Source organism: Pithys albifrons, chromosome 11 (assembly GCF_047495875.1).
Source record: "Pithys albifrons albifrons isolate INPA30051 chromosome 11, PitAlb_v1, whole genome shotgun sequence".
Taxonomy (NCBI): Eukaryota; Metazoa; Chordata; class Aves; order Passeriformes; family Thamnophilidae; genus Pithys; species Pithys albifrons.
Window position 1 is genome coordinate 10650108 of NC_092468.1, and position 144179 is coordinate 10794286.

Sequence of the window (144179 nt, forward strand, 5' to 3'; positions counted from 1 at the left end):
CAGCCACTCCTTTACCTTCAGCCTTGGCTGCTTTTTGTAGCCTTTTTTGCATCCTACTCCTCAGCAGTCAAAGTTGTTGGATTAGTGATGTGAGACAGACCATCCCTGTCTATTGTCTTTATAATTTGTTTGTTGACCTTTATCCATGAAGTCACCTGCTCCTGCCTGGGACAGTGCTGTATACTTATCGAGTGGTAGAATATCTCGATCAGGAAGGAAACAATGAGGATCATGGAGTCCAACTCCCTGCTCCTCACAGGACTATCCAAAACTAAACCATATGACTAAGTGTGTCATCCAGACACTCCTTGAATGCCGACAGATTTTGTAATGTATGTGAAACTAATACATGAAAGGGATGTAAGAATTCCTTTTAGCACTTTCCCAGCTATAGGTCACTGCCTGACACTGATTCCAGAGGTTTTTTTGTTCTGCATGTTTAATTGAACCTGTGGCTATAGGATGTGACAGCCCACCTGATAGCACATTGTGCATTCAGTTTAATTCTCAAGGACTCTTGCTAAAATGCAGAGAACTGTTGAGGTGAACCGTGTTACTTGGGATTTGCATTGACTTACTGAGGCAAGAATCCAACTCAAATTTCTCAACACTGAGAAAATCCCCAAAATTCTCTTTTTGCTGTAATATAATAATGAGAAAGAATTATTTAAGTAACTCCCAAGCATTGGTATTGGTGTTTGTTTTTTTCTGCTTTCATATCCTTTTTTATCCTTTATTATCTGTTCTTTCCATAGTCTTTAGTCTATCTTGTTTGTGCTTAAACTATCATCCTTTTTCACTGATTTCATCTGAATGATAAATGGAAGACTAAAACTGTGATAAGCTTATGCTTAGTTTTTGGTCAATGTGAGCCCTATGCCATAAACTGTGGCAGAGCCTGGTCACTGGGCTTGAAGGGGACTGTGCTCTTTGTGCTGGTCCTGCTTGGGGGTTGTTCTGCTTGGAGGGTGAGCTGGGGATCTGTTTCTAGCTGCCATCACAATTCTGTTCAGCTGGGAAAGGGAAGATTCTGTAAGAAGTGGAGAAAAGGTGACTTTTACTGTAGTAGTGTATCATAAGGAGTTACTATAATATAGCCTTTAATGTATCAAGGAGCCAGGAGAATTCTGAGGAGGGGAAGGAAAGAGTAAGAGAACAAGGCTGCAAACCCCTGTCCTCCCAGTACTTTCTCCTGCCTCTGCCGCCCCTTAGGCTTGACCCTGGTATTATCTGTGGTGCTTCACAGAACAGCACCAAGGGGGAGAGACTCACTTTGGCTGGGTGAGATGTGTCCCTCTCAGTCTTGTTGGGTGCTGATTTGGACACTGACTTTCAGCTCACAAACCACATCTGTTTCTTGACACTTGTCCAACTCTGGTGAGTCAGACTTTGTAAATCAAACTGAAGGCTTATTCTTTTTGAAGGATGTGTACTATAGTCTCTAAAGAAAATGATAGCAAAGAAAATGTTCAGTGGCTAATACTGAAGATTTTTCTCAATTCACAAATACAGCCCACGCACAGAAAGGTTGCAATGGCAGTTATGAAGATTAAACTGCATTTTTGTTGGATTTCCCAGATTCTGGAGTATTCACAGGGCCAGTTCACTTTCGGATTCATGGATGAGCTGATCTATATCTTTTCTCGTTTACTACATGCTCACTTTGGGAATGAGCTGCTCTTTGCATTCCGGTCATGAATCCTAGAGTGTGTGAGTTTCCATAACTCGCCTCTCAGCTGAATCTTGCTCAGGGTTCCTAAGGTGGTGAGATGTTCCCATGGTGGGCCCAAGTGCTTTTTATCTGACATACTAAAATGTTTATGCAATGTTTAGTTTGGAATATTTAGCTAAAAGGTACTTAAGGGGATTATTCTAAGGAGCAAGTTAGGGAATACATTCAACCAAACTAATGTGTCAGGTACTTAGTTTAAGTGTAGATTTATAACCGCTTCCTTACTAAAGAGTAATGACGTAAGGTTATTATTTACTACACTATACCTTACATAAGGATCATGCTCTTCCTTTTCATCCAGTGACTCTTCCTACTCATGTCACTGGAGTGTGCATTGCCACTTGTGCTGTGCAGGGGAGTGGCTGCTGGTAGCAGCACTGGATCTTGTACTAACCACTGTGCCATTAATCATCATCCTGAGACATTTGTAGAGGTAATTCTGTTTTCTTACAGACAGCATTTTAGAGGTGGCATATTTGGATGTTTGCACAAACAGGGCCTGGAGCTCCAACATGGTATGGAGCACACAGAAGTTCTGTGATGGGTTTATAAGGGCTGGTTGAACCTCCTTTTTCTGCAGAGCCGTCTTTGTACATAACAAACTCAGGGCCAGTGCTGGGCTGAAAGGAGTGCTTAACCCTCTTAATCTTCTGTTATTGGCCAGGGAAAGTTAAGTTCCAGTAGGTTTCTGCAATGTAAGTCACTGGTAGGATTAACTCTTCTTTCTGCTACTCTTCCATTGTTAAATTCGGTGTAGGTGGCAGGTCATTGCCAGAGTTGTGAGAGGCCAGGAAAGCAGCATCCGATTTACAGTGGGTTGGAAGCATTGCCAAGCCTTTATGGGTGTCCTTATTTGTACTCCAGCTCTTTGATTTGCTCTGTGTCTCTTGCGAAAAACCTGACAAACTTTCATAGGTTTCCAAATGAAGGTGTTTCCTATTGTCTGAGGACCAGGTTTGTTGGTTGAGCAAGATCTCTCTTTTACTTTCTCACTCATACTGGCACAAAGCACACTTTGCTCTCCCAGGTAGGGGGTGTAACTCAGTGTAGTTCAGAGGAGTCGTGGAGCAGAGCCAATCAACAGTCCAGTATGTGAAAGTATCTACTTATAGTGTTCAGCTACAAGAGTCATTGTTCAAAATGAAGCTGTTTGTGAGCTTTGTGGTATCTTCCTCTTTGCTTTATAGGTCTGAGAATGCTGGAAAATGAAATTTTATCTTTTTTATTTAGTTGAATTTTTTGTGTTTCAAAACTACTTTTAAACAACAGCAACAAAATCAAGCAAGGAAGTTGAATAGATGATAAAATTTCCAGGACTGAGCCAGACAGATGGTATCTTGTGCATGGGCTCCTTCTTGGCATCAGGGTCTATTTTGGCCCTAATTGCCAAACTTATTTCTGTTGTAATTGTACTAACAGCAAATTACTGTCTCGAAACTTCTAAAACAGAGAATGAAAATTCCAAAAATACTGTGATCTGGAAGGTGGAGAAAATATTTCTGTTGCACTGAATGAATGTTACAGCAGGACAGAAACAGAAGGAAGTTATATGTTAAGTGGTTTTACTTCCATTTTTCTTCCAGATCATCAAAGAAGGACAGGAACTACTACTTTGTCAGTGGGATTCTCTGGGGATTTTCCTTTTAAATAAAATTTTATGAGAATATTGCTGTAGGTTTGCAGTTGACTTTTGTGCAAGTGCTGACTGTGGGTGTACTGGGCTCTCATGTTCCTCTGCCCCCTACACTGCCTGTCAGCATTTCTAATGGCATAGAAGTGTCACTGGTTAAAGGAAAAACAGCAGTGTGGTGTTTCTGGCTGCAGTGGGAAAAGATGATCCTGGTGAGAAAAACATGGCTGAACTTTTGCTGTGACTGCAAAGTGACCTTTTACCATCACTTTGATGTCCAGATGGTGAGTGTGGTTCACAAGCTGGTTTTGATCTCTTCACTTCTGCAAACTGTAGCTAATAAGAACATTTTGCTTAATACTTCCCTGATATGAGCCACATATTACATGTAAGAATTAAACAATTGCTTTCATAAAATAGCAAATGCTCTAAAAGTTGAGGCCTGTTTTCTCATTTGTGCCAGACTCAGATTACCCCCATGACAGCTTTGAGCTCCCCATGGTGAATGACCCAGCCAAGGTCCATGAATATTCACTCTTTCTGATTTTTTTAAGTAGAAATGAAAAAAACCCTCATCTTTTTAGGTCCGTGCAATCATTGTTCCACATGATAACAAAAAATGTGCAACAATCATGCTTTTAGGAGATGAGGAAGTGAATAAAAAAATCTATTAAGCATCACCTTTAGAATTTGGAGGGGACTCCTGTTAGAAATGGATGTGTGTGGTATGATTATTCCACCACCAATAAACCTCTCCTATCTCCAGATTTGGTGTTTGATAATTGGACCTGGTGACTTTGACATCGTGTCTGCAGTTTTTTTAAGGTTGCCATAGAATCCACAGTCTTTGGCTGTACTCTAGTCCTTGACTGCATACTTTTAAAATCTCCAGTTAAGTAATGAAAAGGAAATGATACAGGTCAAAGAAATCTCCCTTGAATAGGTTAATACTTGTATTTACTAATGTCATTCACTGTGGATTGCCAAAGAGGAATGAGAGTTAAAACCTGAAAGGATTTTTAATTAATCTTCTGTGCTGAAAGATCACTTTCCATGTTGAAAGAACACTTTCCAAGGCGTGTTCCCTTGTACACTTATCCCACAGGCCTCCCACTACTGGCAGAGTGTGCTCTGTCGTCATGGATGGATGTCTCATTTCAGAAATGCAAATTTGTATTTGCCCAACGTGTGTATGTTGGAAGTTTCAGCTCAGCACCTCCTCTTTACCTTTATTTTATACCCTCAGGGTCTGTCTCATTACAGACACTATGGGAGACTTTGAATCATTGCAACAGCCCAAGTGGTGCAAAGTCCTGCTGGAGGAGCATTTGTCACATTTTGACAAGTGCTCATAACTAGCTGGCTGCTTCATTTAATGCTAAGTCACTAAAGGCATTTGAGACAGACTTAAGATAAATGCTTCATGCTGCTAATCTTTGCTTGAAAGTAAGAATTCCTGTACTCAAAATGCCCTGAGTTTTTCAAATATCTTGATGTCTTGCCGGCTCAGAAGTGTTTGGATCATAGAGTTTTTGTTTGTTTCTTTGTTTGTCATCAACAGTGTATTAGGTTTTATCCCTTTCATAAAAAATTTATTCTTGGTGGTCCAAGTTTTTCTCCATGGGCCTCCATCTTGCTGTGAGTCCTTTCAAAGGCAGAGCAGCCAGAGTGAATGTGTCATACCTTGTAGCTCTGCCCCAGTTCGCATAGGTTGTGTACAAACATGAATAAAAAATGGACCAGTCTCTTATCTCAGGAGGGCTGAGCCTACTTACTTGAGGAGCAGATGTTCTGATAAAACACAGTTCACTTTGGAAGAGCAGATTTCTGTCAAGACCATATTGCTTGACTTAAAACATCTTTTCTGGTTTAAAACATCTTTTCTGGCTTAAAACAGCTTTTCTGGCTCTGGCTCTTGCCTTGCTGTTTACGGAGCTCCTAAGGTTTGTGAGCACAGTTGGTGGTTGGGAACAGCACCTTCCCACGAAGCCCAGCCAAGGGCCCAACCACCAGGGCAGGGCTGGGGCTCACTGTAGATGTCCAGGCTAGCAATAATTAAGAAAGACTTTGAAAATGGGGACAAGCAAGACAATGCTTAAAGCAGCCAAAGGAAACCTTATAAAAGAGAGGAAAAATGATCCTGGCAGGTGTTTCGCTAACAGGACCTAGGGAAAGGCTGACTTTGTTAGGGCCCACAAATGTCTGTTGTAGAAATCAAGAGATGAGGACTAAGGTCCAGAAAAGGGGTGGTAGGAGGATAAGAAAGTCAGTTATCTCAGTTGTATTATACAAAAGAACTTGTAAGAGTCAGGAGAGAAGGACCCAGGGATGTGGTGGTGTGGTTTCCTTGGGAAAAGGGCAGGACTCTTGGACAGAGGGAGTCTGAGCCAGTTGGTTTGGGAAACTGTGGTTTAAATCTCCTCACAGGAAAGTCCCTATAACGTAACTATGTAGTGCTGGAAAGCTGCAGTGATTGCAGCACTTGTCTTGAGAAGGCCTGGGACCATGGCTACTCTGCCAGGCTGCATGAGACAGCCACTCCACTATGTTAACCAACAGCTTTTAAAAACAATTTTGTTTGGAGTTTTGTTTGGCAACCTGAAATAAGCTGGTATTACTGGATATTTTTAAGCTGGTCTTCCAGTAATGCCTGACAAAACACCGGCTTGTTAATCAAGTGCAAGGTAATCCAGACTGAGCACATGTACTATATGTCAGGTGTGACTTAGTAAAACCTTCAGTCAATTAGTTTTCTTGGTAAACCTGAAACTTTACCACTTCATGTTACTTAGTTCTCCTTTCTTCTCTTTATTTCATAAGGTTTGTTTTATTTGCTTTAGGTCTACTTGAGGAAGCAAATGTATAACACAAGGAAAAAATCAGCTTCATATTTTCTAAATTATTCTCTTCTAATTTTATACAAAACCATGTTTCAATTGAATTCATTAATAGTTTCAGCCCACCTAATACTGCATTTTAACAAAAATTTTAAATCCTATATTTTTTTCCCCTAACTCTACTCTTGTCTATTAATTTTCAAGATCTGGCAAAAGTCATGTATATCTCTGTCATAATTTCCAAGGACTATCACCTTTTCCTCCTATTTCTGAAGTACTTTTTAAAGTGCATTTGTTAGTACTGGAAAAGGTTTTGATGTTCAGGCTGTGGATTTGAACTGCAGCCATTCTCCTTCTCCAGATCTTCCCTGGGGTCTGTACATCTCGGGGGAACTCTGAGCTGAGTTCCAGCAGTGGAGCAGCAGTGACTGCCTTGTGCACAGGGGACCAGGCAAGGGCTGGAGGGAACCGGAAGCCTCAGGCTCAGTTTCAGTGTGGTTGCATTACCACTCTAATGCTGAAAAGTTGCTAATAGCTTTTTTTCGGTGAATATTTCAGAATGTTAAACACATTATTAGTTAGTTACATGAAGTAGTAATGTGTTTAACATCCTTACATTAAAATAATTATTTGCATTAATTACTTAATTACATTAATACTTTTTGTGAGCAGGTTTATTTTGTCTGCAAATGACACTTGATGGTCTCAGTCCCTTGCAGGAGATAGTGTATTGTCTTAAGTGATTCCTTCCCTTCTTTCCCACCTTTGTAGAAGTCATGCAGAAAATCAGCACTTCTTGACTTCTTTAATAATCAGAAATGTATTGGTCAATATATTCCTGTCGTCGTGTTTATTATGGCTAAAGGCAAATACAAATTTAAATTGGCAGAGAAACAGAGCCATAATAAAACCTAGAGATCAGCTTGGCAAGCAGCTTTTAATTGTTTCTTCTTTTGACTATATGGTGGATTAACCCTGACTGGATGCCAGGTGTCCACCAAAGCCTCTCTATCACACCTCTCCTCAGCTGGATAGAGGAGAGATAATACAAGGAAAGGTTCCTGGGTCAAAATAAGAGCAGGGAGAAGTCACTCACCAATTGCCAACATGGGCAAAACAGACTCAGCCTGGGGAAATTAGTTTAATTTATCACCAATCAAATCAGTGTAGAATAATGACAAATAAGACCAAATCTTAAAGCACTTTCCCTCCACACCTCCCTTCTTCCTGGGCTTAACTTTACTCCTGATTTTCTCTACCTCCTCCCCCCCAGCAGCACAGGGGGATGGGAATGGGGGTTTTGGTCAGTTTATCACATGCTACCTCTGCTGTTCCTTCCTCCTCATGGGCAGAACTCCTCACACTCATTCCCTGCTCCAGCATGGGCTCCTCTCTCCATGGGGCCACAGGTCCTGCCGGGAGCCTGCTGCAGCATGGGCTTCCCAAGAGGTCACAGCCTCCTTTGGACATCCCCCTGCTGCAATGTGGGGTCCTCCAGGGGCTGCAGGTGGATCTCTGCTCCCCCATGGACCTCCATGGGCTGCAGGGGCACAGCTGCCTCACCACGGTCTGCACCACAGACTGCAGGGGAATCTCAGCTCTGGCATCTGAAGCACATTTTCCCCCTCCTTCTGCACTGACCTTGGGGTCTGCAGAGTGCTTTCTCTCACATATCCTCACTCCTCTATCTGTCTGCAGTCACACAGGGATTTTTCCCCTTCCTAAATACTTTATCCCAGAGGTGCTGCCCCTGTTAGTGTTTGGGGTCTCTCTGGTCCATTGATAAGTCCCTCTTTGGAGCCAAATGGCACTGTCTCTGTCAGACATAGGAGAAGATTCTAGCAGCTTCTCAGAGAAGCCATCCTTGTTGCCTGTCTACTACCAAAACCCTGCTATTCAAATCCAATAAAGACTATTTTTTCCATCCTTCTTTCCAATTACAAGCTTTGCTTTCAACTTTGAGATGTCCATTTCTGTGAAAAGGTGGTTGGCTATCCCCAAGGGCTGTGGACAGGGTAGAGTTAACTGAGAAGGAGAGAAATCTGCCCTCAGAACACTGAGTACCTGTAGCAGCAAGCAACCAGCAGTGCTAGGATGGATGCTGGGATGTTCACAGCAGGTGTACCAGTCTCCTCATAACCTGCACTTTCAATAGATGGGAGGTTAATTTCTCCCAATAGGCATATGATTTGTCCATAATTGCATCAAAACAACATCATTCAGTAACATTTCTAGACCTGCAACTTAAGAAGTGTAATGTGTAATTAGTGAAAATTAGCTCCTTCCTTCAGATAATGATTTTGTCAGCCACACATACTCTGAACGGCATGAAATCACTGGATTGCATCACAGCCTCTAAAGCTCCAGAGATATTGAGCAAGTTACCTCTGGAACTTTTGTGCTTGGGACTTACTATCTGTTTAATCATCAGGGATTGTGCAATGATTAAATCCCCACATTTGGCCACAATCCTTTCAACTAGTGCCTCCTCATGCCTTCTGCTCTGTCAAAGGAGTCCCAAACCACTGGAAAATACAGAAGGGAATTTCCCCTGTTTGGTTCTGTTTTTCCTGATTGATCAACTGTATTGCTGTAATGCTTTATTTTCAGCAGTTCAGACAAGGTAATAATATGCAATAAAACAACATCTCTTTGTGTGGATGAACAAACATGGAAATTATGGTTAACTGCCAGTCCATTAGAAGTGTCAATATGTTTCTCATTGTAGAATACAGGTAAAGATGCAGACGGTAGCCAACATCCAAGTAGGTACGATATGTTTTAGGCCTTCTTATTGTACTCTTTCATGTTTAATATTAGACTTAAAGTTACTATAAGCTGTAGTCTATCAATCAAATAGTTAATAATTATAAAATTCCTTCTCTGTCTTTCTCTTCAGAAGTTAATGGAGTGTTTTAAGCCTTGCATCTGCAGGATTGTTTTAGGAGCTGCATGGTCAAACAGATTACCATTGTGGGTCTACAGTTTCAAAGCATTTCAAGCTGTTTTCCAAATCATGTACAGTTCTAAATTCCTGGTGTGCATATAGCTTCTTATATGCAGGATTCTGGATGAAAACCTACATAGCTTTATTGACACAACTCCATGTGTACCTGGAAACTTTGTGGTCTGCCTCTGTCCTTCTCCACGATGGTCAGAGCAATGAGCCAAGCCCATCCCCCCAAAAATAATGCCATTTTTCCACTGGTATAGAAGTATTTATCAAGGCTGAACTATTAAGTCCCTTCAGCACTTCAGACTTTCAGCAGGTACTTCTGTGAGTAGAAGTCCTTTGGGATAAAAGAGGGGAAGCATATTTCCAGGATGGAGCAGCCCAGAGACCTTGTTCCCTCTGGCCCCTGGAACAACAGGAGTGAAAGTTCAGGAGACACTGAACACTGTCAGTCTGTGTTTTGGGGTTTTCTCTTATTGTGAGTGCAACATCAGGGAGGGACAGCAAGGTTTATGGGGTAATCAGAGGAGGGGCAACAGGAGCGAGGGAAGCTGAGAAGCTTACAGCGAAGTCAAATCAGGAAGACAAGAAAATAAAAGGAGAGCTAAAGGTGACATGCAAAAAAATAATGTGGGCTCAATCATGGCTTAGAAAGGAACACAAGATTAAGGTCATGCTCAGAGAAGGGCCACATCCAGCTGAGGTCTGAGTGTCTGCAAGAGTATTCAAACTAGGCTCCCACATCCTCTCCTGGGCAAGCTGTCCCAGTGCTTCAGCTGTTTGCTGTGGAGAGGGGGTTTCCCTGTGGCCAATGGGAATTTCCTTTTTCACCACTTGGGGCTGATGCCACTTTGGCCCTTCCCCTCTGAGGAGACTCTGAGCACAGCCCTGCCCACGCAGCCTTGCAGGGCAGGGCATTGTTGGGCTCCCAGACCTGGTGGCCCCCTCTTTGACTTCTCCATGTGCAGCCTTTGGATTACAGAGGTATTAAGACACTAAACTATTGGCCTGGCAGGGACCACCTGCAACCGACCCATGGACCGGCTTGGAGGTGCCACTGGCCCAGTCTTGCCTGTGGCAGTCCCCGGCCAGCCCATATGGCCCTGCTTGGTCATGCAGCTGCTCAGGGAAACCAGGCTGGAAGTCTGGTTGGGTCAGGGTGGACAACAGTCACATGTCCTTGTTTCCAGGGAATAATGAATAACCACTTCTCTTGAACACATAAGCACCTCTGTGTTTCTACATTTTTTTGCCTCCCATTTGCATTGTGGGATTGAAAAGTGATAGACTGATAAGATACAATGATGTGTCATGATATGACTAGCAGAGCTTTCTTCGGCGGCTTGCAATAAAACTTTCAGCTTTGTTTTTTAATTACTTTATGCAAATAAACTGAAGATACTTGGCCCACACTAAGGACAAACAAAAGGACAGCACTTCTGAAGCTGGAGTTCTCCTTGCAGTTTATATTCTAAATCTTCACCTAATTCCATGAATCAAACAAGCATCAGTTAAAAGGAGCACCATGAGCACTAGTCCAGCTGTGACACAAGGCACATTGCCAGCCATGGCCATTGGTGGGGTGACAGAAACTGTTTGAGGTCAGGAGTATGGGGTGAGCACTGCCTTCATGGTGTCCCTGCTCTGGTGTCCAAACTGTTGGTGCTTAGGTGGGAGTGTCAAAGCTTGGATGAGAAGATTCTGTCTAAAAAGCACTGAATGGAGAAGAAATAGAGCTGTAGAGGCAGAAGGAGACTTGAGATGCAAGGCCACCTCCACGCAGAGAACAGTATGGCCTAGGAAACACATAAGAAACACCAAAGTTGGGTATAGGTGTAATAGATTTGGGATCCATGAAATCTGAATGTAAAGGAAAAAACTATTGAGCCAAACTGTCCTATTTTCAGGTGTTACCATTCTAGTTAGGAACTTTTGAGACATTGCCTAATGTGGACAGATACCCCTTAAAACCATGCAGAAATAGCTGCATACTGAGAGCACTGATCTTGATGTATTTTTTATGGTATTTCACTATGATCCATGAACAGTTACAAAAAGCAGCATACATGAGGGCAGGGGTTCTGTGTTTGCCTCCTCCCCTGTCCTTGGGCCAGTGGCTGTGGCTCTGCAGAGAAGCATCTCCAGCATGCGTGTTGCCATGCACACTGCAAAGCTGTTCATGTGTATCCCAGCCATACAAGCTTCCCTAAATTTTGGCTAATATATATTATAGAAATTATTTTCTCTGAATAACAATCTGTTCTAGAGTTCAAGCTGTTTACGTTTCTAGAAAGAAATAGCAGAAACTCATCCTTCGAAAGTGGTACGGGCAGTCTGTGAAGGATGACCATGTCCCTGAGCATACCTTTGGAGCATTACCTTAGGAGAAAAAGAAACCACTTAAAGCTCAGGTTACTCTGTAAGTACCTAGAGCTGGTAGCAGCTCCTGTGTACACTGGCTGACCAGGACAGGGCCTGCAGCCAACCCATTAGCTTCACACAGATGCTCAAACAGCATGGGAAAGCACCGTCCTTCAGCAGCAGCTCACACAGTTTACTTGCAGTGGTGACAGAGCCCCTCCCCGGGGCTTTCTCCAGAGCCATGTGAGGCAATTTTAAGATTGTTTTTTTTGTTGTTGTTGAATGTTCAGGAATCACAATACTCAGGTAGTTTGGGTCAGGAAAGCAACAGCTACCATTTAGGAAGCAGCATTAATGTGTTTTGTACAGCACAGATTCAGTGGAAAATATAGACCCTATTTCAAGTTGCTTTTAAGCTAACTCTGTTTTAGATTAAATAGTTCAGATATGTAACACATGGGCAGAAAGTGATGGCAAGGAATTCATGGTAAAGGAAACTAAAGAAACCTATTTTCCATGAATACTCAATGTTGCTCACATGTCCTTGCCAATACTACAGTCTAGATTTCAGAAAGCAGTAATCTGCAAAGCCTGATGTTACTGTGTCAGCCAACCAATAAATATTAATGTAGTGCTTTGGTATCACTGCAGCTGGTGACCCAGCTCCTGTGAGCATGACGTCCTGAAACGAATCTGGCTGGGCCGGCCCACGTCCCTCGGCCCCCAGCCTGGGTTTATTAAACTAGAGCACAGCAGACACAGTTTCTGTAGGTAACACTGAGAGTTACCTACATTTGACTTCCCTCATTTCACAACCCACACTCCTACCCTAAAACTATACGTGCTTCACCCACAGAACCATTACCTCACAGCCTTTTATTTCCTTTTCTTTGAGACTGAATACATTAAGCTACTTTAAAAAAAAAAAAAAGTATTCCCCAGTACACTGTTATCTACAGTACCAGGAAGGTGTGTGGGGCCAAATCAGGCACCATGGAAATTGCCGTGGGGAAACCCGCTAATGACAGTGGAACCCGCCCGCATGTGAATTCCCGCGGCTCCTGCTGGCTCTTTATAAGCAGGTGGAGGTGCGGCAGGGCTGGCAGGACAGGCAGCGGCAGCCGAGCACTCTCTGGAGTACAGCTGTGTGTGTGCAGCAGGAATGGCTGGCGTGAGCAGCAAGAGCATGGTCCTATTTTCCCTGCTGGGGCTCCTGGCGCTGCTCCTGTGCGGCACCTCCGAAGGTGAGTGAACGCCGCCGTTCTGCCCCGGGAAGCGGCTCTGGCGCTGCTCTCAGCTGGCACCAGGAGCACGGGGAGGTGGAAGGGAATGGTTTCAGAAAAATATGCTCCTTATCCTCCTCTTCTCTCAAGAGTGACCTGGATAGTTGGGGGGCTGAACAGCAAGTACCCAGACAGCACTTCAGCTTGGGCCAAATGGGTCTTATTTCCTTGTTTTCCTTCCTTGCAGCACAGAGCAATCAGGATTGCTGCCTGTCTTACACCAAAGTGCGTCTGCCCCGGTGGGCCCTGAAGGGTTACACTGAACAGCTCTCCAGTGAAGTCTGTGACATCCCTGCCATCATGTAAGTTACTTTTCCAAACAACCTCTAGTTTTTTCTGACGTGTTAACCTTAGGATGTCTGTTTGGGCAGAAACACTGATTTGAATGTTATAATGTTATGGTTTTTCTTGCTTTATCCAAAAGCTAAGTTACCTGAATAAATTGTATACAGTACCTGTAAACAAAACACAGACTCTAGTTGATAGGGACTGATAGCTCATGGGGCAGTCTAGAATGTAAATAATAAATCTGACTGTTTAGGAATCAGCTGTGCAAAGGCATGTCTCGTCTCCAGTTGAGCGCCACTCTAGTCAACACAAGGTTTCCCTTGCCAAGAGCTGTTAGCAGACACATTAGTGTCAATAGTTCTCCTAATTCACAGAGATCGGATTTCCTTTTCCACAAGGTTTTGGCCCTCCTAGATCTTGATCTGTCACCTTAACTTGGCAGCAACTGATCTCCTTACCCTAACAAATTATTTCTGGTATCCAGCAAAGGTCTTTGTCTCAATAGATGAAATAAATTGAACACAACTGTATGGTGCAAAAATTGATCCCTGAGACTGAAACAGCCATTACATTTGAATTTCATTAGGTGTTCCTTTTTGTTCAAATATTGGAGGAGTTTGGAATAACCCATATATAAGTGGCATTTACAAAAGCAGTTGCAATTGTTCATTATTTAGACTAACTACAACACCTGTTTTTGACAAAATGCATCTTCATAATATTTGCTAGCAGAGATTTATAATGATTTACTGGTTTCTTCATCATTATTTCTTTTTCAGTTTCCACACCAACAGTGGGCTGAAGGCGTGTGTAAATCCTAAGGAAGGCTGGGTGAAGAAACATCTTCTTTTCCTGAGGTAGGAATCTAAAGATTTAAATACTGCTAGGCTGAGGAAAACAGGGCATGTATGAAAGCCTGTTTCTTAAGTCTTCTGAATGCCACTTCTGATGGTATTGATGAACACATTTGTCTTTCCATCTCCTGTCAGAACTGGCAACTCCTTTTTAGAGTCTTCTCAGGAGTAGTCATGTCACATGTCCCATTTTCTGCCTGTTCTCTCAGAGAAGAGAAACATACAAACATATAAAAAGAGAAACATATAACTGACCTATGGCTGGGATCTTTATTTATGTGTGTTCTCTCTTTCTTTCAACAGCCACAAGCTCAAAAGGATGTCAGTCTGATATGGTTTCCAGCAGGGAACTAAACACAGACATGTCTGAAGAGCCAGTGGGTTCAACCTCTCCGTTGAGATCATCTTGTACACTGCTGTGTGCTTATTCACCTCCAACTCAGGCTTCTTTTGAACCACTGATCTACTCCAGTTGATTCATATTGCATCGCTGTTTTGCTTGAATTAAGCATTTTCTTACAGTTTCTATTTTTAATAATATGTGTGTGTTACTAATATGACAGGATACTATTTAGTAAAGACTAACTTAAGCTGTTGTACAGAATGTAAATTTTATCAAGTTTATTGCATGTTATTTTTGTTTTGTTCCCCCTGTGTAAAGCAGGTTATTTATTCTGTTTATTTTATTACAGTCTTGTGCCAAAATATTTTCCTTTAGCTGTAGTTGGCATTATAATACTTCTTGAGCTATTGTTAAACAAAGTCTGCCTGAGGAAAAAAGATGGAAATTGGAGTTTAAAAAAAATAAATGTTAAAATTGGCACTTTTTGTGTGATATATTTTTTTCATTGAAAAATATGCCTTCCCCTTGAAATTAATCCCTTTGCTTATGAGCCTCTGGCTGAAACAATTACACAAGTGTGTTGACACCTGTTAAAGCCACTTTCCACCTTGCTCATTTTGTTTGCCCTAGGGTTAGCTATGACCTCTACAGGATACAATTCCTTCCTTACCCCCAGACAACTGCTATATATCAAGCTCTTGCTTAACACAAAACCCTGTTTTAGCTCAGTTTGATCTTAACTGGACTTGAGAGACTTTCTTTTACCAGTTTCTTTATTTATTCAGAAGGAAACTTACACATGCTGTCACTAGGCAAGCTTCTACCCTGTCCACTGAGGATAGATTAGGGTATCACAGTCTGCTCTCAGTTGAAAGGTCTCTCTATAGGAGAAATCTGCGGTGCTTTTCTGTTCTTTTTGTATTTCCTCTGGTATCCTATGGCTTTCAGCATAATGAAGTTTTTCTGATGAGGGATGTCTTGATGGAGGTCAGCGATGCCTGAGAGAAGTAATGGAACTTCATGGAATGTAGGAGATGGGTGCAGGTTGAATGGGAAAGGCTGCTCAGCATTTTATGTACTATTACATGGCCAGTGTGACCTTCAGGGACGTGACCATGTAGGTTGTCTAAGTGTAGCCTCCTCACTGTCAGCACTGGAGTCTTACAGATAAATTTACACCTTGACTTTTGGTACCTTTTAGTCATAGAGATACAAGCATTAATTTTAATTTAAATTAAAAATATTTTGGTGCCCTTGAAAGAGGAGGGAGCAAGATTATTTAGCTTTAATTTCCAGCAGGTGAGGATATTGAGGATATCAGGTGAGAAAATCACAGATTCTCAGGGAGGAGTAATTACCCAGCACCTTCCCTGGGTTTTCCCCTAACTTCTGGGCAGAGCTCTGCCTCATACCTGCGAGAACTAGTGTGGACTCCTATTTGGGCTCCAAGACTTCATAGGTTAAATCAGATACTAACAAACTGGTATAGACAAGAAGAATAAGTTTGTGTTAGGAGTGTCAGAGGGTGGAGTTCCTCAAGCCCACCTTGGGAACATTGTGTGCATTGGTGGAGATCTCAGGAGCCAGAGCTGTGATGAACCTGGTGCAGAAAACTCTGGAGATTGGGCCAGTGAATTCAAAGCAGGGGAGAAAAATAAGAAAGTGAAGATAAATATGTGGAATTATGTGGGTGATTCTTTACTCCTTAGTTGGGCCTGTTATAAAGTTTGTTATTGCTTCTGTAACTCATCCTTCCTCTGCTAATCCATGGTTGCTTTGCTACAAAACTCCCTATGCTTCACCCATAGAGTTAAGACTTGCAGGATTTCTTTTTTGTTCCTCTTATTTTGGTTGATTTTTTTAATAACCAACCTCTTTTGAAGAAAAAAAATTGAAAATATTTGTTTCTATGCTCAATATTAGAAGTTGATAAGGTTGTTATGTTACTAGTACAAAAGTCCATGTAAAAATAACATGTCCCTTCCTGAATTCCTAAGGATACAAATAGGTATCATAAGTGAATGCTGCATCTCTGAAATCATCGGATCAGAGGCATGTTTACCTTAAAGGGTCAGTTAAAAGTTCTGACAGCTTTGTAAATCAAGACCATTTAAAGGAAAACCTGAATCCTGATTACTTTGATGGGACTGTTTTGCACCTGTGTAGATGAGTTTCTTTTTCTTCTCTATCCTTGGCCTTCAGCTCCTTGATCAGCATGTGCAATTTTGTTGAATAATTTGAGATGCACAATTAGATGATGATGATTATTTGGAGACTTTTCCCCTTTCATTTATATAATTTTTCAAAAAAATTTTTTTTTCAAAATGCTGAAGCTTTTTATTACATCTTGGATATCATTTGGGAAGTGTGTTTAAGAGCTTTCCCATCGAAGTCTCGGCACAACTTCACACTTCAGTTTCAAAGTCTCCTGCTTGCACTCTATTGAGACCAGTCCTCAATGGTTCTTGTGCCAGCTGAAGTACTACTATTGAATCCTATTTGTATATATTCTTTGTGTGATTTTTGTTTGTTTATTTTTGATTGGTTTATTTATCTATTTTTTGCTTCTTTTTTCATTCCTTTCCCCCCCCCCCCCCTAAAGCAATGGCACACCATTCTCAATCAGGAAACTGCAGCATTTTTGTTAGGCTTTTTCAAATACTTTCTGATCACATATGGAATCGTAATTATGTTTATTAATTTCTTAATAAATGTTTAATCCCACTCCTCCACAATGCAACAAAATAACTCAACATTGAATGGACAGTGATTTTTGAAAGGAATAGCAAAACTGCTGATTTAATTTTGCTGTTAGAATATAAAACCTGCCACATTTCACCTGCTGGCCAAGTACTAAGAAGTTATTTGCTGCACTGCTCTAGGCTATCAGCTCAAGACTTTTTCTTGTTCCTCATCTGTTTTTACCACCTTCCACGCAAAGGGGAGATGTAAAGCACATACAAATGCAAGAGACAGGTGTGTGAAGGTCCTTAGCCTGAGGTGTGCATGTTTTCAAGTGTATTTGAAACCCAAGCACTACTGGGTATGCTTAGTGTCAATGGCACTTTTAGTTCCTTTAAAGGCATGTTGATAATCAGTCAGTTATTTTCAATTAGCATTGCAACAAGCCTGACCACTCCTGATGCACTCAGCTGTAATTTTGTTGAGAATTGAATCAGGGAACTCCTGAACCAAGAAGGGCTTTAGGCTCATGACACTGTCACTTGATTTCAATGGCATCCATCTAAGTGGATAAACATCAAACCACTATAGATGGATCAATTTTCACAAGCCTCCTCTGTGCTGAGCTCAGCTGTGTTACACCCTGGCAGTCTTGTTCCAAATACAAGGCTACAGGCAACATCTTTTGCCAAAATATGAATCGTAAAAGAACCTTTTAGTCTCCAGACTAAACCCAGTGCATTGTGCATGCTAACTTTACTAAGCAATTATGGTTGTATGACTGTACATAGATGAAAACTCTGATCTGTGTTCCCATGATCTTGTGGTTGCTCTGTTCTGGGAGGTGTCAGCCTTAACTGTGCATTGTTGCAGTCCTAACTCTGTAAAGGCTTTTAAATTGCTGTGTTTCTTCCTCCTGCATTTCCACCTGCAGATAACTTCCAGCCAAAGCTCTCCTAGAGTTGCTATTGTTGAACACTTAAATACAACATGCAAGAGGTGCAGTCCTGTGGCTGCTGTTATACATTAACCACAGTAGCTCGTGTAGCTGCTACCATAAATAAATCCAGGCACTTGTTTAATAGTCTTTGAGCTTCCTTGAATTGATAGCATTTTTCAAAGATTATGCAATCCAAATTGCATGTTAAATGTAAAAGCAGCAGATGAAATTTAGAATACTGTGTGATTAGAATGGGAATATGTCATGGGAAAAGTAGAGACTAAAGTACTACTGTTAATTCTTATTAATTTGCAACAGCATTTCTGTAGTTTTGCTTCTGTGACTTCACTTATACCCCTAAAATAAAGTAACAATTTTATTTGTAAGCAAAAAGCAAGATATCAAATATCCTTTTCTGTTAGCTGACACTTGGTAAGACATACTTATTGGAAGAGTGAGGGAGAGAGAGAAAATGGCTTCTGAAAATGGGAACAGTGTGGCCCAGGACATGGGTTTCCTGGTGAGAAAGCCTGAATGACAGGGTCCGTGTGACAGACAGCTACAGGATAAAGCAGCTTAGGAAACATGAAACACTGAAATACTGCAGTTGGGCTACCATCATGAGTGAAGCCATGTACTAGAGTGTACAAGACAGAGCACAAAGCCTTTCTAATTTCTTAGCCAAACTTTAGGTACTGTTGTGATTCAAGCTGTAACTCTCTTCTCTCCTGGCAACATGCCCATAAGCAAAGGCAAACATTTATGTGTAGGCAAAAATGTTATGTGTAGGATGGTCTAGTACAACAAGTACTTGACTCATTGTCCTTTATCATCTTTTGGATGATAAAATTCAGTCAAAACATATATTGTTCTTGAAGGAACATGGCTTGCAAGGGGGATAAACTCTGTACCAAGAATTCATACACACAAATATTGAGGTGACAGCAGATGGCATCCTTAGGTACCCAGGGCAGAGAAACATTGCCATCTGTTAGGAGCTACAGACTCACAGCTAGGGGGAGCAGATAGAAAGGTGCTACACACTGGCTGATCAAGCCATCTGATTAGAGTTGTGCCAGTGACATGGGTTCAAGTTAGTGGTCCAATTTGCAGTAATACTGTCAATTACCATGTCAAGATTAAATTACTAATTAATATCCTTGCAGAATCATTGGTGAGGCACAAAGCTGGTGATAACACTATAAACTTACAAAGTAGAAAAATGGGACTTTGAGAATGATAGGTTTAATTTGGCAGATAAATCAAGGTGTAGAGCAACTTCAACTGTTCCGCCAAATGTGGCAATATCTCACATATGAATAATCTTTGTTATATAGCTGTATTTAGGGAATAGAAATCAAAATATTCATGTAAAAGTTTGTCATGCATATCTGAAATATAATAATAGTTTAGCCAAATGCCTTACTACAGTGATTTCTTTTTATAAATGCACATTTAATAGAGCTGGTTCCTAAAGATGATTATGGGTTCCTTTGAGCATGTGAATGTTTCATGTTTTTATGACTAGGAATAATGGTCAAAATGTCTTTCAGAGATGATGCAAATCTCAAAGAGTTGCTCACACTATAGCATCCTCCAAATTTAGAATCACAGAATAGTAGAAAATGTAGAAAACATAATGGTTTTGGCATTATAAAAATGAAACATAAATTCACAAAAGAGCTTTGGTTTTTTAAATTAAAAACAATGGTGAGATGAACAAAATTCTACTTATTGAAGCTGAATTTTCTAAAATGAAGTGGTTGTCACTACTTAAGTTATTCAATTCTTTTGTACACTCACTAGAAATCCTGTTATTCGTCAAGAGTTTTCTTCTCCCAACTCACGGTTTGACCCAATTGTGTGTTATGTATGTGTAGAAGAGCTCCTCTATTTTTCTCACTAGGTGCATCTAGAAAACTCACAGTCTTTCATCTTGCAGCTCAGACAATCTGACCACAGAATATTTGCGTAATTCCTCCATCCCACCAGCTTTGCCTGGATGATGCAGAGCTCTACTTAATCAAAAGGTCTTCAGCACCCCATGGTCTGGGCCATGGAAAGAAAGTTTAAAGGCACTTTCAAGTTCTTCTCAGAAATGGCAGGATAAGTATTTCTTATTGGGTTTTTTGTGTTGAGGATTTTTTGTTGTCAGGTCAACTCATCAGCCTGGTGAGTTTAAGAGGAAAGACTCTTCCTTAAAAAGTGGACAAGTAAGGATGTATGGAATTGCCTGACTGCAGGGGATGTGCAAGCAGTTTGTCAGAAATTGAAGGTGGAAGAAAAGAGCAAAGAAGAGACTGTTCCTTTTCACTACTCATTATTGTCTCACTGTGGGTGAACAGCACATCCATTTGTTTGAACAGAAATTTTTAGGTGACACACTTCCTTGGAAAATTGCAACTAGGAATAATTTTCTTAATTTTAGATTTTTAAATTGATGAAAACAGCCACGCAAAGATGAAAACAATCTTTTGGAAAGAGAACACTTTGTCTGTTCTGTAACACACTGTCATTTTTTTCTCTTAGTATAACTCTTACCTAGAAAACAGTAAACTCCCTGAAGATCATGTTCCTCATACAAGTAATAGAGTTTTAACAATTTTCATGGCTGTGGCACAATGATTAGCACTGGAAATAACAGAGCAGAAGTGAGAAGGAGCTCTATCAATGCACAGAGACTATGTTTATGATTGAGTCTGTTTGGGCAAGAGGAAGCAAGTTATCTATGCCAGAATAAAACAACATTGAAAATACCTTATGTAAACCCATTTAATTCACCAAGCAGGAACAAGGAACTGTCAGAGCACAGTCCTTTTACATTTGACAGACCTGACAATTATGAGAAGGGACAGCACACAAAAACTCCCCTTAGTAAAAATTCACTGCACCCAATACTGACATAACAGAAATAGGATGTGGCTTTCTACATCTTTCCCTTAACTCACACTATTCTTGGGCTGGCCTTTCTGATTGAGTTCAGCATACCACAGATTGACCTACTTCAGAACAAACAAGTGGGTCATGATACAAGTTTAAATCAGGCTGCAAGCATATTTGAGTCAGAAATACTTGCTTCTTGTTTTCCTTGGGATGGTACATTGGCTCAAGAAAAGATTTTCAGAATCCGTGTGGGCAGGAAGAATCCAGGGTTCTCAAAAGCAAGCTCCTCATTGTTAACTGCATTGATTTAGCTTCACATTGACTGACACAGTTTTCTCCAGCACTGTAGATAAGGGTATATTGCAGCCTTTCAAAGGCACTTAAACATAGACTGATGAGGTTTATAGTATCTTAAGTTTCTGCCACTCCTGGAAGCTGTTGACATAAGCAAAAATGTACAGGGAGCAACTGATATCTTGTGGGGTGATATCACCAATACTTTTCATCTCTGTACATAAAAACTCATTATCTCATCATGGTTGTATGTCTCAGCATTTTTTTTTCCAGTGTAGACAGTTTTTAACTCCCTATAGTGTACATTCTTTGAAGCTGGGCTTTCATGATTCAGATGCTGTGTGCAGTTTTTAGATACTAAAAAAATATCAGGGCAACAGTTTTGCCCCATAGTATGAAAATTTTTCTTCTAAAATCATACACTAGTTGCTCATTTCCATGAACTTCATGAAGAGTTGAATTTCTGCTTAACAGTGAAGGTTTAATGGTATGGACATCTGCTCAGTCTGCTGTATCATCAGAATCCCTGCTTGGCTAGTGGTAAGTAGTAATAGTAACTCCTTCACTCCCTCACCACCATTTTACCTTTTCTGCCTAAAGCCTTCTCAGGTAATCCTACCTGTCCCACAACTCTGTTTCTGTTTTGTCATAGACAAAGTCACTATATATGTATTTTACATTCAGGCATGCTCTGGGTAACACGCTGGGAAAAGTTTTGTCTCAGCATAGTGTTAGCTCCTTGTCCCCTACTCAGGTGGTCAGTGATTTTTAATAGCTACTATACAGGAATGGAGCAAACAAGGCCATTATGTCAGTGCCTCTTTGGGTCAGCATGGACAGCAGGCACAAAGCTTAGAGGGATTACCTTCTTTCTGACTCCACTGCTCCCTAATCTGAGGCTTAGAGAAGCAAGGAAAGGAGGTGAGAGAAGAGGCTTGATTTGACTTCTTATTTTCCAGTGTCATTATTGCTTCTTAATTCCAGGTGATGACACACTGTGAGGCGTCCATGTTCCGATGGAGATTTACTGCAAGAAAGTGCGGGGACAACCTGATGAACGGGTACTGACGTCATGGTCTTTCCACTTCCCTCTACCCTGTTTTGACTGGACCTGCATTTCCTTTAGTGTCTCATGAAAAACAAACCAAAAAAACCTGTTGGTATAATATATGGAAAACCTTGAAACAATGATTGCTCAAGAATATCGTAATAATTGATTCAATGATGCAAACAGAAGCACAGAAGTGGAGAGATGCTTAATATGTAAGTTATAGTGGAACTGCAGACACTGTGTATTAACGCTCTAGAGAAGTATTAAGTCTTTAAATTTGACTAAAAATATTAAATGTAGCTCTTCCAGTTGGTGTTAAGTAAAACTGAAGGTACCAGAAAACCTTCATCAATCCATGTTTATGATGAACAGACTAAGTGTTAATGTAGGGAGCAGTGTCCATGCCTTGTTCATTGTTCACATAAATTAAAAGAGCAGAAAAATATTTATATTCTGAAATTGTAAGCTGTGTGGATACAAATCACGCTAAACAAATACAAGAAGTTGTTAAGAAACTGGAGACCACCACAACTTGGGGTTGTTCAAAGAATTATTTTTGAATAGGCTTGATCCAAGTATGTGAATTTAGCTAGAAGGTTGTTCAGACTGTTTTCAATAAAAATATTTCTTATCTGCTTCAAGACTTACCACATGCAAACAAGACAAAACATTTAAACAAACAAGAATGAAAAACTCAGAGACCACTTTGTCCCCCAGCCATGTTCTGAAGTAAGTTTGGAAGTGGCCATTGTATTTTACTTCCTGGCTTTCAAAAACCAAAGGACTGTCTTCAAAGTGAAGCTGTAGGGAGCCATATGGGTGTTCTTGGAAAAGTCACGTATTATTAAACACTGAGTGGGACTGTGTTCTATTGATCCATTGTCAACAATTTGGGCTGTGAGATTGGTTAAATGAAAATGTGTTTACTGCTTCCCTCTATTGATGTTCTACAGTCATTTCAGTATAAAGTTCGGCTCAAATATTTAGCTCTACCATTAATCTCTTAATGAGTCTGTGTTGGTTATCTCTTTTCAATCACATTTTTTCCTCTGTCTTTGATTAAATGCTTGACCAGAGAAGGGCAATGGAGCTGGTGAGGGATCTGGGGCCCAAGTCTGATGAGGAGCAACTGAGGGAGATGTGGGTGTTTGGTCTGCAGGAAAGTGTTCCCTGAAAGGAGGTTCTAGCAGGATGTGGTCCCTTTTCCCGAGTAACAACTGACAAGATGTGGAAATGGCCTCCAGGTGTGCCATGGGGGAGGTTACATTTGGCATGAAATAAAACATCCCAGAATGAGTGGTCAGGCACTGAACAGCCAGCCCAGGGAATGGGGGAATCACTACCCTGGCAGTGTTGGAGAGGTGTGTGGATGTGGCCCTCGGAGTGCGAGTTAATGGCTGGACACAACCATGGTAAGGCCCTTTACAGCCTTAATGACTCTATAGTTCTAAACCGTGTTTTCACACTCACATTGCAGTCATGACTTTATTGGCTGAAAAACTAAGCAATTTTTTTTAATTAATATTTGTCTGCTTTCTTTAGCTGGTGTTTTGACTATTTGCATTTCAAATAGATTTCACTCATTTGCTATGCCATCACTCCTGGCTCTTTAGCACGCTGAAGTTTGTCTATCTATCTATCTATCTATCTATCTATCTATCTATCTATCTATCTATCTATCTATCTATCTATCTATCTATCTATCTATCTATCTATCTATCTATCTATCATCTATCTATCTATCATCTATCTCCCTATCTCCATTCACCGGCCGTGGTTACCGCCCAGGCACCGCCATGTCCGACACCGCCGGGGTCGCGCGTGCGCAGCGAGGGCATCGCCGTGGCAACAGGAACGTTGCTATGGCATCAGCGTGTTGCCATGGCAGCGGGATGGACGCGCGGCCAGGCCGGCGGAGGATGGGGCTAAGGCGGCTGCTGCTTCGCTACTTCCCGCCGGGTGCGGAGCGGAGCGGGGAGGCCGGGCGGGCTCCCGGCCCTGGCAGCGTCTCTGCCGGCTCGCCGGGGCTGGGCCGCGCGTGGGGAGACAGCTGGGTGTGGTGCGTGAGGCCAGGGCGGCGCGGGGTGTGCGGGACCGCCCGGCATGGCGGGTTCCTCCCCCTGCCCGGGACTCGCACGGCAGGGCGGGCAGGCGGGTCTCTCACCTGCAGCCGAGGGAGGTGAAGGGCGGGCGTTTTGGTTCGGTGAGGGGCTGCCGGCTGGAAGCAGCTCATCGCTGTTATAATTATTGATCTACTAAAAATCAAGGCAGTCTTATCTTATCACAGTAAGGAGTCTGAAATGTCAACAGTGACAGTAGCTGGCGCATACCAAAAATGTACATGTGTTATTAAAAGGCCTGTTTAGCAAAAGAAACAAGCTGCCACTCTCTGAAACTACCTGAAAGGAGGCTGTAGCCAGGTGGGGTCAGCCTCTTCTCCCAGGCAGCAGGGACAGGATGAGAGGACATGGTGTTAAGCTGCACCAGGGGAGGTTTAGGTTGGACATTGGGAAGAAATTCTTCACAGAAGGGGTAATTCGACATTGGAATAGGCTGCCTAGGGAGGTGGTGGAGGCACCGTCCTTAGGCGTGTTTAAGGACAGACTGGACGTGTCACTCAGTTCCGTGGTCTGGTTGATGTGGTGGTGTTGGGTCATAGGTTGGACTCGATGATCTCAGAGGTCTTTTCCAACCCAATCAAATCTGATTCTTGCTTTTTTCCCCCTTTATTTTATGAACTTTTCAGGCAGAACCATCCTTTGAAAAGTGGCACTGCCAGACTCTGCTCTCCTGAACTCTGGCAGGAGACACAATGAAATTTCAGTTGGGAAACAAGGTAGAAATGGTCAGCTCAGGAAATGTATTGAAATAACGAATCTTTCTTTCTAATGAAGTACTTTTCTTATGAACTTTGTAAAATGCAGAATGATACAGAAGTTCATTAAATTATCCTTTCCGCTAGAAAATCAAGGAGCAGCACAGCCCTTTATCAGCTGTCTCAAAACTGGAAGACATGTGGTTAAACATTTTAATCCTTCAGCTCAGTGAAAGTTGCAGAGGTGCCAGAGCCAACCTAGATGTGGAAAGTGTGTTACAATTTTTGATACATTACTGCACACGGGCCTTTGCAAACACTGGAATAAATATAACAGGTTTTGCAAAACATGTTTTCCAGGCTTCTTGGAGCACCAAACTACAGCAAGTATCTTCAGCACAGCATCTTTAAAAATAAACCTGATGAAATGATGCAAAAAAGATGTTGGAAAAAAGAGCATGTTCATTTCCAGAATAGAAATTGCTCATAAATAATATTGTCCAATATATTTTATCATAAAAGCACATCAGAGTTGCTCATCATCCTGCTTGCTCTCAGTAAGAACAGCCAACCTTCTTTCAGTTCCAAGAACTGGAAATAGGTCTCCTGAAGTTAGTGGAACAATAAAGGTGGAAGTGTTGCTGTCTACAGTGCATGTTATAAAATTCCAGAAGTCTAATTATGACCTGTTTATCACCTTTTTTAAAAGGAATTATCCTGGAATATGTAGAAGATGGGGAGTCAAAGACCAGACCTATAGATCTTCTCCGTCTTAGTCCTGAGTAAGTATGATACTATTTCAGGTAACAGCACTCGCTACTGTTTTGTAGCATGTTCATATACAACTCTATTTGAGTGTTTTAAACATAATTGAGGTAGTTATTACATGAAGCCTACATGCTCTACTCAGCCAGCTCTGGTGGGAAGACCTTCAGGAAGATAAAAAAATGCCACCATTAAATAAAGTGTCCAAAATCCATGGAGTTTATTAGGCAGAAAGGCATGAAGTAGTATGATTGTCTTAATAGCAGCATTGACATGGAAGAGTCCTTGCATGTAAGCCAAAGTCAGTAGACAATGTAGGCTCCACTTGCTTGATGGAAAATCCAAATTTAAAAATTACTAATTTTTATCTGCCTGGAACTGTCCAGCATAGTACTGTGGATAAAATCTAAGGAGTCACTTTGTGAAAGAAATAAGTTGTCTGGTGAGCAGGAGTATAAACATTGAGAGGATACTAATATATGGAGAAGTTAGGGGCCACCATTTAGAGGACTGATACAAAAAATCCCCTTTAGACTGCAATAATTTACATACTATCAGAAATGCTTGGCTTTCTTGCTAGGACTAGTTTTAAGAGTATGTTGGTACTTTGACTGCCAGGTATTGTCAGCTCTTAGTTTCTCATTCTGCTGGTGGTCAGGAAGCAGCAGTTTATGTGATGATATGGAGAGATGATCCAGTTCCACAGACCAGCTCTGAACCCCTCCAGAGGGCTCCATGGGTGTCAGTAGACTGTAGACCACATCATGGTAGTTATTATTCATAACTAAGAGTTAGGCATAGATTTGTGAAGCCACAGACAGAGATAATTTTAGTAGTTTCCATATATAATTTATCTTGTTACTACTCCATGGAATTTATGAAATTCCATTTTAATTTAACCATTTATTTCAAGACAGGCAGATTGGGGCACACATCTCTCATGTATGACCCTCTGTGGAAATCCTCTGAAAAGGGAAATTTCTTGCCAAACTACAATTTTTAGAAATTAAATTTTTCTGTACAACTTTAGTAAGAGAGGGAAGTATAAAACCCAAGAAAGATTTATGCATGTTTCTTTATGCCATTTCGGAATGAGAGAAATGCATGACATTTAATTGCGTAATTCAGTATTTCTGCAAGTAAATAATACTTTTGGTTTTATATTCATAATTATTTCCAGAGGATGAAATCTGGTGGGTTTGTGCACAGTTTTTCTGGGGGATTTGTTCTCATTCTTTTCTCATAATTAGCACAGATGTCACAGCCTTGGTAGAAGAAATTCAAAAAGGAGAACCTCTCATCACAGCTTCCTGCATGGAACATGTCATACATTTAGTACGAAGATTGCAGCAGAAGCTAGGGGAAAAAGAGAATCACAAATTCTCTCTTTTTAAGGTCAGATACATGTTCAAAATAACTTGGGGCATTTTGGGGGGTTTAGGTTGTGATGATGTGAGTATGTCTTTACTGTTACTTATTGTGCTGGAGAGCAGAATTTGGGCTTTATGACTGATTTCTTGACTCTTTTCAATCCCCTCTGCACTGTTTAGATCAGCTAAGTCTGGCCTGGTTATATCTGCCAGGAATTTCCCCAGAAGGCTGAGAGGTATAATTTCCTAGACTGCTTACACAGGCTTATGCACAAGGGCATGTTCTGAATGGAGAGAAACAAATCTTTTATTTGTAAGATAAGAATTTGTGGATCAACAACACCAATAGTTATATTTAAACAAAACCTGTAAATAGACCCCAAGTAAAATAACTGTTGGGAAAGGACCAAAACATTTTAATAGTCTTGTCTACTTGTTCTTCATTTTGTGAAAATTATGGGGGGGTTATGGAGTTCTCATTAGTAATCCTGGTTTTCATTACTTTCTGTCATTACAATTTTGTTTGAATATTGATGGTTTGATCTTCTACTTACAGACAACACTGCAAAAATTATTTCAAACAAGTCAGCTTTTTAAGAACAGTGATTAGAGAGAGCTTCCAGAGCTCCAAATTCAGGATTCAGTCTGTCACCTTCACAGGACAAAATTTCTTCCTAATGTCAAACCTAAATTGAATGTTGCAATTTGAAGTCATTAATTGTTGTATTTTTATCATGTCAGCAGGTGGCAATGTGTAGCTGTTAAAAATTCCTGGTCAGTGCTGTGTTTTTTATTGTTACCTTAACCTGAGAGAGAAAAGGAAGAAGTTTTGTGTTGGTTTGTCAAGCTAAAAAGCCCTTCCATGTTTCTAGATATAACTTGGCTTCTTTTGATCAACAATATGGATCTGGTTGAATTCTGCAAAGATCTGTGTATTTAACCTTGAAAACAGAGCTATGTAATAAGGCACCTTAAATTTAAACAGTTTCTATTCTTTTTAAAGATATGCTCTCAGCTGAGATAAATGCCTTGCTTTTCAAAAGCTTTAAAATTATTTGTTCATCACAGAGTCAGGTAAATCCTCAAACACTTTTTCAAACTTGAGTGTAAATAATGTATTTACTCATTGCTGGGTATAGTGCTGCATTTGAGGTTCTGTATTTGGAAATAATAGAGGCAGGCAAATCCAATCAGTGCTGGCCTGTTTCCTTCACTTGAGTAGTTAGAAGTGTGTGAAAAGAACTTCCTTGATGTTCCAGTTTCATTTAAGGCTTGTAAATGAAACATGAGGATTAGGTGCTTCTGAGATACTAATAAAATACAAAAGGTGGGGAGGGAGTGAGATTTTTTTTTTCTTTCTCCCCTCACAAAATGTTCCATGAGTTTGCATTGTTTGGAAATCAATGGGTTTTTTTCCTGTTGCACTGCAGTGTCTAAACGAGTATCTAAACTCATCTTATTTCCAGTAGTTGCAGTGATGGTGGTGTGTTAGAGACCTCTCAGAGCAACAAACTTTTGTAACGATTTCTCAGATTTTCAATTATTACATAGCATGAGAGGCTATAGTGATTTGCAGATTTTTAAATTAGGTACTACTGTAGCAGATTTTGCAGAACTGAGGTCTATTTTCTAATATTGTCTTAAGGTTTCATTATTGCACCATTGCACAAGCAGTTCTCCCTAGCTCAGAGTTGTGTGGTTGAAGCAATTGCCGCACTGGGCATTGGAAGAACAGAATTAGTTCCATGATCTGAAATGAAATATAAACCCATCTCATTTTTCTTTCTTTTTTTTTTTCATAATATTTTTAAAATATTTTTGTTCAGAGCTACCTATGTGGAGCCCTAAAAATGTGATGGATCAGATGTCCATAAATTTCCATAATTATCCATTCTCATGTGCAGATATTTGTATATTGTGGTTGTTTTAAAAAATAAAAATATTTTTGCATTTCCACATCTTGATTGCTCATTGCCACTGCTCTAGCTGATAGTACAACTCATGTTACTTTCTCTGGAGTACAGAAATTGTTGTTTCTGTAACATGAAACACATTTTCTATTTCCCTCGGGTCTTCACTTGACCACTTTTATTTCCATTTTGATCAGTCCCTGCTCTTCTCAGTAGAAGATCTATGAGCCTCTTTCATTTTCCTTTTGGAGACAGGCAACTTGGAATACTTGAGATAAGAACAATATGTTGAAGCTTGGGTAGTATGTCAGTGATTAAATGGCATTGCTCATAAATCAATAATTCTTCATTCTTACACTGCAGAAAAGGCCTAGTGAACCACTGCAGACGTCCATTGGCAGTATCTGAAACTATTTTCACCTATGTTTAGTAAACCTTAATATGTAATATTATAGCTGTAGGATCATTTATGGAAACATATATAGACTCTTTTTAAAGGACCTTAGGAGCAATGTCAGAAAACAGGGACCTCCATAACCTACACAGCACAGGCAGACTTTAAATTTTGAAATGCTCTCTTTGAATTTTGTCTTGCCAAGTTTTCATGGTTTTGCACACCTTGTCATGATCTCATAAGACATAGATGTAGCTTATATCTGTTCTTCCTGGGGTTTATGGCAAAATCACTTGCTAGCTGAAAGCAACCAATACGCTAAAAGGCTCGAATACTCAGCTCAATTGGATTTTTTGATTCATGGGATTAGATTTAATATTAGTTGGGTTTCTTTCACCAGTGATCTCAGCAGGCATGGTCTCCTCACTCATTTGTTTTGTCCTTTCAGCTCTGGTCTAGGGTTACTCTGCTGGTCTCAAAGATGAAGAAAATGCAAGCATGGGGGAAAAGGCAGTTTATTAAACTAAAATATAAATTTGAAATTAATACTATATAATATCTTCACTGTTAGGCTAATGGTGCATGGGGAATTTTTTAGTTAGGGATTAATGTATTATAGCTGTAACAGGTAGTCTGACAGGAGGAGGAGAAAAGATTAACCTATTGAATATTTTGAGCAATTTTTTAATTTTATTTGCATCAAATATTTTTCCTCTCTCTGCCTCTCCTGTTTCAGGTGCTTAGAACACATATACTGCCACTGACTAATGTAGCATTTAACAAATCTGGTTCCCGGTAAGTTGTTTTCAAAGTCAAAATGCATAATCACTAATTGAACTGTTGTATTTGTAAATTAAATTATGAGGGAACTTCAGTGGTCTTATCTTGCTGGGCTGCTTATAAGCAGCTTCAGGCACAACTGGGGATTTTATTTCAGGCCTTTGTGGGAGAAATAATGGGAAATGCAAAAAAGCAGTGGGGGACATTGAATTTGTTTAATTTTTTTTCTTCCAAAGTGATAGTTTGTTGACAGTTACCATATTACAGAAAGTAACACCTTTGTGACAGTGAACTACATATTGCTAAAAGCTGAATGAGTGTTTGATATAAACTCATTTGGGACTTTCACTGTAGTGAAAATGTAACTTTTGCATTAATTGATTTTCCTGTGGACAAAAGTCTACAATTTTTTTCCTTCATGTCTTGAAAACAGCACCTTGCTTTCTAGCTGAAATACATTAAAGATTAGAAGAAAGCTGTTTTTATGAATAATGTGTTTTAAAAAAAGAAAAGGAACCTCCATGGTCATTAATCTGTATTCTTGAAAGAATGAGGAGATTTAGGGTCTGAGACAGTGCTAACTGAAATCTCTGGAAATAACTCACATTTGACTGTGCATCAGGACCGATAAGATATCTAGTGTACTCAGAAATTAATTTCTCTTTGCTTTAGCTTTATCACTGGAAGCTATGACAGAACCTGCAAACTATGGGATACAGCATCAGGAGAAGAGCTACGTACCCTGGAGGGACACAAAAACGTTGTCTATGCAATAGCTTTCAATAATCCCTATGGGTAAATATAATTCCTCTGAGATACTTCATAATTGTTAATTATGTTATTTTGCAAATACTCTGACTTTAACATAAACTTGACTATTTCAAACTGAAAGAGTTCAGCTTCTGAATTTGTGAAGTTCAACTCTAGCTAATCACCATGAGATGACACTATTTTATTTGTACATTCAAACATGTTTTCTGCTATAATTTTAAAAAATAAATTTTAGGAATACTAACCACAAATTTAAATAGGTATTCAGTCTTGAAAAATATATTTATGAGTCAGTTTAATAATAAAAATCCACAACAGAAGTGGATTTCTCCATTTGGTATTACATATTCATTATTTAGGATATGATTTAAAAGTGTCACAGCTGTTGAGTAATTTTTATAAAATCCACAGGGTGCCGCTGTGTGAATGTTAAATACAAATCTGTGCACCTTTGTTTTCTCCAACTGTTTGCCCTGGGTTGGAATTGGCACCGGTTGGGTGAAGGGAATTACACGGTAGCTGCTGAAGATTTCGTTGTCATTTGCTTCCTGAGGAAGCTGTCATATGTGAGAAAAGCATTTTGTTTCTCTGCAAAGTCATATAAATTGATTCCAATTTTCCTATTGAATCATTTTACTTCTTTTGCTGTCAGATGTTCTATTTATCAGTTAAGAAATACACAGTTAACACCAGGAAATAAATGTTCTTATGCTATTGGAAGCTTCATCTCTTTCTTCCATAAAAAAGGAAAACCTACAACCTGCTATGCCAATGTCATATTCTGATGTTATTCTTCACTTTAAAAAAAGCAACTAATGAAAATCTTTTATATACCTTGGAGAAACTAATGACAAAAATCTGTGCAAAGATCAGTAATTAGACTGCAACAAAACAATAAGGAAACAAGATACACACAAGAGAACCTGATTAGAATCTTGAACTACTTTTATGTTAAAAATTCAGTAAAAAAAGAAACCTTTAGGTTTTGATGCAGTGTCCCTTGTACATTTTCTGGATACCTCAGTTCAGTCTTGCTCTAACTGCAGCTGGTAGTGGTGAGAGTGGAGTTTGACCTCTGAAATTTGTGTAAACTGCTTATAAAAGGAGTCTGTTGATAAACAGATGTTATCTGATGCAATGATATAACTTCTTAATACATCTGGAAGTGCAGCAGATAACATCATCTCTAAAGTAGGGTAGTCATCAGTTATGAGCACTTCTATGCTACTAGACAGGCACAGTGTCTCTCTTAGAAACTCCTTGTGTCTGCTAATTTTTTCCCTTAATGCAACCTCTGTTTGTGACATCCTGCCCCAGGACCTCATAGTGTGGCAGTGTGCACCAAAGTGTGTGCAAGCTTCTGGGGCTGGGTACTGTTTCTGTGAGTTCTGCTGTCTTTGGAGTGAGAGGTTTTTTCTAAACAGAAATGATAGGATTTTTTTCCATTTAGGGACAAGATTGCCACTGGATCTTTTGACAAAACCTGCAAACTGTGGAGCACAGAAACAGGAGAATGTTATCATACTTTCAGAGGACATAGTGCAGAAATAGTGAGTAGTGATGGATATTTTTTACTCCTTGTTTCCTCACACCATCATTGAGGACTGTGGATTCCAAGTCCTCATGAGCTCCCATTGAAAAGCACAGCTATTCTGCTACTTCTATTCACACATTCAGATACTGTTAACATTTCTGCACTGCAAGTGAAGATAGTCTGACAGTTCTTAAGAGATAAAATAAACGATATACAGTTGGAAATGATACTTTTATTTTTAATTTGTTCCAATTTACCCTGATTGCTAAATTTTAAAACATTGAAAAATACAATAGCACTTGGAATTTTCAGTTCATTGTTCGTATTTATTGCTTTATTACCTATCACATTTTTTCTAGCTATCTCGCATTGCCTCTCATATTTGTAGAACTAAATACACAAGAACATCATTGCTTGTATTGTTATCTTTCACATGGAGATCTGAACTTCATGTGCAGAACCAACTGGAGCCATAAAGAATGAATTTCTGAAATTTAAACTGTATTGTGGGATGCTGAAATGGCAACTTCTATGAAATTAAAACAGTTTAAGCTTAAAAATGCTTGGTTATCTTTCCAGTGCATTAGGACCCCTATCGGCAACAACAAATATCTTGATGCACAACATTTTGATTTAAAGATCAGAGTAAAGACACGAAAACTCTAAATTTCAATGCTGAATGGGGGTTTGGGGGGATTTTATTTAAAAGCTAAAATATTGCTGGAAATTGTTTTTGAAAAAAAAGGAATTTAAGTTAGGTTGTGAGGTCTTAATTAGTGCAAGAAAACAGTGTTTTACCATAGTGGAAGGTGAGGTTTGTTTCAATGCTTCTCTGGATACTCTGAAACAGTTGTCCCTTACAATGGAGAACATGTTTGCTTATTGAGAAAGGCTGCCGTGATTTTGCTTCCGCAAATCAGTTGGGTAAATGTTTAAAGGACTTTTAATTGTTTCTGGCTTCTGTAGGTGTTAGATTAGACCCAGAGTGTTATGAGTTGTATTAGCTAGTAATTACTAGAAGATAATAACCAGCAGAAATGATGTGTTTCTCTGAATGAGATCTGTTTCTGAAAGGCCATTGTTACATCTGATACATTGCTGGCAAGAGCAAGTCCACAGTTATTCAGTATTCAAAAGCAGAGCTACTGTTTTCCCTTTTTCATGGCACCTCCTATTGAATAATAACAGAGAATGGGAGCATGACTACATAATTTTTTAATGTGAAAAATGAATTAAGGAAGTTGTTTAGATTTTGTTGTTGCTTTTTCATAAATAAATATGATATTCTATGGACACCCCTGGTAAATGACATAGATAATAACACCTGATAGGATAAGAATATGAGTGTTCAGAGTGGGTTGGTGAGTACATAAAGCTGTTTGGAGGGTCTTTGCCCTAAATTAATCAAGTTAAAGGGGAAACATGAGCATCACAATCTCTACCTGGACTGGGGAGCCTAGCCTTTTTTTTTGGAGACATCATTAGGAATCTGCATCCAGTTAGTGGATTGTCAGTGTGAGGGTTAACAAGAAGGCTCCATTACCACCCTGTAAGATGTGCATCTGTGAATTTGGATGTATCCCTCCTGGCATGTGGATCAGGAGACTGTAGGATGTGGCATGAATTCAGCTAAGGCTGAAGCACTCAAGCCCCTTAGGGCAGGTGTGTGCAGTAGGGGAACACACACTCCTAGGAAAGGATCTGCTTCCACCCCTACGTCCCGGGAGAGAGGCTGAGTGTGTGTGCAGAAGTGTGTGTGTCATTAAAACCTCTTCGGAGTTAGAGGAGTTGGTTTAAAACTTTGCAACTGTTTATTAAGATTATGTAAGCTTATCTTTTGCATTACAGATACTGAAGACATAGTTCTCTGCCAGTTAATTATGTGCTGTTAATAAATCAGTCTTGGTTTTTATTAAAACTTTGTGAACTAAATAGTTTCTCCTTGTGACACAAAATGAAGCAGGCTCAGGAAACAATACAGGAAAACTTGCAGTCAATCTTTAGTGTATTGCCATTGCAAAGCAGCCAGGTAGTCCAGTTAATTTGGGTAGTCATCCAGAGTTATGTGGTAGAGACTTGTTGCTCTTCTAATGAGCTGTTGGAAGAACTCTGCAATTTTTCTGTATGCCATAAAATATTGTCAAATTTTGTCTTGTTTAAAAATATTGATATCGGTCCATTTTTAAAAGATAATATCTATTAATAGAATCCTTTCCCACTTTTTCTGGTCAATGTTTCTTGCTACAGGTGTGTTTATCATTTAATCCTCAGAGCACATTGGTGGCAACTGGAAGCATGGATTCCACTGCCAAGTTATGGGATATAGAGAAAGGAGAAGAAGTAGCCACTTTAAGTGTATGTTTGCCTTATTTTTTAAAGGTGTTCCTTGCTTTCTTAGTTTTCCAACTCAAATAAATAAAAGTATAACCATTACCACAGTTTCAAAACTTACATAGTTTCTTTTACCACATCGTCCCACAGTGACTGCAGTCACAAAACAGAATAAGAAAACTTGAAGGGAATAAGAAAGCTATGGTATTTTATAAAAAACTCTATTTATCAAAAGATATACTTTCTCATTTCAGTGATGCTTCTGCTATAGATTTGGATGCCTCCCATCACTCATTAAAACATATTACTATACTGTAAATTGTAACCTCCTCTGTAAAGATCTTCCTGTAATCATCAGCAGAGGACAGGCATCCAGTTACTTCTAGATTGTCATCTCTCTTTGCTCTACATGGCTTGCTGGGATTCCACAGGTTTAGATTGGACTCTGCTGTTTCAGTGCATTTCTTGTGCATAAATCCCAAACAGTGAGTAAGCTTCCTGCTAAAGTGATGTGCTGGCTCTTTGGCACTTGTTGGGGTATTGGCACTTGGGTAGATCTTTCTGTGAAAATTGTGATGTACTGGACAAGACGGTAAATAAAATCTTGATGGGTTATAGAAAGATTATGCTGCTGAAAGAAGGGTACATATTAGGCTATATTAATGGAAAAGTCAATTTGTATTGTCATACCCTTTTTAAAAATTCTTTCAGGGTCACTCAGCAGAAATTATTGCACTGTCTTTCAACACCACTGGAGATAAGATTATCACTGGCTCCTTTGACCATACGGTAGCAGTGTGGGATGTTTGCACTGGCAGGTACTAAAGCACTAATAAATATAATTTTACTTTGCATGTTTTCAGGACAAATGAAATAGACAGTCTTGAGCTACAAATTACAGACCTTGTCTTTAACTTAGAGTATATGTTCCTTCACCTCGTCTTTTGTTACTCCTGTTCTCTTGTTTTTGTGAAAAGGAATGTGGCTCATGAAATGCTTTTGTGTGTGTTTTTTGTTTTAAATTTCCATCTTATGAGCACTAAGAAGGCAGAGCCTGTGGTTGTTCCTGGTGAATTCTCCAAATGGGAAAATATTTTATCATGGTTTGGAAGGTGTCTAGAATTTCTAGATGGAACAGAATGTTTAAGTAGAAAGAAAGGATATTTATGTCATAGAAAATGAGTCTGGTTACATTGTCTTTAAAAACTGTTAAAGGTTTTTCCTCACAGTCCTTTGTGTCAGTATAAGTTTATAAAGAAGAGAAATTTTGGCCTCTGTGACTACGGAGATCAAAATGTCTTGGTTAAGATGCCAACAAATAATAATGTGGTGGCTAAATATGAACTTACTGAAAAATCAGCTTGTTTTTTCAATGGGAAACTCAGTGTAAGTAGAATAATGAAATGATCCCCCTGATTACTGACTAATTTATAAAAATATAGTGATTTTATTTTGTTCACAGATGTCATGTCTTTTTTCTTTTTGTGAGAACAAGGGGAATATTTCTGAAACATATACAAAAGGAATGTGTGTATATATTGATATCTTGGGGTAATATACAATATATATGACTTCAGAATGAAACTAACCATGATTTTAAAAGGAATGTACACATAGTGCATCATTTAAGGCTTGATCCTGTAAACTTTGAGCTTATTCAACACCAGCACTCATTCAGCAAATTGACTTTGGATTCAACTTCATTCAGTCTGGTGTTCTTGCAAATGTTTTTGTTTGAAAACAACTTATTTCAGCTTCTTTTTTGAGCCTGCAATGAAGTCAGAGTCTTGGGTTTTTCATGTTGCATTCTTCTTTCTAAGGAATGAATATGGACTTCACATCAGGGCCAATACCAGGAAGTGGAATATGAAGGAGAAAATTCTTCTTTGAACTGGCAGCTCTGGTGATTAGCTAGTGGGCAATATAATTGTTCCAAGGCCAACATTCAGCCTTTTAGATGGCAGCTGGGCATGTGTATGTTTAGGAATAATGGAAAGTTGGAGTCAGAAAAACTGTGAGAAAATCATACTTTGCTGCATAGAGATTGAGGTAGATTTGCCAAAGTTGTCTGTGTGAGGTAGTGTGTGCTTGTTTTTCGCCACATGAAATATATGACAAACACTGCTTTCCAAATTTGCCTTTGAACTTGGAGTTCCTTCTAATTTTGCTGGCTGACTCTGACAAGCATCTGGGTACCTCGTTTTTATTCTGGGTAGGTATCCCCGAGGGAAATGCATGTAGGGACAAGAAAGCTGAACAACCTCCAAGATTTTCTTCATTAAATGCTAAGATTAAAAAGAAAAAAAGAGGGAGAAGGGGGAAAGATGCTTTTGTAATACAGGTCTGTATTTCATCAGTAATTTCTGCCTGGCAGATACAGTTGGCTGTAGTTAGTTGAAGGTGTCTGCAAAGCTTCATTTGGCAAATCAACAGCCTGTACCTGGGGTGGAAGTGCCGAGAGACAAACCATTTCTTGTTTGCAGTTACGGGCAAATATTTGAGCACCCACATACTACATTTCCCTGGAAACTGAAGGCTAAAGAAGTATTATCATGACTGAAGCTGATTTTTCAAATAAATAACTTAAATGGGAAATTTTAATGGCACTTTACAAGCCTCTCTTTTGTGTTCTTTCTGTGTATATCTCATAGATAGTGGTTTCTGTGAGATGTTCCACACCTTGCTATTTATTCTGTTTATTGATTAGGTATTTATTGAAGTTTGAAGCCCATACTGCCTTTTTGAAATTTGAAAATTGAAGTTTTTAAGTTTTAAATTAAAACTTTTTGCATTACTAGGTATTACAATAACAGCAGTTAAACAGCAGGCCAAATAATTTGCTTATAAAAGTAAGAAGTTTTTCTCTGTTGTTATCTGCTTGTTGATTTTGGGTTTTAATGTAAAAAGGTCTACAGGGTTACAACAGTGTGGGCCTCACAATGTTAGAAAGTAAAAGGAGTAATTCTATAAAATGACATGAGAATAATCAAGTTTTTGTTATCATAAACAAATAGAAAATTCTATTGCTCAGAGATTTGCTTTGTTGTTCAATTAGCATATATATTAATTATGTATCGCATGCAATGAATAAAAATATTTCAGTCACTTAAAGTAATTTAGTTTGCCTAGTCATTAGTTTATCCATTACTTAAAGCATGTTTCTATTAATGATACAGTGATATTAGCATTGTGATAATAACCCAATTTACTTATCCTTTAATGCATATATATCTCAATTAATCTCTTTTGGGCTGCCTTGCCTTATAGGCTATTAATTCTTAGGAAGCAGTAGAAGCTAATTGTAACCTCTCTGTTCTGAAAAAGCTGAAGAATTTAATGGAACTTCTATTGCCAGTGTTGTGCAGCAAGAAGTTTAGGATTAGTGAGGATTAGAAATTGTATTTCAGTTTGGCCGTCATTTGCCTGTATTTGGGAACATGCTCACGTTAAGTACCTGATTAAGTTCTGTTTGATCTTCAGTGGATTTTCTAAAAGGTTTAGATGACATGGAGTTTTAAAGATGTACTGTTTACAGTTCAATGAAGTAGGATAATGGGAGAGTAATGTGGAAAAACTTTCTGTATATGCCTAGTATATAGAAGAATACAAGGAATCTGTCTCTGATACTGGAAAGTCATTGCATTTCATTGGAAATATATTCACTTTTGAAAGAGAAGGGAGAACTTTTTTCATTCCTTACTGCCCCTTTTTATCAAAGAGAAAATGGAGTTGACATACTACTAGAATCCTAAATAAACTGTACCACTTCATTTAATTGCTTTAATAGATAAAATGGTGAAGACTTGACACGTTAACAGTATTTTATAAAGTTACTGTGATTTACTTGTGTATGTCAAAACAAATTAAATTATCTTCTTTTTTTTTTTTTTTGTAGGAAGTTGCATACTTTAATAGGTCACAGAGCAGAGATTAGCAGTGCCCAGTTCAGCTGGGACTGTTCTCTCATTGTCACTGGATCAATGGACAAAACATGCATGGTAAGAATGTTGAGTATGTACTGAATATAGCTACTTGATACATGAAAATACATATATTTTAATTAAAAGCATTATTTTAAACTAGTACATGTAATTATTTTTAAAAATTGCAACTAAATGTAAAACCTAAATGCTTATTCATTTCAGTAAAGTTAAGTCTCATTATACAGTGAAATAGAAAATATATAGGACTTCATTAACTAAACAGTGACTCTTTATTGATCTATATCCGAGTTTCATGTTAATACACATCAGATATCAGAAAGGGCCTCTATGTATTTCTTTGTCAATCAACTAGGTATCTAGTAGCCAAATTGATCAAAATTCACCCTCTTTGTCTATGCAGCTGTGGGATGCTCTGACTGGGACACATCTGGCAACCCTAACAGGGCACAGGGATGAGGTGCTGGATGTGTGCTTTGATTACACTGGCCAGCGAGTTGCAACTGCCTCTGCTGATGGTGAGTGCAGTGTCTGGGCTGCTACAAGAGTGTAGCATTGGTTTTGCTTTGAGGGTACCCTGATGGAAGAGGAGTACTTGATTCAAAACTAGAGATCAAGCAATGTTTGTTGCCTTTTGAGGGGTTTGATTTGTGTAGCTTAAATTTAGGCTTAAACGAAAAAAGTAGTTGGAATTTTACTGGTGGATTTACTACCAGGCTTTCCAAATGTACAGCAAGAGAATACACAACAAAGAGGTAGTGGAAGAAGCAGTTTTGGTTTGTTATTGGTATGCAGAAGTTTTACATGCTCATTATCTTTTTAGGATTTGCAATAAATACTTTTTTTGTATTTACTTTCTTAGTTATTTATGTTACAGTGCACAGTGACAATACCATATTATTTACACATGCATAAGGGCTCTGATCTGCGCTACAAGAAACAAGATACCAGACTAAATGGGGGGCATTATTTGGATATGTTTTGCTGTAGTTGCTATGTTAAAACAAAAGACAATGTAAAAAGTTTCCTGAAATTTAACCAATAGCTTAGTAAGTATAATGAATAGCTTATTAAATAAAATTAGTATCTGAAATATAATGGAAGCTTTCTAGATATAGTGGAAATGCATTCTGAAATTACAGATTTCAGTAGTCTGTGTTCTTTGTGGACATTTGTATTTGCATTTTAGTTTTCCAGAAGAATCCATTTCTGGTCAGGAAAGGAAGTCAGCCTTTACCAAACAGATTATAAATCCCTTTTAACATATTTTACCCTTGGAGGAAACTCTGTGAAGATTGTCTTCTATTTCTTTTGAAATGAAACCTGAGGATGAGTTCCTTCTGACCTTATTGAAATGTTCTTACTGAAATGCATGTTTAAGCATAAGTCACATATGGCTCCTCATCTGCAACAGGGACAGCACGAGTCTATAATGCAGAAACAAAAATGTGCATTGCAAAGCTAGAAGGGCATGGAGATGAAATTTCAAAGGTAAGTTGTCTGTGGTTGTACCTTTTTTATTTGACTATGTGTGACATCCAATCCAGTAGTTATTCCATGACACAGGAATACTGTTAAAGCATGTGGGGACATAATAATTAATACTTAAAATTGAGAGGTCTGGCTAAGAAGTTATCTTTACTAAAAGAACATTTCTTTTGGCTAAAATCTATCAGTCGGTGATTGTTTACCAATTCCCCACATCTGAGCTAAGATAGTGCTGGATGTGCCACTCCTGTGGACTCCAAGAGCCACTTCTACATTGGCATGTTATGTACTATTTGATTCCTTCGAATTGTGGCAGCTACTTAAGAAGTCCATCCCTGGGAGGAATGGCTATCTGGCTTTGTTAACATTGAAATCTCTTGTTTTCCTTAGCTTTTTCCTTTTTCTGACAGTATACAGTTTGGGTCTCCCCAATTACTTGGCAGAGAATGGGGGAGCAGAGAGGAAGACGCTGTCTAGGAGTTCTCTCAACATGATCACAGTTATTGGAGCTTCTGTCTGACCTGTCCTAAATTGCACCCTTGGAGTATCAGATTCTCTGACAGAATAAGCACCATGTTTTTCCTCTCTTGTTGTCTTAGGACTGTTATTGCCCCTGACGTTTTTACCATCGCCCTTGTTCTGTGCTTCTGTCAGATATGCTCTTCTTTATTTACTCTTTTTCATTTCTCTGCACACCTGATTCATGGAACAGAACAGAAAAAATACTTCCATGGATAAATACATGGAGAGCCTTATTTTCAAAATTGCATAAGGGACTTGGAAGTATAAAGCCCATTTCAAAAATCACTTGGTAATGAGGAGGGCGCTCATGTGCTTTGCTGAAACTCTCATATGGCTCAATTTTCAACACCAAAGCTCTGTTCCAAATACATTTAGTTGCTTCCAACCTTGTACATATTTTTCAAAATTTGTTATTTATCACTTGCAACTTCTCATTATTCTTTCCAAGGGATAGTTTTCACTAGCTTCAAAGCTAGAAAGCTATGTCTGTGCTGCCCTTTTTGGAAGTATTTTGAAATTGAACTGTCAGTATTTGTAACTAGGATGGTTCTTAGTGAAGAGAACTCACAATCTTTCAGTTTATTGTTCTATTATAATCACTCTGCTGAGAGAATATTAAGTTCAGAAGGGCTGGTATTTCATCCTTTACTGTAGTCACTGTAGTATTTCACACAGTGTAGATGCAGTGGGGACAGTCTGAATACCTGCTGACAAGTGAGTGGGTTAAAGAAGCTTCCATCACAGCCCTTAGTGCTGGCAGGATTTCTTTGCTGGAAGTGAGAATCTGCTCATCTGGGAGCATGTTGAAATGTCCATGTATTTCTGCAGACATTCTGTGTAGCTGAGACCACTTGGGAAGGTTATTACTTGGAAATTAGAATTCTGGGGAACAGACATTTGGCCCTCAGTGATTAAGCAATTTCACACTATATAATAAACTGGTATTGTCTGGTTGGTGCTAGAAAAAACATACCTGATTATCTGGAAATGCATGCAATTTTGACAATGAATCTTTAACAAATATGAAAACAAACTATAAAATTAATTCCCTGCCTTCAGTGCAAATTCTGATACTACAGAGACATGTTATTTAATGTAAAACTCTAAAACATATATATATATTTTACATTGTAATAATGATAACACTTAAATGAAGTTGCTATAGTTGTGGACCACATGTGATTTTGGGGCTTCATATTTTGAAGTTTTGATCCTATAGTAAGGTCATTGTATACAGACCTGTGTAAATACACATTTTCAGCCACAGTTTGCCAGTGTGACTGGTGGAATACTATCCTTCATCTTAGCTGGAAAGTTGAATGCAAGAGTTGCTCATGTCTATTTCAATCTTTTAGTCACTGAATATACTTCTTTTTCTAGGCATATTGACTTGCTAAGTAACATAACTCATTTCTGTATTTTTAAAGGTATGTTTCAACCCTAAAGGCAATTTTATACTAACAGCCAGTTCTGATAAAACAGCTCGACTCTGGGATGCTGCTACTGGATACTGCCTTCAGATCTTAGAGGGTCATACTGAAGAGATATTCTCCTGTGCTTTCAACTATGAAGGAGATACAATTATTACAGGTAACTATAACTATAACTATTACTATAACTATTCCATTTCTTTGTTTTTCTTTAGAGACATTTGAAATCTTGTTATGGTGAAGAAAAAAAATAGACTGAAAACTTTCCTAGGGCCATAAGCCAAATGCAGATACCAGCAGTGACTAACAATATAGTTAAGGAATTCTAGAGACTCACCTTAGAACTGAGATTCAAGTGAATATGGCCATGAGCAAATTTGTGTAAAGGCATGGGCACACCCCCATCTCATCTGTGGGCATATACTAGCACTAGGGCAGGGACTAAGCCTTTTTCTCACAATGCATTGCTGTGAGGGAGGTGTGGATGGGCAAAAGTTTTTTAAATGGGAGCACACCTTCTGTATCTTTGGCACTGAACTCTGTTCAGGTCTCCTTCATTTCAAACAAAAAGCCATGGAAGAAGGAAAAGACATGAACAGTCAGGTTGCTTCAGTCTTTTGACTGAAAAACCAAAATATGGAATGCAGAATGATCTCAGCTAAAAATACTACTCTGCCCTGCTGCTGCTGCCAGTCATGGAGAGGAACATATTTATCTGGTTCCTCAGCATTCTGAACACATTGTTGATGTAGGTGATGACAAAAAGGGATACGCTGTGTGATGAACCTGAATGATTCCTTCACAATGTATGTTTATTACTAGGGAGCAAGGATAACTCCTGTTGCATATGGCACTGACTGAAGAGGAGGAAGGATGCTGTTTGGTACATGACTACTGTGGGAGTTTCAGAGAAAATAAATTCAGTCTTTGAGATCTGTTTTCTTTTACTCTCTTTGTTCACCTTCTGTTGAAGTAGAAAAGTTACCAAGATTCAATAGGTTTGACTTAGATGTCTGCTAGATACAGAATCACAGATCACAGAAGCTGGAAGGGAGAGCTGGAGATCTTCAAGTGCCAACACCCCTGCCCTGCTCAGCAGGCTGTCAACCAGGCAGGCTGCCCAGGACCAATATAGTTTTGAATGTTTCCAAGAATGGAGATGCCACAGTTTCTCTAGGTAACAGTGGAATAGATTCTTGTATTTCACCTTGTGCATGTTTCTTCTTCACTGAGTACCAGAAGAGTCTGGTCAGTTACCTCAGTGATCTGAGAGAAATCATGATTAGTGTGAATGAATGCCATAGGATGGCTCCATTTCTTTATGTGTATTTTTTAACTTGTAACCTTTTTAATAAAAAAATTATAGTATAATACTGTCAGGTGTGAAAGAAGTGTTGGTTTACACTTGCTTTGAGTTCTTTTGTATCATTTTTTTGGTATGCAATAAAATATTGAGTCAAAATGCCAGTTTTACTACTTGCAATACAATTTCTCATTAATGTTTCTGGCAACCATTTGTAAACTGCATTGCTATTAATTAATTACATGCATGCTGTAGTTAAACTCCCCATTCGTATTTGGCTATGTCTGTTCATTCACTCCATTCTTTTCTACTCAGCCCTCATTCTCCCATTGCAACCTGAGGTAAAAAGAAACTATTATTAGTGGTGACTTCAACTTTGAATCATGGCCCAAAGATCAAGTGTAGCATGAAAAAACTCTCCATACCAAAGAATTGAAGCTAAGGATCAGCATAAACTGAGAAGTGGATGAGAAACACCTGTGAGTTATTAACCACCATACAATGAGCTCTGAGTCAGGCTTACCTCTTGCTCGCAATTGGCAATGGGTTTCACCTGTGCAGAGCTCCTCCCACTTACTAGCAGAGCACCTGGGACTACAGGTGCTCTTTGGAGGGGAGTAGAGAAGGAGCAGAAGCGAGTGGTCTCTTCCAGCAAACCTGGAAGAAGAAGCAAAGAGAGCAGGATTGTGCAAACTGTGTGTTTTGGCTGCAAGAAAAAAGGAAAGAAAGGAAGTGTACAGCAGAGAGTGAACTTGGAGGTATTTTGTTTATATTCTATGTCTCTGGGTGGTTATAGAGTTGACTTCAAAATGTTGTTAAATTTAATGGGAAGTTACTAGTGCTGATGTGTTGTGACTATCTGAGTGCTTGCCAGCATCTTTGTGTGTAAATGAAGAAACAAACGTGCCTGTCATCACTTGGCAGATATCCTGGTTATTTCAAGTACTGTTGTGTTGGGGGAAAACCACACAGTGTGCTGCAGATAACTTAAAATTAAACCTTTCCCAGTAGGAAAAGTGGCTGATAGAATTGTTACTGTAGTGCTTGTGGTGTTCTAGTTGTCTTGTACAAAACCTCATGGCATCAAAAGTGTATCTCAGTAATTTGGAATTGAAAGGGACAGGAAGGGCAAGGCAGTTCCATGTGCTTTAGAATTGCCTGGTGTCCCTAGATCAGTTTGTACCTGTGATAATGGAGGAAGATTAGTGTAATGTATCCAAATACTGCTACTAAGCTAAAAACTGAAATTTGACATGCTATGCAACTATCACAAAGTAAAATATTATTTGGGCTGTGATTAGAAGGTACATTTTTTTTTATTAATCTTTCAGGTTGCTTTACTTTCTGTTGCATTTTCCTTTATGATTTTTCTCTTATACTATGCTTGTGGATCAAATGTCTGTAGGAGCTCTTGATTTTGTAAGAATTGTGAGTTGAGGTTTCCTACACTAAGCATTGAACTGAGAGGCCATCTGGGCTCTATTTCTGATTCTCCCTGGACTCCTGAGTGTATAGAACTGCTTTTCAGGTTAAGTTATCTGGGTATCCATGTGTAGATTTAATAAATGATCAAGATGTACATTAGGAGTGCATTGTGTAAATGCAACTTCCTGGAACATTCTGTGCATCTGGCAGCAGCTTGATCCCTTTCTCTAATTCCAGTTTAGTCCCTGCAAAAAAATGTATGTTTATGCTCTAACTCTTAAAATCTTACAACAACTCTCCAAGATGCTGCTTTAATCACTGTGTGGTTGGAATGAGATGTGCCTCTCCACATCATCCTGAAAGGCTGACAAACCAACCTGGTTCACCGTGACCTTATTGAAAAGGATTGATTACCTCAGGAGGCCTCTGAAGTGTGCTTTAGTAAGGCTTGTCACTGTGGAAATTGTATTTGCTGTATTGTTTCTGTCCTTTAGACCTTTGAAATCCTTTCAGTATATAATTCTTTGAATATATAATTTTGTTTTTCCGGGAAAGACATTTGTATCAGGTAACTGCCCTAGGACAGAACATACACTTCACAAGGATGAGGATTTCTGATTTGTACTTGGACTTGTGACATGTGCTTTTTGTAGTGACATCTCAATCCTTTTTGAGTAGGTGAGGGTAATAATATTTATAACCACTCATTTTAAAAGTGGCATTTTGTGAAAATTTTTTTTGTCTCCTTCTGTGGTCTCACTTGCATTTCCTGTGTCGTTAGTGAAAGGATATGAAATATATCCTGCTTGCTTCTATTTTCCAGTTTGCTGCATTTTACTGTCTAATTCTCAGCTGAAGTTGGGAGGAGGATGCAGTATCCATCAGCCAGACCTGACTTCACTGCAAATTCTTTTAATTAGTTTGATAGTCTGGCTGTCTAATTTTAACTGTCTGTCCTGCTGAATTCTGCACAGCTGCAAGTTGCCTTCCGAGGGCCTGTTCATGGTGATGACTAGGTTTAGAGTTTGAACAACTGAAATAGAGGCTTTATGGGTTTGCTCATACTTGGTGAAGGCTTAGGAAAGGCTCTGCCTTTAAGTAAAGTTCTTAAATTGGCTAGTATGGATGTATTTTCCTCCTCAGCTGGAATTTGTTTTATTGAAGTAGGTCATGTGGGCTCTTTATTTCAGTGGAGTGGTGCCTTTTTTCACCCCTGACATTTTGAAGTTCAGAGTTTAGGATTCTTAGTGACATTCCAATACTTGTCTGTCATACAGCTCTGCATAAAACAGGCCTCTTCAGAAAAGTTACCTGCTGAATTTAACAGGTGACTGTATTTATCATAGATCACAATAAAATGGTTAATTTACTTGAAGATACTGTGAAAATCTTCAGGAGTGTGACAAAACTGAGGTATTCTAATAATCCCAACACTAAAATAACCCTAAACAAAACTAAAAATAGAGTTTTAAAATACCTAATTCAAATACAGTAGAACTACCTTTTGAAAAATACCAGATCTACCAGCCAGACTCTGCTCTTCATTATGTATGTGGTGGAGTCCCCACTGGGGTGGGAGGCCCCTTCCTCTGGAGCCACCCCCAGGAAAGGGAGTGTTGCAGCCATGTCTGCTGCTCCCACGGGTGGCATCTGATGGCCAGGACATCTCCTGAGACATCCCCAGCTTCTGCTTAATCCTGTGTACAATTCTTACATCCTCTCCTTTGAGATCTCTCATCTCCTTTTTTTGCCCTGAGTCTGCCTCATATGAATTTCATTTGTTGTGTCCTAGTTTTTATTGGACTAGTGAGCAACCACCCCCTCATGTTCTTAACAATCTGCATCATGCTCATGAATACAGAGAGATTTTTACCTTGTATGTACCATGTTATTCTCATTGGTGTGTATTTAACAGTCCCTTTTTAAAAAGTTTAAAAAAAAAGAGGCGGACAAGTCCTGTTCTGATTTACCCAGCCCACTGTTTCTGTTTAGCAGTAGAAACACCTTTGCATCTAGGCAGCAGGGCAGGCAATACTTCTGCAAACTTATACCAGTAGAGGAAACTCGTGAACTTCTGTCTCCCCACTCTCATGCCCACTTCTGCAGGTAATGAAAGCAGCTACAGTGAGCACTGATAGAGGTCTGGTATGTTGGGAATTATTCTGGGCTTAATTCCCGGCAGTGTCATTTCTCTTTTTTTTTTTTTTTTTTTTTTTTTTTTTTTTTACTGTCATACTATATGGTAGTTAAATGCCTCCCTGACATCCAATCCCGTCAGATCTCGGAAGCTAAGCAGGGTCAGCCCCAGATTAGTACTTGGATGGGAGACCTCCTGAGAAATGCTGGGTGCTGTAGGTTCTAGTCCTGAGGACTTCAGTGTCACTGTCCAAAGCTCGCTCGGCCGTGGCAGATGAACCTCAGGACTTAAACGGTGGGGCCAGTTCTGCGCATGCTGAGCCTCACCTAAAATGCACTGCGCAGGCTGGAAGGGCACACCCACGTGGGGACAGCCCTTCCCAAATCTTCGTTCACGAAGCCGAGCCACACACACACTGTCATACTAAGAATGATTAGCCTTTTATCTCTTGTATGAATTGTGGAACCTGAATAAAGACATAGTTTTGGTACTGAGGTAAGACCTGGGTCTTGCTCTGACTTGATTTGGTCGAGGCCATGGGGGAGATTGTTCATTCAGAAGCAGAGCTTTGAAAAGCTTCAGGGATGGGGGGCAAATATTATTTAATAGGTCAAACAATCCATTCATGAACCCAATTCAAAAGCCCATCCATGAACTTTCTAGGAAGTCAAAGAGCACACACATTGTAACATAAATTTATTTCTGAATCAATTGCAACATTAAGAACTACTGTACAGAGAAACTGCATCACACTGTTACAACTCTGTCATGATATTTGTGCTTTGTAGGATAAGTAAACATTTATTCTATCACAGCAAAAAATTGTATACTGACAACTAACTGTATTTGGTTTAAAAATAAATACATTTCCCTATTTATTAACTCAAACAAAGCACTTTATAATTCTTGGTACTTTTCACTGTCTTTTAGCCTCAGAACTGCTGAGCACTCAGAGTTGCCACTCACATTGCTGGGAGTTATGGATGTTCAGCAATTCTTGGGTGCTGGCCCAGCGATTGCACAGTTCTGTTCAGGGTTTGCAATAAATTGACCTTTATCTTGTCAGTAAAGCGACCTCCACCGTTCTGTATATACTGCAGAGTAGATCGAGAATTACTCATGTTGTTTAATGCTCCACGTTAGGTTTTGGTTCACTAACAGTTTGTATTTTGTAACAAATAAGTGATGCAATCATGCAAGTTTAGGGATGGTTTTCAAGATAAAATTGAGAATATGGCTCTTTTTCATAAATTATTTAAAACTACTTCAAAATTTTCAAAAATATTTAGTGCAAAAGGATAGGTTTTCTTTTTTTCAAGAAATATTACAGAAGCATATACCGTTATATGGAAAATAAAATATCTCTTAAATATTTTATTGGGAAAAGCAGGCAGGTATTCTATTATGCTATTTGGGTAGGAGAGATTGCAGATGAGTAGTTTCAAAGAAACAAATTGCAGAAGAGCTGTGATGTCATAAGTTATTTTTACCTTTAAATTCAAACCCAATCTCTTTGGCAGAGTCAAGAGAATGTAATATTAAGTGCATGATACTAACAGATCATCTCAACAGGACAATACCATAGCATAGCTTATCAAACAGTCATATAAATGTTACAGGAATGTGAACTATCACATAGAGTTCAAACACTTATATCCAAAATGAACACGTATATCTGCTGGAATTTTAACAAACATTTTGCTTTCTTGTAAATTACAGAAATTAACAGTAAGATTTCCAGGATGAGATGGTACTCTCTTCAGATACACATTTCTTCACCTTGTTAACAATATATTTGGTTACACTAAAATTACTATTTTTTCACTGCTTTTAACTGATATGTAGAATGTTACACAGTGCTTTAAAGAGAAGCACTTTATATAACAGCTGTCCTATCATTATTCCCTTTTAGCAGGTAGGGACACTGAGGCACAGAGGTGAAATGAGTCGCCCAAGGTCACGTGGCAGGTCTGTGGCAGGACAGGGCTCAGAAACTGCTGCCCCAGCCCACAGAGCTGTTCTGGAGTCTGCCAGGTGGGGCTACACTGAACTGCACTGCTTCCCAGTGGAAGGGAATGAGATTTTAGGGATAGTAACTGAGAGACAAATTTATTTGTTTGGGAATATTACAAGAATCAGGAAGAGCTATGGAAGAGAAATAATCACATGGAAAAAACCTAAAATGTGTTTTCAGCAGCTTTTTATTGTGTTGTCTGACTGTGAAGGTGTTGAGTTCTCAAAAGCTTTTATCCCCTAGCAGACTATGGGGATTTAAAAAAACCCAAACCAACATAAATATTACTCATCTAGAGAAAAGGGTGTCTCCAGACATCCTGAAACACACTCTGGTTCTAGTAGTTAAACCGTACAAATACCAGTGTTGTTTTAAAACTGAATGTTAGTGTACATTTCAGCTGATTGATGTAATCAATTTGATGAAAATTGAACTAGGTAATTAAGCCTTTACAGTGTAATCCATTAATTCAGAAGGCTAAAAATCCATCCCCTCCTAGTACAGCACACCCTATAGCACAATGTCAAGAGTCCCTCGTGACACAGAATGACATAACACCTTGGTTTCCCTTTGCTGCCCAGTCAGTTGTGGAACAGAGATGTGCTGTTTTGTAGAGTGTGTATGTCTTTGCACGTTTTATTCAGTGATGTTCAGAAATCAGAGCGTTACACAAACCACTGCTTATTTAAACTGGAATAAACCAGAAATGCTGAACCGGTGAACTTTCTTAACCCAATTCAAGGAGCCAGTCAAACAGGCTTGGTGTCATCTCTCTGCCTTCCTCGCTGAGCTTGCAGTACTCCACCACGGCGTGAAAGATATCCCCCACTTTCCAGGACTTCCGCTGAACTAGCTGCACAACATCTAAAAACTAAATAAAAACAATCCAAATGAAATGCACTTAGGGTTTGGTTAATGGTTCCTAAGGTTTTGTTAAATGACTGTGCACGATCTGCTGTTAGTGCTTTGAAAATGCACTGCTGTAGGAGGGAGTGGACACCATTCGCTGCTCAGCAACACAGAGGTTCTTTCTACTTATAAAACTTCATTTCTGAAGTTCCATAGCTCCCCAGACACTGACTGGATCTCAGGACATTTCCTAAATTAGCTTCTTCCATCAATTATTTCTTATTCATTGCAATGAAAGAAAGAACGGCGAAAGGGAGTTTGATGAATCACTGTTTTCCTTGTTATCAACAACTCACGGTCAAGATAATGGAAGTGTGACTACCCATCTTAAAAAAAATCTTTCTTCATTACCATGAGTTATATTTTAATTTACATTTAATTTTCTGTATTTTCATATATATTTAAAATACTCACATAGTACTGGTGGGAGGGAATTCTGTGTAAAATTTTGTCACATGAAAGCATTTGCCACAGTTGTGGCTGAATCACAGGGAATGTCTATATTTCATGACCTTTTTTTTAATGTCCAGAGAAATCAGAGCTTTAATATATGTTCTTAAGCAGCTGTAAAAATAATCCTGAATTTTGGTCACTTCATACTTAATAATGGGCTTCACAGGGTCATCCATCTGGTCCCTTTTTTCCTCCCCAGAGCACATAAATTAAAATGAAAGCTTTTTATTTCTTTGAATTTCACAGTATCTAGTTAGCTTTCTCCTTCTATGTTTCCACTTTTAAACCACACAAGAAAATATTGTGTGTCTCTAGTTAGTGTAGCTGTTTGCTATTTACATACTGAAGCCTAAACTTTTAATATGTATTTAAATGATATTTAATAAGCACGTGATTTCCAAGAACACTGTTGTCGGCAGGATGTGCTTCATTATTCTCTAGTGTATTTTTGCAATTGAATTAACTGTTTGCCAAGGCACATGGGTAAAGCTGACAGCTGTTTCTTTAATTAGATGCAATTTGGACTGTTGCTGTTGAATGCTTTTTAAATTATGTTTATGATTCCCAAATGCATGTACTCAAGAAAATCAAACAATATCTCTGCTACTCAAAATGATCTTCCCCTAAGAGACCAAAATACTGATTTGTAATACTTTTTCCATTAATTGACTTGAATCCTGTGACACATTTTTAAGCCTTAAAGCTTGAGCTGTTCTTGCTGACCTTGGAAATGGGTCTGTTTTGGTCTTGCCTGAACTGTTGTGATTGGTACTGGGTGATTCAGGATTAGAAGGAGTCTGTACTTCTTGTGGTCGTTTTGGACTTCAGTGTTCCCTTGGTGCTCTGGCTTGGACTAACACCTTAGAAGGTTTCTCAGTTTTGGTTCTATGTGTCTGCTGCTCTCTGCAAAGAGACGCCACCTTCAAAAGCTACACCTGAGCAAGAGGAACAGTACTGGCACACAGAGCCCGTTTTAATTGGTGAGCCGGGGAGGTGCTTCTGGATTTTCATTAAGTTATGCAATACCTTTCAATCAGTCAGACTCATTTTCCATGTAACAGATGGGTTATTGCAAATATGACTCCACTGGAAGCAGAGATGGGTCACTGCTGGGCTAAAAGTGTCCCTCAGGGCAGTTACAAGGATATGCTTAAAGAGACAGGTCCTTCTGCCTACACTCTGAACTTTCCATCAGGTCTGGTGCAGATTATGTCAGACAGTGAACCTGAGTTAATACAGGTTGGTTTTATGTTGCAGTCAGTCCATTTCTTGGTGGGCAGCAATGCTTTCCTGCCAGCACAGTGACTATGAAGCCAATGCATTAACCCATGGCAGACCTCACAGAAGTGCAGGAGGAACTGTTAGGCCCAGGCAGTCCCCTGTTGTATCCCCAGCTGTGGCACTTTATGAACAGCCAGGCACAAGTTAGCCCTGCCTGAGGTTGCCTTCGTCAGTGTTGCAGGCAAGGCAGAACGAGCATAACGACTGAGAATCTTACATCCAATTAATGCCTAACATTATAGGAAGACCAGCAGCAGAACTCTCTAAGTGTGATGTCCACACACAGGTGATCTTTATTTTTATTTTTTAAAGCTACATACTTCAAATCCATGTATCTGCAGCCCTTCAAACGCAGCCACATAAAGGATGCTGTTAATTCTGCCTTGGGCATTGGTACTTCAGGAATCATTGATAGAAAAAGGCAATGTTACAGAGACTTTGAGGGAGGTCTCAGGGTGATGCTGTTTCTTGTGCTGTGGACAATCTACTAAATATTTTTACATACCTTAAATTCTGACAGACTTATGCTGCTATCACTTTCTCTGATAAACAGTAGTATTGCCATCTTGCTGTAATGAAGATGTTTTTGTATCTGATTTCAAGCTCAATAACTTCAATAAATCATTACTGCTACAGTGATTAATTAATTCTGTAAATACTACCTTTTCAATTCTGTTTTCCTGAGATTTCTTGAAATAGATAGTTGGAATTCCAAGTTCGGAAGCTGCTATCCACTGCAGAGTGGCTCGCAGCTCCACATCAGGGCACTCTGGTTCCAGATCAAAGTTTATCACCAACAGGTCCTTTTGGCAGTTGGCTGTTCCCACTGAAAGCTCAGAAGTACTTTCTGGAAAAATAAGCCCAACAGTTACTGTACAATTACTTGTGTTAACTTCAAACTGAATGCTTTAATTTATATGGTTCAACTTACCCTCTGTATTTTCTGTCTGTTCTTTAAGGAAAACCTTTTCTTCTACTAATTCACTTAGAAACAAACAACAACAAAGCTTATTAGTCACACTTAGGAACAGTCTACAACATTGCATCATGATGAATAAACTTCTCCCTCAATGTAAGACCTAGAAAACTGCAAGAAAAAGGTTACATAGGATGAAATAATAAAATGATGAATATATTTAATTTATTTAATCTGTAAATCAGGAAAAGCTATGGGATTTGCAGCGTTATTCCTGTAGTAGGATGAAGTACTTGTATTGATTGTGTCACGTATTACCTTACAGTTTACATAATGACAAGCAAATGACATTATGGTAATACACAGCATGTCTCATGACCTGGCTGGAAATGCCCAATTTCCTTATGCAGTGCTATATTCCCTGGCTGAATCTTTTCCAGCCTTGCTTTCTAATTTTATCTTTCATAATTAAATACAATTGTAACTATCAATGACTCTTACTACTATTGCTTTTAAATGTATTAGCTGTTTGGATAAACAAATTCTGTTTACACCTTGCAACATTTTCTAAGGATCTTAATTTCTTATGTACCATCTTCTTCTTAAACTACAGGCAAGTGGTCACTGCTTCAGTTTCCATCTCTGAGACAATACCCATGTTCTTGTACATGTGGCAGGAGACTGCAAATTTACAGCCATTCCATTTGTTTCATCACTCCTAGAGGGGATTGCACTTTGAGAACACACTTCCAGACTGTCCCATTCTCCTCTTAGTTGGGGAATGCTGCAAGTGTAAGATTTTCTTTCTAGCATGAGAAGACACTACCATCCTCATTGCCAGGGTTTCAGAATATCCCCCAAGGCTTCAAAGAATCGAAATTATATATACTTGTGCAGTGGTTACTGCAAGATACGAAAAGAAAAAATAAAATGGCAGCACACAACCTACGGTTTGTCTTGACTTAGAAACATAGGTCCTTCATAACTTCCTTCTCATCAGATCTTTTTCCAGTTGGGTTTTTTTCCTCTTTTTTTTAACAACGAATGTATTCTCTGCCTTGACTTTTATTTGTGGTAGTACAACTCCTCATGCCTATTGACTACAACCTGTATGGACCCTGGAAGCTGACAAGGGGCATCAGAAATGTATCCTTTGATCCCTGTAAATGTTAGGGAGAGGGGACATCTCTAGGAATGTGTGTAGGAGGTATCATTCCTACTGTGAGGATGGGAATGTTTTCACAATGGTAGTCACAGAATCACAACAGTAGTCCATGTGAGAGAGAACACATGGAACTCTACAGAAATGTGAATGCCCTAATTTCTTATGAAAAAAGAGCCTCTTGAAAGCAGGGCACTTGTAGTATAGTATGGTAATGAGCGGTGACAATTTTCTGATGTCACTGCCTTCAGAGTTCCTATGCTCAGTGTGTGATGTATAGTCTCTACACTGTTTCAGTGGCCGTACCCCAGCTGCATCATGGCATTCACCACCTGGCAGGATGTACCAGTATCTTTAGGCAGGTACTTGCACATCTCTTGATAATTGAAGTGCATGTTCAGTAGAAACATGCCTGGAAACAATAAGTAAGATGTACTGTGGGCCAAATTATTATTCTTTTTGGAAAGAATGTTACTTTATTTTTGTTTTGTCTTATTTGATCCCTATTTGCTTGACTTTACTTGCTATTACAGTAGAGTTTTGATAATATTTGAAGTTACTCAGAAAAGATTCACACAACAGGAAAGTGACAGCACAGAAAACTGTCTTTTAGACAGAGTGGTTGATGGATCCATATTCTCTTGAGAGATCCACTCGAGTGGGTCTTCCTGTAATCTTTCACTGCCTCACTCTCCACAGACACCTGCATGTGCTTTTTTCTGAAACTATGGGCAGGCACAGCAGCAGGTGCAAAGCAGGGCTTGGCACGTTTTACATGGCGTAAACAATTTGAAGTGAAAATTGGACTAAACATCAAATCTCACTCCAGTGACTACTTACTTAATCATAGGAGAAGGTGGCACGTTCTCCTGATAAATTTCCAGGTCCATAATGCCAAGACTGCTAGTTGTACTGCTGTTGCCATTGCTGACAAAGCAAAAGTTTAAATATTAGTGCCAAGCTGTGCTGAACATGTCTGCATACATCTTTTAAAAATTTATGTACAAAGCAAAATGAGGAGGCTGCCTCCTGTTATGCAAAATCAATTGTGCTCAGCAAGTGGTTCCCAGAGAGAAGCACACTGGTCTGCTCAAAGTAATGGGGCTTTTATTAAAATAGTTCTAGATGGAGCATGTATCAAGTGCATCAATGCATCAAGTGATGCTGTAAACTGGAGGGAAAAAAAACAAGTGGACTCTTTTCTTGTGAATGCCTTATGCAATGAATGTTGGTCTCAAACAAAAAACCCTTCTGCTTGAGTCCTTGAAAAGCAGCTTTAGCAGGTACAGAGATGTCCTGGAAGAAACCTGCAGAGATTCAGATATCTCTGAACATGGGGAGTTAGAGCAAGACATTGGTTGCCCATCATACTTACCTGTAGGGTGACTCCGTGCCTGTAACTGACAGTAGTTTCAGTGCATTACCTTGTACCTCAAATACTACTGGGGGTCTGATGGAACTCACAGGTACAGAGATGGCCTCTCATGTTTCTGACTACTCTGAAAGACTGAGATTTTAATTCAAGCCAGTGCTCATTGGGACTGGGAGTACACAGAAGTATTCTCTTTGGCTTCGTCATAAGGATAAAGTAGTACATCTGAGAATATTTGGAAGAAATGGTATCAGTTTGCTTTACAACATCATTATAAACATGACAGTGAATGTTTATGCAGATGTTGTAATAGTGTCATGAACAGGTTATGAATTTTCTATTTGCAAGTAAATTATCATGAACAAATTCTCTGCGGCAAGTCATGTTGAACCACTTAATTTTTAGTGGAAAAGTAACTAATAGTATTTTTCCTTGCATTAGAAGGATTGATTAGATAGTTCCTTTCCCTGTCAGGCTGTTCTCAGTCAGTGTCAGCATGCCATGCATTTAGACTTGCTGTAGCAATTTCTGTTTCAATTCAGAGCTGAAAGGCACAATACTTCAGCTCTCTCAGACCAAGGACTTTGTCAAAAGTTGATACAATAATAATGGGATGAATGTTGGACTGCACTGACAGACTTGTTTTGTTCACTACTTCTCAGCTGGCCCAACAGCGCTTTCTGACAGAGACTCTTTCTTTTCCCTGCTTCATTACCATAATGTCTTCCCTCCTTGTCGTATTCATACTCAGGAGAAAGATGTAATTACTTAACAATATTTTAAAACCTAGTCTAGGAGCACATGAAGAAAAAACCTTGCTCAATTTGTGAGAGGGCTGAAGACAAACTACCATCACTTTATATAAACTTCAAGGACTAGATAACATTTTTAAACACGTGTCCTGGCTTAAATAGGTACAAAAAGCAGCACATTGCTATGAGAGCTGTGGAATTTTTGTCTACTAGGGGAACATTGTACTCTGTTAATCTGCACCCCTGTGCCAGTCTAAGCAGATCAGGGCTCAATCTCTGCTCTCCTGGTGGGAATAGAAATCTCCTCAGATGCCAAAATAAACATTATGCAAAGAGTAGCAAATAAATCAAGACTGTATAAATTAGGTCTTCAGATGGCCCTTTTGCTGTAGAACAGAGGCACTTCAGTGGTGCCAGGAAGGTTTTCTTTGAATCTAGCTGCTCACCAGTAAGAAAAAGACCTGGCTGAGAACCAGAATGTGGGCAATTTTTTTCCCTTATTAAAAAATAAAGAGATACATTAGACTCTCTTTAAAGTATTCTGGGTGAACCTTGAGCTGTTGCCTCTCATTCCTGTTGCATGGTAGGGACAGACCATATCGTACAGTGGGAACAGACAACGCGGGTACCTCAGGGATCGCTCGCTGAGCTGCAAGTAGCTGCTTGTGTCATCGGGATTGTCCTCATCATTAGCTAGCTGGGACCAGCTGCCAGTGCTTTCCTCACTGCTGCTGAGATGGTTTGGAAACTCTTCAGCTGTTTTTGTCTCTCCTATGATTTCAGGATCCGATCTGCTCTGAGGGCTGTTGCTGGCAGGGTGATAAGGAAGGCACATTGGTATCATTATATAGGCAAACAAACTGGTGACACCAGTCTTCAGGCAATGCTGCTCATTAAAGTCAACCAAGCTGCAGAATTATACAGATACAAAGGACTGGACAAGCTTATAATTTATCCACACAGTCCAATAGGACATATGGTCAGAGATGCTCTTAAAAAAGGACTTTCTTATGACTGTTATAAACTAACACAAACCAAAGTAAACCTTATACTGAAATATGCATAGAAAAGTTTTTAACTTATATAAAAGGATTTTACACGTATAAAAAGAACTGATCACTTTAAAGGTCTGTTGCTTAATGTACTTCAGGCAATCAGTGGTTGAAATATATGGTATATATTAGTGCAGAATGACAGCATTTGTTGGAAATATATATTGGCACCAAATCCATCTCCTACTAGGATTTTCTACTCTGTTAGCACTGTAGATCCAAAAGAGGTCTAGAAGAAAAAGTAGTAAAGTTTTGTGGGTTGCAAGTGACTGATGACTCTCAGCCTTCTGTGTCCTTAGGATCTTTGCTGCTTAGGCTGGGGAAGGACAAAATATTGCAGGAGGCAGTGAGGAACCAGACTGAATGTGGAGCCCAGACTCAGTTCAGAAAGTACAGGGTTAAGGGAAAATTGCTATCTAATTGTGTTCATTTGACATATGTCACATACACACACTTATGTGTACCCATGTTCCCACAAACACACACAGAAACAAAAAATAAAAACTATATTTATGGTAACTTTTCAGAGCTCAACTGGCCTTTTGATAGACAGAAAAGTAAATAATAATCACTCCCCACAATAATTACATCACTGCAGCAGCAGAATAATAATTAATGCAAAACTGTAGTTTTGTTCTATTTGCTAGGTGGTCTATATTTGCAACTTAGTGATTAAAGCAATGTAATGTGTACTGGACAGCTCTCTGCAGGATCTCTCTCGGTAAGTTCTGCCTTTCAGACCTTTATCCATATTTATGACTGAGGCACTGGTCTTCAGTTAGAGCAAGAGATCACATCAGAAATTCCACTGCTCCCGAGTCATCACCTTGATTAAGAATATACTGAGACAGCATCATTGTGGATAGCTCTCTCCCTCAGAAGTTGTTGCATTAATGCTGGATGACAGAGAGAGAGGCAGCCTGTGCAGAGAGAATGGGCCTTGTTTGCCCCAGGGCTCTGCTCTCGCAGGCAGTCAGCATCTGCCAGCTCACTGTGCCTGCCATCCCTGACCCCCCGGTGCAGAGCTCAGCATCTGCACCAACATGTGGGCACTCAGCACCCAGGTCACAGGGTGCTGGTGTTATTCAGATTTTTAATACAGGACAGGTAGCTCTGATAACTGGTCCAACACACAAGAGATTTTCTGTTTCTTGGCATTTTGGGTTTTGTTTGATTCATTGTGCAATTACATCTCAGACTAGCGGTGCTTTGAACTGACAGTTCCCCATTTGTGAACAGTCATTTGGAACAGTTTCTCTGTAACTTTTAACTGTGGCAGGACTGGGTCTGTTGCACTGTCTATATACCAGAAACAGCTCTTTTTTGTTGCTGAAGACCTCTTCCCCAGGACTGCACAGCATTCCCCCTCCCTACAACTGACTGTATGTTTGCTTGATATTTTGCCTGGAGTCCTCTGTGCCTGTATCTGAATGAGCAAGTAATTCCATGCAGTATGAGTGGATCAAAGCAATTGCTGCTGATGCTTTTATAGCTATGTATTTTAGGTTTTCAGTTCAGCCTAGACTTAGTCCAGCCAGTCGTGCCACAAATGGTTCAAATCTATGTGAAGAACTACAGGAAGCTTTGTGTTCCCAGTTAGGGGTATGAGCACATCTGGAACAAGCTTAGGCATCTTCTATTTCAGACTCCTTTACAAGAAACCTGCGTTGCGTGTTGCAAGCAAAGCTGATGTCTTGAAATGCAGACAAGTTGATTCAGAATGGCACTGCATTGTTGAGCCAAAAGGCTCATGTGGTGTAGCCTCTGGTTTCTAATTCTGCTCTTCCAATTCTATTGCTTTAAACATCCCACGGCTACTTCGGGAAACTCTGCATCAAAGGCAGAGCAAAAGTTGTATGAAAGAGCTTGTAAACTGCAAAAATAACTTCTTTCAAACAGTCAAGATTCCAAATAGGTGGATTTCTAAACGTATCTTACTAAAAGCAGATTGCACTTTAAGGAAGAGGAAGGTTAGTGTGGGAGAGTCAGTATGTAAGACTAGTGACACTATGATAATTAGCCACCTAATTGCTGCCACACACAGGAAAGTACCTATAATCTATGTACTTTCTCACTTCAAGCAGAGCAAGCACTTCTGCTTTCTCACTTCAAGCAGAGCTTTGTCAAATGCCAAAACAGAGCCTAGAATAAAATGAACTACAAAATGGTTTCTAACACTAGCACCTGCACTTTTTCTACCACTCTGAGATAATGGGGTGCGACAGTGCTCCAAGAGACTGGCAGTTCTGATACCATTAAAGTAACGGATACAATGAAGAATTGTAGTTAAAAATAGGTAGTGCCTTGAGAAAGAGCATTGCTCTTAACCTCACAGCACCCCCAGCAATCCCCTGCATTTGCTCTGCACTCATACTGGGCTCACACTTTGCCATAACCAGACCGAGATACAGATTTCTTAACAAAAGTACAGCTGTAAGGAGATTTTTATTTTTTATTTTTAATTGAGATATCAGCCAGTGCTAAATGAAAGTTTAAGCTTTGTCCATCTTTCCTGTCTTGACTACTGGGGACTTAAATATCTGGTAAAGAGAAAACTTACTAGTCTGTGCAGTATTAGATTTGAGTCTTGGAACCATAACGTTATCGTATTCAAGTTTGCTCCAGAAATCAGCACTGTGATACATGATTGGGTGACTTTATGTCATTAGAAACCCATAGTTACAATTTAACTTGTTTTTTTCTTTAGAAGTTATACTTTTCTTCCTGTATCAAAATAACTCTTACTGGGAAAATAAAACACCAAAACACTGTGATGATTTGCTGTTTTACCCCTTACCTATTTGCTGGAGAAATGGAAACTGTGTGTTTTCCATCCAAAGCTTCTGGAGGCTTTTCTTTGCTTTGATGCTCCTTTCCAGAAGGGCCACATGAAGTTAAGGACTCAGAGTCTTTATCTGGCTCATCTCGTTGGTCCGTTTCTATCTGGATTAAAGGCACTTCCCTGGGCTGACCTGCTGAGAGGCTTCCAGAGCTCTTCATGTGCTCTTTTTTCTCATCTGAATTTACTTCTTCCGTTTTGGGTTTTGATTCTATCCGAGTTGTGCTTTGGGGGTGTTTGCTTTCCAGCACATGTTCTCGGCTTGTATCAAAGGAATCCTGCTGGACAACAATTAAACTTTTACCACTTTCAACAATATTTGCAGCCAGTCTTTTTGCATATTGTTCCACGTGTGGTGGGGAATCACTGTAGAACTGCTCTGCCTCTGCAGCCTCTGCCTCATCTGCTATGATTTTGTTCTTTCGCATCAGAGATTCAATAGAACTCGCCCATGTCTCGTGAATCAACATATCTGTTATCTGGTCAGTCTTGCATCTTTGGTACAGGCATGAGTCAGACTTGCAAAGACCTGAAGAAGCCACGGTACTGGCTGGCTGTATGCTTAAGGAGTCTTGGCGATGGTGGGCAAATCCATCTAAGGAATTTGCCTTAACTGGGACATTAACTGTAAGCCTAGAGCCTGATGATCTGCTGTCAGGCATTGATGACTGCCTAAAGCAGAAAGGTGAGCGCAGAGAGGGTGGTAGCAAACTGTCACACCAGTCCTTTGAATTCCGAGGGGAAGACAGGTTATCTTTGTTCTCCTTTTCAATTTCTCTTAGCATGTACCTATAAAATTCTTCTGTTATACTTTCTGTGCTGGATTGTTTGGATGGGCAACTTGGTCTTACATTAAGATGGCCATTTTTCTTGGCTACCTGTTGCAAAGCAGAAGTTAAGATGTTGTTTGCATTTTTTCCTGCATAGTAATCCAGTAACAAATCAAAACCTCTTCCTTCATTTTCCATCTGGTTCACCATAAATCTTGAAAATTCATCTGTAATGCTTTCACAACTAGACTGCTTTGAGACAGAACTTGTCTGGCTCATAGACTGACCAAAGCTGTTCATTAGGCCTAGGGTATTGAAAGAGGCTTTGGAATCAGAGTCCTCCTCTGGTATGCTCTCACAGCTTGAGGCCTTGGCTCGGCTCCATCTGTCACAGTGCAGTCTGTTTCTGGGATGATTTGGACCCTGCCAGATGCTGTCAACCATGGAGAGTTCGGTGAGGTTCATGATCTTTGCAGCCACTTCATTTGCAAAGATATTAACTGAATCAGGTGTGTCTTCAAGGTTTATAGATTCATCTACTACCCGATTCATCAACTTTTCCTTTAGCTCAGGATGCTCATCTGTTTTTCTTTTGATTTCACTTAGTCGAGGTGCCCTGTGCTTCCGAACCACTGCACCATTACTATGAGTTTCCTTTTTTCTTTTCATGGTTCTGCATGATAAACTCTGGGTCACTAGATATTCACTGCCTCTCTTCCATGCACAGAACCAGGGTTGCTTTCCATTTGAATTTTCTAGACAAATGGCAGCTATTTCTGTTGCCATAGAGACAACTGTTTCTGCCAATTCTTCTGCAAAATCTGTTATACAGTATTTGTCTCTTGAATTTTTCACCTGTAACACAGGCTGAGAAGGAAGCAAGACATGGTTTCCTAATAAAGACAAGCTAAGTTGAACATCATTATTTAGCACAGAATCACACTTATGCTTGGCCTGGTTTTCTGCATTCATGGTGGAACTGGAAGACAGCTGTTCTTGAACACCATGTCTGCATTCATTGTTTGCAAAGGTATTTTCTCTGTCCGAAAATGATCTGTAATCTCTCTTCTCATGATGACTGTTATTCTGATTTGGGGATTTGTAACAGTCTCGTGCAGTTCTTTTCAAATATCTCTTCTTGGGAGATGTTTTTGCATCAAGTGTGGTATGCCCTGTATCTCCACTTGGTTCTGAACTCAGTGTGGCAGCTTTGTTGCTATTTACATCTTCCATATTACTTTTCCAAGCACTTGTGATATTTCCAAGATCTTTGCTAGTACTAGTGATGTAGGATGTACCAAATGGCTTAGCAGCAGAGTGATCAAGGGGGCTCTGTGAAGTTTCACATACTGCTGCTGGTGTTGACCATCCTTCTGCTCTTGTTACTTTCTCTGCTTTTTTTCCCTCAGAAAAGAGAGGAGAACACTCTTCAACTTGCCTTATGTCATTCATCTTCTTGAAAGTGAAATATATTATATTAAAAAGCAACCTGTTTGCAGTTTCTGTGAAAATATCTTGTGTACTTGAGCCCTTTTCTGAAAGGGGGTGTAGCTGTCTTTTCTTCCTAACCTCTTCCGTAGAATGTCGTAGAATAATATTGGATAAGTTTTGCGCAAGTTCATCCCTGATTACTTCATCAGCACATGGAATATGTGGCCTTGCTGCTGTTTCAATTATTTTCCCATTTATGGATTCCATAAAATGCCCTACATTTTTGTATGTGTTGGGTTTTGTCAAAATTATAGATGCCTCTTTGAGAAGTGCCTCTGCAATGCTCTCGTTTAGCTTCTCCATGCTGCTTCCTATAGCAATGCTACAGTGCAGAGTGATGGCTGCAGAAGCCTGAGCAGCAGACAGAAGCCCACTTGAAGTTGCAGGGTACTTCTCCTCCTTTGTTTCCCCCAGACCACAGATGGCTACAGCACTTGCTACTTGAGTCATGCCACACAGAGCAGATGGAAACGAATATTCTGTGCCAGCAGAGTCATCAAGTAGCTGTGAAGGTGCTGTGTGTACCTCTTCGTTTACAACCACTCTGCTTCTGGACTCTGTGACTTCTTGGTCTGGTCTGAATTTTTCCACAACCTGAGGACTGGAAATGGTTCCAATGACAGTGGCTGCACAAGCCAGAGCCACTTCCAGTGCACTTTGATCATTCCCATTTGAATGTTCTTCCTCAAAGTAATCTGAAACGTCAGCAGAGCTTTCTGACTCAGCCCAGTGGCACAGGCTGGGGAAGGCAGACCCTGGCCAATCAGGTATATTCTCAGAACTGTCTGGACTTTGCACTATGACAATCTTTGGAAGTTCATTCCATGATCGGGAAGCAGATCCGTCTTCTGACTTACAGGAGCTTCCTACAGAGATGCTGACTGCAGCCTCCTCACTGAAACTGGGTCGAGACTGTGACAGTCTGATGAATGCATCCTGGAGAACAGATTCTGCTAAATTAGTGGCATACTGACCTGTGGTTGCTGGCTCATGTGGTGAGGGAGGATCAGTTTTCGTGATTCCTGCACATTCTTCTCCATCTGTCTTACTGTTGGGTTTTGTTGTTGGGTCACATGGAGGCTCCAGCTTCTCTTTAGCCATTTTGGTTAAAGATACATCTTCTAACATGGGTGCTGAGCAGGAATTTTCAACCTCACTAGTCAAATTAGTAGCACTAAATGATGAAGTAACTTTTCCAACTAATTCCTTCTGCCACAGTGTTTCCTGGTCTGACTTTTCTTCAGGTTGTAAGAGGCCATCTTCAGCCACAACATTCACAGCTTCAGAGACTTGGATAGCTCCATTATCTTTATTAATGCAATTCCCTTCAAGAATAGATGGCAACCTGGCTTTTCTGTAGTGAATATTTTCAAATCCCTTTCCTTTGTTTTTTTTGACATCTGAAGATGCTTCTGAAAAGTTTAATTTTTCATGACCTATTAAGGAAAATTAAAAGTTAGTTTTGCAGAATACCCTGTGGCTTTAAAAAGCAAACAGCTACACAACTGTGTACTGCATCACTGATCTGTAAAAGTACTGCACAGCTATGTATCTTTGAACAGCAGTTTAAGAATATGAATGGCTGGCCATTTTCTAAATTACATATGCATGAATTAACATCAAGTGCAATCTCTGTGGGTATTGCCATAGCTGTTTTGCAGTACAAACAATAGCAGAATTATGTTCAGTTCCATTGCTTTTACCAGCTTTACATTCATCAGCCTCGTTGTCATCCTCGAGGTGCTCAGATGCCGTGAGGAAATCTTCTTCTATTGAGGACACGGAGCAGTTTGTGTCATCCTCGGGCTTTAAGACACGCGTTTCTATCTGCAGCTGCCTCTCCTGAACGAGCTCCAGTCCAATCAGAAACTTATTTATTTCAAAAATGATGCAGCTTGCACTGTTTCTCCTGTTCCCCCTCGCACACTGAACCAAGCAGACATCCGCCAGCCAAGGGCACTAGAGGGGAAAAGAATCTCAGATAGTTATTTAATTAAAAAATAAAACTTATTTTAAGTTTCCATCTCTATAAATATCTTGGGAATGTTCTGTTGCAAAGTTGCAATACAATTTGTCATTTATATGTTAGTAACACAGTGTGCAGTTACGTGTATGCCAAAATAAGACTTCTTGGACAGACAGCTTTTGTTACCAAAGTGTTTTAGTAGAGAACTCAGCTGTATCACAGGGGATACTTGGCAATTTTGTTTAAATTGCCATTGTTTGTTTTCAGTCAACTTGTTGCTTTAATGACAGATTTATTTGTAGTTAGCCATCTGACATGCTGTAATTAATGGCCTCACACCACCCAGCATTACCTGTCTCTTGAGGGAATTATTTGTGGATCTGAATTCCCTTTCAGGATAATTTCTGTTGCAATGCTTGTTTGAAGACAGCCCTGTAAATACTGGCTGACGAGATTGTTAAGAGCAGGTCACCTTTAGATGTTCCTTCAGAATGTTTTAAAATAGTGTTTTATTTGTCTCTTTGCTGCTCTTCCTCTCATTCCTTCTTTGTCCAGGGCCCCATTACTTCAGGCCTATATAACCTCCTGCTGGAAATGGGGCACCAGTGCACAATGTGATGAGCCTTTATAGAAAACTACCTTACCCAGAGAAGCTGTACAATTAAGTTGAAAGTTTGACAGAAATGGAGAGAAAGGAGCTCTTGTTATCCTCCTTTTACTGATATTAAATTGTTGGACATTTATACAACAACAGAGCTAAGTCAGTATCTCTGCATGGTACCACGCTTGTTGTATGGATGAACTCTGAAGCAAAGCCAAGCTTTTGCAGCTTGTGATCTTGTGCTTTTCACTCCAGACCCCCAGGAAGGAGCCAGATCAGGTGGAACTCACTTTGGATTGAGGCAGTAGATTTTAAGCTGTGCAAAAGATGCCCTGGGCCCACTGGGCTTTTGCACAGTATCCACCATAATGTAACCCCGTTCTGGACGTTTTGTCTTTGAGTGTGAATGTAAAGCAAACATTTAGTAATAAAGACAGTGGGATGAGTGCTATGCTATGTATGTTTATTAGCCTGCTCTTCCCTTCCACATAAAAACCATGTCTGAACAGAAAACCAGATAAATTAGTGTGTTAAAGCAGAAAAGATAGATTAGAGAGCTGCTACGAAATAGTTGTTGAATCAGACTTCAGTGTACACTGTATTGTGGAAAATGTTATTAAAAACAGATGCAGCCTTGGATCAAACATTTCCCTGCTGTTTCTCCAGGCCACAGTTTGCAGAGTTGTACTTGTGAAAAGGGCTGCGGGGTAAGCAGCATAAAAATCCTTGCAGGAAAACTCTGCCAGTCACCTTCCAAATGAAATTCTCTGAAAGCCAAACAGCAGGGTGACAGCGGCATATCTGGCCAATAAATCTCACCCAGTCTCAATGCAAAGCTTTATTTGTCTTACAAGACAGAAATTTAGGTTAGTTCCCATTTGTCTCTTGCCTGCACTCCTTAGGAGAGGGCTGCCAGTCTCACTGGCTCCTGGAGATGGGGATGACTTGGGTACTTGAGTCACCTTGTTTGGGCCTCGAGATACCCCATAGGTACTGCAGTAGCTTGTCCCTGGGATGTGGGGTTTGGAGTTCCAGTGCTCCCATCACATTTTTTAAACTTTTCTATATGCAGCCATTAGTCACAAGTGGCAAGAAAGCTCAGCAACCAGGTAAATGTTCTCTTAAATTGTCAGGTTATTGATAGAACATAAAATTCAGTGATCTTTGCAACACAGCTGTTACACCGTCTGCTTAAGGAAGACTTTTATACACAAGTTAATTTCAGGGAAAGAAAGGTTTTCTGCCTTTTTTTTTTTTTTTGCTCTGCAGCAGACAAACCTGGCAATACCTGTTCATGTTTTAAGTTTGCTGGGACAGTTTTGTACTCTAGAAAAATTCTGCAGTTTTACTCAGAGAGGTTATTAAGCCTCTCTGCTGAGGTGATTCTGCTGCTCTACTCCACCACGGTGAGACCTCACCTGGAGTATTGTGTCCAGCTCTGGGGTCACCAGCACAGGAAGCACATTGACCTGTTGGATTGAGTCCAGGGAAGGCCACCAAGATCATTAGAGGGATGAAGCACAACTCCTATGAGGAAAGGCTGAGAGAATTGGCTTTTTTCAGCCTGGAAAAGAGAAGGCTTTATGGTGACTTAATTGAAGCCTTTCAGTACTCAGAGCGTACAAGAAAGATGGAGAGGGATTCTTTACAGGAGCATGTGGTGACAGGACAAAGGGGAAAGGTTCAGACTGGAAGAGAGTAAGTTTAGATATTAGGAAAAATTCTTTACTATGAGGATGGTGATGCACTGGAACAAGTTGCCCTGGAGAAGTTGTAGATGCCCTTCCCTGAAGGTGTTCAAGACCAGGCTGGATAGGCTTTTGAGCAACTTAGTCTAGTGGGAGGAGTCCTTGCTTGTGGCAGGGGATTTGGAATGAGGTGATCTTGAACGTCCGTTCTAATCCAAATCATTCTACGATTCTGTTCTGTGAAGTTGTTCCTATTTCATGCTTCCCAATGACATCAGAACTAAGCCTAAAAATACTGATGCATTTTTCACTCTTTCTTTACACATATGTGAACACATATAAAGGATGACAAAAATGGAGAGGAAGAAAAAGCTTTTTACTACAATAAAGAGTTACGCTTCTGGAAATTAAAATGTCTTTGAGCAAATGTTATCATTTGCTTCCTTTCTCTATGTGGTGCCACTAAGAAGAATTCTTGGCTTCCAGATCACAAAGGGTCTGTTTAATTGGCAATAATGGGACTGAAGGAGTTAGCACGAGAACTTTGCCTCTAGCTCCTTTAAATGTTAAATTTTAATTAATGCATTAATTACTTTTTAAGCTGACAGAAGCTAGATGAGTTATCTCTGATATGGTTAATGTCGCTTGGTATTTTCACATTTATCACATTTAGGCTTACAGTAGCCTCTAGGATCTTCAAGTCCTATTACCAGCCCTTTTTCAAGGGGCATGCGTGGGAGAAGATGGATTGGGAACAAAAGCGGAAAGTGTCAAGACTTCAAAGGAGTCTGTGGTGCTGTGCCCTGGCCTAGCTCTGTGCACAGAGAAGTGTTGTATCTTTCCCTCTGTGATAACCTTCTGATTCCTGCTCCTCTTGAATTCCGGGCTTGTGAATCAGTCATCTCTGCCACCAGTGCTGCTTTCCCTGAAGGATCAACTGCTAATGTGCCTTCCTGAAGCACTATCAGCTGCAACCCAGACATCAGCAGGATCTACAGGGACTAGGAGGATCTCTTTGCCTATCTTTGTGCACATGGCATGTGTGTCCCCACCCACCACCCACTGAAACCTGTCTAACAAAAGCCTGTTAGTATTTTATGTTTGCAAACTCCCACTCATCTCAAACTGATGTGAGGTCTTTGCTTTCAGGTTAATTTTTCCCATTTTTCCAAATTCCATCCTTCACAGGCATGATGTGACCTTAAAGATGAGTTTTATTCCTACCTGGGGAACCTCATAATCGGTCTGAAGGTTTCCTGATGCTAATCCACTCAGCAGGACTATTTCATTTTCCTTTGGTGGCTGTACATTCATTGAACTGATGAGTTTGGGGAGGTTTGGTGAGACGCTGATCAACTTCTGTAGTATGAAAGACAGATTTTGCTCTCAGGTACTGAAGTCTAAATTGCATGGTTATATTCATAAACATTAAAATGAAATACAACTTATAGGCATCCCTTTTGAAAGCTTACTTGAAAGTAATACTTCAAGTAGGGTAAGAATAGAACTGGCAGCATTAAAGTGCACATTATTTCTTTTGAGACACCAGATCAGATACTAAAAACTTCTGCACAAGTGTCAAACAGGACAATCTCCCATCCCTTATATTGTCATGTGCTAAATAGCTTGATTGGATTTGTGCATCTAAATGCTTCCTATTACTGTGAGTTCCTAAGACACTGAAAACACTCTTATGGTCTGAAACAGAAAAGCTTTGTTAGGTATGGTAATGAAAACAGGGCAAATCTTCCTGTTTTCCTCCATGAACATGAATAGCAAGAAACCAAAGGAAAAGTTTGCTAGAAATTGCTGATTAATTGACACAATGCAAAACATGAAACAGAAATATTGAAGACTCAGATGAAATACAACTTTCTTTGCTGTTCTATGAGATACCTTCATGACGTTTCATTTGTAATGACACAGTCACTTTCTACATGTTATGTATTTGCTGGAGGTAAAAGCAGTAATAGTCACAGCATCAGTGTTGGTATGTAACATGAGAGATCTGTAATGCCACACTGCTGGGAGTCAGTCCCCAGCCTTGCAGGGGACATCTCTGCTGCTCTGTGTGCAAAGACCAGGACAGCAGGACAATGCCTGAGCGTGCAGTTCTCTGCCAAGGATCTCAGTGTGCTTGCTCTGGGACACAGAATCAAGGCTGACCTCTCAGAGAGGGTAGAGTAAATACCACCTCCATATCAGGTACTAACAGAGCCCATGTGTTAGTGCACAACACATGGCAAAGCCACCCAGGGAGTGCTGATCTCAGGCACCCAGTCATATGCTTTAGTTACTATCCAATGATACTCCACTTTTCACTTTTTATCTTCAAAATATTAAGCTTGCAGTAGTGCTATTTTTCCTTGGAGTGAATTAGACATAATGAAACTTTTGGGCTTTGAAAAGCTAGTAGACTGATCAGATGACAATAAGTATTTTTATTTGACATAACTAAATTCAGTGCTTCAATTTAGTTTGATGTTTCACTGCAATACAAAAAAGTTCTCATCCTTTTCTTTTTTCAAATTATAACCTTTCTGTTATCACACACATTTCCCATCACATCTCTATTTTTCTACTGCCTAAATTGCCACATTTTATCAGACTTCTTAGGCAGGAAATGATGGCATTTCATATATCTTTTACTTCAGTTCTTTACCTTTTGTTCAGAAAAATAAAAAAGGAGTCTGAAACATGATTATTTTACACCCAAACCCCTCACATTAACCCATTCCAAGGTTCAGTGGGTAATGCAAAATGCTAACAGTACCTATTAGTAAATAAAGCACCTGTTAGAAAATAGTTAAATATTTCTTATGAACAACAGCTGTGCTAACACTTTCAAATTTCTAAGAAATGCTTTCACCACACCAGTGTGCTGTCTAAAATTCCACTCCTCTCAATGCTAATTTACACAAACTGTATTATACACAAAGAATGTGATGAGGGAGTCTCCTCTCGGAGAAGAACAAACAAGCCCCTTTATTATTTTTATTTTTAAAACCCCTTTTTTCCTACTCTCAAAACTTTCAGTTAAACAGATAATAAATACCTTTAGTTTTGTTTTATCTAGACCCCTCTTCAAGACCACATAATCACACTATCTGGAGTTTGACTTGGTAAGACTGCTGAGCTGAACAAGACCTAAATGAGTAAAAGATCTTCAAAGACTTTTTGGCAGTAGGACAGAGAGACACCAGAAACTCTTTTTATGTAGTATTACGCCAAATTAAAAAAAAAATAGGATGTATGACACATTCGTGTTCACTTCTCTGATAAACAAGGCTGAGCAAGAAGTCTACTCATGTAACTGCTGTGACTTCACAGACTGCAACAATTCCATACGTGTTTCAGGGATGGGAGTAACGTGGTCTAGTGTTCAGATAATTTCACAGTCCTCATGCATTGCTCTCTGTAAGGATTAAAAATCTAGAGCTGGCTTTGATTTGTTCATAGAATTTTAACCTGGGTTTGTAGTGCAGAGTTCTGGCATACCTGACTAGATCCACTGTGCATGTTTTTAAGACAGTTACCTGTTTTACTTGCTCATCGCTGCAATCATCTCTGTTGGCATCTAAATTCACAAAACAAACCTGTAATGAGAGAGAAAGAGAAATGGTACCTTATGAAGTTGTATTAGAGTGGCAGTAACTCTTTTAAAGTCAGTATATGTTCCTTTTCTAGCCTTGTAGCTGAATATATGAAGCCTTTTCCTAGCACAGGTTGAAAGGTTAGCGAAGAGAACAGCAGAGTAGACATTAAAAAAGGAAGAAAAGAGAAATAAGAGTAAGAGTCATGACTCTGTCTGCTCTGATGATTAGCTTGTCTGATGAATGCGCTAATGTTGCCAATAAACTGTAATACAGAGGATATTAGAAAAGGTAGTGGAAATGTTAAAAATGCACTTGACTGTATATCAGATAAATTCTTCATGTCTTTTTCAATGGCCTCCTTTTCAGGAACTTGTGGCTAAATGTTTCAAAAGTACATTGTGAGTTGTTTTTTCTGCACACCACAGAAATAACAGAGTATTTTTCCTAATTTTCCAGAATTTTTAAGTAGAAGTTTAAAACCTTATCAAAGTAATTTCCTTAACCTTGATTCATAAGCCAATATGCAACCAGAAGTTTTTAGCAGTGCTAATCAGGTACTACCAAAAGTGACAGAACTGCTTACGAAGTACATGATTCACCAAAAAGGACTATTTTTAATGACAAATTTTTCTACCCCTTCTTTGACCACTATGAGTTTCAGCGACCATTTAGTGGTAGTGAGATTGATTTAAACAGAAACTTCATATCTAAAGACCATTAAATGTTCTGAAGACTTTTATTATATGCTTACTGGAAGGTTATTTTCTAGTAAGAAAATCCCACTTCCAGCTGTATTTCTGAATTAGAAGCAGAGACTCCAAAGGTAGGCTGACTGTGTGAAGTTTCAAGAGTTTGGGGTTGTCTTAAGTTCATTTAAACAAAAACCTAGCACAAATTCAAGGGTCAGCTAAAGCCAACATCTGGCTACAAATAAATTGCAGATCCAGAATTTAACTTAAAAAAGCTGAGTGTTTCTTTTTGTTTCTTTCCCACCGAACAGTAAATGCTTCTTTCCCTGATTCTATGTTAATATCCCCTAGAAAATTATCTCTTTCACCAACATTCTTCTGTTAGGCATCTGAGCTCCTGTTGTGTGCCTGCTTTTACCCCAAGACAACCCTGATTTCAGTTTATATATGCACATACCATATGTACAGATTGTGACCATCTGCAATAACAGCCATCACAGCAGATGGAAAGATCCAGCCCGTATTTCCATTGTAAACCAAAAAACTTCCACCAAAAAAGAAAGCTTTTTGCCCTTTCAAATAGTTTAACGCATCTTTATATGAATTTACAAACATGTTTTCCAACCTTTTTACAATCTTAGCAAAAATATTTCTATGCCTGATAATGACAACAATCAGGATATGCCACTGTCATCTGGTGAACTTTTAAGAAATAGTTATAAAAATGTCTAAGCTATAAAACAGTAAAAATACCCTCTAGCAACACAATGTGGTGGTTATGTAATGTCCTAAACATGTTGCAGTTTCATTATACAGACAAAATTTTTCTTACTTTCCACAGGGTTTTGATGTGTATGCATTTCATATATAGTTAGTTACTAAAAAGCATTATAAAATTACGTTCCTCACACTCACATGGACTTGCCCCATGCCCACGAGGGGTTATGAGTCTGTAGGTGCACAGAGTGTTTGCTCAGGCAACCATGAATTTGGCAACAGGGGGAGGAGTGCTGCAAGGTATGCGGCCAGTTTCGAGTCCTCTCAAGCATGTTCACCTTCATGAAGGTAGGGCTGACACTGAGGAGCTTTGTTTTCAAGCTCCCGTGCCAGAGTGGCAAGGTCTAGTTCTGTACTGGGTTTTGGGTGAAAGCTTTGGAGAGAAAGCTGCACAGGAGCAGTTGTGTCTGCAGGGATGTTCCAGCCAAACACTTGATTCTCTGATAAACCTTGTTCTGGCCTTTGTTACCTGCACGTTGGTGCAATGTTACCTGTCCTTGCTGGTCTATACACTGGCATTCCTACCAGTGACACCAACCACCACCCTAAAGACGTGGCCTTTCTGAGCAGCCAAAACAATCATCTCTGGTTCATGTGGCATGGATGGCATATAAACCACTAATGCCTCAGCAGGAGAAATCTCAGTACAAGCAGGAATATGGAAATCTCAGTGTAAGCAGGAATAGGAAGTATTAAAGTCAGATTGTCTTTCTTACATTTATTTTTTTAATTTATTTTCAGAACACAGTGAATTTGAATTATAAAACCTATGGCAGTACTGAATCCAGTTTCCAAATACACTTACCAAATTCACATGGATGTTGATTTATTACACTGTCAGTGCAGTCTTTTAGCATTCTGCTGTTCTCTGGATTTTGCAGTTTTAATTATAGGGAGTTTTAAACAAAAGTAGTTTTACAGTGGTGAAAGACAAAAACTTGCTTTATCTCTTTTGCTGTTTGGTTTGAGCAGGAGGCAGGAAGGACTTGGTCTGTTCTGTAACCATAAATTAACTCTCCAGTTCCCTCCTGGCATGCTCTACACTACTGCTTCCTTCTAGGAAGTTCACTGTGAGGATATTTTTGTTGGAGAGACTTCACCACAGGTGCTCAAAGAGAAAATGATCTATCTGAAAAATCTCTCACTGTTCTCTGCTTACAAAATACAAGATTTCAGCTCTCATTGGACTGCATTGCTTGATGAACTTTTAGTAATTATCAGAGACACCTCCATCAAAACAAGGTGAAGCAACACTACAGAACAATTAATGATCTTTAGGAGGCAAATATTGCATAGATTATGAAGAAAGAGCCAAGGCCAAGTCAGTATTTGTTAGCCTCAATTTAAATCTAATTTTTTGTTCTTTGTATCAGATGCAGGTTAGTTCAGCTGTAACCTAACCTCCTCCTCATGATAATATCTTTAAGTGTTAGTCCTTTCCCATACACTTCTTCTTTCACATCCTTGACTTCCCACAAATATCTTTTTAGTTCCAAAGTGTGTCCACTTTTCACTCGTACTGAGCTACTGTCTGGAAGCCATGCAGAAACTTCAAGATATTTCCTTTTTTCTGGCTTAGGAAGTATTTATTTTGGAGGGAGAAAACACCAAAATGGTGTTACATAACACAAAAAGGAAAAAAACCCACCACCCAAGTTCTGGTTTTACATGGTGAGATGGTCACCCACAACTTCCCTGTTAGAAGCCAGTATCTACTTTTGGTTCAGCTTTCCAAGTGTAGAAATCCCATTTGCTCAAGCTCTCGTGTTGACCATGTATCACTGCCCTCAAATCCAGTCTCAATACTGGCACAAAGCAGTATGTTACATGTCCACACACCTTTTAATACACATGAACAGCACAAATTGGGCTCTGATCCCCAGGTCTCCTCCTCAAATTTTCCAAGCATTTCTACTGGGACAGTACCAGGAAAGTTATCATCACTAACTTTCATCTTGAAGTCCTGGATCATATAAAAAGCAGATAGAGAAACTTTGCTTTTCCTTTTCTTTTCCTTTCCTATTTTGCACGATAATTTCTGTGACTGGAAATAGGTCTATGGGTAAATTCTCTAGGTCAATGATTTCAAGTTCTGAAATCTGCTCTTCAGTTGGTGTAGGAACAATGCAGACACCTCACTTTTTAAAAGAACTATATATGATATTTTTATTAAACATTTAATGATATAATGTACTATATACACAGTATATTTTACTTGCTGAAAGCTACAAGTTGTCTCACTTAGGAAGAGTAAAGTAATTTGTTTTTGTTCTTTGGAGTACTGATACTGCCCAACAGGTGAATGACAAACAAAGGCATATATGATTGTCTATATTTTCCCTATTGCTTTCACTTCAGCTAGATTAACCAAGGTTGTTATTACTGGCATTTTATTATTCCCTAGATAAAAGAGTACACTGATGGTAAGAAAGAAACACCGTCTCAGAGACACAATGCCAACGGTAATTTCTTTAAAAAGTGTATATTTTTCCAGAGTGTCTGCTCTAGGGTGAAGTCTGTTTCAGCTCTGTACTATTGGCCCTGGACAAGAGATTGCCCAAGTCCTTTCTTCTGTGTTTTAGGAAGTGCTAATGCTTCTCTCTGTCATCTCTGTCGATGCCTGACAGCAGGGAAAGGCTCTTCCTTTGTACTAAAAAGTAACTTACAGCTTTTGGTGAAATTAAGGCAAGCCCTAGCTTGTGGGGGTTTTATCAAACTACTATTTCTTTAGTTAAGAAGAAAATGTTTGTTTTTCAGTCCTCTTCTGTGTCAAACTACTAACTCAGCAGAGCTGTCTGAAGGCTGGGCTCACTCTGCTCCAGCAGCTTTTGAGAACAGAAACAGCTTTGAGATGCTCAGTCCCTTTTCTCCTGTGAAGCCTGAGCTCCTCCAGCTTCCTCTTAGGGAAGAGGTTGAACTGAAAATCCATTTGTTCCTCCTTCTCACTGGGATAATATCTGTCCCTTGCACCTCAGTGACACAAGTACTCTGGGAAGTGAAGTGGGAGGACATGTGGGGGACACAACCATGTGGACCACTGAGCCCAGGATTGAAGGCAGTTTTATATCCAAAGCCAGCTGAAGCACTGAAAGGAATGCAGTCCTCAAGGGCAGAGAACTGCAGTGGTGACTGTGGCTCCACAGCAGGAAAGGCAAGTTCAAACTACATTCCTTACACTTCAGGCTTTCCCTGATGCCCTCAGTAGTTCCTTTGTTCCCTTTAAATGCTCCCAGCTGTTGCTGACCAGGTCAGTGGCAGGAGCAGGAAGGAAGCTGTGTCAGGGCAGCTGGCTGTGGCTTCTGTCCTGGCTTGGGTCATACAGGGATGAAGGTCTCCCAATATGACTTTTAAATTAACATATATCTGCCCATGCTTCATTTTCATCTTGCCTTGCTTCTTGTGCCCAGTGTGAGTGACATCTTACATTAATGTAGTGATGTTCTGATTACTTAGCATTATTCTTTGAATTAAGGCTTGGCATTTTACTTCTGTGTTGTTTCCCCTTCATATTTTGGGCAGGTGTTGTTTGTTCTCAGGGTGTGTATTGTTTCTTGTACACTATTATTCTAAATACTTTTTCCTTTTTTTAAACTGGGTCTGTGAAGACAGTGTTTGTGAAGAGGGTGATTGAATTTTATATCACCTGAGATTGCTGTGACAGTTGTTTCAAGGATTTAGTGGAATCTCTGACCTCCATAATTTCTGCTCTTAGCAATAACTGATAGGTTGGCAGTTTTGAAATTCTGATCCTATTCTCATCCTAATTTGATCTCTGCAAAAGTAGAAAAACAATACAGTTGCTCTAAAGTTTTATTAGACCTAAGCCTGAGTGTCCTGGCTTTAGAAGGTAGTTTAGATGCCCATAATTTCCCCACAGAGCAGTAAGAGAACAGAGCTGCTCCAAGGCATCGCTCACTGGAATGGGAACTATTTCACAGCTGTGTGACGGCTCCCTTAGGAGCTGAAATCAGCAAAAGCCCAAGGAAAAACAGTTTTTCTCCAAGTTTCTGAGCCAAAGCAAACTGTAACCCACAGAAAACATTAAAGGGGTGGCAACATGCCAGATGTTGTCCAGATATTTGCTGTGAGTTTTGTCTCTTTGACGAGAAACATTCACATATTTTTGACTTATACTAGGATGCCATAAAATGCCTCTTCCAGCAGATTCTAGCAATACAGCCAGTCTCTATGACAAGACCATTTGTTTTGATGGTTAGCAAAATGCTGATCTGCAAAGCTCCCAAGCAGAACCCTGCATTTATTTTCACTTGACTTAATTATGCTAATGTGATGGCTAAATAAAAACTCTTGACTTTTTGTAATATATAGATATAGATGTGGGTGAATATCTATATATCTCCTCTCTGTAAGGAGCCTGAAGCATTGACCTCTTTGCCCTTTAAACTTGCAGTTTCTTAAATCTTGATTAGTAATCCAAATAGAGTTTCAAGTATCTTTTTTTTTAAGATAAAAAATCAGCTGTGAAATGATGATTTCTAAATAAATGTTCAAAAAAGTCACATAAAGTTACCCATTAGCTAATAATTTTGGAGACCCTAGGAATTTTTTTAGCATCTAGATTTGGTAGGACTTGTGTGAAAGGAGGCTGATTTCAAATGGATTTTGGAGGCTTGTGACTTCGGTCATTTGAGCACCCTCACTAAATAACTGACACTTGAGGCCAGTGTGATTGCAATTCTCAGTATGATTTTTACAATATAATTCTGATTCCTGTGCTGAAAAGCTGCTTTCAGGTTTTCACTGTGACTCAGGCTTTAGAGAGTGGAAGTCTCCCAGTGTTGTATCTTCAGAAATTTGGGGTCCTGCACAAATCCACTGCCTTTGATGGGACTCTTGTTATCAATGACTCTGTGACTGCCCCAATAAATATGCACATGTTGAGTTTAAAGCTTCCTTCACGTAAATGACTTTGCAACCATCAAGGCCAAAAGCAATATCCAGCTTAATATTTCTACCCTTTGCATGGCTGTCATTATCATTACAAAGTTCATTTTTCCTCTGTCACTATTTTAATTTATAGACTGTCATCAAAATGAGTTTCTACTGCAGAATGAATAGAAACTATTACTGTTTGTGCAAGGCTACAGAATTAATGTACATTTCTGTAAAACCTTATTTGCCTGCATTAATCTTCTTAAATTACTTTTTTTGATAGGTCTTATTAAGTTTATTATTTTCTTTCTTTCCATGCCCATTTAAATGTCAAGTAGAATCCCAGAGAACTAGATAATATAACTGTGACAGTTAACAAAGCTGAGAAATCTGATTTCAAGCCAGTCCAAATAAAACAATGATAGACATAAACCAATAAACCATAATTGATACCACCATTTAGCCTTGTTCTAGTTAATCTTGACTTTTTCCATTTCCTGCATTTGAAGATGTTGGTATGGAACAATTATGGTTCCATCAGACCATTGCAGGAGATGATATTTTAAAGGAGGGTTTGTTCCTAATCTGAATAATAAGTACAGGTTATTTGAAATCAGTTTGTGGGTTGCTCAGAAGCCACTCCTGCACCTCACCTTTTGATCTCCTGCTCAGCAGGGCAGGCTCATGCCTGTTACTCAAATACCAGCACAGTCTGGAGCAATATATCAGTGCCCAGGCTGCTCCAGAAGGACAAAGATAAAACTTTATAAAATAGTACTTTCAAATTTTAGACACTTCCAGGGAAAGGGTTTCATGGAAGTTGTTGAAATTTTCAATTTCCAATATGCCATGAATTTTTAATTGTTAACTACAAGATACACTCACTAAACAACTGCACCAAAAACCATAAAATATTTAATGGTTTGGAAAAACAAGCTATTTAACAGTGAAACCAAGGTGAAAGACTGACTCCCTGCAGTCCCGAATTCCAATTGCCTTGGCAGTCTCTGCCCAGGCTAGTCTTGGTAAGCTAAGAAATGTAACTGCCTGTAGTCTGCAAAGTCAACCAGAAGAATTCTTTAATCCTATAAGCAACTGAAGCGGGAAAGTATTACGATGTGTTTGATTTACAGAGAAGAGAACACTGATGGTGCATTACTAAATGAACGCTCAGATTTCTGGGACAGTTGAGTATTTGCTTAGTGGTTTTTTAAAACACACCTAGATAGTTTCATTTGGTACAGCATTGCTCTGAACTAGTATAAAAATCAATTATTTTTCTCAAAGACATTTGTATGTCATGTAGAAGCAAAAAACAAGATTAAAGCGTTCTAAGTCCTTAAATCCATTCTGCTTATCTATGCACGTCAAACTGTTCTGTGGTGCTCTACAGGATTTTTCAGTACTTGAAAAAGATGAGGCAGTAAATGCTGCTAAGCCTAATTATAAAAATGCAAATGATTTTGCTAAACAAAGATGTCAAGTGAAAATATTCCATAGTAGTGAGTATGAGAGAATGATGACTCAAGTTCCACCTGCTCCAGGTCACTGTGGCATCTGAACAAGCAGGTATTACCAAAGCATAACTTGTATCTATCAGCTGGATAGAAGGAGTAAATTGTGAATTATACAACTAGATATAAGATATTAGATCAGAAGTTGAAACAGCAATATCTGGAACAGTGATTTGGGGTTTTGGGGAGTGGGAGGTTTTTGGTTTGGTTGTTTTGCTTTTTGAACTGACCTAGTTTCTTCCTTGCCTCTACAACGTGCTCCCCCCTGTTCCTTTTTATGTATGTCAGTGTGCATAAGAGTTCAGATCAAGTATCACATTTTTGTACTGCTTTGCACACAGAGGGGCAGGTCTGCTGTGTCTCACTGTCCCTTGGGCTTAGGTGGCTTTGTTCTGGACTACAGATGGGGAAGAAGGAATGGAGAGGTGACATTTTGCAGGGCAGTAGGAAAAAACAGCAGTTCCATGGTTGTCATACATCCTGAAGCCTCTCCAAGTAATTATCTACTCAAACCCTTGCGTTGAAAACATTTCAGGGCTGGATCCAGTGGATCTTAAACTATTGTCTCTAGAAGAAAAACAGGCCCATTTTCTCCTCTGGTTAGTGACATCCTTCTATAGTAAAAGCACGTAATTCTGTAACTTTTCTCTGCTTTTGTGAAAATGAGGTGAGAACTAAGGAAGGGAACGAGGCCTGATGATGCGTTTTGACAGAGCTCAGTTGTACGATAAATATGCATCAATATAAACATCAAGAATGAAAATCTGGATTGTAAAATCTAACTCGTCTAGATAATTTTCTCAACTTCTCCTTCTCCTCACCAGGCCCATTCTGGCCCCACTGCTTCTTCTCACTTCCTGGGTCATAAAGTTAAATTTTAAAACCAAGACCATTGTGTTTTCTCCCCTTGAAAAGGAATGTTTCCTCCTTTTCTTCACAGTATTTGCATTCAGCACAAAAAAGATCCAGCTACAGCTAACCACTGGTGCAGCAACAGAAATTGCATCTTTGCAATGGACACAGTTTGGTGACAGTTTTTACCTCCATGCACTTTACTGTCAATGTCTACAAGTCACCATGTAGAAATCTCTAGATTAACTTAAATAAATAAATCCATATATTCTGTGATTGAAGCATTTTGTTCTTCAGAGATTTTCTTTCACTATAAAACAAACTCTTAGAACCAACTAGCTAGTGGTTTCCACTGCAATTCAGAAGATAATAAACCTGTTCTAAACGTGGAGTTCACAACACATGGCAGAGCCTCCAAATTCAGCAATTCGTAGTCTCTAAACAGAGCCTTAAATCTACTAACCCACACTAGTTCAGCTACACAAAAGCCAATGAAGATAAGAGATGGCAGGAAAACAGTAACATGGAAGCACAAAACCAGAAACGGCAGTGCCAGATTGTCAGAGCTGTGGGTTATCCCAGCACAGCAGTGATCCCCTCTGCTCTGTATGTCCCCTTTAAATGGCAGGCTTCAAACAAAAGGCTAATTGCCCAGCTACAGCAGCTCAGTTGCTCACTGAGGGCTTTGTTCATGCTGTGGCTCACCAATCTCTCTTTTCATAATTTCTGACTAAAGTTCTATAATAAAGATAACAACATATGGTTGCCAATGATAGCTTCAGTAATTTTAAACTAAACCTTTTGGGACTGACCTCTGTTTCTGCTGAAGGAGACTTGTATAGCATGTGTCTGCTCAAGCATGCTCTTCAAATTGCAGGGCAGCTCTGCCCCAGCTGTTAGACAGGTTATAAATAGGTAGAGTTCTGAAGCAGCAAGATTACTTGGAAAAGAAGAAATATTACAGGTGGTTCTGCTTATCAATTGGTCTGGAAAACAGTTGGTTTTCTAACTGGCCATGTGAGTGCTGGGATTAGAAAAGCCTGCTTACCTATGTTTTAACATCTTAAGGCTTTTCAGCATGTTGAGGTATAAGCTCTGGCTGCTGCTTTCCCCTCAGTAGACTGTTTATGGGAGTGTGGCTCTGTCTGGTTTCTGTTTAGTAAGGAAGGTTTGAGTTCAAGCACTGCTGGTGCCCTTAAAATTTCCCAGTTTCATATATATTCATGAAACTTGTAGGAACTCTATCTCTGGAACCTCTGGCCTATTATCAGAGTAGACAGAGATCATCCAGCAAGGTCAAGAGTAACTACAGAGTGTCGCATGGAGACCTTGGCCACGTGTCTTGACCGGAAATGAAAATCTAAACTCTAGTACACAGAATGGGAGCTTTCTGCAGCACGTCAAGCACATCAGACACCAGGTCCTGCAAACTGCAGAGGAGTTGCAAGAACACTGGTGGGGCAGAAGCACCAGCTCTTCATTCTTTCACTCTGAGCACTGATGGTGCCAGAGTTTGCTTTCTTATCAATGCTACCCAACCTCTGGCCTTCTATGTTCTTCTCACCTGCTTCCCATAGACCATCAAGGCTTAAAATTTGGCTTGAAAAAAGCTGAAGCCCCATGCTGAACTTCCACTGGTGAAGTCTGGTGTTGTAGGAAATTCTTTAATGTGGCTCTGTCCAGACAGTGGACCCCTCTGTCTTTCTATTTAAGCCTCTCAGAGCCACTGGGGGAGGCTCTGCTGCCAAATCTGTCCTGGAAAGGAGGGTCCCTGTAGGTCCATCTGCTTTTCCATGAAGAGTGGATTACTTTGGTTTTGTCCTCTCTTTCTCTCTGCCTATTTTTAGAGGACTGCTTTGAGTTAGCATCTATTAAAAAAAAAGTGTCTTCTTCAATGCCACCATTTGGGATCCCACAAATGTTTGAAAATGAAGTCATGAATCACCATGCCTACCGTCCCTGCAGAATGTGTTGTTCAGTAACATTAAACAGATTCTTCAAGTCAGTTAATTTGACATCTTAAATATATGCTCTCAAAACCCCAAATGCCACTGCATAATTAGAAAGAAAGCCTTAAATGAACTTTGAAATTCTTTTTTCTCCTCTTCTCAATTTGTACTCCCCTCAACTTCAATTTTCTCTTTTCCTTGAGCCTGAAATTATTTCTGTTGGTAAACAGGCAACCAGAAACTCTAATTATGCATCTTTACTGAAGCTGCAATCCTAGGTATTCTCTTGATTCTTTTTGAAAAGAAACTAATCTAACTAATTTTAATCTCATTCAGCTAATTTGTCAAACTATTTTTATTCACACAAACCCACAGCTGATTAGGGACAATGTTTTGCCTAATTACATGTAGTTTTTTAGTGATTTAGGTCTTGTCCCAGTTGAGGTCTGATTTACTGAGTTCCAGGATCCAGTATGAAATAGTGAAAAACCAAAAGGGGGCAGGGTGCATGTTGTCTGGACAGCTGCAGTGGGTATTTCAGTACAAAGGGCATCTGAACATACCTTTTTTCTATGTAAGGTCCTGAGCTCTGGAGAAGAAAACACCTATGGCAAAACACTCAACTGCAGGTAGATGTGACTTACAGTGGAAGTTACGAGTTCATGCTAAGAACACAAAGCTAAGCAGAAGAACTTTCAGCCCTGGTATGTTCTTGAAGTTCTTCCACTGTCATGGGACTTACATGTTCATCTGTGTAACAAACAAGTGCTCATTTTGCTGACCAGGAACTCTGCTGCTGCAGCAGCAGCCTCAGCTGGAACAGGCAATTAGATGAGTGCCTGGGGCAGACAGTTTCTGCACTCACTCAGTCCCACTCACAAATTTCTCAGCTATTTAAAGATAAACCTGTGCAGTCACACACACGCTAATGAAGAGGAAACAAGGATTATCTGAACCAGGAGTGTGTGCACGTGGCTTTCCTGTGCATAGTTTCATAATGCCTAATGTGTCATCTTCATTTAGCTTCCCTCTGGTTTTATGGTGTGCTGCTTTAAAATGCCTTCATGCAGAGCTGTGAGGCTTGTGACGCCTTCATTATAAAACATGGAAAGGATAAGACACATTCCTATGGTTTCTAGGAGAGAAAGATCCCAATTGTTCACAAACTGTAAGCTGAAATTTGTGGGTTTCAAGCACTATTCTTTAGTGTTCTACCACCTTCTTTTATTTTTTTTTTATCATTACTATCATTTTACCTCCTGTTGCTCCAGCTTTGAGAAGTTTTGGGAAGCAGGCAGGACTTTGTTTCTTGCCTTGCTATTGGAACAGTGGGCTATCTAGGGACAGAAGAAAGTAATCAGGTAATTTCCCAGTGTTTCCCTTCCTGAGCACAGAGATAAATGCCTGCTAAAGAAGGACGGACATTTCCTTTTTATGGAGATCCCCAAATTATAAGAAATAAGGAAACTGAAAATTACCAGTTGTTGCTTTTCTGTTGCAGATATTTGGTTTTAGGCTACAATTTCCTTTCCCTCACTGACTAAATTTTGGTGACTTATTTTTGCTGCCATTGGCTCTCATCACTTCTTTCTGGAGTCATTTGAAGTTATAACTAATATGCACAGTGCAAATTTTTAGTAGATGGGAGACAGGGAATGGTGTAAGGGATATAGCTCTCTCCTCCATGCACAGTAGAATTCGAACTTTTATATTTAAATGGTTAAAGAGGATCTTGAGCTGGAATATGTCTTATATGAGGTGTTTAAAATAGCCTGATAGTGACTCAGAATTAAAAAAAAAGCTTCTGGAAGACAGAGCTAATTATCCATTAGCATTTGGATACAGTGCTTGTCTCGCATTAATTTCCATGCTTGCCAAAATGATTCTGGCAGAGGAACCAGCTGTGAAATGTAGAAATTAAAATATTAGTTTGGAAGTACTAGATATGCCCTGTGGCTGCTTGCAAAAGGATTTACATGAATGGAAGTATGAGGCAGTATTATTATACAGGTGGGAGAATTTCTGTACCCCCTTTCCTCCTTCTTCCCCTGCTTTTTATGCCAAGCATGATGGCATGTGCTATGAAGTATCCCTTGGGTCAGTTGGGGTCTGCTGTCCCAGCTTTGTCCCCTCTCAGCTTCCTGCGCATCCCCTGGGAACTCACTGGTGGGGCCACTAAAAGAAGTGAAAAGGTCTTCATGATACAGAACTGCTCAGAAATAACAAAAGCACCTATGTAGTATCAACCCTTTGTTCAGAAAAATCCAAAACACAGCCTCATACCTGCCAGTGTGAAGAAAATAACCCCTAGCCCAGGACATAGTGATAACCTGAGGATATGAAGCAGCTCAGGCACATCTTCTGAACTATAATCTAAATAACTCAAAAGGCTTCATGACAGGTACTCAGCTATACAGCTCACCAAAGTGAGTTCAGGCTACTGGAAGCCATCAAAAAATCCATTCTTGTCAAAGTAGGACCAATGCCACTGCACTGACAGTTTCTCAGACCAAATTTACAACAGGATGCAAGGCAATGGGGAAACATCAGCTTGAAATCAAGTCCCAGCCTTCCTTCTGTTGTACAGTCCTTTGCATGATTAGAGAGCGACAATTTCTGACTGTAGCTGTGAGTGTACAAAGTCATTTTCCTGTTCCTGCACTGTATTTTCATTGGGATGGCCATAAAACACATCAGTCCTTTCAGATTCTGTGTAAAAACTCTCCCACTAGCTGCACAACTGCTATCTAATATGAGATGAACTTTCCAACTGCTGACCTCGCAGGCCCTAATGGAGTGTTTCCAAAAGCAGACAACTCAGTGTATCTTCTGTGAGTCACTCAGGTTCACCCAAATAAGGTCTTGATGTGACTTTGCTGTGTCTTCCCAGCCCAGCCACAATTCTTCTTTAGGTATACCTTGTATGTTGTCATAAGGATGTGTTATACTGCTTTCCCTCCAGCACTTTTAGCAGTAATCTGTCTGAAATTTAGTCCAAATTACTCTTCAGAAGGCGCTTATCTCAAATTACTTGGTGGATTTATGGGTCTTGATATTTTAGACTATCCCTATTTTAATGGCTGGACTGCATTAATGAATCTTCCTGAGTTATCTCTTCATAATCCATTGCTTCAAAACCAGCTGTGGATATTTTCTTCCCATTAAAGCTTATTCCTTTGGGTTTGATGCAATTAATAGCCACTTATGACTTAGAGAAAATATTTCAATAAATATTTATGCCACATGCACCATCTACTTTCTCCAAAGCCCTGCATACTTAACATTGAACAAATTTCTGTAAGCCTCAGGCTGCAATTTCTTTTAGAGGGAGCCTGTGGTTATAACAACAGCAAGCAGTCACAGATGTCCACTCTGGAGGTAGCACAAGAATCCCATTTCTTGATAAAGCAGGCCATGGAGGCACTGAATATGTCAGAGTGAAAAGCTGAAGAGGATACAGCTGCAATGCCAGGCTTGATCCTCCCACTGCTTATTTATAGCTTTAAGGCTAAGCATCCACTTCTCTTAAACACAGATAGAAAACCACTGCAGTGTGAGACTATCATAGAGGGACAGGAAAACAGACGGCAGTTCTAGACAGAAGATTAAAGAGTGTCCAAGTCCGAAGTGACAGGAAAGAGAAGAAAATCTATTGTTAGTCTTTGCCATGCTGAAATTCATGAGGTAGCTTTTGGCTGCTGTATGGTATACATATGTGGTACTGAAAATGTGGAAATACAACCCTTTAAGGGCATATTTAAATTCTGTCTTAACATTAGCTTGTGTATGAAGACATATTTTTCAGAGCCAAGTACATACAAGAGAAAAAAGTGAAACATATTTTACAGATGATACAAGTGATGCTTTCAGTGGTCTTTATAACCAGAGCTCAGTCTGCCTGCACTGGGCTCCATAAGGCAGAGAGCAACTGGGGAAGAGGAGGGTTTCTTGTTTCTCTTTGCAAGCAAGAAAGGGGCTCTCTGGGAGGAACAAATCCTTACATGAACACCCACGTGTGCCTGAGAATGGACTACAACTGGTGCCACAATTTAGCCTGCAGCTCTTGATTCCTGCACCTTGTCAGGATGTAATTAAAGTATCGTCAAGCTGAATAGGAAGATGGGACTTAAGCCTAAAAATATCTCTAGTAATTATGGTTTAGATCTGGAAAGCAATGGATGGATTTTGATTTCTGAAAGAGACAATGCTGTTCCTGAAGATGGTTGAGTAATTATTATGGAGTGAAAGGTAAAATAAACCCTTGTAATTCCCTGTCTTTATGACATGGTGCTGAGGGTGTGCATGTAATCTCATGAGGGAGGGAAAATGTCTTAGTATGCAGCTCTGTCAGTTCTATGCAGAAAAATAGGGCTTTGCTATGTTTACTAGGAAATGTAAAACTTCATTCAAGCACAGTAAAACACAGCAAATGTTTCAGCTATGCATGGTCATTATGAAGGAACACACACGTGATTTTGTTTTAAAAAAAGCCAACAAGGATCCTCTCCTTTGGGATTAAAGACTGCACTTTCATACTTGGCTGTATAAAGAGCCTTGTTGACTACTGCCAATCCTGGGAAGAAACATTCTTTCTGAATTCCTACAAGACTAGATCTTTATCCTTCAGTGAGGGCATGCTCTCATTCTTTGGAAGCTCTGGAGAACATACTGGATATAGGGGCCTTGACTGAGGTATACAAAATGTTCTGGTGCTTAGAGATCAACACTCTGATCTATTGTCTGCATTGTAAGCAAGTTACCTGGAAGTTATTCTAGTATCAAAGACTCATATAAAATAGGAATCTGTATATTAGTACCTAAATATCTAAAGATATAAAGTGTCAAATCTTTAAAAAGACTTAGATGAAGAAATGAATGAAAGCCACTCATAATCTACTTTAATTCAAGTGAAAGCTGCTCTCCTTTTTTCCCTAAAAATACACCTTGCCAAGGATTTTTCCTCTCTGCATATGTTATCATTCAGTTTGAATTAATTTGTGGGAGCTGTTTCCTGGATGTTTTTGTTCCATCCCTTGAGTGAGCACTGGCATTTATCTGACAATATGGTGAAATGATTCAAGGAAGAACTGGCCAGAAAAACTAATTTCTTAATTTCAAGTTTACTTTTCTCTCTGAACTGACTTAATGCATGGCTGTACAAATGCCAGGGCAGTAAAAGAGATGAGATGGGGCTGGAGGAGGAGGTGAGACCCTGGAAGCCCTGATTTGACCAGCTCAAATTAGTGCATAATGGCATCCTTAACCTCCTCCTGAACCTGTTTACAAGCCTGATGGCTAAACTGCAATTAATGTGACAATGCTTAAGGACCTGCTTAGTACAGCAAAGCTATGCAGCAGCAAGGTAAGCAGTCAGTTCTGAAAATCCAGCTCCTATGATGGCAAAATGCCTTATTCACTACCTCAGTAAACAGAGAGATCATAGACAATGTGATCCATAATCACATCACCTGCTTGCTTTGTTAACAATCGGTTTTATTTCTCACCAAGGCAGCAGTCTTGTGGCTTCACTAACGTAAGCATCCCTTCCCTTCCTTGGGCAGCTAGAGCCTGACTCCTGGACTGGGTATGTTCTCCTGCACTCAGATATCCAGATTACAACCCTAAACTGCAATTCTTCCTCCTCCTCTGCTGTGGATGTATCCAGGTTTTTCTGTGTGGCATAAGCCCACTCAGTGGCTGTTACTGTCTCCACTGTCCCCACTCCCCTAGTCATGCTGTCCTCCACTCTTCTTTGTGCTACCACAAAACTCATCAGACCACTTCGAGAAAAAGTGCGAATGGCCTGGGGTTGCAGAAAAGCAGCCACAATTACGAGAGGGTGTTTTACCACGACTAAGTTTGACTGAAGTTTGGGCTGTTGTCCTTTTCCTTTCCGCCTGCTCTGGCCATGTGTTCCTGCTGCTCCCTTGGGCTGGACTGACCAGCATATGTATGTCTATGCACACACCCTCGTGATATGCCCTTGTGTGTGGAGCATTCTGGTGTGAGCATCTATGTACTTGGAAAGTAGGACCACTTGTAAATGGAAAAGTTGCTGGTGCTATCTTGTTATGCTAAAACTTCCTAGATTTTGTACTAATGTAAGCCAACCACTAATTTTCAGAACTGATAATTAAATAATCTAGATCTTTGAAGGGAAAGTAGGGACAAAGTATCTAGCAGTTTTTTCTTTTCAAATAAGGTCTGTTTAAGATCACGTCCCAAGCAGGAAACATTTGTTGTAGGTTCAGAGAAAGATACCTGGCAATAGTGGAGTAAACAAAGGTATACATATTTTATGTGAAACTACATTTATTTTATGAGGTCTCTCCATGGGCTAATGTCACATTACAGATATTTTAATTACATTTAAAAATCACTATGTGGAGCTTGAGTGATTGTCTCATGTCCATATCTTTTATTCTATTAGGTGGATTTTGATTAAGTTCTCATGTAGAAACATAAAAAACAAGACTTTCATAATTATACTACTTTTAAAATTTATACTGCCTAATTACATTATCATTAAACTATGTATTCTAATCTAGAGTGGTAAACTGCTGCTAAATAGGATCATTGCTAATTGAAGTAAGTTTAATAAAATGTTTAGCTATTAGTCAAATACCCTCTGAAGAGGAAAAACACGTTTTCCGGTATTAGTGTAGAAGAAAAGGTTCTTTGAGGTAATTTAACCTTTTTGAGCAGACAGTGTGGCAAAATCAGACAGGGCCACCTGAAATAAGGAGGGTAGTAATGCCTTAGTCTTTCTAGACAGTATATAATATAGCCTTTCTATAAGAAGCTATCTTTTCTTGAGAGCTCGACCATATCAGAGATAGATAGAATTTCCTCTAACATTCTGTGAAAAAATAAGAATAAAGTCAAAGCTCAACAGGTCAAAAAGCAAGTCATAATTAATTTTTATATTATTTGGAATAATTGTTTCCTCTGAGAAACTAGCTTTTTATTTAGGATATTAAATACTAAATAGTAGAATTAAGTGACTGTCGTCAATATGATTTGCACTAAAAGCAACCCCTTCCTCTATCAAACAAGGATCCCACCATGTGCCTGATGAACCTGTTCTGGTCAAGAATGTATTCAGGATACTGTTCAAGTGACAGCGTTTCAGCTGCAGTTGAACAACTGTGCTTCCCAATGCTTGCGACCCTTTTGCTTGGGAGAATGATCAAAGAAGAAGAACCCACTGTGTCTCTAGTTCTAGGAGTCTGGGAAATCAGTACCGCTAACCCTTGTTCCTTAATATCCCCTTCCTTGTTTCATGGAGCATCATCCCACACAGACACAGGGGTTTGTTTAGTTTCTCACCTCAAGCCTTGAGTGCTTGCTAGCTGAGCACCCTGTGATTCTGTTGTGTATTTTGCTCACTCTGCCATGTCGAAGCCAACAGTCCAGGGCTTCGTATGGCATGAACTGAGCCTCACTTTCAGCTGCTGCAATGGCAGTGTTGTGTCACTCCTGTTGCTCTCCAGCAGCTGCATCACCCTCAGGCAGGACACAAAGCCTCCAGCCACCATCACCATGGGATGGAGATTCAGTTTCTTGGCAGCAGGTGTCTGGGTTCATCAGCTAGAGCTGAAATGTCCCTGTCCTTGAGTGAATCCCAGCAGACTCCAGGAGAGCCCTTAGCAGATCTTTGTGTGCAGCACTAGCAGTGCTGGAAACCTTCTACCTGGAATAAGGCCGATCTTTTCTAACACTCTTCTTTGCTCACTGGGACCAGGGAGTAGAATTCAAATAAGATTGTGTGTAAGGGTCTGCTCCTCGAGTTTTTCATCAAGTAAAAAACTATTAAAAATGTAACAATATATTTCCATCCAGTTTCCTGTGGATGCTCTGTAAAGCAACATAACTCCTATTTCTTCATGAATATCGTTAACCAAAAGCTGTTTGTAATTGCATTAAAACCCACAATAATGAGATTTAAATTTAATTTCAAATATAAAATACTTCTGTGTGAGTTCTTTAGTAGCTACTCCTCATCTAATATGGAAAGAGTTTTCTCTTTAATTGTGTCTCTATGCCTTCAGGAACATTGAGCAGCCTTTTAAACATCTGCTTTTTTCAGCCTTCCACTTAACAAGTTATGGTTTGGAATAATTTTCTCTTTGGCTTATTCTTCTCTCTTGTCAGTTGCTGACTATGAACATAAAAAAAATTCAAAGGGCCACAAAATCTGAAAGCCAAATGTGGGGAAACCTCTGCAGTAATCTTTATTAATGTCCTCCGCAGAGAAATCTGCATGTATTTTTAGCTTGTATGTTTGCTTTTAAAAGAAAGCTGGAAATTATAGGGTTTTTTAATTTAACATGTACTGTTGTCAGCCCCGCACCCTCCCCAAATAACTTGTAATGGACTTTTCTCCAGAGGAGATGACAGTGGTACTTACTGAGGCACAGTTGCTTTCCGACTTGTCTTCTAGAAAGCCAATTTGGCATGGTGTCCTCTGATTCTGCAGCCAGTAGTCTGTTGATTCTAGCAGACTGTTGCTGCAGAGAATCTGTTAAAATAATTTAAAATAGTTAAAATAATTAAAAATGTTACTCAGTCCTACTGCGCTTTGGGGACCTGAACTCAACTGTTGTAACTCAAAGGAAGTTTTGCTTACAAAATTTGGGAGGAGCAAGATGGATCCCTGTTTGGTTCGGACCTGTCCTTAAACCAAATTATTTACATAGCCCCTGAAGTATTAGCCTATTTTCTTTCAGAACTGAAAGTTCTTGGAGATACTTGAAGGAGATGTGTAAACCCAGTATGTTTATTGGAAAATATTGCTATGAGTTTTGTTGTGTGTTAAAGTGATAAAACACAAAAGTTGGGAAAACTAATTATTTAATTATACTAGAGTGCAAAAACTTGCAGCCTTTCTGAAGGACTGTATCTCTTTCCACAACAGATCACTGTTCATTCTGCCAGCAGTCTTATTTCTGGGACTGCCCACGCTCCAAACTCTTTCTCGTACACATGTTTTTCAGCTCTCTGAGAAGCTGAAGTACTTTAAGACCTTCTGTAATGAGTCCTGACCTCAGTCAGTACCGTGAGAACAAAACTTTGTATTTAATCGCTGTGTTGATTCAGTCTGTGCCACAAGCTTTGCTCGAACAAAAAGAAAATGGGGCTACAGATATCTGTAGACTACAAAGAGGCAATGCCAGTTTTGCAAATCTGAAGTTTAGATTGAACTGAATTCTTTACTTTCTGCCTCTTTACCAATATTATTTCATGAAAAAGCAGGGCCATTAATATTTTTAAAACAGCTAGGGAACAGCAAGAAAATAACTGCAACATTGATGCTGCTACTTACAGAACATTTTATATGGCTTATCTTCCCCAGGCAGCAACTATAGAAGTTAAGGCAGCAAGTTAAGAAGTATGTTTTATTTGTACTTCTTGCAATGTTGTATTAGATGGAAATACTGTACTCTAGTTTTTAGACTTCTATTTTAATAATGATATTTTAAAATACAAATTTGATGCTATACCTGGGGGAAAAAAATAATCTCTCTACAGTACTCTACCTTACTGCATGTTTTGCATTGACACACATTTGCCCTGCTTCAAGAATACTCAATCTGTAAGCCTAGACACCTTCTTAGGAAGAAAAGTGAGAAGAACTTGTGAGGCCTTCTCTTTTCTTGGGGAAGATGAATGCCCGTGGGCAGCCCATCTGGTCAGCTGACAGTTTTCTATTAATCTGGGGTAAGCCAGAGGTAAGCTTGTTACCAACCTCAAACTAACACCCACTCTACTTTTATCTTTCTGATAGAAAGCCAGTTACATAGCTAACACTTCACTCCCTGTATTATTCTATATTGATTTCTGAATTAACCACCACAGTCCCCGAGTCTGGCCTGCCTCGTGCCCTTCTTCGGTGACTTTGCACCTTTGTGGTGTTTGTTTCTCAGTACCTCAGCCCTGCTATGGGATTTCTTCCAGAGAGCTTTTGAATACAAATTTAGGGTTCACAAAATACTCAGAGAACGTGTTTTCAGAGAAAGCCCAAAGACTTTGTTCAGAGAACACAAAAGGCTCATGTGCTTCATGTGAACACCAGCTCCATTTGGGGGCTGCTGCCTAATCTTGTATACCAGTCAAATGACTCTGCACTTGATAAAATTTTTAACCTCCTGTCTCACTGCAAAAAGACTCCTGCCATCATAACTACCTTTGACACTAGAGGGGGAAAACAATATACTTCATATCCCAAAGAAACAATTCCCTCTTAGTGTAATAATCTGTTCATTTTTTTGGTTTTTGTTTTTTTCTTTTTTTTTTCCAGAAATATTTTAAAATGTGGAAATATTAAAGCATTATGAATTGGTTGGTAAAATCCAGAATTAAGTATTTTTTTTCCCTTTTACAAAAATTACCATCCTCTGAGGCTTTTATGAAGGCAGATAAAATCAAACATATGCAGACATGCACACATACACAGATATATCTACATATATATATATATATATATATATGATTTCAGTTTTAATTGGATTCTAGATATTCTCAACTTCAAGAGTTGAAGTTCTACCTCTTAAGACATAATTTTGCATTCACAGGAAACAGTTCTCTTTAGCTCAAATAGCTTTAGCTGTAACAAGCAATCTTGTTTCATTTCCTTAAAAATCACAGTGAATGTCTTCAGCCTTAATCACTTTAGATGTTTCTTTCCCAAAAGTCATACAGTTTCTGAGAAACTGTGATAGGCAGAAATTTATCACACAGAAACAAGCTGCAGAAATCCTTGGTACTGTTCTTTTCCTCTTAAGGACTTGGTGTGCATTTCAGAACAGCTGTATCATAGCAGGAGTATATTGCAGATGATAAATCCATGAAATGAGCTGGGCAGTTCACACTTCACCTGCTTTGTCTCCTGTGGGATGTTAAATGGCCCTTGGTAGTTCTATCTTTCTTTCAGAGGATGTTTTTATCAGGAAGCAAATACTGGTAAGGCAGCAGCGGCAGAAGTAACTCTGATGAACAAAAGTTTCGGTCAGGTCAGGTCATAGTTGCCAAGCTTGGGTCACTCCAGAATGGTTTATAAGTTGCAAAGCTTTATATTGCATTTATTTTTTTGTATGGAGCTTTTCATAATAGACTTTTGAAGTCAAGGGTAGAAGTTATTACATGGAAGTTTTGGGCAGCAAGTGATTTTAAAGTAACCTCAAACAGATGAACAACATTAGTATGATTGTTTTCCCTGGGCCAGATTCTGCATTCCTGTGCATAAGCAGTTCTGCACACACACTTGAGAATGCACCCAGAAATTTTAAGAAGGATGAAATAGGTGTAGCATCTTTAATACTGAAGGCTGGGGAAAATAATTTGCAGCAATATGGATTTGAAAAAGGGAGGTGAGAAAACCCAAACCAGATATACTCAAGTCCACACAGCAGAGGCTGGCAGAGGGAAACAACCTGAGGAACACAGGTTGGCCCAAGTCATCTGGAAAGCCTTCAGAAATTACTCAGAAAAGACACCACTGTGGGACTGGGAGGCATGGAGGAACATGAACAAGAGGCCTCCTTGCACATGGTTTGATTTTACACATATCTGAATAGTGGAGATGGGAGGTAACATTTGAGTAAGATGCAGGAATGAAGGGTAAAATTGGGTTGAGTTTAAACTCCTATCTACGAGACGCAAGTTCCTGCATTAGGACCATTATAGACATATTATCGCTGAGAGCCTTCCCATTAGTACTTCTGTGGAGGAAGGATAATTTGGTGGCCTCTGCAGTGCTGATCACAGTCTGGTCACACAAACCTGCTGTGCAAAAATGCATCTGTAGAAGCCATGTGAACTTTTGGGCATGTTTCTTTGGTAACAGCACATTATCATGATGAGAGACAAACATACAGTAAGAGTGGATATTATATTTCTTACAGCCCCTCACTTTTGCAAGACAATTCTCCTTGTTAAATAGGTTCATGTGCTTACATAAAGTGCAAGTTTGCATATGCATTACAATTTTCTGGGATATTGATGCTTTTTAAGGAACATACTGAAGTCGTGATAGTCAAATAATGTATGACTGCAATGATCAAAAGCTTGAAAGAGTTGACCTAAATTAACAGAGCTAAATAATGAATCAAAAGCAGTGTGAGAACTCAGACCTGTATCTCTACCAGCACATTCCCATTGCCATTTTTGCATTTAAACTTCTCAAAATATACTGAGGTGGTCTGCACCAAATAGTAAGAAACAAGCCTGTACTACTACAGCTGTCAGTCTGCATGTCTGCACTTCTAAAGCAAAAGTATCACTTGCCAAAATTTCCTCCTTGTATTGTAATTCTCTTCACTCTTACCTAATTAAGACAAGTTTAGGGCCAATCCCACTGACATTTTGTTTGCATTTTTGCTGAATTCAGCAAGGTTGTTTCTGATTTGCAATGGTACAACTGAAAGCAGAACTTGATTCACTAACCATACCTGCATGACAGCTGCACTCACTGTATATCTGGTTTGGAGCAGGATCATCACACTCAGAAAAATAATTCAGGATGAATTTGCATCATGAACTAATGTGAAATCAGCAGTAATTCATGGTTCTAAAAAAAAGGTTTTCCACTCTCATCTAGAGACTCAGCCATCAGCATTACTCAGTGTGTTGTGAATCAATGAACTAAATCTGCCTCCAGCAGTGTGGATTAGAAAAGTCACTCTTTCCCAGAGGAAAATACTGTGTATGAGTTTAGTGTAACAGCTTCCTGCTCCCTGATTTAGATCATGAGACACTAAAATACAGTAAATATCTATAACCGAGACAGCATTAAAAAAAGCTCTGCTCCACAAATGAAACATCTGCGTCTCTATGACTGATCATTTAAATTGCTTTGGTTAATTACTACTCATCAGAAAAGATAGGAAAGCGGGACACAGAATAAGATGAGATGTCAAAGGGCACATCTTCTGCATTTACTCAGGTTGGCCTGTGTAGTAACAGCCTACATGTCATATGGTTCCTGACAGGAGCCATTCATGCCAAATACAATTACTCAAATCTGCAAGTCAACTGTTTAAACTGTTCCCTTGCAGCAGGAACCCAGAACGTTTCACTCTGCCACCAATTACCCATCTAACTTAAAAATCACTGTACCTAACAGAGGCTAAAAGTGAATTCTCTATCTTTTTCCACACAAAAAAATAGAACAGCAACACTTTCTGTGACAATTCTGTAAAGAAGCTCAAAATATCCTGCTGTTTGTCAGAAGTGATCACTTATTTTAGTGTGCCAACCATCATAAAATTGCCTTGAATCACAATGAACAGTACAAATGTACGGGATCTGACAGGTCAAGCAGCTCTCAATCATATGGTAAAGTCCATCCTTTAAAAGAGAGGGATGTTTCTGAAGGTGACCAAACAGAAGTATTTGAAGTGATGGCACTTCTCAGTGCTCTGTCACTGTCCTTCACTCTTACATAAAGCAGACAACTCTGAGGTTAAATGAAAATTTAAGATGTCCCACTCAGTAGATTTTCTGTCTATGTGAAGATTCCCATTACAGTCAGCAGCATTTTTAAAAATTGGGTGTTATTTTGCAAGTGAACCCTTTGATCAAATGAAATATTGGCACTTTATCTTTTAGCCATGTTGAGGTGAGATGGAGAAGCCCAGTCCCAGCATACATATCCATTTTACTGAGTTCTTTTTTTTTATAACAACGATATATCTAACAAAATGTCTGTGTATGGTTTTCAGGATAAGGAAAATGAATCTTTAGCATCTACAATGTTTTATCCTCTTTGCTTACAAATATAAATATATTTTGTTTTCAAAATAACAAGGAACTCCAAACCCAAAGAAAAACATTATTCTTACTGGTTATAAAAGGAGAAAAAAAAAGTAAGAATGACAGGAAAACTGAGTGAACTGTGAAGGTTTATAACAAATGCTGTCTTTTCAGCTCTAGAATTATACCTCTGGGAGACAGTAGAGCTCTGAGGGTTATTGCAAAGTGAGAGGTGAAAGATAGATTGTCCTCCTCAATAGTCTTTGGTAGGGCCACCTTCGGTCTGCCATAATATGGTTCTAGGGAGGAGGAATAAAAGGAAGGGTCCACGGGCTCCACCTTTGTACTCTATTGTACAGAAATTGGCTATATGAATAAAATAACACCTGAGCCCTCCTCATGACATACATACACACACACACACAGGTGCGACTGTTTCCCTCCACATGCAGTAAATTCAGTAAGGAATATAAACCTGATTTTAGTAAAAAATAACAGCAGTTTATATCCCCCCCTGTTGTAGAAACCCTTCCAGGCAGGCACTAGAGAGGACAGAAAACCTGTTTCATGAAGGTCCCTCTATTGCACTGACCTAAGCAAAGCTCTGTCTGGGTCCCAGAAATTTGCCATCTATTGAAGAGCAGTCCTTAAAGTATTCATGCCATGCACTGCTTTTAATTTATATTGGCAGACAATAAAGAATATTAGAAATGTTCAATGAGAGTTTATCTCCCTTATATGTATAACGTATTTTGGGACAAGCACAGACCAGGCAGACAAAAACTACAAGATACCATAACAGCATCAGTAATTTATTTTTGTGTATCAAGACCTTATCTTTTGCAAGTATCACTTAAATTTTGTATTCCTCACTAAAGACAAAAGCTAAAAAGCAAAACTATGTATATATTTGACTTTGAATATAGCGTAAACTTAGAAATTACCTTCTTACATGCTGTGACAGAGCTTCCCAAACTGCTTGCAGAACTGTCTGTGCTGCTGCCTTGGCGCTCTGGAACTTCATGCATCAGTGGAGATTCAAAGTTGCTGAAGAACAAAAAAGAAACAAGCCCCCAAAAACCTTTCCAGTGACTCAGCTACATAAACAACTGCAACAATACTAAAACACAATTCAGTAAGAGATATAACCTTAGAATACAAAAAGCTGTCTATAGTCTCCATGCTGATGTTACTGTTCTGTTTATGGCTAATTTTCCCTTTTTGAAAGTTTCTTCTGAGCTACACATTTTGGATATAAAATAGCACAGTGATGTCTTTTGAAGACTAGAAGATAGCATAGATTGCCTACAATAATATGTCTGTCTTGAAAGACACTGTAAAAAGTCATACTAGCTTGTTTTCATAAGCAGGTAGCTTGGAGCAGCAAATGAAATGCTTGCTGCATTAATTCCGCTTGGTAAACAACACAGATATTTGTTGCATTTTTACCTGTCAGGATAGAAGTAAAGGGGTAGGGATTAAAAAGTAGAAAACACAACAGGAGAGCTAGGATTCTGTAATCCAGATGGAATAGCTAGATACATTGTGTGTTTAGAGCAAAGGTAAGTCGTGCTCATACTCTCTTTTGTGAGTCATTTATACACAGCAATATATTTACTTTGGGAGTGCGCAGATGTAAAGTATGAACCCACATACCAAGTTACCCCAGCCAAGTTATTTGCACACACAGTAGAACACCCTTTATACTTTTCTTTTGGAGTAGTCCAGGCCAGTCCTGTAAGATCTTCCTTATAATAATCATATTGTTGCAAAACTAGTGAAGCTTCTCCCTCTGGAGAAACCATACAGTGTTAAAGGGCTATTACTCCAGAAAGGTACTAGGGAAAGAGTATCCTACATGATCAAGTTTTGTTTCCCAAATTGGGTCTCTAGAGTGTTTTTAATTACTGCAAGTCATCTATGAGAATATGTGGAGCATGCTGGGATAGACCATAATGAGTGACCAGATTACTATGGTTTGAGTAACAATCTTCCATTAGCTCTCATGAGACAACAGACCATGTGCAATTTCCTGGTATGTTCAATTAAGACCTAAAATGCATTTTATAAGTCACAAATACCGGAGTTTAAATATGTTAAGAGGAGGCTACTTTCCTTTTTTTCTCCCACATCCGCAGCCAAGCATCAATCAGGACACCTTTCCCCCAAAGATCCATGGGGGTACATTTCACTTGATACTACTTAGGACTAGATATGAATATATGCATTCCCATTGATAAGTAACTTTGTCAAGAGGAATTTTGCCGGTGTGTGTGGTGATATTCTATATATATTTAAGAAAAGTATCTAGATGTGCTGGAATTACAAAGAGTGAATGAGAAATATAAAACTAACTTAGTGCTTATTAATTGCTAGCTGGGGGGAAACTTCATGAATGGCATGTAAGAATTGAATACAGATGCACAAGGAAGACTAGAGGCTTACCTGACTTCATTTGAAAAGTGTGATACAAATTAATAATCTGGAAGATACCAGCATCCTTTGTATCTAGAAAAAGGGCTTTTGCCTGTTTACAAAATTCTGTTTCATTGCTCAGTTGGTATAGACAACCAGTAACATTTCTTGGCAGTGATTTCTCTGGCATTTGACAAGTAAACCAGCATTTTATCAGTCTTGTACTGAGTTCTTTAACAGAAAGAAAGATGTTAAACATATGAAGTAAATTCTGGTTTTATATCCTCAGTAAAAATAAGCACCTCATACTCATATATAAGCTAAGTATTCTTCTTGCTAAGTCCATATTTAGAGGCAGTCCCTGTACTGACCTGTAGGTTGAAGTACAAGGCCCGTTGTTTTCTCCTGCTCTTCCCTGAGAGGCAGACTGAGTGGCTTTGCCACTGCTTTGCCCTGCAGGGAGCTGATGCTGGTAACGACTCCTTGCTCTCAGTTACACTGAGTGCAGGCAACTGAACGGCCAGTGCCTGAAGTGCTGCCCAGTCTAAAAGCACAGAAAGGACAGTTTGATCACCGAATGCCTTTTTTGGAACTTAATTAAACAGTACAAGCAGAATAGTACATTAAAGCATGGCTGGAAAATATAGTTGAGGATCCGTGCTATCTCTGGATGATACTCCAGTAGTGGGGAGCACATGACGTCCCATACAGAAGTAAAGCTCTCCTAGTCATGTGGAAAGTGAAATGATCTGTAAAATCTTCTTAATCCTTTTAAATCTGTGTTCTTCTCAAAATAAGCTCACTTTTAATTTGTAAATATGGACAATCTTGTTAAAAGTATGTCATGAGTGAAATAAATGTAGACTGCCAATAAATGTTTTGAGAGAGACAAGATTCCATCTCAGACTGCAGTTCAGACAGGAAACACAACTGCCTTCGATGTTCCTGAAATCTAGTAGACCTAAACTCTCTTGTCAGCTATCCCAGTCCTCAGAGCCATAGTTCATGTCCAGCTGATTCCTTGGAACACAGGAAAAATCAGCAGCTGTGTTTCACAGGGCAAAAGGGGCAATGCATTTACAAGTATCTGTAGCACTTTCAGAGCTTCTTTTTTTGTGTTAGGGTCATGTTTCCTGTGCTGGAACTGTGGAGCAGAAACGCTGTTCTCACACTGCATTGCAGTTCAACTCTAGCAATTTTGCCAGTGATGTGAATTCCAGGCTCCAACTGTTTGCAAACAGGTTCGAGCAGTCAGGGTTCACAGTCAGTGAAAAGCTGAACAATTTAACAAAGACGTGTTAAAATAGGAAAGCTACATTCAGAGACAGTTTTAGACTCCAAAGCCTTTTTCTCAGATAGTTTATGGGTATGCAATTTCTAAAAGAAGTACGAAGAAACACACCTACCACAGCTTGGCCACTATAGATGGTCAGTCAGCTACATGAGCCCCTCCAGGTATGAGACAAAGCAGACACATAGCAGTGCATGCTAACCAATGGAAAAATGAGCACCTAGCTGTGCTTTTTCAAGCTGGGCATCCAATGTCACAAATCAGTCTTCCATAACTCAGGGAGGTGCAGTGTATGAGGTCCTGTCTAGATATCTTCAGATTCACATGTCTTTCTTCCAACATGGAACACGGGTTTGGCTTTTCAACATCTCTTTTTCAATTATCTCAGCTCTCAGTAAGGGCAAAGTTTCCTCTTCTCATTCTTTATCCCATGGGTACCCTTTCTAAGCTTTCATTTTTAACAGTTATGTGATTTCTCAAGAGACTCTCCTTAGGCCATAGAGCTCTGCCACCTTTGCTCTGTAGCAAAGTCAGTAAGATAAACCTGCTTTTCATTAACTTCCCACAGAAAAACTACTCTGTCTTTGAGAAGCTGCCTGGCCTCATTAGTACCCCAACAGCAGGAGCTGAGAGAAACTCTAGCAGAGATGTACTCAGCCCATCATCAAACAGTAGCTTTGCATTCACGTACTCTGCTCTTTACTTCACATTAAGAGTTTACACAAAGCACTGATCTTTCTGGCACAAATCGGAGTCTTTTCTCTATAAGATAAAGAAAGCTGTTGAAGTTTTCAGGTCCCAGTTCTCAAGTTTGCTTGGCTCCCTTGTTTAGTATGTAATGGAGAACATTCATCTGACTTGGAGCTATCATGAAAAGCCAAGGTGATAACAAAGAATCTCTGTTAAGGGATGGCTCATTTGTGGAGTTTTCTTTTGGCGAAAGACCCTAATCCATAATTCAGCTTTTCAAACTGAAGTTGGCAATCTGGACCTATGACTCAGTGTGAAGAAGTGCACCATTTTCACTTCAGTATTTCTATTAACAGAGGAGTCTCCACAGTCACTTATTTGTCCACAGGTGCTGTCTAACTGATTCATGAATTATGACTGATAATTTTTTTCCTACGAAGCTAAATGCACTCACAGAAAATATGAACAAATTTCTTGGAAATTAGAGGACTGTAGTAATTACCTACAAGGTTTATGTCACTAACTGTAATAACAATACATCCCTTATTACTGACCAAAATGCAAACCAACTGCTTCTTCTTTCCTGTGTTGAATAATTCAAAAACACTCACCTCGATGACTCAAGACTTAATCAGAAAACCCACAGCTGCTCCTAAAAATAATTATCTTCTTTGCAGATGTGGCAGATGGTGCTACATCAACTAAGATGAGGTAATTTGAAGAATTCCCCAGGTTATCACTAAAGAAAATTAATCTTAGGAAACACTATCAGAAACTTCAAATTGCTACCATCTTGAACAAGCATAACCAGCTTCCAAAAACTTGCTTCGCAATAGTCATTCCTATGAAGCAATTCAAATAAATACTACGTGACCATTATACATATTTTTTTAATCAATCATATCACAGCCTTCTACTTTTCATCTTTACATTATGATTCCTAATCTTGGTATTTTGAACATACAAAACATACTGATCCATAAAAAAGATGATCATGAAGGAAGTGAACTAAATGAATACAGTGAGGTTTCTCAATGCAATTAACTTCAAGTTATAGTGAGCTATATTTCCAATGTTTTGCTAATATTTCTACTGAACACTATGAACAATAAAAAAGGAATGAATCTCACTGAAACAGAAGTGAAAGCACAGCAAAATACCTTAGCATATTCTTGCCTTTACCCTCACAAAGAAACCCCAAAGCTACTCAAACTGAGGAAGGCAGCAGCCTAATCCAGACCCTAAGGAAGGAGCCGTTCTGAAAGGCATGCAGTGTTCAAACAGCATCTCTTGACTTCAAAGACTTTTTGAAGTGGACGAACTAGTCATACTCTTTCCACAGGCTACCTTTCAGATTTTACAGTTTTAAAATTTACCTTTACATGTAAACAGGTCAGCAAAGTCACTGGGAGCAGAATCTTTAGATGTAACAGTGTCAAAGTTACTATTCTAATCCATATAAATGGCTTTTATTCAGTCTGGACCATGTGTGTACTTCAATCAGAGCACAGATGGTTAGTCAAACAGATGCTCTATAAATACCTCAAACAAATGTCTTTCTGATTTTGTTGGATTTGGAACCCATGTGCAGCATATAATCACTGACAATATCAGGATCTCATCTTGTAAGGTATTCATGGACTTGTTTCAGTCTCCCATGGCTTCTATTGACTCCACTTGGAACTGAAAATACTGAATAGCTCTCTCCATTGTCTATGCAGTCTACACACGTACAGGACCAGGTTTTACAGATCAGTGCATTAAAAAGAATAAAAGTTTAAGGGCTTTATATTCAGATTGCTCATTTCACAGTGTCTGTTGGGTACTCTTGATTTACATTTCATTTTTATCAGTGACACAGCTGCAAAAAGGCCAGGTCTTTAGCTACATGCTGATGAAAAACCAGACCACAGAAAAGACAACCCATGCTAAGGTACACTTTACAATGCTCAAAGAGCCCTAAATGACCTTTCTTCTGCTTCAAATTAAAAAACTAAACAAAACTAGAAGCCTCTGTAAGCAGTGGCAATCACCAGCCTTCTTTCAAGTCATGTTTTTAAAATGTTATAATACAGAAGTTTTACTGAAGTATAAATGTAAACAAAACTAAGTGAATTTTATATGATCTACTTAGAAATATTCCTTCCTTCCTGTGTTTACTGATTGAATTACTAAAGGAAAAATAACAAGGCTTTATGTACAAGTCTGACAAATTCCTCCACATTCAGTAGTTATGGCAGGATATATTCAGCTGAGAGAGCTGACAAACCAAAGAGCTGACACTCAAGCTGAATGACAGATGATGGGGTTAGTGGTTGTTGATGGTTAACTATTTCAGTAGTTCACTGACAGAGAGTCAACCCAATATAAACTGGCTTTTGCACACAGCTGATAGGCATCCTGCCTTTCCCCCACCTATCCCTGGATTTGATGTGGCTTTAGGACAATTCCTGATGGACATTTGTTATGCTGGTAGAATGGCTACTTGCTAAGGAAATCTTCGAGAAAGAACAGCCTAGGGCCTTGGTCAGAAGAGATTCCAGACAAAGCACATGAGGGACTGTGAGGTCTCTTCCTGGTGGAGTGTGTAAGGCAATGGCAGAAAATGCCTGGAATGAGTTGTAGGTAACAACTTTTGCAGAGTTCCTGCAGGATTCTGTAGAAGGTATGAAAAGACACATTGGATCAACAACTAGGGACCAGGCGAGGTCAGATGAAAAGAGTGACTGAACCTGAGAAAGATTAAGGAACAGATCCTTAAATTCAGGGGTGGGGCTGAAGGACTGCACCTTATGAAGATGGACTGAAAGACAACCAAGACTGCTTTTCTGCCCCCAAAGGAAGGAGTTTACACAGGTCTGGAGTGCCAGGCAGGTGGGGACAAAGGCACTGTTGAGGGTTCAGCTGCAGGAAAGATATGAAATCTTGTTAAAGGAAGGATTCTTCAAACCAGTCTATATATATAACTTCAGTGAGCAGTGCTGATCAGGAAGATGATTTTAGAGAGATGCTGAATCCAGGCCAGACTGGCTCAGATATTACAGAAACATCAGAATAAAGCAGTTTTGTTTCCATTACTGCAAACCACTAGGCTTACTATGATTTAAGCCTACTAAGACAGCAAGAAACAATATAAAATCCAAAATATTTTTAATAAGATAACCCACAAAATTTCATTATTCACTCAGCATAGGTAGGTGTATTGTACAATAGTACTTTTCCTTGTTGTATAGAAAGGAGGCAAAGGAGGAAATGCTTGTTTTTCCTCTCCAGCAAGAATGTTCATGACTGTGTATTTGTTAAGCAACTTATTACTGTACTTTCAATGGCAATGCCTATTCTTAATATAGATTGTGTTGTTAGTCCAGCACAATGTAACAGTCTAAGTGGGTGATGTTATCTATCTTCTTCCTTTAAAAATAATGGAAAAAAACATTCTGACACAGCTGTAAACTGGTGAAATTTGGTCCAAGTTAAATACATAACAAATGTGCAAGCAGCTCCCGTAGATTTCAACTAGAAATGGAAATTCTCAGCATTTTTCAAGATGAAATCAAATATGTTGCAAATTAGACTTTCATGCCATAAACCACTGGGTAATTTTTCAAAGTCTGTTTTATATGTTTCTTGTATTTAACAAACAACTTGTGTTCACTGACTGCTCCTCTCCTCTTGCTATGCACAAACTGTCAGCTGAGCATTTCAGGAGAACCAGTGCAATGTGACATAGGAAGATGTTTTTATGTGGAGGATGTAAATCTTGGCTTAACTGGTTTGTTAAGTACTTTTTGGCATCTTATTTATATTATATATCCAAACTTCACAGTCAAGCTTATCGACCAGCTTTTGTGACCAACCAGACAGTGTGAGTGTCATTTGGAGCATCAGAGCAACAAATACTGACAAAAGAGGCCTCAAAGCAAAGCACATGCAATCAAGTATTTCACTATCTGACAACCTTTTTTAAAGGTTTACCTTTTAAACATCTCAAATCTACTTTATAAAAGCTTTTCACTAATTACATTCAAGACAGATACTGAGTATTTCTGAAAGGAAGAGAAATGTGACAAAGATGTGTGTAGCTTAAAAGTAAATGCGTATGTCATGATTTTATTTGAATAGAAAATACATGTGGCTAATCAAAACTTGCTAGCTGTTCCTGTGTTTTCCTTTTTAGATTGATTACAAATCAAATAGACTGTACAAGTGTAATTGAAATGTGGTATGTCGTCAGGACTATGTGCGTGATCAGAACATGAACACTGTTTTCATCTTTTGAATGTTTCTGGTGTTTGGCAGACTCTGAAATTCCTTGCAGAAATTCCTCTTCAGAAATAATAAATCTGGCTTTGGAATCATGAGATTAAGAAAGGGCTGGCTTGTCCACAGACATTTAAGGGAGAAGCTTGATAATCTACCACTGTCGCAGCATCACTTTCAGCTACTTTAAAAGAGGTTAAGGGAAAGCTGTTAGTGAAAAGGGACTGCTAAAACTAGAAAACCAAATTTTTCAGTGCAGAATCTGAGTTACGGAACAGCTTGAGGTCTTGGAGAAAGCAAAGTATGCGTATGACAAGCCAAGTGGCCATAATATCATGCTGTACAGTGCAATTACAAATCCTGCAAACTGACTTCAGCACAGTGTAGCTGAAGATGCACCTCTCCGTATGACAAGTGAATGATTCCAAATACTATAGAAAATTATCACAAAATATTTGTTCTGAATGCCTGAAGACTCCCCAGACAGCCACCAGTAAGCCACAGAATCAATCAAGGGAGTGTTGAGGGTCCATTTCTGTCAATGCCCAAAGATTTGGTTGTTATTCTTCCAAGAGTCTCTACTCTTCTACCCCTGCTCTCAGAAATAGCACCTCCCAATTATAAAAAAATTTCTACAGCAGTAAAAATTAAGGCAATTCATAGTCCATTGCCATTGATTTCTTTGGTCAGGCAGCTTCACCAACATATCTATGTATTGAAAAAAAAATTGGTCAAAATGACATTATCTAGTTGTGATGTTGGTCCCTACCAAAATCAATTTGATTATCATAAATATTTCACCTTATCTCGAGCACTTTCAAAAGTACCTATCTAGTAAAAGTATTATTTCTTCAACTTTGTTCAGTTTTCCAACCCTTTTTATTTGAAAGGAAGTCAAGTTGCTTTAGATTCCTGCTAAGTCTTTCAAAACATTGTTTAGCATTATAATAGAGTTCAGAAAGCAATGTTTTTACCTTTACTAATGATACCAGAAAAGTAAAACAATAGTCTAAAAATAAGTGTTTTCATCTGAAATATTCAGAGAAATTTCCTATTCTCTTTAATCCAGTATTGTTTCTATGACCACCTGCAGTTACATTCATAAACTAACTAGTTAAAATGTCAGAGTACGTTCTGGTTATTTTAATGCCAAAGAATACATTCTGTCATTGCTTATTCACAACAAACCTCATTTTAACATATTTTACATGCCTGAAATATTCCTGAATAATTCTGATTTGATACTAATATCCCAAAGGAAGACAAATCTTATCAATTTTGATGCTTGTTAATATGTCAATGAATACAATCTGTGATAATATAGAAAACAAGGTCTCAAAACCCTCTGGCTTAAAGTATGGGGTTTTTTTTAAAAAAACCATAGCAGCGTTGTCAGAGGTATGAACGAAATGAAGCTGCTTCTAATTAACTTGGCTTCTAATATGATAAAACATGCTCTTGTATAATTCTGTCATGATACTGCAAACACCGTCTTTGGTCTAGCTCGCTGCAATTTGTGAAACTTTTTTTTTTCCAGGGACTGTAATTAGGATTGAGTGGTAGGTATAAAGGCAACATTCTCAATTTTTTCTTCACCTATACCAGCACAAGGAAAGCATGAGATTTCAGTTCAAAAAATGATGATTGAGCTTTTTTGGCAAGATAAAAATCCTTCTTCTTTCTACCCCTAAAATATACCACCTTTCTAACTCTATATAAGAAATGTAGGAGATTATCTCTGAGAGTCTAACAGGGAAACAGGTCAATGAGCTACTAATTAAATTAATCTGATTTTTTTCCTGGGTGGCATGATGTAGGTAAACTGTCACTGCTTTGCAATGAACTTCAGATTAACTATGAAACTGTTGTGGTCCCTGGGCTTGAAATGGTTACCTTGTTCTCCCTGGGATGCACAGTGTCCAACAGGAGTGTCCAACAGGACTCTCTGCACCACCGGCTGAGCTCAGGTTAAGTTCTCAGACAATCTTCCCAATACCTGCGCTGATTCCATGAGTACTTGCTGAATGAGCATTTACACCTAATGCAAAAATACCAGACTATGTGTGGACTTGAATTTTTAGCTATCCTCTCAGCAACAGGAGATTTAGTTGGAGAGAATCTGAAAGAGATTAAATTGCTCCTTGATGCCACTTGGTCTTTTTCATGCTTAGTCCTTGCAGATAGAAGTATTTTATCAGACTTTAGCTCAGATACAGACACGTTCACTTGCACCACAGTCTGGGAAAGCTCCTACAGTAACTTCAGTGAACCAGGAGATTGTCTCCTACTGGATGAACAAAAAAAAGGGTGTCAAAATAGAACAGATATATCACAAATATTAGCTTATTCAGACTTCTGTGTAAAAGTAAAATCACTATGGCAGCATGGATTTTTTTTTTGTGTGCTTTTTAATGCATCCTAAAGTGCCAAAAGGAAGCTGAAGGTGCTTACTGGCTACGGGACAGGGATGTCAGCCTGCTCCAGCAGCAGCCAAGCTCTTCCCATGAACTCTGTTAAGAGTAGAGGTTGCTTCTTGTTCCAAGTCTTTGGGTGTGTTTAAGTTTTTTACTCTGAGCAGCACTGCAAAGTCTAAATTCTTTCAATTCAGAGTAACAAAAAAAAAGAGGTATGCACTTAAATCCAGGGTTTGCATAATTATTATTGTTTCATTGTGGGGGATCTCTGTAACACCTTCAGCTAGAGAAAGACACAGTATAATACAGAGCTCTAGTTCTGTGTATGCCAAAGTAATCCTTGGGAAGTAAACCTGGCCCTATGGCTTGTTTGTTTTAATTATTTGATTTGGATTAGTATTTGTATTTATATTATTTGCTTATGGTCTGTTACTATTTTTTTCAGTACTTTATTTTTCTTATACATGATACCTTAAAAGTCTCACCTTTAAAAGTCTTGCCTTCTGAATCAGAAAATCACCTGTTGCACTCAGCAAATATATTCTTACCTATGAATTAATTTTATTTGTAGTACCAAAAGACACCTCTTATAGTCAGATGAGCTGTTCCATAATGTACAGTATTGATTTCCACAATCTTAGAAGTATGGCTATACTTGTAAAAGTCCCAAAACTTTGTGTTTGTTAACTACACTAACATTTAAATTATATCATGTAAGCACTGATACAGTTCACATATGCTACTTTTAAGAATGTAGATAATGTGTCCATGAGATTTCACTGAATTTGTGGCATAGGATTGAATTTATTGGCAAATACAATGTGTAAGCTCCTTAATAGCCATGCTATTACTTCTGTATTTTTACATATTCAAGGAGCAATTATTTTTTATTCCAGTTGAGGGGAGGGTCTTATTCCAGAATTTATGTAAGGATAATGGGTTTCTATTTCAACATCACAGCGTACAAATCTTTTCCTTTTAAAAATAAATGACTTGCTCATTTTTATTAGATGTCTACAGTGGTAAAACATATTTCTCACTGAGAAGGAAGACATCACCCTGACAACATAGAGGAGGAACAATCTATAAGCATGTTGTTGAACCATTACCCTGCTGATTTGATCTCTTCCCTTTTCAAATTGAAATAGCAGACAGTTATAAATTAATCTTGGGGGAAAAGGATTTGGACCTAATTTAAACACAGTTCTGAAAACTAAGAGACACCATTTCTTTCTCCCTTTAATACTCTGAAGAGCCACTGCATGTAATGAACAGCTCCCTGCTGATGGAGTGCCTGTAGATGAAATTCTGATAACTAGGCAATCTCCAAGGGAGTACATGAGGACCACAGAAGTTTTTCATTGCTGAAAGGAAATATATGTCCTATGGAAGTCTGTGCATCTTCCTGTGTAAAAGGTTTTACCTGTATCACAACAATGTCTTAGTTCAATGAATTCCAGTTTTTCAGCAATTCATATCATAGATTAAAACTTTTCCAGAGAACACTTGGAAGCTGGTTATTGCAAGTGCGTGAAGCCAGCTTAGGATGAAGTGTGGAGGGTAGGTCCCAGTGTTAAAAGTGACGACTTTGTGCTGTACAAGACTTGTTGACCAGTTCTGAATTTCGCTGTCTGGGAAATGTGCACTGCAGCTCCAAGTTCTATGTTAGAAATTTTAGAAAAATACTTTCTCTTTCAGCTGTAAGTTAAATTTAATCATGACTTAGAAAGGAAACTTTCTTTCACAGCACTCAAGAATAAATAGATATGTAATAAGTTGTGATGTCACAATCGAGAGGAAACAGCTTTGATAAAAACACTGACTACCTATTATGTGTCATGAGCACTGGCAATAGCCAGATATCTAACAATAATCAGGCAAGTCTTTAAGTGAAGAAAATTAGTGAGGGAAACTAAAGAGATTAATTAAAACAATCCAAAGGTTGACTAAAAAAAAATTAGAATTTATGCTGGGCACCAAATAAATTCCAGCAATCGTAGTATTGATCTACACACACTAAATTTGTAGTTCTCATTAAAAGAAACCCAGAAATATGCAGTATAGTTTCTTCTCTCTGTTTTCAGCGAAGCAGGAGGAAGGGAAGGTGTACATGCAATTTGAAGTATTTGAAACCACTGATAAGCAAAGAGGTTGTTAAAAAATTAGGAAACAACCCCCTCAAGTTTCTGACACTGAGCTCCAGACAGATGTGAAGTATTTCAAAGGGCATTATCCCCACAGGTGCCAGGCAGGCTTTCCCTTCCCGCTTCTCCCCAGAGAGCACAGCCAGGAGCCTGCACAACACACTAGGAGAGCGGGAGCTGCTGCCGCATTTTATTCAAGAAGTTGGTAATTAAACCTATTGTTTTGATGTAGGAGTTTAATTAATTTTTTTCTTCTTCTGAGAAAAAGCTAAAACTGCCTGTTCCACTTCTGAGTGACAGCTTAAAACTACATGGCTGTTAGGGCTTGTGTTTCTGGCCCTTCATGTTGAAGTTGTTTCTCCACTGTTAAATAAGTAAATATTGTCTCTTAGAGGCAGCTGCAGCATTCCAGTTGAGCTTGAGCAAATGTAATACAGAGCAGTGTAGCTGGAGGGACCACTGTTAGGATCCCTGTGATCCCAGGCTGGCATCCTCATCGCAGTGAGCGCTCTCAGCCTCCTCTCCTCATCAGCACCTCCAGCACACAAAACACTGTGCTGTCTGAATATGGGACTTCTGGCTGTTCAGGTGCCAATCACGGCTTAAAATACTGTTCTTTAGAGGGTGTTCTTAGACCCAAGTTTAGGGAATGACAGCTGCCGGAGAAGGAACCTGAAGTAGATTTAGCGCCAGGGTTCATTATCTACAGTGCAGATAAAGGCTCTCCCCGTCTCTGCCTCCCTCCCTCCTTCTTAGGGAGCAGCTAAAGAAACAAGGTGTAACAAGAAAGAGTAAAACGATTAACACAGGGCTGAGGAAGGAGATGGCAAAACCCTGATCACCTAATGAGTGTGTCTACAACTAATCGGAAGAGGTCATAGCTGAAGTCATATATAAAATGAACAGCATAGCACAAATTATGGATGTTTCAAGCTGTCATCTATAGTTATTAGTGTTTATCAAGAGGAAGGATGTTTGAAGAAGGAGAGGATTGAACTAAGAAGGAGAAGAGCAGATAGATACTGGCAGACTGAACAGAGTGACTGACACTATTAGAAGCATTGCAGTCAGAAAGGGAAGAAGTGATGCATGGAACTGAAAGAGATTAGTGGATGTTTTCAGGAAAAGAAGTGTAAAGTTCTTGTGGGAGGCTAGGGTAGGTCAGAGTAAAGAATTCAAAGCAAATGAAGGTGGTAAAATAAAGGTAGAAGTGGAGATGCAAGTCTGGAAATAAGCAGTAGGATTTTGTTGCTCTAGTGCATACTGGACTGGGTTAGTGAAACAAAGCATGGAAATTACATAGTTAATTTCTTTACAACTTCTGCAAGTCTCCCTCCTCCTGTTACCCACAGTCCCACTCCTCAAGGGATAAGAATCCTCATCCACCTTTGCCAATTTCTTTCTGGTTTTAGCTGATTTTTTTCTCCCCTGACCCCAGTGAAGGAAAGCATCTCGGAGAATTGTTGCCTATGTTTAACAACACAGGTTAGCCTGGTTAATGAACTGTTTAAAGTAAAACAGGGCACAGCATGTCATTTCACCAACAATCAAACTAACATTGTAAGAAGCTAGTGAATATTGAAAAGTATCAGAGAGCATTAAATTTTCTGGCCACTCCACTCATAACATCTAGCAAATTCATCTGCTAATTTGCAAATGAAAAGCGTATCAGCAAGTATTATACTGATTCTTCTGGTTGGGCTACAGTACTGGTTCTGCATGAGCACAGAAAAACAAATTTCATCCTCATCTGTGACACCAGCTGCTGTTCTAATGCATGTTGTTGTCTTGATAATGAGAGTTCTGACATTACACCCTTGTTCAGGAGATTTCTTTATTTGCCCTCTTTTATTTAAATAAGATTTGTAACACACTCTGTTCTCTTTCACTCACAGTTGTGAAAATATCTGGAGAACAGACTTGTAAGCTCTGTGGCCTCTGTGCTCAGTCTCACCAAATACCACCCATCATCCCCTGAAGAGGTGCCTTTGCTTATTTCATTTCACCCATCACTGACAGTTTCATAAAATATTTTTTTAGTGTTGCTTCTTGTTTATATGCTGCTTTCTGTTTGTTTCATTTGATTTTTGTTGGCATTCTATTTTCTTTAACAATTTATTAAAATTGTTATCTGTAGCTTAGTTCTATGGCTGTTGTGGAGTCTCTGTCTGCAATCTTGTCTCCCTAAAGGATCAAAGTTTTATTTGATTCATTCCTAAAAGCATCTTAGTACAAAGCCACCAAATCTGATTTCTCTGTTATACAAGATCTGGGCTGCTGTCAGCTGTGCCTGTGACATAGTGTTGCTGTGTAAGTGCCCGATGGCACTGAGTGTGTGCCACATGCCTGCTGCCTGGAAGGAAGCGCTGATACAGCCATGGCATTTGGATCTCTTTTCAGCTGTGAATATCCAAACTCACCTCTTTACATCTCTGGTCACACTAGCATATTCATCAAATACAAACAATGCTTTGCTGCCAACAGAATCCTGTAAAACTAGAAAGGCTTTTCTTAGCCATTCTTTGTGCACTATGTGCCACACACCAGGTATTACTGAGACGTAGCAAAGATCATTTCGTGTTGCTGATACAGTATTTGTTATACTACATAAAGAGCAAGTTGCTCAGAAATAGTCAGACTTTCTTTGGGCTTTTTTTTCACTTTTTAGAGTAGGAAAACTGCTTCTTCTCATCTCTGTTGAGTGGATATGGATTTTAATTCTTCTGAATTATTGTTCAGTTTAATGTTGCTTCTAGGCCCTAGTGCTGCTTCCAATTTTGAACAGAAGAACACTTTTAATTCCTGTTTCCAGTATTCACACAAAAGGTGTGTTGAAAGCAGGTGCCAGTCCAATGGACATCTGAAGACTTTTGTCAGCTAAGATTACTCTCAGATATACAGTGTTGGCCAAAAATTGTCTGTGTGTATAGGTTTAGTTTCATAAGCTTGAGCAGAGAAACTGCAGTTTTACCAAAATGGGTGGTTGTAAGTCCTTAGGGAGCTGTGCACAGATAATCACTGAGTAACAAAGAGGACAGGAACACAGAAGTTCCTGTCACACAGGTAAAAAGCCCTAGCATTTTTATTCCTGTCTCTCACCTGAAAAGGCAAAGTGCAGGCTGATATACTTAGGGCCTTAATGGAGAGGTTTCTTTCCTCCACCATAAAAACCCCCAAATCGAACCACAACCACCCACTACAAACAAACAAAAAGCCTAAAACAAATGGTTATAGATCACAGTTCCCGCTTCCCAACTGCAACATGCACCAAAAATGTCCTTTAGATGCTTGAAATAAAACTGACAGTCATCAGTTCTGTGCAGTTCTCTGTAGTTGCTCATCTGACCCACAGGCTGAGTGTCCACTGCAAGAAGCTACTGCTAGAAAGGCTAAACTATCAGTGGATGCCCAAAGGCCGCTACCTTGCTCTGCTGTGCCTTCAGTGACTGATGGCATCCTGAGCCAGGGCTTGGTTTTGCCTTCAGACATGGAAACCAAAGGAAGGAAAGGTACTGAGCAGGAATTAATGTGCACCCTGAGTTTGTGCTGAACTCAGGGAGTGATCATAGCATGACAGGCAAATCAGCAAATGGGCAGAACTGTGGCCTTGGTTTAGGAAGATGTGAGTAGGTGGGTAAGCTCAGGCATGAAGAGCCACAGAAACAGGTCAACACCTGAAATGATTCTGTAGGGAAGATGCAAAATACATTTGATTTATAACAGTTTGACAGTGAAAACTTTCTTTTTTAAGGTCTGTAAAGCTAACATTCACAGTTTGTATTTTTCAACAGCTGCTGTAGCTAAATTTCAATTAAAAGTTGCCTAAACTATGGTGGGGATAATGATCTGATGGCAAGTTATCTGTCCCATGGCTTCCCAGGTGTGCTTTTTTCACGAGATCTCCAGGTGAAGACAGGAAGGACCTGAATAATCTACTCACTGTTCTGGTCACCTTCTTTCCCCAGCACCCTTTCATCCTTTTTCACAGACAGAAAGTAAGAAGCTTACAGCTGTTCAGCAAAGAAAGAGTTACCTTGATTAACAAGCAGCTGTCAACGTAGGAGCTTCAGGAGTTAAAAGAGAGGAAAGAGAGAACTGTGGTTCTTGGTGTAGGGAAGTCTGACTTGCATAAGCTATGGGAAAAGAATCGCTCTCCAGGATGAAGAAAGAGGTATGTTGCTCACATGAGCAAGATTAGCCTTGGCCTTGCTACAGAAATAGGCATTATTATCTGGGTAATAGGCCTATAGCTGGAGTGAAGAGATGACCAGATGGCAGAGTTCTGCAAGGGAGTAGGATTGGTTTCCTCAGTTCCTTTATGCAGCGATGAAAAGCCTAGCAACAAAAGTGTGGAGTTGGAAGATGGTTGTATGGCTGTGAGAGGTAAATTTGTAACAGTGAGAACAAGACCACAAGCAAGGAAAGCAGAAGCTTACCTAATTCTTAGTATCTTTAAGACTGTCTGGAGTATCTGTTTATCCTGGAGTCAAGACTGCATTCTACCCAATTTTTCTTGTAGAGTGTGAAATATGGGATGTCATATCAGTGTCTCTGGCCTTAAATTGTGTCCCTCTCCCTTTATCACTTCCTATAAAAACTAAAGTAACATCTTTGTTATTCAATGGGGAAAAAATTGCATATAAAATTGCTAGCCATGAGTAACAACAATAATAAAAAAAAAGCTAAATCTGTCTCATTTCACCCTGAAATGCCAGGGAGAAGTCAGAAAGGGCTATTTCTAGATCAGGCAATTCAGATCAAAGTGGAAAAACATTATTAAGCTTTGGTCTGTAAATGTTTATTTATATGAAACACCATTTAATCCACTCTCTGAAGCTTTTGATTTCCTTCAAGTAAATAAAAGCAATTTCTACTGCAAGTAATTATCATCCACTAAGGTGTTCTCGTCCCTCCCTCCACCCACCCCAGCAGTTCTTGCAGGTTCAGGTAGTCATATATCATTTCACTGTCTTGCTTTTATGGCTGTGCTTTCTCCAAACTTTATTTCTATCGGGTTTTTACCGCTCATTAAGATAATGCATTGGAAGTAACTAAACCAAAACCGACTGAAATAATTGACAAAATTTGCTTTTTATCTTTGATAAGTCTGTATCATCCTTAAACGGTACAATTTCTATAATACTCCTGTTTGCCTGCTACCAGCAAAATGCAATTTACTTGTGATTGTCAAAAATTATGCTTAACCTCATCTTGCATCTCCGGTAGGCTGCTGCTATCTGTGCATCCATTTCCGCCCCAAAGGAAGTTTTGCTCTAATCGGTTGTTCGTAACCACCATAAATACACGTTTGCTGGAGCCGGAACGACAAAAGTACAATGACTTTTAGATTTTTTTTTCATCTTGAAAGAATCTGGTTTAGTAGGCTGCAGACACGCGTCTCTGTGATTTAAGCACGACATCCTAAAGGTATTTTTAAGCACTAATTAACTTACCGACTCTCTCAAGACGCTACGGTATGAGAACCAGCTATTTAGAGCAAATTTAGATGACAAAGTCTATTTTTCCATTCTCTTATAAGAAAAGCCCTCTAATTCCTGCGGGTGAGCATCTCCGGGCAGGTGCAGCGCGTCCCCCGCCTCTCCGCAACCGAACGCGGATTCCCGTCGCCGTTCCGCTCCCAGCAGCGGCTCCGCTCGGCCGCCCCCCGCCCGCTCCCCTGCGGCTCCTCCGTGACCCTCCGCCCGAAGGGGCACCCCTGCCCGCAGCGGGGATCCTCGGCACGGGGCGGCGGCGGCTCCTCTCCGGGGGGGACGCGCGGGCGCCCAGCGCCGACACTCACCGGGCAGCGGCGGGGACCCGCGGGCGCCCAGCGCCGGCAGTGCCCGGGCACGGACGGGCGGCCCCGCAGCCGCCGCTCACCATCCGCGGCTCAGCGCCCCGAGCAGACGCGGCGCAGCCCGGAGCGCGCAGGCGGCGGCGCGCGGGGAGGGGCGCGGGCCCTACCTGGGCGCGGCGGGCGGGGGGTGCCCGGCCATGGCGGGACCCTCCGCTCCGGCGGGGTCCAAGCAGCGGCAGCGCGTCCCCGGCGCGGTGCTGCGGCGCCTCCCGGCCCTGCCCTCCCCTCTGCTCTGCCTCACTCCTCCCCCGCCCGCCCCGCCGCCTCCCCCGTTCCTCCCTCGCGGGCGAGGGGCTGCGCTCCGCGGGGCAGCGCCGCTCCCGCCCGGGCTGCGGCGGGTTCGGGCACAGGTAGCCCGGGCGAGCGGCGGCCACCCAGGGCAGCGCCGTCCCCGGACTGTGCGCACCTGCGAGCCGCTGCCCGGCAGCGGGCGCCCGGCCGGGACATGCGGGAGGAGGCGGCCGGTCGGGGTCTGTTTCGCTGAGCGATGTAGCGGCGGCACCGGGTTCAGGACGACCGCAGGAGCTGATGGCGTTGTGCTCTGTCTGCGGGGTGGGGACAAGGACGTGACCAGCGAGGTGACTCCAGCAAGGAACGGGCGGCCGTGGCTGAGTCCTTGTTACGAATGTCATGATGTGCATGGAGCCCCAGCCCCAGCCCCGTAAACCATGTGATTTAAAGGACGGGGTTTTCTTTCTCTCTGTTTACATGTGAGATGCAAGCATTTAGAAAAGGACCCTACTGAGTTAAATCCAATTTATATCTTGTTTTAAGCAACTTCAGGCTTTTTATTTGGTTACTTTCAGCAAAGTTCCCTCCATTTCCCTTTTTGTTTGTTTTTTTCTTTTCAAGGAAATACCGATTGTCCTGTAGCTTGGCTCCGTCGCGTTTGCGTAACTATGACAGAGAATCTGTGCAGTACTAATGATTAGAATTGGTCTCTAGTCATAGCAAAGTGAGATTAAAAGCATCTGAATCACAGGTGATGCACGGTGCAAACGTGTAGTTTTGAACCCAGAGCTAGAGCATACACAGAGCCTCCCGGGTTCTGCAGTAGTCCTTTGGTTCAAGTGTGAAATTTCTAGGGCTGGAGACAGCTGCCATCACCTTGTAGTTACACGATTCTCCTTTTGCTGAGATTTGTTTTCAGTAGGTTTAGGATCTATGTCAAAGACCAAGATCTGTGCTGTCCAGTTAGGTGACGAGTGTTACACTTCTCTTAGTTATATAGCAAACACTGTGCTCAACAGAGGATTCAGTAGCAAAACCATTGCAAGAAGTTACACATATCTGCAAATACTGCTGAAAGCTTGACTTCTCTATGGTGAGCCCTATTATTTAGTCACTACTTTGTTCAAAGATTTGGTGGGAAATGACAAAGGGCAGGTGGCAAAGGCAATAAATTCATGCTTTGACAACCACCTTTTTTTTTTTTCCTGCAATAAAGATCGGTGTCTCTCTTCTTTAATTATATATATTCCTATGTCTTTTCTACACTTTGCTATTCACTTTAGTTGGCACATTATGAAATCATGAAGTTTAGTGAATTTTGGAAAGGCCTGAGGCATGGGAAGAGAATTATTTTATGTATAAAGTCAGGTTTTGTTCTCTGTTCCAATTTAAAGTGCAGATATTTCTTATATCAACTTTGCAGCCAGAGGCATAGTAACATTTAACTACTGAACCAACATTTTTCATTTTTAAGAAAGGCTACCTGAAGGGTTTTTCTTGGTGACTTTTGCATAACAAAGAGGAGGAAGTTTCATCTTAATTTTTAAATACCTCTGAAGACTTTGTGCTAAGGATATGGATTACCCCTTCTATCAACTTGTGAAGTGACAAATGAGATGGCAAGGCTAATAGCTACATCATGGTGGTTAAAGATAAATGGGAATCAAAGCAAAGGGAAGTATGGAGTTGTAAGTGTAAAGCTGAGGAGACTAAGGGACGTTAACTCTGAGAGGAGTGCTTGAAACGTCCTGGCCTTCTATGTTAGCCCACCCAACTGCATAGAGAATTGAGGAATCTTTATAGATGCTGAGTGAGTGAAAAGTCCTGAACTCCCAGGTTAGCACTGGAACTGGTTGTCTGCATGAAACATCTGCTTAGGACTTAAATGTCAGCCACCTTGGCATGGCTTCCTCGTCACTGTGCCATACTTTTCTTGTGCCCTTCCAATGCTCTTACATCCTTTTATTCTTGAAAACAAGAATGAAATAGTAATGTTCCTCTTCCTTAGTTCTCCCCATGAACATTTTGTGTTTTGGGGTCACTCAGACTCCCAGGTCTATTATGTCCCTTATCCCTGCTAACTGTTTCTCATCAGCACTTCTCTAAGGGACACCACTGCCCTACACTAGTATTGCTTAGTATTTTCTATCATCTTCCACTTGATCAGTTACTTTAATGCCATTTATCTTTAAGTTGCTTTTACATGACTTTGCATCAGATTTCCAGTTTTGTATTTGAAGTGTTTCTTTTCCTCATCATGGCATTTTCTTTCAGATTTATTCAATCCTGTTGCCACTGAATTTCTGATCTTTCACATGTTCTTCCTCATTCAGTAGCTTGTCTGCTCCTCCTTTGCTGTCATTATTTGATCCTTTTTCTGACACTGTGAGTGTTCTTTTGCCCCAGAGATTTCCTCGTCCCAGACTGAGTCCCCATATGACATCACTGGACAGGGTCCAGTGGAGGGCTGTGAAGATGATTAGGGAACTGGAACATCTCTTGTGAGGAAAGGCTGAAAGATCTGCACCTGTTTATCCTGGAGAAGGGACAGCTGAGAGGGGACTTTATCAATGCATACAAATATCTTCAGAGAAGGTATTAAGATAATGGGGTCAGTCTCTTTTCAGTGATGCCCTGGAACAAGACAAGGGGTAGCAGAAAAAACCTGAACACAGGAAGTTCCATATGAATATGAGGAAAAACTGCTTTACTTTGAGAATGATAGAGCACTAGAACTGGCTGCCCAGAGGGACTATGTAGTCTCCTTCTATGGAGATAGTAAAAACCCACCTGGACAGGACCCTGTGAAGGCTGCTCTAGGTGAACCTGCTTTAGCAGGGGAGTTGGACTGGATGATCTTCAGAGCTCCATTCCAGCCCCAACCTTTCTGCAATTTTACCTTGGTGTCTCCAAAGCTGGATTTAGGCTACTAATTAAAGCTGGTTGAGGCTTATGCCCTGGCCCCATGGACACAGGGTAGGATATGGCTCATGTCTAAATTCCCTTAGTTTTTAAAACATTGTGACCTAGTCCAGACTCTTATTTTGTTTTCTTGGTTTGGTTTTGGTTTTTTGTTTGGGTATTTTTCCCCCCTGAGCCGAAAACACTAGCATTTAAAGAGTACAACTAGTCATGGGGCTGTGCCTGACTGTTGACACATATACCCCACACAGACACTGCCAGTCACATAACATGGCTCTCTGTTTCAGACATAAATATGCTCCAGTATATTACCTAACCTCTCTGATGTCTTCCCTTGGACACATTCTGAGCATTACAGCACCTCTCCATTCTGTGCATCCCTTGTTTAGTTTCATGGTCTTATGTACTGTAGTTACTGAAACCTTATAAAGGCTAAGAAACTTAATGCTAATATCTTCCTGGGATATTATATTTTACTTATCTTCTTCCCAGATTTTGGACAAGAGTCTAAGATATAACTTGCAGCTTGGGAGACTTTAATCTCTGCATACTTTACGTTTTCTTCCTTGTTTTACCTTTCTTTTCTTTTTTTTTTTTTTTTAATTTTCCTTCCCATTTTACTCTTACCCTCTCAACAATTTTGCTCTAAGTCTCTTAACTTTGTAGATATGGTTTCCACATTCCTGTTTCTGGGTTTTGGAAAACTTTTTCAGTATTGTTGAGATGCTTTGCTTCTGTTGTGAAGGAAAAGGACAGTGAGACCTTCAGTTAGGGACTGAGAAAGGAAACAATCATTTTCTCTCAGTAATGTTGACACTTCAGAAGTTCATGACAGGTTTTCTACTCTCTAATTTCAGATTGTCTCCTCTTGTGAGTTGTCAAAGGGAAGAGCTCTGTGACAAAAAAGAGAGGAGAGGTTTTTCCCTCATTAGAGGTGAGGATATTTGTAGCTCAGTTTCACCTTTGCATTTGGTTTTTGTTCCCTGATGGTGAAATGACTCGTGAAGTCCTCTGATGCTCACAATGTAATTTGATTTCTTCCCTCTTTTTTCTTTTTTTTTTTTTTGCATTAGTAACTCTTTATTTTCTCTTTCCATCACCCTGCAAAGCACTACAAACCTGTCTTGTACACACGAGTCCTCTTCTGTTGCTGCTTTACAGTATTTCAGAGCCCTTTGAGCCAGCCATTATGACTTGACTTCCCAATCTACCAGAAATGCCCTTTTCTCAGGTGGACAGCTCTGCTCTTCCCTGAAAGCCTGTCTGCATTTCTGTGGGATATATGCAAGTACTACTTTGTGCCTTTGTTCTTATTCCTTGACAATGTTGGCACATAGCCTGAAATAACTATTCTTTTTCCTGGAATCCAACTTGACAGAAGAGAACTGATTACTGTCACACACTGACTTGTTTCAAAGCTGTCACCAGGAGTGTATTTTTCCCTCAGCTCTTAGATATGAATTGGCAATAGGAAGAGAATACTGTAGCATTTTAGTTAGCTGTCTGTCTTTTATGTGTCAGCCTAGGACACTGTTCCCTCCTGGATAACAGAAAGTTACGGTCAGAGAATACAATATCTTTATATTGTAAGGATACAGAGTATTCCAGTTGTCAACATTTTGCTTAAGATTTTGGTGGGTTTGACTTTTATGAAAACCCAAAGTGGTACTTAAAAATAATTGGAAAGATAAGCAGAATAAACTGCTGCGGAGTTGTTAGTTTGAACTGACAGAAACTGAAACAATAGCACCAAAAAGAGCCGACTGTCTCCTAAGAAAATATGTCAATCATTCCTCAAAATCAGAGGGAGCCAAACTTACACTAAGATTTGATGGGCTCCAGCTGTTCTTGGAGGTATTCAAAACCCCAACTGGACATGGTCCTGCACCACCTGCTCTAGCTGACACTGCTGAGCAGTGAGGTTGGACTAAGTGCTCTCAAGAGGTCCCTTTCAGCTCAAGGGATTCTGTGTTTTGGTCATTTGCAGTAAAAACTATTCTTACAAACTGTGCTTATGCATGACTTGGTTTGTCTTGAGAAATCTGCAACTATATATGGACTCTCTGGGATGGTATTTTCAGGAATAGATCAATGTGGTAGGAAATAGGGCTTTTCACTTCCCCTTGCTTTTCCTTTGAGCTGCTTTTTACAAAAGTCTCCTAATTAGAAATGCAGAGGTGAAAAGCTTAGCATATTTGCATGTTTGCAAACGCAGGATCACAAACCTCTCAACACTTTGGCATTTTCTGGACATATTCTTAATATTTGCAGAATAAATGTGATACTATCAAATCCCCAATACATGGACCATCTCTCTTACATAATAAAAGACTTCATCCATTTAGGACAGCTAGGTCCTAATCCTTTTGGACACTAGTGTTAATCACACAGTATTTTTTGATGAACCTCTATTTATCCTCCTTGTCCCTATTTGCTGTGCAGTTGGTGTGTGCACACAGATTACTGTTTTGGTGGATATGTAGTTACTCCCTTACAACAAACCTGTATCCCTTCTGTGGTGAATGTAAAAGGACTGCTTCATGGTTGTTATGTAGCTATTTTGAAAAGTTTTAAAAACATAAGTCATCTAACATTGTTTATATTTGTCTACTAGGTATTTGTTTACTGAAATGAACATTACGGTTGGCTGTATTATTGTGTGGTTGATTATCATACAGAATTAGTGACCTCATGAACGATCAGGTTATTGATGAGGTTGCATAATTCTCTTTGTGCTGTTGTTCAATACGTTGACTCAGTTCTGACACTGTGGATGGAGACACATCTTTTACCTTAAATATCAGGTGTATTATGCTTGTAGATTTGCATTGGTTAAACTGTTTGTGTTGAAGATTAGGTTGTCAGCTTTAATATGTTAATATCTTGTAGACAAAGAGGTTCTTGTCCAATACCTTCTTTTCTCTTTGGATGGATTTTTTTGTTTGTGGAGTTTATTTTCTTTTGTTTTTTTGGTTTGTTTGGAGGTTGTTTTCAGTTGCAAAATCTTGTTCTGTCAATTAAAGTCCTTTTCCTTTTGAACTGGGTACTTGGGCTGTGACTAAACCTCCCTCAGTTAACTATGCAGTGTTGAAGAGGTGTCATATTGTGTTGCAAAAATTAAGCAGCATGACCTATTTATATCATAACAGGTCTGCTCACAAGATTCTTACTGCCAATGGCCAGGAACTTGAAAGAAAGAGAGTTGTTTATTGCAGTCAGAAGAGAATGAACAGTGTATTTTGTGCTTAGCTCCAGACTGCATGACATGGCTCCCCATTCAATAACTGCAGATCATTGCCACAGAGCATGGGTGCTAGGTGTACTTATTTTTCATCTACATACATATCTGGAACTACAAAGAGAATTTTTTCTAACGTAACCTCATTTTTTTTTTCTTTTTGAGTTAACATGCAAATTTAAATAATAAACCTGCTCAGTCTGTCTACCTGTCTCTCTCTAACTCCCAAACTACACTCTATTTTCAGCCTACCTGCATTCCAGAAAATGATGAGGGAAGAGAAGGGGCTTGGAGATTCCATTTAAATTTTGAAAAATAAATCAAGAATATTAAGTTCATCCTAGATTTTTGAAATTCTGATTGATTTGTTATCACTCATTGCAGTGAACTAGAGAGCTCCTATAATTGAGTGTTCCAGCTGATCTAAACTGTATTATTCTATGGAGAAAGAAGCTGGTGTTTGTAATAAGCTCAAACTGAGCCATTTAGTTCCTCTTAGGTCAAAACTAATGCACTCATTTTATTCAGAACTGGGCTGGAAGCTGATAATAATAACCAGCTGGTAGGCAATGAGGCATCATCTGTAGCATTAACTGAAATCTTTTAGGCATCTAAAGGTGATGAAGCATGTCGAGTAGACAGAAGGTGACACATTCACAAACACACTCTTTGAGTTCATCTGTGCTGTCCTGGGCTTTTGGATAAAGATGAAAAAATGCTTTTGGCTTCCTCCTGTTCTCTGAGCATCCAAACCTAATGTCGCATGAGAATTTATTGTATAACTGCTGTGTGTTCACTCTTGCCCCTTCCTGCAACTCCAGAGGTCTTTCAGAGTGCTGGTACATAAAAGGCTATGATTATAAGGGTCAGCTCTGCTTTGAGAAAACATACAGAATTTTTAAATTCTTCTGAATAATTAATGAAAATGGGGTCTGGAATTCTGAGTCTTCCCAAAAATCACTGTATTTTTTCATTACTAAACTATTTCTGGAAGTTTTATCCTAATTCTACCTGCCATCCTTCAATGTAGTGTTTCCCCCAGGCTTCATAATTTTGGCTGTTCTCCTGGGTGAAATTTTCAAGTGCTAGGAGCAGTTAGTGTTTAAATAGGTAATGTATTTTGTATGTCTCTAGAAAAGAGGTCAAGTCAAAGGACATACTAAACGGGTCTCATAGCAGATGTCAATAAGAACTATCCATTTTTCCTTCATGTCAATAGGCAGGCAGAAAACAAGAAAAATTGAAAGAGGTCTGAAAAAGAGGCTGAAAATTAAAACACCAATGCAACACAATGCAAAACATCTCATTTGATAGGGTTCTCTGCAGCTGCAGCGTTGTGTGCTTTGTAAGGTTGCTGTTGAGGCATTAAAATTGCATAGGTGTATGAAAATTCAATTAAAATTTGGAGAATGGTTTGCTTTTGTGGTAGATTTTTCATGTAAGAGTATACAACTTGTGTGTTAATTTTCTGGGTGGATTTTATATTCATGAGATGCAAGGTGAGAAGTTGCTCATGCAATATATTTGAATAAATGACAGGATATACTGACATTGAAATGCAGCTGTATGAGAAGAGCAGGACAGTTACTACCAGGAAAAAAAATCTACTGCACTTCAATTTAATTTTGGACATCTCTGGCTGGACTCTCAAGAGAATAACAAAAGAGCTAGCAACCTTTGTGCAAGCCAGAAGGACTTAAATAATTGTGAAAACCCTGACCTTTCTTGTTTTTTGTACTTTGCACTGCTAAATTACCATGTACAGTTGTTTAAATAACTGTAGGAGGAGACATTGTAAGCAGATGCCTACAGTCACGGAGAAAATCCTATGGAGTTAAAAGTTTCAAAATGACTGTGAAGTCAATTGACATTAGCATAGTAGCTAATAGTAGTTCCAGAATCATAAACACCAGTTCTTAAACTGAAATGTGTTTCCCGCTGTAACAGGTGCAGTTGATCTGCAGGTGTGAAAGCCCCTTTGCCCAGCCCTTTGAATGTGGTTCAGAACTACTCTCTCTTTGAGGGAATTTAAATAACACCACCTCTGCAGCCCTAATCCTCTGTATTTTCTCGGCAAGCTTGTAAAGCTGCCAGTTACAGAATAACTTTATGAGACATCCATTAGAACCAGGATTACATCAGAGCTGAAATCTGCAAGAGTTTAAACACCTTTGAATGAAATGTTACTTGTAGAGTAACCTAGGAATGAAACAGATATATAACAATGAGGAACCCTTTGGGAAGGTTTCAAGTAGGCAAAGGCAATTTCATACTTCTGAACAGAAAGAGCTTATCTAAATTTGGGGTGTATTGGGGAGTGTTTAGAGCTTGATGATGTCCTGAAATAATCTTCTGTTTTATGAGAAAAATTCAAAATTAAGATCTCATAACTGCATGTGAAGTCAGGCATTTCATTGCACAGATCTCTGCATTTGAGTATATGCTTTTTGATTTCTGTCAGTGAATTTCCACTTCAGTGTTTAAGTTATTTACATTTTGATATAAGAAACAGTAATAAAAAATGAAGCAAGGCACATGTACTTCTGCTATGTGTCTGATTTCTAATTCCTAAAACACAATTAGCTGGAGTCAGAGAGATGCTTCATTTAAAAAGGTAATTGAAGACTCATCTAGGGAATGGTGTATTTGAGGAATAAGTGAGTGTTTCATGTCGATGTTCAGTGCAACTACACTTGAACTGGATGAACTACTTACCACTGGAAGAGGCATGGGTAAAATAAAAATGTTTTTCTTTTAATTAAAAAATTGGAAATGCCTGATTTCCCCTCACCCCATCAACCTCCCAGTTTTTTGAACTGCTTTTGGAATGCTGATTGTAACTCTTTGAGAGGAGTTTTGATCATGTTATACGTTGTGAATTAGTAAAGGGCCAAATTCAGAAGATTTCTGGCATGATTAAGCAATCACAGAGAGAGCAAATATGCAGTAAATACTTTGAGTTCTAGTTTTCTGGTGGTTTGGGGGTTTCTAGGTCTAGTTTTATTTTCCTTTTGTTTTCCCCTGATTTATTTTTTTTAATTCGTGATTGCATTTAAAGCATTAAGAAGGTCTACTGTCCTGGCAGATCACATTACTTAAGGATTCTTAAAGTCTTAAGAAATTTGGTTTAGGTGAACACCTGAAAATCTAAGGGTAGTCAATCCCTGGAAATTCCTGTGGGATTACAGGATGCTCCTGGGAGTGGCTGGGAAACCATCAGTGAGAAACGTAATGTGATATTAGACTGACATTACAATATGGACTGGCTGACTTCTTTAGAGTCTTTCTGGTACCATTTTCTGTATAAAACATAAAAAACTTTGACATTAATTTTGTTTGTTTGAAGAAAAACACAAACAAACTAACCCAAACCAAACAGAGCCCTATATTAGCAGAATAAGAAAAGGAGTCACACTTCAGTGACCCATTCCATGAGGTTTATCCTCTCATGCTGCTATAAATGATGAGTGTGACTCTGAAATTGAGTTAATGTAGAGTAAACTAACATGAAGGAAGGATCAAGCCCTTTGTGTGTAAGTGTGTTACGCAGTAACACACACACTGAGATTAGCTCAGTTGGTCAGAGGATGGTGCTAATAGCACCAAGGTTGTGGCTTTGATTCCTGTATGGGCCATTCACTTAAGAGTTGAACTTGATCCTTGTGGGCTGCTTCCAACTCAGAATAGTTTGTGACTTTGTATAAATTATGTTAAAAATTGGTCCAGATAAATAATGCCATTAGATTTCCATTCTGGCAAAAGGATCTCTGCTACTAAACTATTAAATTATACAAATGTGATTCTGATACTATTTGAAAATGTAACATTAGGATATTCTGATGTGAAACTCAGGATATGGTAGTAAATGTAGCATTTTCTCCTTTAAGCTATAGTTCACCTTGTTATGGTGTAGTAAAATTGCATCTGCAAGTTATATGATTTCATACAGAAAACTGCTCTAAACATTTACAAGTTGTTTTGACTTTGAGGTGTGTTTGTATGTATATTTTTTGTAGTACTCAATTTAAATCTTGATAAATGAAATGAAATTTAATTGAAAATTCATTTCTTGGCTTCATAAACTCCTGACTGTAGGCTCAAAGACACAACACATAAATAGAAACATTCTTTGAATAAAATGCATAATTAGCTGGCTAGTATGGAATGGAGTGAAGGCTGTACTTCCCCAGGTGAGTTTTGTTCCTTTTTTGGCATTTTTGTACCTAATTGATTCTCAAAATCTTTCATACAAGGGCATAGCTTTGGCATTGGAAGGTGGGTTTTGCCATCTCGGGCTATCTGGGCTGCCAAGAGCATCACCTGATGAATTGCTTTCATAATTCTGAACCTTCCAAAGGATATTAGACCCAGGTCTTTCATTTTCTGGATTACAGTTCTAATTAGCAGGCTATAATATCTTCAAAGATCACTCTCTTTTGATGAGTTTTATCCACTAGGTGTGTAGCTGAGGTACAGGTACATGTTCACTTGCAGGAAGCTGTGAACAGCTGTGAACAGCTCTGAGTCCTTTCTCAGAGAAGTGTGAAAAGTGCCTAAATAGATCAGGTGAATGTAAAACCAGGCTAATGGAGGGCTTGTTCCCCTGGAGCTCTGGCAGGCCTTTTGATCTCCCTTCTAGATGGATGTGCACTGATTTTGCCTTGGACTCTGCCCAGGCTGGTAATTTTGTCTGTGTGGATTCAACATTTGTCTAATATTTCCATATATTGGACTTGGCAGTCCAACAAAAACTGCTGTACTGAGCTTTCCTGTGGCTCCTGCCTGCTGGAATTCTCCTCTAGTGGACATGCTGAGTGTGTGGAGACACTTGGGTAGTCGAAAATGTACTACACAGTTGATCAGTGCATGACACTGTGAGAGGGACAGTGTGTGCCCAGAGTCTGTGCATGGCACATGGAGGCTGTGTCTGGGTCTCAGTGGAAGGTTTGCATTTCCCCTGCCTGCATCTTGGAATTTCAGCTGAAAACATCACAAGTCTTACCCAGCCCTCAATTCACTCAGGTTAGTGAGGCAGAACTCTTTAATGCAAGCCCTCCTACTTCAGGGATGGCAGTTCCAAGAGTTACATCCAATATTTAGCCTTATTTTTGTTTTTGAAGTGAAGTGATAATGTTAAAAATAGCAGAAATTATCCTTTGACTTAGAGGTGAATATAATTTCTAATTGCTGAAGATAATGTTACGAGTTTTCTCACTGACTCATTATAGCTGGTTATTGGTTGTCCATGCAAATTAATTATTGCACCTTGGAAGATTCTCTAAAAGTGTTTTAGTACATTGGTTTAGATTCTGCTCACACTTGCACATTTCTAGAGTGCTCTGACCATATAAGAGCATCTTCAGTCCTGACCATGAAGAAACTACTACAGAATTGATGAAATGACTGTTGCTTAGAAATAAGAAAATATGTATGAAACTTTTCTTTTTGCAAGAACTAATGCTTTTTTTGGTTGTTGTCCAGAATGAATTTTTATCGTTATTATAGAATTAGTCACCATTGGAAAATTAATATTATGTTTAAAATCAAAGCCCTCCAATAGAAAATTAATTTCTGAGGCTTAACTCATATTTATAAACTATTAATTTAGATTACTAATTCCTATGTACAGTCAAGAATCCAGTTTCTTTTCAAGTGTTTTAAGAATACAGTAATATAAATACCATTGTTTCCCTTTCTGATGCAAATGTTAAAACTTGGTGTCTGCACTGGCAGATCCTGGTTAGTGTTTTCTGTTGCTGTAGAAAGGGATCTGTCATGGTTTTGGAGAGAGTAGTTTGCTGTAGTGTGAGCAGAAAGGATAGAGAAAATAACTGGAGAAAACACCTGTAAATGCTGCGGTGTTTTATTGCACTTTGAAGATTTCTGTAGTACTGTTGAAATGGCTTATGTAAGAAAGGTATTCAAATTGAAGAGCGGAACTCTGAAAGACAGAACTCCTAAAAGGAAATTCTGGATAATGAAGATCATTATAATTTTTAAATAATTTGTTTCTTTGGGCTTTTATTTTAAACTCTCTGGGGCCCGCACCTGCTGAGCAGTGTCTGAATAACATCACAGGCCCATGCTGTGCTTGCTGCATTGAGTATCTTTAGAGAAGGCAGTACTTCTAATTTACCACGGTACAGCTCCTGCTTTTATATACTTTTAGCACTTCTGCTGTTGTTGAAGCAAACAGATCTGTTAGTGTGTGGTACTTTCTAGACACTCATCAGCAGAGTAGCCTTGTCGTTAAACTTTAATCAGGCCACAGTAATTCAGGACAATGGAGATGTGTGTGTTTAGGTAAGAATAACCTTTTGATCTGAACAAATGAAGACCAACTCTGTTTTAGGAGCTACAGATAATGTGAAAATTATTATAAAGAAATTTATTATTGTGTGTTGATGTTCTCTTTGTGGAAGTACATACCAATATGGCAAAGGGTCTGACAAAAATGGAAAGATTTTACTATAGAGATTTCTTATAAGGATTAGATTTCATGGTGTTTGTCACTAACCTCTGTTTTCCAAAGTTGAGCCACATTTACTTATGAGTAGATAAGTAATGGTTAGTTGTTTATTTTATTTTGGAACAGAAAGGAATAGAGTTTAAAACACTTCCAGAACATTAACTGTTAGGTATTTGATTTTGAAATGAAATTATTATGTCTAGAGGAAAATATTTTGCAGAATTAACAGACAGAGGACCAAAAATTACAGTAGAATGAATTTGTAAAATTATCTGTCATAGACATCTCATTTTAAGCATCTTAAAATAAGGCAGACATTTTGTTATCCTTCATATAGTTTGAATCCCAAATGTTGCAGTGTTGCTACTTGCTGGAGTTGATAACAAGTTACTGCATAATTAATTTGAAAATTATAACTTAAAATTTAAAAGCCAGCGCAAAAGTCCAGATTATTCCAGTTTTAATGTCTCAGAAGAGTTGTGTGAAGATCCTATACAAACCCATAGGATTCTACCACACTCCCATTTTGCACTGAGCATTTATCATGTCTACCTTTGGCTTTTACTGACATGCCTAAGGATTTCTCCTACATGTCCTGTATTACATTTTCAACAGGCAAGATTTTTCAAAAGCAGTCAGTGCTATCCACACTCCCCATAGTGACTGTCATACTCCACTAGTGGGATTTTCAGGAGTTCAGCTGTCAGTCAGTAATTGATAATTCACTGAACTTAAAAACTGTTTCATCTTTCTCCATAGATTTTTCTTTGCCATTCTGTCATATTTCCTCTCCTGATCATCTAAAAGCATGAAAAATACTGTGCCAGCTCCACTACATTTTGCAGTGAAGCTGGTCTGTAATTATAACCATCGGAATTGGAATTGCCAAGTACCTTGGAATCTGGAAAATGTTATATCCTGTGAAAGCAATTTCTTAGATACAGCAGACTAATTTTGGTCCTCTGCATTAACATTTTTCTTCTTCATAAATTCAACCTCTTCTTTCTCCTGACTGAATCTCCTGTATCTGTACAAGAGCACAGTGCATGCATGAGAAATGTAATTTTTTCCAAATTTTGAATTTGTTCCTTATGTGTTCTGCTACAGCCGTGCCAGCAAATCCTTTTGCACTTTGTATTTGCCATAGGAAAGAAGTGTTTGGTATGGATTTGGTGGGTTTGTGGTTTTTTTTTTAAATTTATTTTGGAGACAGTTATTACCAACATAATTAATGCAGTCTACATCTTTCTTCCCAAGTGTTCTTGAGGTGTTCTCAGGAAAGAGAGCAAATAAAAAGCAGTCTCTTTTTGCTTTGAATTCTTTCTATGCTTCAAACCCATCGATGTAGCAGCCATGGGCTGGGTGCCTGTACATAGATGTGCTAACACTGATTTTGGGCTTTCTGTGCTTAGTGACCATACCATCTGATGGTGATATTTTGGCCAAAGTGAAAATTCCTTTTATAGCTCCTGACATTATTATCATGTATGATTTTTGAGATTTAAGTTTGTGATGGTGTTGTCTGAAAATTTTGCACTAACACCTCAACTTCCAGCTCTCAAAGGCACTTGTACATTCATTTGAGGTGCATCCATGGCTGGGAGTGGCTGAGCAGGGACAGTGCACTGATACAGTGCCTGTTCCATTCTTCTAATCTTTAGTGCCATTCACAACTCCTGTAGAGAGCTGGCAGATACAGTAGGACCAACCTATTTGACTTTTGTACCTTTTAGCTTACCAAAATGTTTGTATTTCACAAATGAGTGGACTATGTCACTTTGCCTTTACAGGGACCCAAATTTCATTTCAGTAGTGCAAGAAGCCTGGACAGGACTGCAATAAATGCAGCATGTCTTGTGATCTGAGTGCAGGCTGGGCACCTATACTTATCCCAGAGCTCTGTGACTACATATCCTCTCCTTCTCTTACTGAAGTCAATGGCAGTCTCTTCTGTTTCTGTTCAAGTTGCAGTGTACCACCTGCTTTCTGATTCCTGAAAGTCGCAGCCAATTTTAAGCTTTAAATTTCCTGTCAAACACACCAGAGATTCCCGTCATGCAACTCTTGACATCTGCCATGTCAACAGCTCAGCATATTTCTGGATGCAAATCAGAGAACCTGAATACCCATCAAGCACCTCAAACCTCTAGGGCAGCAGCAGTGGAGCCCAGGCAAGAGGAGGTTCAGATTGGTAGCTGGGCTTCAAGTGTCTGATTTAGGGGTCTTTTGTTTCCCTTTTAATTTTTTTTAGGAATCTATTCAATCAGCCTTCAGCAAGATATTATAGAGCATGTACTGACCTCATGAAGTGCAGCCCATTCTAACAACTAAGATATGTTTAAGTCATTTCCTGAATGCAAGCCCTGCATTTTTCTTTTTTTTAATTAGAAGTTAAAATGAAATAAGAGTAGACCCATACAATACCTGCTTTGTCAATCTGAGTTAGTAGTTCAGTAACTTAATTAAAGCCTGATAAAATTAGACCTACTTTGATGGGTTTTTCCTATGGCTCTCAATTACTGGTTCTTAAACCTTAGGGGAAGGCAAAGCTGCTGGTAATTGTATCACATCTTGCTTCTCTGAATGATTTGCTTTCTTACTTTATGCCATCCTGAATTGACATCTTTTTGGTTGACCTTTATATGTGGATACTATAAAATATTGGAGTAGACCTCAGGAATATGCATTTGCTCACTGCTCCATGGTACATGCTCAGATTTCTTCATTGTCAGTCTTCCAAGCTAAAATTCCTGCAGCCATTCCCCTACTCTTTATATAAAGCTGAAGGCTGCAGAATGTTATCAGCCTCTGCACTTATTAGGGTTATTTTTCTGTTGTTGAATCCACTTTATCATCTGACCTTGCTCTCTCCAGCACCAATGGCAGAATTCTCTTGAATTCCCCAAGCACAATTTAAGTAAATACTCCCTACTTGGAATGTGAGACTGCTTTACGATTTTTTGGGACAGGTATACTATTCATATTTCATAGGCTGAATTTAAACAGGTGGAAGGGGAAGGCTGGGTGAGCAGGGCAATGGCTGTCATTCCACTTCCTTCAAACCCCATTAAAATTGCACATTATTATGTGGTACTTAAACTGAAGCTCACACATTAGTATGTGTGTAAGTTTCTGGATAAAACATAAATATTTGAATGTATACTTACATATATACTGCCTCATATCTTGTATAATTATCTTCAACATTTATGCAATGACTTTATCATCCTTTTTGGAACTAATATTTTTAGTTTAGTTGTAGTTTGTTGATTTGTTGATCTTGTTTCTCAGTGAAACATCAAAATGTCTTGTGTGTTGCCCAAAGTTTTCTGTGTGGGAACTCTTGTGATGAAGGGCTTTAACTAAATATTTATAGACAAAGAGTTGAGGTTCACATTTGATATGATGTTAAAGGGTGAGATATTGGTCAAAGAATGTTTGTTTGTTTATTTTTTCATCTACAGGACAATGAGGTGGGGAAGAGAAGTCTTCCTTATATTCTAGGTGCAACCTGATGGCTTTAATCAGTGTTTCACTGGGAATGGTCTGGTATATACAGATTTAAAATCATCTTATTTGGGGAAGAAGGGGATTTTCTTTTTTAATTTGTTTATTTAATTTATTTTGATTTGGCTTGTTTATTTTTTTATTTAAGAAATGAAAAGGCAAGTTTATTCATTCTTAATTTCTGGTTGATTACAAGAAAACATCAGAAAATAAACGTAAGATTGAACCAAGTTTTATGCTGTATGGACTTGGTTGATTTGCTGTGGGAACACAGACTGCAGATGCCATAGGATTTAGAGGGAACTGCTCTCCTCCTTTCCTTGTATGAACAAAGACAGCTATGTAGTCTTTAAGTTTTAAGAGAAAAAAATAGACTTGCTTTACAGTTCTAATGTTGTTTGGGGCTAATTTTTATCTGTCACTAGAATCTCCAAATATTCTCATTCTTATGGAGCCATGGAGATGTTTTTCTTGTCAGAAAACACTTGCTAAGAAGCAAATTCTAGAGAAAGAAATAAAATTATGGTGTGGGTTTATAACATGCTATAAATACATGTAAATTGCACCATGTATTAAAAGCTCATTTATACCAGTTGGATAATGAAGCTATTGAAGATTGAACTGAAGAATGTTGATTTTTTTTTCTTTTCCTAAGTTGGTAATATCTTGGGCCTTTTTTCTTTATTTCTATGTTAGGATCTTAGGGCTGACTCAATGTATTAATACTCTTAATCCATTATATAGAGAGAAAAGTGTTCAGTGCTTCACAAAGTTAGTTACAGGAAAGTTTCCTGCTGTAGCAACTAAGATGTTGCTTTTACTGTAAATTAAGATTTGAACTTTTTTTTTCATTATTCTGAAGATTCCTCTCTAAATACTGTTCAGTTAGATGTGAAGATCTTTCAGAATGGTGAAACACTTTGGACAAATTCTGAACACATGGAAGTATCCACTAAAATTCTCTGTGCTTTCCATGGGAAAAGAGAACAGCTGAGAGAAATAGAAGGGGAGTATAAACAGAGCACAATATAGAGGGAAACATACGGGGGATGTGTACACACACTAAGGGTAAGGAATGTGCAGTAGAAGAACCATGTGTATTTGCAGGCCTGTGTGTTATCAGCCCCCTCTACAGTTCTCCACATTGGGTGCTTTGGCCTCTAAAACCCCGGTGGTGGAGAGACAGGAACCGCTGACACATGTCAATCTATACAGTTCCACATATCAAACTATATAGCTATACAGAGAATCAGGGGGTAAGTCAGGCTGGAAGGAACTTCAGAAGGCCATATAGTCATGCCTAATCCCAAGATACGGGAACTGCTGCTGTTTAATAAATTTGTACTGAGGTTTAAATGCTGCTATGCCATGAAATTCTACAAAATAGGTCTGGGAAAACCCATGAAAGATAATCCCCTTTTCTAAAAGTAATGTCTGCTATACTTAAGTGACTGTCAGAAGTGGTTAGTCCAACATGCTGTTAAAATACTCTCTGCTAGACATTTCCATAAGCACTGCAGGTAGTCTGTGCTCTGGAGCACTGGGTAGGATGTGTTTCAGCATTATCTCAGCTCCAGACACCCATGTACCACAATTCAGAAGCACAGAGTACTCACTGAATTAAAGCAGCAGGAGACAAGCAGGCATAACTTCATTTATCTAACTATCAAGATACTATCTTACTTTTGTGTTCCCAAATAGATAATTTCTGCTACATTTATGCTGTGCTTTGAACTCTCAATTGTCAGAGTAGTTACAGGATTATTTACCTTGGGATGTTTCAGCTGGAAACACTTAAACCAAGCCTAATTGAGAGAGACTGAAAGGAAATCATAATAAAAGAACTGACTGAAAACAATTAAGGGTATACGTGTATAATTATGAACCTACATTAATTCAAGGACTTTTAGAAGAGGAATTGAGTGGAATTGTGTGAAGTATTTGCCTGGATTGTGCTACAAGTGCTGTTATGCCTGTGAAAGTTAGGTAACCATTAGTTGAAGTAGTTTGTACAGCTGTAGAAGAAAACCTAAGCCATGCAATTTCTATTTGATCTGAAGAATGGAAGGCAAAGGTGCTGAATGATGGTAAAACTGGGAGAATGTCTGCATGGAGGCTTAGATTCTGGGAACAGAAGTGCAGAATCCAGTCCATTAACTCCTGTGTAAATGAGCCCCTCCAGGCTTTCAGAGCTGCAGAGCAGCTCAGCTAACACCAGCATTTTGCTGAAGGAAGGTTGCCCGATTATGCTGAAAAATGCCCACTGAATTCTACAGAGCAGCAGTGTAATGATGTCAGTAATGCTGCAAACGCCTCTGTGTGAAAGCTTCATCTTTAGTCCCTGTTGCTGCTGAGGGTTATCACGACTTGCTACTTTCATGATGTTGCAGGCAAAAATATGCACTACTAGATTATTTGTTATCACTGTCCCAGCCAACCCTCTCTGCTGCTAACATAAGATGGAATTATAACCATCAAAGGGAAATGAAAAATCAAATCAAATTGCCTGCTGAGTGACTCAATTGCATTTTCTGTTTATTAGATGTGATGACAAGATAAAATGCCATCATTCCTGGGCAGTTCAAAAGCAATCTCTGGCAATTTATTTGATAGTTATCTCTTTAGGCTCTGTCTTTATTTCCAATCTGCACAAGAAGAGGTATTTATCTGCCTAAATTTAGCCATTTTCCTTGGATGTCTGTGTTTGCCAGCTTGTCTTCTAGTCTGCCTAGGAGAGATAGAAACACCTTCAGAGGATTTTCTAGTAGGTGTTGAACTCTGAATCACTGTCTGGGAGAGCCCACTGAAGCCTCTTTTTCCTTGTTTTGGTGGGCAAGTTGCCTTCTTTATATAACAGTTGAAAGTTAGACAGTGGCTTTAACTCTTGGTATAATGTGATCCCTCTGGATGTAAACTGATAAACTCCATACTGTGCTTTCCCTTCTCCCTTATTGTTCTTGGGACTAGGGTAGGAATGCAAAGAGCAAAGTCAGTCCAGACCAGCCCTTATGAAGAAAAAATATATATAAGATGGTACAAACAAGGACCCCACTAGATATCCTCTAGGACCTTTCTACTTTTTGCCTTTTTAAAATCTCTAGGACTTCAAAAATAGACATATTGCATGTTCTTTATGGCTTACAATCACTTGAAAGATAGCAGTCCAGAAATGGATGTATAAGAGGGTTTTTTTAAAGTTTAAATTTTTTCTTAATGAAAAATCTATGTCCCAAGGCCCTGTCCCCAACAAAATTCAAAAGCAAATATCTAGGATTGAGAATGAGAACAGGACAAACATATAAATCTGACATTTTCTAGTTCTTTCCCCCATTCCAAGTACTTTTAATACAAAAACCTGGTGAGGTAATATTAGGTGGTGAGTAAATGCTGATGGATAGCTCTTCCACAGATTTGTCTGGCTTCTCTTTGATCCATATAAACATATAAATTTTCACTATTATATGGCCAGGAGATCCAGCTCTACTAACCCTTTATGAAAAACAACCCTTTGTGTGTGTTTTGGGCTTGGTTTTTGTTACCTTCATTTGAGGCCATTTGCTTCTTGCAATGAAAGAAATGGTCAGTGGGCATCCTACCTTTACTATCTCTATGAAATTCACAGTTTTGAAGATCTTTTTTCATAGGTTTGTTGTTTGCTTTTTCGGTTTTCAAAGCCTTGGATATTTATGACAGGTATTTTCCCTTCTTTTAAACAACCTTGTTTCTTCTCTGTGAATTTTTTCTAGCCCTCCCTTTTGAGAGGAGACCAGAATTTTCCACAATATTTTCCACTCTCCCCTTGCCCTTTTACCTTTCCCCACGTTTCAGGGTTCATTGACATGACATTTTTCAAAGGTGGAGTATTTGTGCAAATTTGGAACAACATAGACCATATGCACAAACATGTTGGCTTCCAAATTTAAGGTTCCTATTCTAAAGCCTGAGAGGACTGAAGACTGAAAAAGTCACTGGGATTGCCTTGTGGGGTTGTGTGTACTCCTTTTTGTTGTTGTTTTGGGTTTGTTTTAATAGCTATTAGACATGTTTCATTTTAGGAAAAACCTTGAGAATGGTTGAAATATAAAATGGAAAATTTCAGCCATGTGCAGAGTCAAACAAATGTCTGTGTGGCTGAATATAAGTTGGGGATTGAAATGTCCTACCAGAGGCCCTTTGCTCACTGCTCTGAAATGGAGCTGCCTGTAGAGATGAGTTGCCAAATGCAGGTCTCCTGCTTACTTTGTCTGACTTCTTGGCTGCTGTATTTTTTGTTCAGTGGGTGAGAAATCTGGTGAGTTCCCATGCTCTCCCTCTTCCATCATGTTCCTGCAAGGCAGTTTGAATTTGCCACAACACATGTGCTTTTTACAGGAACAATAGTCGTGTTCATATGACCTCATGGAAATCAATGCTGAACCTGGATAGTCTTCGTGCTTTTGCACATGTATTTGAATTGTACTGCAGTGAAATGATATACCAGCTTATTTTCCCAGAGCAAAAGCCCTCTAGACTGAATTTATAGGGCTCCTGTGCAAGCTGCTGCAGAAGAGTAAATCCTATTATGGGATTTCTGAAGGCAGACCTAAGAACTGACAAAAAGATGGGTCAGTTCAACTAATCAGCTTTGTAAATGTATTAACATTTCATTCAGGAGAGCTGACCTAGAAATGGTCAGCTGCCTGCAGTGTCCATAGGGCTGAAATGAGCAAGGCTGCAGAGACTGTCTGTGCAGGAGGGTGGTGTTGCTCTGTGCAGCCAAGCTGCCTCTCGCATCTCTGGGTGATGGGCATGAGAGACGAGCACAGTGAGCTCGCTGTTCAGTGCCACTCACATCTCACTTTATCCTGTGATTAAATTGAACAGACCTCTCCCAAAGGATTTTACCCAGTGATCATCCTGTAGAGGGTCTATGTGAAAAATACCAAATACTGAACTGATGTGTAGCTACTGTCCTAATTGTAGCACAACTGTGGCACGAAGCAAGCAGCAGCTTTTGTGTTCACATGACTCACTTCAGCATAAGATGGCTACAGGCATTTTAATTGCTCTGTCAATCAGATGTTCAGTGATGAGGTAGCTGAGGTCCTGATTGGGCATGTTTTGATGCTAATTAGCTGTGTCAAAGCCAACTTCATCTAAGTCAGAACAACCACTGTTTGCAATGCATGTGTTTGTGCAGAGCTGGGACCCCAGTGATTAAATTAAAACTACAGGTTTTCTCCTAATTTTACTTCACTGGCTTTCCAGGCTACTGTCTGTGAATGTGAACAGTTATTTATTAGATCATTGTGCCCACACAAACTGCAGAAATCCAAGTATAAATTTGTAAAAGAGCCCTGATTTTGTGATTTAGAAAAGGGGAGAGCCAAGAGTTAATGAAAAAGGTTTGCTTCCTAGAAGCAGCAGGTCATATGCAACAGTACCAGGCAAGTCCTGAGCAGCAATTCCCAGGTTTGTAAAGATGGTCTGGTGCCTGCAGTGATGATATGGCTCAGAGAAAGCAGCAGCTACTGTTGCTAGTGTAAATAGAGATGTCAGTAAGACAATTTGAGTCTACAGAGGACTTGTTGAATTATTATCTGTGTAACAGCAAGAAGGTTCTGAATTTCCATAGCCAGGGTCATTATCCTTTCATTTAGACCAATATCAAAGTCAGAGAGGAGGATGAATGATGTGAAAGATAGCTAATCCTGGTCAAGAAGAAGTATGTGTGTGTGTTTGTGCTTTTTGGTTTCTCCTTTTTTTGGGGGGCAGAGGGGATGGGATGAAGTGTCAAGTGTTACATATAGTGCTGGTGGGCATTTATAGAACTGCATTGACTCATTGCTTTTGATGCACTGAGTTTTCCTTCCAAATGCATGATGATGGAGAGGATCAAAGTATAGTATGCGGCACCCCAATAGAAGTTACAGTGGCTTAGGTGTAGTGAAGAGTGGCTCTGTAGAGTTCTTGGGAGAAACAAGGGGCTGTGCCAAGACGCAGACAGCTTTAGAGCTAGTCCTATGAGCAGAGGGAAAGATGGTTTTATATTGTAGGATGACTCTAGTTATAGCTCATGTTAAAAATCTGCTGTTTCACCATCAGAAATGTCAGTCATGTTAGTCAGATATCTGGGGTGCATGTGCATTTCCAATTGATTGTTGATGCCAAGGTTTAAAAGGGATTTCAGTGCAGAAGTAGAGTCTCATTCTTCATTCCTCATATGCCCGTGTGTTATCCCAAATAATAGGAAGCCATTTAACATCTGCTACCATCACAGCTATCCCATAAAAGATGTTTACAGCTAAAAAGGAGTCTTATTAGGGATACCTAGTTCTCCTCTTGAACTAGCATTGCTTCTATGTTGTTACTTTATATCAAAAATTGTATTGAGCATGGACACAAACAATATTTTTTACTGAGAAAGCTGCAGATTCCTACATATGTGGAGTTTTGTGCTTGTTCACAGTGGCAGACAAAGACATAATAATGTAATTAAGTCAAACAATGCACAGGTAAATATAGACCAAGAGGAAAAAATAATCTAGTAAAACATTTGACTTCATATAACAAAAGCGATGTAGAAGGACAGTAGGGTTAGCAGTCAAAGACAATATAAACAGAAAAATTAAAGTTATTTTGTGCTTTTGGTCTTCCACCTGCAGCTTCCTTGTTTCTGTCTGTGCTTCTTTCCACCCTCTCACAGTGGCTCTTGTCCCACCTGCCAGTCTGCTTTCCTTGCCATATTGCCTGGGTGAGAGGAGCAGGAACCGTGAAACCTGGGAGTGTTTCTGATGGCATTTCTCTGCCTATTGCCTCAACAGCCTCAGCTCTCCTGTTGCTGCCAGGAGACTGAGCATGGAAACAGCTAAGGAGTATTTTCCATAGAAGTAGTGAAAAATACATTCCAAGTGACAAGGAACACTCATAAATAGCAAGCTGCTCGAAAGAAATTGTTGTGTAGTGGATATTGTTAATAGGGGCAAAAGAGAATTTTCTACTAAAGCTAAAAAAAAAAAAAAAAAACACAACAAAAAAACCAGTAAAGATTGCCAGAAGGGAACAGATAATGTGGGAAATCTTCATTTCCATTTCTTGAAATATGAAAATGTTCTAAAATTGTCTGATACTTTCATTGTAACAGTTATACGTGGTAATGGTAGACATTGTAATAATGATACCCGTAGGCAGCATTGCTTGCTCTGATTATTTTCAATTACATCCCTCTGTTATGATTTAGCTCATGTGCTTTTCAAAGTTTTTCAACTGCATGAATAGCCCCTGCTTCACCTATTCCCAGGCTCTTCTGGTTTTTTCCTGTGGAATTGTCACCATGAATGGGAATCTCTATGACTTTGCAGTTTGCTGCATAGGTCTGATCATTGCTTAAGAGCATCATGTGGTGCAGTATTACAAATAAGACCTTAGTATAAATGAAATAGTTTCTTATTAGGAATTAATTTTTTTATTCCTGTTTGGTGATATGCTTGTAATCAAGAATTTTGGCATTAGAAAATGAATATAGTTATGCTCTACCTCTTTTAGGGTGTATAAGGACATAAAATTCTCTGTATGTGTGACTATCAAACTGTTCGTTGAAAGCTTTGTTTGCTAATATTCTCATGACCAACAAGACAAAAATAACCAATATGTTAGTAATATAGAGTCTTGTTTTGTTTGGTTTTAGTGGCAAGCTGTTGTTTTTGGTGAATTAAACTACTCTGTGAACCTTCCCTTTGGTATCTATTGGAGTTTGCTGTGTTTGTAACAGAAATAGCAGTGCAAAATAACAAAACTCTTAAAGCTGAAGGGATCTCCAATTTTTGAGATATGGTCATCCACACTAACAAGTGGATTGAACTGTATTCATACTAGTTCTGTTGGAAAGGATCTACAATAAAATTTCCAAGTGCAAATTTCAGTATTAGCTACTCCAAGGATTAAAAAACATAAGTAAACAATGTGTAAACAATAGCAGGTTGAGGGGGGGGAAAGTTTCTTCTTGTTATATTCCATCTCTAGATTGTCTTTGAAGTTTACCTTTCCCCTCAGTCATGAACATTACAATGTTTTTTGTTTTTAATTGAAACTAAGCTTCTCATTGCCTCATGTCAGAAGTTTCAGAAACAAATGAAATAGCACAGAACTTGAAGCAGAATAAAGAATAAGTAATGCCGTCTTGACATTGCACAGAAGTGTTTATTAAACAAGTTCATCAATACCATACTTCCAGCCTTGCTCTACACTCCTGAGTTACTGGTAGTGTTCAAGACCTGACGTTTTTAGCAGTTCAGCTGTGTATGTGTTTATCTTTTACAGAAACAAAACAATATTACTTATAGTAAATGACTGAAGTATGAACTGAGGATTGCAACAAAAGAAGTGAAGGAAACAAAGATATTTTAGCCACAGTCCCTGTTGCTTGTGTTGCCTCCAACTGAGGCTTGTCTCTGTAAGTGCAGAATTCTATTCTGGCAAATGACAATTCAAATTCAAAGCTTTAAATTTACATAACTGGCCTCCTCCTCAGAATACCCTAATACACAGGATTTAATTTGCGATTTAGGTTGGTTTTACAGACCTCCAAATCCTGTCAGGCTGAGCTCCAGTCTCCTCCAGCTTTATGGAGCATTTCCAGAGGAAATGTTGAAATGGAGAGATTTCATGTCTCAGTTGCTTCCACCATTACCTGATCTTAGTGTTTGATCATAAATTAACTTGGCACTTTCAGATATTTCTTCTATTTTGAATTCATAATCTGACTAAAGTTGTCATAGTCTTTTTGGGTATGTCAACCTACAGAATCAGAAGCAGTATCTGTTATAGCCAAAAGTAAGTTCCTTATAAACAGCCTGAGAACAGCTGCATATCTCTCCAAAACAAAATAGTACAGTGAGTAATATACAATCAGTGATAGATCTGATTCATGTTATGATAAATATGTTATGAAATTGATGAAGTTAAGGTACAGTGTGCTTACTAACTGGAAAAATCTGACTGATCTATTTAGAATTTCTGAAGATGTATATGTCACTTTTTTCCCAGCAGTTTCTAATAGGAATAACTATTTAAAATGCATCTGATCTAGTATGCCTTTAAGGTTTGGTGTTTCGTTTTGTTGTTTTGTTTGTGCAGTTTTTTCCCCCTTTTTTAATTATTTATTTTCGCATGAGCTGGGCCATAAAACGAAGCTTAGTTACTTACATGTCCTTTCCCTGTTTTGTTCCCTGAGTTTACTTCAGGGGACTGAGAGTGGGATCCAATATTCCCAATTCCCTGGGACAGACTTCAGATGAAGTTGAACAAAGGGAGCTGCCAGATTCTGCACCTGGAATGGAGCAACCCCAGATGTACAGACAGACTGGGGAATGAGATGCTGGAAAGCAGTGCTAGGAAAGGGACCTGGGGGTCCTGGTGGGTGACAAGTTGAATATGAGTCAGCAGTGCCCTGGCAGTCAGGAGGGCCAACTGTGCCCTGGGGGGCATCAGGCACAGCATTGTCAGCTGAGTGAGGGGATTGTGCTGCTCTGCTCTGCACTGGGGCAGCCTGACCTGCAATATTGGGGCAGGTTTGGGCAGTGCAATATAAGAAAGATATTAAGCCATTAGAGAGTGTCCAAAGGAGGGCAACAAGGATAGGGAAGGGCCTTGAGGGGAAGCTGTATGAGGAGCAGCTGAAGGCACTTGGTCTGTTCAGCCTGGAGAAGACAAGACTGAGGGGCTCATGAAGGGGAGGGGCCCACAGTGATCCCTTCCCTGTGGTGACCAGTGACAGGACCCAAGGGAATGGCCCAAGGGAAGTTGTGTCAGGGAGGTTTAGGTCGGGTATTGAAAAAAGATACTTCACCCAGAGGCTGGTTGGGCACTGAACAGGCTTCCCAGGACAGTGGTCACAGCACCAAGCCTGACAGAGTTCAAGAAGCATTTGGATGATACTCTCTGGCACAGGGTGTCACTTGGGAACTGTCCTGTACACAGCTAAGGATGGAACTCGATGATCCTGGTAGGTCCCTTCCAACTCTGCATGTTCTGTGATCTCCTGGCAGCTTCACCATCACTTTGGGGCTGTGTCTCCCCAGGTGAACAGAAAGAAGTCCGTGGGATCCCTTTGGGTGTGTTCAGTGTGTGAACGTAAAGGGCTGTGCTCTTCTTTGAGGGAAAAGAAATAACTATGGCTGTCCATGGGGGAAAGGGCACCTTCATCAGTAAACAGCATAGTTATCACAGAGGTTTGTAGTTTTGTAATCAAAACTGATCAACTAAACTTGGACCCCAGCCCTCAGTTCTTTGCAAGGACCACCTGGTACCTGAGGTGTGAGGATGCCCCTTGCTGGGATTACCTGAGATTGTACCTCAAAAATTCTAATTCATAAAGTTATTTGTAGAATATCAGTCTTTCTCTTCCCTAAAAGTGCGCCCCTGCTTGCTTTCTTCAGAACAAAATGATACTTTTAAAAATCCAGCCTACAGTTGCCTACCCAGTTTCATGGAAACCTGTGAGCAGCGTGCTTTCCCTGAGACACAAACAAGTTTGGTGTGTGGGTGAAAGGCATTATTTTGAACCTTTTGTAGAACACCAGGAGAAAAAATGTGTAACATAACATTATCAGAAAAGGCTTAAAATCTGGGATTTTGTTGCAACTGAAGGAACCATAGATGAACATAATGACAGAAAGAGCATTACATGCCTTTAATTAAGGAAACATTTATTCTGTGCTTTTCTCCTTTGTTGCATAAAACTTGCAAGTAGCAGGCAGTTGTTTTCCTGGCAAGTAAGCAGCTGTGAGGAGCCTCTGGGCAGTGGATATGGCCAAGAAACAGGAGAGCATCATGGCACACAGCTAAAGGACTTAGAGCAATAAACTGTAGCCCAGAGTTAAGAACACCTGCCAAGGACTGCAGCTTGTGTAAAACTTCTCTCAGGTAATTTCAAGGGCTGGGAAGGCAGACTACCAATATTGCTAAGAGGTAAAATTTGGCTTTTCCACTTCAGAAGGCCCCAGAGATCCAGAGGTATCGCCTGGCAGGTTTCAGTAGGAAGCTGATGACTTGAACCTAACTGAAAAGTCTGACCACAATCCAAAAATGGTGTGGACTTCTTTTTTCTCGAAACTTAAGGGAGATTTTTATCTTTTACATTGATCCCCTCATCAGTAAAGTTATTTACTGGAAGTCTAAATTTAGAGACAGAAGTTACCTGGTACAGGTAATACATCAAAACATCCCTCAGGCCCAGTAGTCACCAGCCCTGGTGCTTGTGCCAAGTGTTACTGCAGAACGTTGATTTTTTTAATTTATTTTTATTTTTTAAGACCTATAAAATATTGTTTCCCCCAGGTTATTGTTTGTAAATGTGTTAGAGTTTTATCAGAGGAAATAATCTTAAAGACAAAGTTCTTGGGTTTTTGTTTGTTTTCCTAATGGGAGGTTTTGGCACAAACTTACACAATTTTACAGCCTCAGAAGAGCTCAGTAGGCAGCCTTTAATTTTTTTTTAATGCAATTTTGTTGCTGTTGCTGCAGTAGTCGAATCTGTTGTGTTCCACACAGAGAGCAACTCTACACTTATCCTAAGCATGGCCTCAAGCTAGCATCTGCATCAATGCCAGTTTGGAATTTCAAACATGACTTCTTGTTCAGTGTCTGGAACTGTTTTATGAAAAAATAGCTTACCTATTCCTTCTGCATTCACCTGTGAGACCCCCTTAGTCCCTTATTCCTCATTAAGCAGAAAACAACTCTTTATTAGAGACATTTATGACTTTTCATTACTGTAAATGATAGACCTGTCTCTATGCTCAGAGTACAACTCAGCTGAAATGTTCCCAGTCAGCTGCTCTAAGAATATTTCCCCTTTAAACTCTGTCTAGATAAAACCACAATTTCTTTATTTGATGCAGCCCACACTTTTCATGAAACAAGCTAATTATATTCCATAATTACCTAAATGTTTTCCTTCCCGTCTGTTGCTTATTTTGGGGCAGCATCTCACAGAGTGTTTGTCTCACTTGTATATTCAGTTCTGATCACTCACTGGGTATGCAGGATGATCTTCAACAAGCAAGTGAAGTGGAGGTCAGACACACTGAGAATTACTCATGCTCTTTAGCTAGAAACTGCTTTAGCAGAATGCTTAGTGATGGATCAAAATGTGGGAATGTCACCAATATAGGGTTTGTCCAGCAAACCCCAGCATTTTTCTTCAGAGATGCACAGCTATGGATTGAGGAAATAGAGACAGTGATAGGATTGTGATTTCTAACATAGTGGAAGAAGAGCTTCAGTGTAAAGCTCTCCAGCTGTATGCAATGCATGATGGTATAATTAAGAGATCTTGTTTTATCATAGGAGACTTGGATTTTGGCATGAACTATAGAATGGGATTAACCGCATCAAAAAGAAGCTTTATTGGTCTAATAAGGTTTTCATATATTCAAAGGGAAGTACTATTAGAAGAGCAGAAAAAGAGGACTGGGAAAAAAATCTCTTACCAACAGGCTGAAACCATGGTCCTGGGCCATCTTGTCAGGATGGGAAGGAATATGGGTGTAGAATTCTTCCTGGCAGTCAGGCATCACGTATTTCTACTTCTCTGATCAGATATGATCAACTTGGTCCTTTGTCAGAGAGGCTCTGAGTGCATTAAGAGCACTCTGACACTAAATGGGGGAAGTGCTTTAAGGGATGTGACAAGCAGGATTGGAGAGTTTCATTGAAACATGTATCTCTCCTCTTTGGAGTGATGGGTGGTGAGACTAAGAGTATGTTTGGTGCCTCTTCTGCAGGAGCAGGTGTCGGTTCTGATGTGGAAGGTGGCTTGTGGGGCTGGAGGAGGAGGTCCTGTTTCACAATGCTTCTCTCAGTTTTCTGTTCCAGTCTTTCATTCTAAGAAGGCAGTGCAAAGGGAGGTGACCTGTTAAGCACCTCCCAGCTTCCTGTGTATCCTGTTGGGGTTTTTTTAAGAACTGCATCAAAAAGGAAGTGATATGTTTAGCCCACAGCTGCTCGAGTCATCATTAAGGATCAGTTGCTCCTCCATATTGAAAGTTCTACTTCCTCCCCTAATTTAGTTAATTTAATTTACACATTGTCTACTGGTTTAATTGCACTTACAGGTGCATCTTAGTATCTCTCTGTGCCTAATGACTTCAGGAGAATTTATATAGTTCTTATTACAACTTCAAAGAAACGGGATACTACAAGTTGTTTTAAATGAAAATATTAATTCACTAGAGAGTTGTCTGTGCAGAATTTGATGTGACTTCTGTAATCCATGTATTTATTTTTTCATACAGAGTATTTCGCCTACTCACACTTCATTTATCAGCATGTTCAATATAATCCTCAAAGGCTATAGTACTTAGAATTTTGCTTTTGAGCATGTCTCGTGTTTCTGCTATTACTTGGAAACCAGTCTGTACATAATTTCTTTAAATTTACTTCTGTGAATTGGATGTATAATTTTAAAGGAACAAGCCCACAGGGCTTCCACATTTTGTCACTGTGCAACAAGTAATTTCAGGAGAAATGTTTTTAATATCAAATCTCTGCTCTGGTATTTTAATATTCTCAAATTTCACTGGATGACACAATAACATTTATGACAAGAGCTATTACATATTTGGTATTAGGACAGGTTATATTTTCTGCAGTATTTGTCTATTATTGCCAGCTCTAGAAGGGTTTTAACATGCTCTGTAAGATCACCATGGAACTTATTCATTAACTTTATCTTGTTAGTTCGTAAGAGTGTTAAAAATGCACACCTATTCCATAAAGGCACCTAAATTTTTCTGGGAATTTCTGCAGCAGAGTGACACTCCTTATGAATCTTTTTCTGCAGTGGAGAAAGAGTGAATCCAAAGGGATCCCATCCATCATAGCTTGCATGACAAAGATTTGAGCTTTTTTTATTTTGATTAGTCCCAAAAAAAATCTAATACTAATTCTAGATAAGCATCTGGTTCGCAAAATATGCTCCAATCCATGCATAAAACTAGTTGTAGAGCCAGCTGGAAACTTAGGGCTTTTCTCTATCATGTCTTACCACCACTGAGACAGAGACTGCTGCTCTAATCTACTTGCAGAATGTTGTTCTAAGAACTAATACCTTATTTGAACAGAGAAAGGTAGAAAAGTAGCAGGAAATATAAGCATGCAGGAATCTAAGCCAAGCTGTGGGAGAGACTTGTAAATAAAAGGCTGTTTTGATTTAATCTGTATCACAGGAACTTGGGTAGAAAAGTTACACAAGACCATGGTTTTCTGAACATTTTAGTGCTTCATACTCTCCTACAATGATTTTGTACATACAAGATAAACCTTATTAATGTGTTTAATAATTCTAAGGCCAAATTTACCATTTGGCACTTGTAATGTTAGTGAAGGAGACTGTCTTTTATGTCTTGACAATGTCAATGTTATAGA

The 144179-nt window shown here is 39.4% G+C and overlaps 3 protein-coding genes across 7 annotated transcripts; 2 read left to right on the plus strand and 1 right to left on the minus strand.

The window, feature by feature from the left end:
• The first annotated feature begins 12611 nt into the window (after positions 1–12611).
• Positions 12612–14761, plus strand: CCL20 (C-C motif chemokine ligand 20). The gene is made up of 4 exons (XM_071566573.1): positions 12612–12757; positions 12984–13098; positions 13864–13941; positions 14242–14761. Exons 1-4 carry the CDS (start codon positions 12676–12678, stop codon positions 14267–14269), a joined length of 303 nt encoding a protein of 100 aa, XP_071422674.1. The 5' UTR covers positions 12612–12675; the 3' UTR covers positions 14270–14761.
• Positions 14762–24019: 9258 nt separating this feature from the next.
• Positions 24020–43489, plus strand: DAW1 (dynein assembly factor with WD repeats 1). Of its 2 annotated transcripts, XM_071566383.1 has the most exons (13): positions 24020–24090; positions 25656–25728; positions 26962–27106; positions 30122–30180; positions 30838–30960; positions 32387–32486; positions 34718–34825; positions 35513–35619; positions 38697–38799; positions 39146–39260; positions 40157–40233; positions 42180–42342; positions 43005–43489. In XM_071566383.1, the coding sequence occupies exons 1-13, from the start codon at positions 24024–24026 to the stop codon at positions 43037–43039; spliced, it is 1275 nt and encodes a 424-aa protein (XP_071422484.1). In that variant the 5' UTR covers positions 24020–24023; the 3' UTR covers positions 43040–43489. The 2 variants fall into 2 exon arrangements, with proteins under 2 accessions (XP_071422484.1, XP_071422485.1); XM_071566384.1 differs by lacking the exon at positions 24020–24090 and having other exon boundaries at positions 25655–25728; positions 26967–27106.
• Positions 43490–47726: 4237 nt separating this feature from the next.
• On the minus strand, positions 47727–113916 carry SPHKAP (SPHK1 interactor, AKAP domain containing). Of its 4 annotated transcripts, none has more exons than XM_071566670.1 (12): positions 113813–113916; positions 95280–95382; positions 88994–89104; positions 69850–69909; positions 67538–67672; positions 63762–64017; positions 59756–63494; positions 56536–56715; positions 54623–54709; positions 52636–52688; positions 52367–52551; positions 47727–49932 (listed from the first exon to the last, which is right to left on the minus strand). In XM_071566670.1, exons 1-12 carry the CDS (start codon positions 113851–113853, stop codon positions 49789–49791), a joined length of 5094 nt encoding a protein of 1697 aa, XP_071422771.1. In that variant the 5' UTR covers positions 113854–113916; the 3' UTR covers positions 47727–49788. The 4 variants fall into 4 exon arrangements, with proteins under 4 accessions (XP_071422771.1, XP_071422767.1, XP_071422766.1 ...); XM_071566666.1 differs by lacking the exon at positions 113813–113916 and adding an exon at positions 113350–113433 and having other exon boundaries at positions 69859–69909; XM_071566665.1 differs by lacking the exon at positions 113813–113916 and adding an exon at positions 113350–113433.
• Positions 113917–144179: the final 30263 nt, after the last annotated feature.

Coding starts and splice junctions, on each gene's coding strand:
- CCL20 (XM_071566573.1), top strand. CDS start 12,676: ATGGCTGGCGTGAGCAGCAAGAGCATGGTCCTATTTTCCCTGCTGGGG. Junction 13,099..13,863: donor TGTGACATCCCTGCCATCAT/GTAAGTTACTTT, acceptor TTTCTTTTTCAG/TTTCCACACCAACAGTGGGC. Junction 13,942..14,241: donor AAACATCTTCTTTTCCTGAG/GTAGGAATCTAA, acceptor TTCTTTCAACAG/CCACAAGCTCAAAAGGATGT.
- DAW1 (XM_071566383.1), top strand. CDS start 24,024: ATGGACGCGCGGCCAGGCCGGCGGAGGATGGGGCTAAGGCGGCTGCTG. Junction 30,961..32,386: donor GCTTTCAATAATCCCTATGG/GTAAATATAATT, acceptor TTTTCCATTTAG/GGACAAGATTGCCACTGGAT. Junction 34,826..35,512: donor AAGAAGTAGCCACTTTAAGT/GTATGTTTGCCT, acceptor AAATTCTTTCAG/GGTCACTCAGCAGAAATTAT.
- SPHKAP (XM_071566665.1), bottom strand. CDS start 113,432: ATGGTGAGCGGCGGCTGCGGGGCCGCCCGTCCGTGCCCGGGCACTGCC. Junction 89,105..95,279: donor CTGTCACAGCATGTAAGAAG/GTAATTTCTAAG, acceptor TTATTTTAACAG/ATTCTCTGCAGCAACAGTCT. Junction 67,673..69,849: donor GCGATGAGCAAGTAAAACAG/GTAACTGTCTTA, acceptor TTCATACTACAG/AAGTTGATCAGCGTCTCACC.